Genomic DNA, 136639 nt, shown 5'->3' on the forward strand with positions numbered 1-136639 from the left:
GCATGTGTGTGTCTACACACTTTGTCCTATGTGCATATTTGTAGGGGGATCTTATCACATGTGTCTGCTTGTGTGAATCTGTGACTCTTTCTTGGGACTTTGGTGTTGGAGTGTGTGTGTGTGTGTGTGTGTGTGTATCCGTGTAAATGACTAGGGTGGGCCCCAGGCCCCTGATGGGCTCTCTTGGAGACTCATTCTCTACTAGAGGACCAGAGACCTTAGTTTTCATATGCCTGAGCTGATGGGGATGGGATGTCACTCCTCTGGGACATGGTGGAGGCTGATCACTGATTTCTGATCTTGCTTTCTTGAATCCCTTTCCCTCTCCTCCACCACCCCTCCCTCCCTATCACCCTTTCCCTTTCCACATCACCTCTGTGCTTGGCCCCACCACTCTGCAAGCCCTGATTCTTCCATCCCATGCACATCTTCTCCCTACTCCTTTTCCCTTACCCCCCCCCCCCACACCCCGTCCATGTCTGTTCCCATTCCCTCAGTCCTGGTTGCAGAAGTCATCAAGTTTTACTTCCCCAAGATGGTGGAGATGCACAATTATGTCCCTGCCAGCTCTCTCCAACAGAAGCTCAGCAATTGGGGTCACCTAAACAGGTAGCAGAATGCCTCGTGCACTACCGGAATCTCCATCCCCTACCCCAACCCCGGGATCCCAGGAAGGGCTGCCCCAGCACGCCCCCCCCCCACTTTCTATGGTCTCCAAAGCCCAGCCTGGGATTCCGTTGGTGGCAGGGTAGGGAGGGACAGCGCAGACAGAATCTGGTAACAAGATCAAGGGACTCTTTTATTGGGGAGGAAACAAGGAAACAGGATACCCCAGAATCGGGTTCATTCCCCCAGGGCTGCACCACTTCCTTCTCCTCCACGCCCCTCACTTCATTCCCCCGAGACCCAGTCCGCCATCCCGGTGCCTATCTCCCAGGAAGGTGCTGAACAAACTGAACTTCTCCGTACCGGAGGATGTGATGCGCAAGATCGCGCAATGCGCGCCGGGCGTGGTGGAGTTAGTGCTCATTCCGCTGAGGCAGCGCCTGGAGGAGCGGCAGAGGCTCAGGAAGCAGCGCACCAGCAACTTACAGGTGCCACCCCACTCAAGCTTCTCCCACTGCTTTGCGGGAGCTTCCCAGGCGGCAGGAAGCCCCGCCTTGCCGATAGATGTGGGGGAAGGGTGTCTGGCAAAGGGAGCCTGGCTTTGGGAACCGCGGAAGAGACATGGGGCTCCTTGGGGATGAGAGAGCCTGACCTCACAGTAAACCCCGGGGCTTCTTTCAGGAGCTGGCTCCCCAGGATGGCACTGGCTACATGGATGTGGGTAAAGTGATCTTTACTTGTCTTCCCTCCCAGGAGCAGCTTTCCTTCTGTCCTACCTATGGGGGAGAGGAGGGAGGGAGAAGGCAGGAAAATACGACTCCAGCACGGCCAACTCCTCCACTTGCCTCCTCTCAGGTTTGTTCCAGAAGGCCCGAGGGGAAGGTGCCCCAGACCCCCAGGGAGGGGGGCAGCTCAGGTAAGGAAGCTGGGAGTTCCTATCTCCCCAGGCCTGGTGATTCCCCAATACAGGGCTGGCAGGTAAGGGTGGGGGCAGGCTATTCCTGGGAAGCAGGAACGGGGGTGGGGCGGGGAGGGAAGGCCTGGCCGAGGGGCATTGGAAGGGTGAGCGTGGGGCCCCAGGTCCGGGCCTCCGCTAAGCTGCTTCCCACCCCAGGGGGAGCCGGCCGCCCGCGCCCCGGCCTCCGGGATATAGCCAGGCAGTGCAGGGCGACCCAAGCTTCGTCCTCCAGATCGCTGAAAAAGAGCAGGAGCTGTTGGCCTCGCAGGAGACCGTGCAGGTGAGGGTGACTGGGAACGCGCGGGCGGTGGTGGGGCAGTGCGGGCTTAGGCACAGAAGGCAGCAGGCCGCTGACTTCGCCTCTGTGCCTCATGGCCCAGGTCCTGCAGATGAAGGTGAGGCGCTTGGAGCACTTGCTTCAGCTCAAGAACGTGCGCATCGACGACCTCTCCCGGCGGCTCCAGCAGGCAGAGCGTAAGCAGCGGTGAACGGCGGCCCGGGCCGCGCGGGGACGCCGCAGTACCCGCCAGAGCCCAGACACCGCGACCGACGCACCCACCGACCTACGGACGGACGAATGGGCGGGCGGAGCCAGCAGCTCCAATGAACCTCCTCGGGAGCCAGCGCGCCCCTCCCTTGGGATGAGGGCGAATATGGGGGGGAGGGGCAGTGAGGCAGGCGCCTTCAGAGCGGAGCCGCTGGACTGAGCCACCTCCTTCCACTCCACCCGGGTCAGGAGAATGGACCGCTTTCCAGAACCCTGAAGCCACGTGCAGAGATCTCGCATGCTCCCCAAAGCAATGCCCAACACCAGGGTCTCCGCCTTGGTGCTCCCTGCTCTGGGCCTTGGGGGGCGGTGCCTCGGCTCGGTCCACACCCCTAGAAACAGGTCCCAGCCCAGCTCTGAGGACAACGGCACCTCCAGCCAGGCTAGTTCTCTGTGCTCTGGGCCTTGGGGGAAGCTGCCCCAGGCAGCTGAGGGCGACCCTTGCCTCTCCTGGGAGCTCACCTGGGACCCAACTCGAGGATGGAGAACACAGCAGCTGGAGAAGAAGGGGTGAGGAATGGGTTCAGCCAGGAGTGGGAAAGACATGCGCTGTGTCTGTCCCAATCACCCTCCCCTCCTGTGGGGGGAACTTTGAGAATGCTTGGGAGATATGGGGTCACAGTGCCCCCATTAAAGAAGTTGTGCTATCTTTCCAGCAACTGCCTTCTCTCTCTGTCCAGATTTCTTGCTCCTCTTAATGCTGCACTCCACCACCACCCCCCTTTTGAGTGAAAGAGCCTTGTAGGCCCAGAGTGGGTCTCACCTTGTGGGCACCTGGTCCCTGCGTGGCCACTGCCTGGTAGGTTGATGATATCACAAGGGTCAGATCTTGTGCACTAGAACAGCCTGACTTCTAACTCTGGCCTTAGACTGAGCCCCAAACCCACCCTCACAGAATCTTCCAACACTGTCCAAACCCAACTCCAAACCTAGGCTTCACATTCTCCCCAAGTGTAAACACACCCTCACCCTCACTCTCAACCCTGTCCATGGACTGACCCCCAAATCTGTCCTCTGTATGACTCCCAAGCCCGCTCACAGACTGTTCCCTAATTCTATGGACTGAAGTCAAGCTTGACTCTCAAACCTGACCAAGACACTCTGGCCATGATGTGACCCTGATAATTTACTACTAATAACATTCAGAGACCCCACAATTCTATTCCTACACATATATTTAGCATATACCTTGGGGAAACTTAAGCTCTTGTGTTCTGTATTCTGCCACACCTGTACAAGCAATGTTCATAGTGACATTCTCTGTAATAGAAAATAATTGAAAATAACTTGTATTAGTGTCTATCATGTGTAAGAAATTACCACAAACTTAGTGACTTAAAACAGCACACACTTATTATCTCATATTTTCTGTGGGTCAAGAGTCCAGGCATGGCCGAACTTGGTCCTCTGCTTCAGAGTTTCTCCTAAGGCTGCAATCAAAGTGTTGGCTAGAGCTGTGGTTTCATCTGAAGTCTTGACTGGGGAAGGATTCACTTCCAAGTTCACTTAGTTGTTGACAGAGTTCAGTTCTTTGTAGGCTGTTGGACCGAGGGTTTCATTTTCTTGCTGGTTGTTGGCTGGTGCTGCCCTCCTTTCCTTCCCATGTGGTCACATCCAGTAAGTATGCTAGCTTACTTCACCAAAGTCAGCAAAAGAGAGAGTTAACAGAGTCTGCTAGCAAGGTGGCAGTTGCAATCTTATCTAATGTAATCACAGAAGTGACATCCATCACATTTGTTGTATCCTATTTATTAGAAGTAAGTCATGAGGTCCAGCCCACATTCAAGTGGAGAGGTACATGTGGGTGTGAATACCAGGAGACAGGGATTACTGGGAGCCATTTTTGAAGCTGTCTACCACAGGGAGGAAAAAGCAATAAAAAGATAAAAGCTAGACTAGTGGTTACCTCTGAGAGGAAGCAGAGGGCAGAGATGCAAGAAGCATATGATTTATTTGTAATGTTTTAGTCCTTGGGCAGGTGGTGGGTTTACAGATGTTCCTAATGGGCTGTTTAAGGACAAGCAGGAGAGTGTCATGAACTAAGGAGTATGTGCAGTCCAATTCTGTTCACCTGAGTTCCTCAAATAATAAATAAACATAAAAATTGATGACTACTCCTGACCTTGGTCTGAGCCTCTTCCTTGCACTCAGCCTGGTCTTAGGTTAACACTGGCGTCAGCCTGATCTTCTACCTTCCCCCAATTTTTTTTTAAGATTTTATTTATTTATTTGACAGAGAGAGACACAGCAAGAGAGGGAACACAAGCAGGGGGGGGGTCAGAGAGGGAGAAGCAGGCCCCCCGCCAAGCAGGGAGCCCGACGTGGGGCTCTATCCCAGGACTCTGGGATCATGACCCAAGCCGAAGGCAGACGCCTAACGACTGAGCCACCCAGGCACCCCCCTTCCCCAAATTAACCACCAGCCCTCACACATATTGATCCCAGCTCTAGCACTGTTTTCTTGCTATTGTCTGCATGGAGTCTCCAGAGTTCTGTTCTCTGAATCCCTCGTCATGGACCACACCTGTAGACTCCTGTGTGTGCAGCTGGTAGGAATGGTTTGTAGAGGGGCTTGGGGTCCAGGAGGTGGGGTAGGGCATGATTCTACCTGACAAAAGCACGGTGGGCTCAGAGTACAGGTTTGGTGGCAGAGGTCACCCTCTCAAGGGTCTGCTGGCTCCCTCCATGGCAGAGGCTGGGCCAAGTCCAGAGGTTCCTCTTCCTTGAGTTCCTCCCCTGGCCCCAGCCATTCCTAGTATCCAGATATGCCTGCATCTAAAATCATATTTGACACCCTAAAATTAAATCCCCCAAACAATGGAGAATTTTATTGAATGTTTCTTGGGGATAAATATGAAAGTGGATTACATCACACATTATAATCCTATAACTCTTCTTTTTTTATTTTTTTAAGTATTTTTATTTATTTATTTGACAGAGAGAGACACAGCGAGAGAGGGAACACAAGCAGGGGGAGTGGGAGAGAGAGAGGGAGAAGCAGGCTTCCCGCCGAGCAGGGAGCAGGGAGCAGGGAGCAGGGAGCCCGACGCGGGGCTCGACGCGGGGCTCGACGCGGGGCTCGACGCGGGGCTCGACGCGGGGCTCGACGCGGGGCTCGACGCGGGGCTCGATCCCAGGACCCTGGGATCATGACCTGAGCCGAAGGCAGATGCTTAACGACTGAGCCACCCAGGAGCCCCTCCTATAACTCTTCTTGAAACATCCCTCTTGTTCCCCAAACTTCCCCTCTGACAGCCATTGCCGTATTTCTCCCCCTTTGATCCTCACACTCCTCTCCCTTTTCTGACCCACACTAAATCTTATTTCTTCTGGTTCATTCATTCATTCACTCATTCATTCCTCAAATGTTTATTTAGTGCCTACTATGTACTAAATGCCACACAAGGATGAGTATAAAACATGATTTGTCTCCCCAAGTGTTCACAATCCTAGAAGAGGAGAGGGCATGCAAAGTGGTACTTAAAAATTTTTGTTACTCAATGTTTTAAATAGATAAAACACACATAATTAAAACACATATAAAAAGTAGAATGTCTCCTTGGCGCCCACACAACTCCAGTAGGGTTAACCTTTATCTTTAGTTTTTGTGCATTCTGCCAGAATATCTTTTTGTGAATACAAGCAAATATGCACTTTTATTGTTATTCTGCACCCCCTCTTTTTTCTTTTTTTACCCTAAAGGGGAAGCATACTACCCACTCTGTCCTGTATCTTGATTTCCACTCAATATGATCTCTTATAGATATGTGACGGTCAATGTTATATGCCAGCTTGACTGGGTCACAAGATGCCCAGATATTTAGTCAAACATTCTGTGAAGGTGTTTTCAGATGAGATTAACATTTAAATTTAAAGGTAGACTGAGTAAAGCAGATTGCTCTTCCTAGTATCGGTGGGACTCATTCAATAAGTTGAAGGCCTGAATAGAATAAAAAAGGATATCTCTTCCCTGAGTAAGAGAAAATTTCTTCTTCTTGATGGCCTTTGAACTGGGACATTGGCTTTTTTCCCTGCCTTTAGACTCTAGCTGAAATATCAATTCTCCCTGTGTCTTGAGCCTACCAGCCTTTGGATTTGCCTCTCCTAGGTTCCAACTTGCTGACTCATTCTGTAGATCTTGCAACTTGGCAGTCTCTCTCATCACATGAGCTAATTACTTCTTAAAAATGTCTATCTGTATCACCTGTATCATCTGTCTCTATATCATCTCCTTTTATTTCTCCAGAGAACCTCAACTAATACAAGATTTTTCCATATCAATACATTGAAAACTTCCTGGGTTTTTTTTAAGATTTTATTTGACACAAAGAGAGAGAGACAGTGAGAGAGGGAACACAAGCAGGGGGAGTGGGAGAGGGAGAAGCAGGCTTCCTGCAGAGCAGGGAGCCCGATGCGGAGCTCGATCCCAGGACTCTGGGATCATGACCTGAGCCGAAGGCAGACGCTTAATGAATGAGCCACCCAGACGCCCTGAAAACTTGTTTTTAAAGTCATATAAAATTCTATTGTCTGTACAAAATGTAATTAATCGGTCCTGTGTCTGGGTATTTAAGTTGTTTCTAACTTTCTGTTATTAATAACAATACGGTAACAATGAATAACTTCATACATTTATAGTTAAGTATTCTTTGCAAGTATATCTGCATGACCAATGCCAGAACTGGCTTTGTTAGGACGAAGAATATGTGCATTTCTGATCTTGATTTTGTGAAATTTCCTCCACAAAGGCATGGTTCAGAGCAGAGGCTGAAGACTGGTAGCCTATTGCCCTGCTTTGGTTTGCACAGTGTCATGTTTTTACTAAACTGCTAATTTTTGTATTGATGAGGATGTGAGGCAACTGGAACTCTTGTATTCCGCTGATGGAGTATGAGTACAACCATTTCAGAAAACAGTTTGGCAATTTCATATGAAATTAAACATACCCCTATGCTATTGTATCAGTTAGGGTTTAATTGGAGAAGCGAAAAGGATTTGTTACAGGGATTTGACTTTGGGTAATTGTCAAACAGTCTCTGTAAAACTGTTGTTTTACGTCTGATGCTGGAGCTTAAAGTCCCCAGGTCAGACCATTGGGAAGGAAAGATGGATATAAAGTGGGGGAGAGAAAGGACAAGCTGGAATCCATGAGCATAAAATGGAACTGATGACAAACTGGAACTCGTGTTAGTTCTCACTACCTCCAAACTTGATGATGTGGGTGTCCTGCAGGTGAGGCTGGTGCCCTCTGTTACCTGGCCCAAGAGTCAAAGAAACTGAAGGGGGACCCAGGGAAAAGGGGAGTAGGTGCAGGCCTGACTGTTATCCCAGTTCAATGACATGAGCCAGCAGATCAGCAACAAAGTTTATGGGCTAAACCTCCTGCCTAGATTTTGCAAGTGTACCAATACAGCCACTGCTTTTCTTCCACCCTCCAAATCTCATGCAAAAATGCCTGTTGTGGCCCACCCTAATTGGAAGGGAATTCTGGGAAATGTAGTTCACCATAGCTAAGTTGATACATTATAAAGCTGCAACAGCTATGTTCCAGCAATTTCATTTCTCAATATATGCCAGGAGAAATACATATGTATGCTTACGAAGACAGGTACTAGAATATACAATACAGTACTATTTTTGGGCATGGCTTCTTTTGCTCAATATTGTCTGTGAGAATCATTCATGTTGCTGCATGTATTCAGTAGAAGTTGTTCTTCATCATCATTGCTATATAATAGGCCATTGTATGAATACAGTATGTTTTTTTTTAATTCATTCTATTGTTGATGGACATTTGGGTCATCTTCAGTTTGGGGTTATTACCAATGATGCTATGAATATTTGTATACATGTCTTTTGGTATGTAACCAAACCAGTGGATTGCTGGGTCTAAGCGTTGGCATTTTCAGCTTTATTAGATACTGCCCAGAAGTTTTCCAACAAGATTACAGTTGTTTAATTTTTATTAAAAAGAATAGAGTCCATAATACCACGTGTTTGGAGCTGGAATGGATGTTTTACGGGTGTTCAATCTGTTCTCCCAAACTGGAGTTGTTCTTAATTCGTTCCCATTACAGCCCCAGTCTCCAGGGAGTCTGTGGCTTCCCTCAAAGCTCTGTTAAGGCCCTCTACACAGGAAGTCTCAGGGCCTGGGCATCTGGTGTTTAGCATCTGATGTTTAGCATCTCTTCTTGGTACACAGACCCACTGAACTGCAATGGGGCAGCCATGTACCATCTAATCTAGCTTCCTCCCAGCACAAAGAATCACATTTTCTCCTGGAAGCTTTTCAGAACTATCTGCACTTACTGTGGCCTTGGGGCCTTCCCTGGGAGCCTGTAGTCTCCCCAGGCATGGACAGCTCTGTATTGCAGGTCCTTCCAATTGGCTAGTCAGCGAGACTGCCCAGCTCTTAGAGGAGTGTGAGGAGTGTTTGGCAGGGACAAGAAACCGCAGCTTTTTTTGTGTGCTGTACCTCCCATCCTGAACTGCGAGTACCTGTGACTCCAGAGCCTAGCACAGTAACTTGCTCACCATATACACTTAGTAAATATTTGTTTAAAGGAGTTGACAGTTAGGAAATGGCCCTAGGCAGTGCCCAGTTAGCAGCTAGTCTCTGTGTTTGAAAGAGCCCACACCAGGGAGAGTTTTGAAGAGAGTTGTCTAGAGAGACCTTAAAACTTGGTCTTGAAGGGAGGGTGAGTTTTGCCTATGAGAAGAGAGCGGGAAGGGCATTCTACGTAAAAAGGTAGCATAAGGAGGGTATCAGGAAATCAATGTCTGCAGAGACCCAGAAGGTAAAATCAATGTGAGAAAATAGGGATTGGTGGGGACATCAGTAAGTTGAGGTGCCAGCCTCTGATGCCAGGTTAGAATGTGAGTCCATGTAGTTAGATCTGATATTTCAAAAGGGTAATAAGAAGAGAAAGAGGAGGAAGAGGAAAAAGAGGAAGAGGGAGAGGAGAAAAAGGGAGAGGAGGAAGAAAAAGAGAAGAGGAAGAAGAATTAGAATTTTTAAAAAGCCCTGTGTGGGCTAAACAAAATACATTTGTAGCCTGCTTTGGGCCCACTGTCTGCCAACTTTCGACGTTGAAGAATAGAATAGACATGGGAATGCAATTTTTTTTTTTTTTTGGTTGGGAGAGCATAGTGGGGCACATGGAATGGTGGGGCTGGGTAGTTAGAAAGCACCTGGCAGAAGTGGATGGGCTGGGATCAGAATGTGGAAATCTCCCAATGCCCACGCTGGAGGGCAGTATCTCAAACGCCAGAGCGCGCACGAATTACCCAAAATGCTTCTAAAAAGTTTGTGAAGCTCTGCTGGAGACAGTCCCAGCACACGGAAGTTTTGGAGCAGGGGAAGGTGTAATGGAAACAATAGCTTAGGAAGATTAATTTGCCAACAGTGAGGAGACCAGACACCATGGCATAGGTTAGGGACCACAGGGATCAAGTGGAGGATAGGAGCCTTGGACCGAGGTCCTTCTAAAAGGAAGCCGACCCTAAACCCCGCCATACCATCTCTCCCCTAGTTACATTGATCGGAAGGAGGGAACTTCGTGCAACGGATGGCTCCCCGCAGGCAGTTTAGGGACCCTGACACGGCCTGTGAAACGGGGGAGGGGACTGTTGTTCAAAGGACCGCCAGGCGGCCGGCGACTAGAACTCCTAAAGACCCTAGGGCCACGCCTCTCGCTCCCGGGCTCTGCGCAAGGGCCCACACCCCACCCCGCCACGCTGAGCTAGGCGCCTCCCGCTGCCATGGCGACCGCCTCCATGGAGACCAGGAGCGGAGGCTGCGGTCCCCCGAGGCTCATCCCGCGTGCCTTCTTTGTTCTGATGCTTATTCGGGCCGGCCGGCCTCCCAGGACGCGTTTCGAGTCAGCGCGAGAGCGCTTCCTCCGAGGAGGGGGATGGGTGGAAGGGGAGGAGGCTGAAACCCGGAGGTTACTGCGTGGGAAGGATGGCGGGTTCCTCAGCTCTGGAACAGGACCTAGCGAGGCCCATATCGATTGTCGTTGCGGGCCTGGAAGCCTAGGGAGAAAGGCGATCTTCAGGTGCCCGCCCCACTATCTCTGAGTCCCGCCTTACAGCCGCTCGACAAAACAGAAGCCAGGACAGCCCCCTTCCGAGTTGGGGCCCAGGCGGGAGGTGCAAACTCCACAGCTGAAGTTGGGACGCGGGCGGAGACTATTCTAGACGCTCCTCCTTCCTTCTCCTCTTTCTGGCCCACGCTGGCCCTGGGCCACGCCCGGCGGCCCTGCTGTCTTCATCGCGAGAACTCGCCGGCCCGTGGGTAGGTGTGGGCTAGCCTGGCGCAGCCGCGGGCCCCTTGCACGTGACACAGTGGCGCAACGCCTGTTGGCGGTTCTCTGGCGCCCGCTTATTGGTCGGAAGCGTCCTCGCCCCACCCCCTCAGTCGGCCAATGGGCGGAGGTGGGGGGCGTGCCCGTGAGGCGGGTGGCGGCGGTGGCGGCGTGGGGCTCCCTCCTCGTGCTAGGCGTTGAGCCCCCGCTGCCGCCGCGACCGCCACGGCCGCCGCCGCGGTGGACGCTGCCCGACCGGCCCCGGGTTGCTCCCTGCACGGTGAGACTGCTTCTCCTCCCGACATCTCCCGGTTCCGCTCCGCTCGCCGGCATCCCCTCCCGTCCTCGGCAGTCGGTAACTGGGACCCCACCGAGCTGGGGCGGCGGCTCCGCTGTGGGGCCGCACCTGGGAGTGCTCCCTGGCATCTGAGCTGGGGAAATGTCAGCCCGGAAGCCGTGGGCGACCGTTAGGTGGTGGAGCGGAGATGTTTTCCGCGGCGCGCTGTCGGGGGCACGTGTGACACAGTGAGGGCGGGGGCGTAATGGGGTCAGCACTGTCAGCAGTCCTCCCCCCCCGCCACTATTGTCACCGCCTCGCTGTGTGACCTTGGACAAGTAGCTTCTGAGCCTCTCATGCCTGGACACCTTCAGGGAGGAGGGCGGTGATGTCGGGGAGTGCGGGCTCCTGAGACTCCTGCGTCAGCAGAGGTGAGGGTGGTGAGGGCACAGGATTATCTCTAAGGGACAGAGCTGCTGCCTAGAAGCCGGGGAGGGGTGTGATGGAGGGGGAGCGTCTAGCTGCATCTCTCCCCCTAGAAGAGAAAGGGGCGGTGATGGGGCGCCACACCCACGGGGATGGAGGCAGGAGAGGACAGGGTCCTAAACCCGGGCCCCTGATGCCTTTGGGGACTTGGCCAGCACCTCCCCATCATCGCAGCAAGGAGGGGTTTTATTTAGATTCTGGACCGGGAGCCCTGCTGGACTGAGAAGAGAATCCTTGGATTGCCTTTCCTCTTGAACCTTGACATTGGCAAGTGGGGGTAGGGCATTTCTCTTCCCAGGGAGCTGAAGAAGATCAGGGGCAAGTGCCACCCTGTGGACCTGGCCTGGCCTCTACTTCTTGGGGCCTTCAGGTGACAGGCTCAGGGCAAGACCTGGGTGGGACAGGCAATCTGGAGGCTAGAGGGGTCTAAGAACCCTCAAGCTGGGGGCATGGGGGAATGGGAAGTTTTGAGGGGATGCACTTTTTGGGGAGACACCAGGGTGTGGGATGGTGGGAGTCTCTTCCTCAATTCATCCCTGCTTGTGAGAAAGAGAACACCATACTTATCCTTGCACTTTTGGCCTGGTGGAGGGTGGAGGAAATGGAGTCACATTCAGACAGAGTTGATGTAAAACTGCCACAACCTCACCTGACATCCAGTCTTGCCTTTTCAGACCTTGTTCTAGGTAAGCAGTCCCCACACTATGTGCCCAGACCGATGTCAGGTTCTGGAGTCAGCAGGTCAGTGTGGTCTCAATGGGAACTCTGTTTACAAGCTTGAGCTGTTTTTTTTTTTTTTTTTTTAAAGATTTTATTTATTTTGAGAGAGAGACAAAGAGAGAGGGACAGAGGGAGAGGGAGAAGCAGACTCCCTGCTGAGCAGGGAGCCTGATACGGGGCTCCATCCCAGGACCCTGAGATCATGACCAGAGCTGAACGCTTAACCGACAGAGCCACCCAGGCACCCCTACAGGCTTGAGCTTTAATGAGAGGCTGGACGGTGCTTCTGCTGGACTGGGTGCTTAAGCCAGGATTTAGCCCTGGGCTAGGGTGGGATGGGGGCCACGGAGGCGGGAGGGTGGAAGGTGTTGGAGTTTTGTGGCTCAGAAAGTCCTTGAACAGGTTGGGAATGGAGCTGGAGGAATGAATGATAAATGAGGCCCCAAGAGTTTGGGGCCATGCCCCCAGCCACAAGGCAGAGGACAAGCTGGAGCTGGGCTTGTGGTGCCTGGGATCTGGGGGCTGCTTCCAGGGCAGGGAGGTGATATAGGGGTGCAGCTGTGGGATGGAGGGCCAGGGTGGCATGTTCTGGAGCTCCACTTTGCCACAGACAGACTGTCTCGGCCCTCCTCCAGTCTGGAGCCTTGGGCCCCAGTGTGGGCAGCCTGGAGTAGCAGCTAGACCCTGTGGGGCCAGAGTCTAGGGGGCTGAGAACTCTGGCTTTCTCTGTAACTCCCATTTGTTCATCTGTTTGCTCACTTGCCATATTCCTGGGCCTTCTCATGCCAAGAGGTTCCACGGGACCTGGCTGAGCCCTGCCCTGGATAGGGTAACCTTGAAACAGGCTTTCTCTCTAAAGCTGAGAGGGACCTCAGCTCTCTGTCTCCCAGAGAGAGAAGGTTCCTTCAATTTTCCTGAGAGTAACTGAGAGCCAGAGAAGCTCCCCAAGGCCCTTGTTCCAGCTTTCCAGCCCACCTCATCCTGTGACTCTTCCTGGTACCACGGGTGACCTGTTGACAGCCCAGCTAAGCTGGGGACGGGCGTCCTTTTGTTTTTGTTGTTGGGATGGGGGCATTTCTCACAATATACACTCTCACATCTTCCTCTGGTTGAAGGGGACAGAAGACTCAGCAGTCTGCTCTCTGGCAATCCCTGGGGGACCCGGCTGGCCTGGGAGTGGGGGAGGAGGGAGGCAGGAGAAGGGAAGGGAGAGGGCAGCCCCTCAACCCTTGAGCTGTTTTCTGAGAAGCCTGAAGTCCCTGGGGCCCCCCCCCGAGGGCCATTTGTGACTGTTCCAGGATTAGTCTGAAGAACCTCTTTACTGGTGCTGCCCTGAAATTGCTGTTGCCTCAGAAACCAGGCCTTTGGGGTTTGGTTTTGCAAAGATGAGGGCGGAGTGGGGAGCGGCGTCAGAGCTTCAGGTATCAGCTATCCCAAACCTTCAGAGGAAGAGGTCACTGCTTATTCCTGTGGTACAGATGAGGAAACCGAGGCACACAGACTTGAAGTAACTTCCCATGCTGCCTGAATATGAACCAGGACTGCTGGGCTCTGGAGCCCATGCTCCTGACCATGTCCCTGCTGTGTCTATGGGGCCTCTGCAGCTTGGGCCACATTCAGGACTTGGCTGGCAGGGGAGGAGGCCTGGGGTTGCTAGGGGACCTAGCAGTTCCTGTGGACACAGCTGCAGCAGGGGGAAGTGGATACCCTCTCCTCCTGCCTCTGATGAGGAATTGTGTTTGGATGAGAATCTGGCTCCCAGGGGACAGCTAGTGACAGGGCTCTCTGCTGAGAAAGGAGGCTTGCTTTTTCCAGCCTCCTCTGGGCCCTTTAAGTCACTTGCCTTCCATCTCTGTGTTCTCACTGCCCAAGGGTTACAGGCATGCCTGAATGCCTGCTCTGTACTGAGCTCTGGGCAGTGCATGAGATGCTGGTCTTGCCCTCGGTGGGTTCCATCTCAAGGGGAGTAACTGATTGTGGCAAGGCCAGAATAATGCCCAGTGGGAGGCCACGCTCTAAGAGATGGGGGGAGGGGAGTACCCTCTGGGGCAAGAGTTGGCTAAGAGAGTGGGGTGGGGAGTTCCTCTTTCTGAGAGCTTCCGGTGTAGAGTCACTGGCCTTGACATGTCACATCTGCCTCGAGGGCCCAGCCAAGGCCCATCCTTGGGTTCCCCTTAGTTTGGTCATTCATTCACTGAACAAGTATAAACTGGACACAGCTGCTCCCTGCCAGGTGCCGGGCTGGGTCCTGCGGACACAGGCTTTGGCAAAAACATAGTCACTGCCCTGGTAAGGTGGGGAACATAAAATGATCCCAGAGGTGGCAAAGGGGATCCTTTTAAAGATTTTCAGTCCTATCTTGGAATGAGAGGGGGTGGGGTAGGGTTGTGCTACCCTAAAAAAGTCCTCTGGGACTGAGACTGAGGCTAAGCTGTGGTGTGGGGGACAGGGGATTGTTCCTGGTCAAAGGGAGGGCCTGGACGAGGCAGGCAGGCGATAGGCAGTGGGTTGGTGGGGAAGACAGGGAGGGGGCCCTGCATGTCCTAGGTCAGAATATTTGGGGAAGGAGACCCCAGGAGCCTTTGCTCACCAGCCGCTGGTTAAGAGTTTCACCTGGGCCTCCAGGAAGTGTCTTGGGAATTGAGCGGGGGGCGGGGGGGGACTTTGTGGACATTGGGCTGTCATTCTCGTGTGGCTGGAGCAGCCTTTGCATGAGGTAGGAAGAGGGCCTGGTACCCTTGTGTTTGGCCATTTTTCACATGTTCTGAATCCACTGCTTCAAGGGATGGCTGGAGTGGGTGGGGTGGGCGAGGCTTCCCTTCAAGGGCCAGGCTTTCTGAGGACAGGCTGAGCATTCCAGGGCTAAGGGGCCTGCCTATCTGGGACTGACTCCAGATGGGCCCTGACCAGAGATAAGTCAGGGCATAGTTCCTTTCCCTGTACCCTGGGCCTGGGAGCTAGCTTCCAATGGTGAGGGGGTAGGTGCTGGCCTGGGACCTGAGACCCAAGCCTTGCCTTTCTCTGTACCTCCCTAGGCCTCCTACCTGGGGACTCTTGGTACCTGAGCTGTTTACCCTGCCCATGAGGTGTTCGCGGCTGGGTGGGCTTCTCTCGCACTGGGAGGTGAAAAGGGAGTTGGTACTTTGGTACCAGGGCAGCTTGGTACCTAAGACCTTGAGGTCATGTCCTCTACAGGCCCAGCCCCCAACTGTGAGGCCACCCTGTAGTTTCTCTTCTTTCCTTGGATTAGCCAAGGTCATTCATGGGCGACTCATCTCTAAATACTTCAGTGTGTATCTCTGGAAAATAAGGACATGTGTCTCTGTACAGTACAATTCCATTTCTCACCTAACAAGATCAGCTCTTAGTTCTTAATGTCACCACCTAAGATCCAGTCCCATTCACGTTTCCCAATTATCCCCCCAACGTCCTTTTTTTAAATAGGCAGTTAGAAACCCCCTACCCCATTTATTTTTCTTCTTGTAGCTGATGTGGTGGAAAAAACCAGGTCAGTCGTCCCATCGAGTACCCTGCCTTCTAGGTCTCTTTGTTAATTTAGAGCAGTGGTTGGCAAACTTCTTCTGTAAAGGGCCAGACAGTAAATATTTCAGATTTTGCAGGCCATGTGGTCTCTGTTGCAACTACTCAAAGTAGCTTTGCTTGAGTGCAAAAGCAGTTTTAGACACCACGTAAACAAAGGAGCGCGGTTGTATTCCAATAACCTTATAGAAAACAGGCGGCCGCCTCAGGCTGTAGCTCACCCAGCCTCTCTCTAGATCAACTGCCGCTCCTTTATTTTTCTTGCAGTATGGGGGAAAAACCAAAGTGATGGGTCAGTTGTCTGTAGAACATTCTGCCTTCTGGGTTTGTTTCGTTGCTTCCCCAGGGAGTCATTTCCTGTGTTCCACTCACCTCAGCATTTTCAATCAGCAGGAAGCTGGAGCTAGGGACTTCCTGAGATCCAGGTTAGACATTTCAGGTAGGTCCCCCTCGTCAGTGATCTGTGACTTCATGCTGCCTCACCTCAGGAAGCCTCCATGTCTCAGGCTGTCCCACTGTGAGTGACAGGAGATTGACCAGTGCGTGTGGCTGACACCACATCCCCCTCCCCCCCGTTGCAAACTTGTGTCCGTCCCCTGAAAAACCCCAGGCCAGGTGTCCTACTTCTGTCACCTTTTGCCCTCCTGGTCAATGATCCCCTGCCTCCCTGCCTCCAGCTTTTGTTTCTTGGGCCATCGAAGAATTATTTAGCATTTGGTCATTCCTTTGTTATTGAATAGTGAGAGTTCTCCTGTAAAGAAGAGTTTTCCTTTAATCACCAGGATGACTTGGTAATGTGAAAGGCTAAGGGGCAGGCCAAATTATTTCTCTTTATTGCCAATTTTCTTTTCTTTTCTTTTTTTTTTTTAAGATTTTATGTGGGGCGCCTGGGTGGCGCAGTCATTAGGCGTCTGTCTTCGGCTCCGGTCGGGCTCCCTGCTCCTCGGGGAGCCTGCTTCTCCCTCTCCCACTCACCCTGCTTGTGTTCCCTCTCTCACTGTCTTTCTCTCTGTCAAATAAATAAAATCTTAAAAAAAAAAAAAAAGATTTTATTTGTGTATTTATTTTATTTATTTTAAAGATTTTATTTATTTGACAGCGAGAGACACAGCGAGGGAGGGAACACAAACGGGGAGTGGGAGAGGGAGACCGAGCAGGCAGCCCGATGCGGGGCTCGATCCCAGGACCGACCGCGGGATCATGACCCAAGTCAAAGGCAGACGCTTAACGACTGAGCCACCCAGGTGCCCCATTATTTACATATTTATTTTAGAGAGAGAGAGAGAGCTCCTGTGTGTTGGGGCCGGGGAGGGCAGAGGGGAAGGGGAGGGACAAGCAGACTCTGCGCTGAATGCGAAGTCTGACTCAGGACTCTGTTCTCACGACCCTGGAGCCGACCTGAGCAGTAATCAAGAGTTGGATGCTTAACCGACTGCGCCACCCAGGCACCCATTCTTATTGCCAATTTTCAGAGTAAAGAGTTAGGGCATTGCTACTGTCAGTGGTGACAAATGAGGGTTTGGGTTTGTTTATTTTGCTTTCTCTTTTTGTAATCTCTCTGAATGCTCGAATTTTATGTATTCCATCTGTTTTCATCAGTTGCACTCATTATTCTTCTTGATGCTTAGATGGTCCCAGCGCGGCCCATCAATGGCCAGGCTGCTCACACAGGCTTTCTGGGGGTGCCTCCCGCTGTCCCTGCCCTGTGGCTGCCCTTGGGGAGCTGAGCCAGGAGGCCAGCCCAGAGAATCAGGCCAGAGGCCGAATGGTGGGTTGCCATGGGGCAACCCCTTCACCTGGCATCTGTTCTGTCTATGGCCCTGAGCCATCACTCAGAGGGAGGCTCCAAGGGCCCATCTTATGAGGGCCCCCACTCTCGCTCTCACTCAAGCATACTCTTGACTCAGACCTGGTCCCAGCTGCACTGGGTGTGTAACCTGGACAATGTGGCGTCTCGCTGCAGGAGGGTAGAGCCCTTGGAGTTACCACCATGAGAAGTGGCCTCTGAAAAGTGCCAGTGATGTCCCTTTCCTTTCCGGGCTGTCCTTCCTGCCAGCCTCAGGTGGGTTGGGTACAAGAGTCCCATACCGATGCTTTGGCACCGAGATGCTGCAGCTCAGCACATGCTGGTGAGGCTCTGGGTCAGCAGGGCATCAGGCAGGGGTGAGGGCTCTTGGGGAGTGTGGGGAGTGGGGGGGCAGAAGCCCCCCATGCTAGAGGGTACAGGCATCCCTTGGCTGTTGAGAGCAGCAGAGGGTTGGGTCTTAGTGTCTTCCCTAAAGGGACATCTCTGCTTTCCCCTCGCCACGGGCCCTTGGGTGGCCCTGACCCCTGCCCTCCTGACTCCCCACCCTTCAGGCTCCTGCTGGTGTCCCTGGAGTATGGGAGGCTGCTGGGCTTGAGCGGCGCTGTCTGCCAGGAGCTGCGCGTCTTACCCCGTGGCAGGGAGGGCATCCATGGCTGCAGCCAATAAGGGTGAGTGCCTTCCTGGCCAGGCAGGGTTTGCATAAGTCTTCCAGTGGGCCCTGGCGGGAGGGGTGTTGTTGCATGTGGGGCCTGCATTGGCTGTGTGTGTGTGTGTGTGTGTGTGTGTGTGTGTGTGTGTGTGTGTGTGTGAGTGTGTGTGTGTGAGAGAGAGAGAGAGAGAGAGAGAGAATTATATTGCATCAGTGTAATTATACCAGTGTTTGTGCTGGGTCCTGGCGCTCACCCAAGCCCTAGCAGGGGACCAGAGGACTCCTGCTGGCTCCTCGGTGTGCTGGTTTATGGAGGTGTCTGCCCTCCTGTTCCCATGTTCCAGCCTCTCTATTCCACTGTGGGGCCTGGGGGGCATTAGAGCCTTGGGGTGAGCACTGAGGCTGATGAGGTAGGTAGGGCCACAGAAGGGAATTTGGGTTTCATTCAGGGTTCAGAAAGGCTCATAGAGGGTTTTAGGCAAGAGAGGTCAGGTAAAATTTGAGGGTCAGTTCTAGGGGGCTCAGCAAGGAATGTGGAGTTGTCAGGCTACCCCCTCCTGCCTCCCCCAGCCAGGCCAGGCCTGGCCCAGCTCCTCTCACCAAAACGACTCTGGGCAGAGATCTTGGGATGCCTAAGGGCTGTGGCTATGGCCCAGAGAGGATTGGGGTCCTGCTCATGGCAACATGCGCCTCCCCCAGTCCAGGCCCTCTCCCCAGCTCCAATTGCTCTGCCTATCTCAACTCCCTGCCTCCAGGCCTTGGAGAACCAGACCCAGCTAGGGACAGCTGAGGGCCTGTGTGTGTGTGTGTGTGTGTGTGTGTGTGTGTGTGTGTGTGTGTGTGGTGGGGCAGTGGTCAAGTAGAGGAGGGTAGGGTTCTTTGGGAGGGGTCTGAGAGGCTCCCCTGGGTACCTCCATCTTCCTTGCTGGTGATCAGGGATGAGGTTTAGAGCCTCTTCTAGGTGGGCTTAGTGTGGTTTTTGGCTCCCTTTGTTTCTCCAACCTCCAGGAAGATCCCATAGAGCCTGCTCCAGTCCCTGCCCCCCTCCTCTCTCAGGTTGGGGTCATCAGGAGGGGCAGGCAGGGGCCTTGGCACTGATAGACCTGGAACCCAAGGCCTGGGGCTGGGTCTGCACTATCTGGGGCTTGCTGAGAGTCTGGAGGACTGTTTCTTCTTATCTCTGTCATCTGCCTCATCTCTTCTAAGTAAGGGGTCATATAGCTAATCCCTGACACACCCGTTCTCAGAGTGCTTATATTTTGTGGGAGGACTGGGAAGGTAGGGGGCCTTAAGCCTCATGACCCCTAGTATCCATTAGGATGTGGCCTAGCCCTGAAAGGAGCCCATCCAGTGGGTGTTGAGTGATGGCAAGGGCAGTTATAGGGCGTGGGGGGGACATGGGGTGACATGGGGGGTCATTTCCTGGGGATAGGGGAAACCAGCAGCCCCTGGAGCCCTCTCCTCCTCTCTTCCTAGGCAACAAGCCCAGAGTCCGGAGTATCCGCTTTGCAGCCGGCCATGATGCAGAAGGCTCCCAAAGCCATGTCCACTTTGACGAGAAGCTGCATGACTCTGTGGTCATGGTCACTCAGGAGAGTGACAGCAGCTTTCTGGTCAAGGTACGTGCACCCCCCCCACCCCCCCGTCATCCACCTTTACTCCCTCTGCCCCTGCCTGGCCCTGCCTAGCTTCCTGGGCCTGTCTGTTCCATTTCCTTGAAGCTGGCTTCCTAGGCACATCTCTACCCCGCCCTGGGCCTTGGTTTCCCTGTCTGTAAAGTGGGAGGTGGCGAGACTGCAATGAAATGAGTGCCTTTAGGATGTTACTCAAATAAGTGGAACAGAGCTGTTGTTCTCAGTGTCACCCCAACAACAGCAAAGGAAGGTGCTGTCAAGGCTTGAGGTGCCATAGGCCTGGGTTCAGGTCTGGGCCTGCTAATCTGGCACTGTAACCTTGGGCAGGTTACCTCAGTTTCCCCTTCTCTGAAATGAAGACAGCTCACACCCCATAGAGTTGGTGCAAGAATGAGATGAAAGAATGTATGTGTGTCACGCAGGTGTGAGGCTAATTTTGCTGATAACAAGGTGTGACTTGCATTACCCTTTGCAAACCTCTCGCTGCTTTAGGCTCTCTGCGGTATTAGTGTTTATCACCCCCATGTTTTCTGCTGGGCAGGGCACCCACCTCTGCCAGTGGTCCCGCCTCACACACCCTCCAGCACAGCTTCTCCAAGGCCTGGGGCCCTGGCAGATCCCACATCCACTTGAGAGGGCCAGTAGGAAGTGTCTGGAGGGGACAGACTGGTGGGGAAACAGGGAATGAATCCCTCAGGTTAAACAGTAAGCCAGGGCTCTGGAGTTGAGCAGGAATGCCCCAGCAAGGGGAGGGCATCTGGTCCATCAAGACCACCGAGAGGAGGGGCCCAGATTCATCATTTCTGCTCAATCATAAAATCCTTGCTCTCTTCCTGACAACTTCCTCCAGGGAATTAACAGAATGAACCAAAACTTTAAAGAATAGCTCCCTCTCCCCTTACCTCCCCATTGCAAAATCCATTGACGTCCGCTAGGGAAAATTTGGAAGCTAGAGAAAACTATAAAGAAATTTAAAAGCACACGCAATCATACTATCCGGACACAACCATAGTTAATATTTTGATGTGTGTCATTTCAGCTTTTTCTTTCTGCTTTTTTTTTTTTTTTGCTTCATTTCCAAAAACAAAAAGCTGGGATCACAGCGGACACACTGTTCTTTGCTTGCTTGTGAACCGTCTGCTGTCTTATGTCAGTAAATAATTTTCCACGAGATTTTCTGCCTGATATTCCTTTAAATGTATCATCGATTTATCTGGTTCCCTATTCCTGGTATTATGAATGTTTCTATTTTTTACTGTTATAAATAGGGCAGCGATGAGTGTTTTTTGCACATCTCTGAGATTTCCCCTCAAAAATTCTGCAGCTGGTGCAGCTGGGCCACAGGATCACCATTGGCAGGATAGCCAGAAAGCCCTCTTGAGAAATGTGTCCTCCACCTGCAGAGTGTGGGAGTCCTGTGGACTGACCTTTGTATCATGCAGCGACGTCTGTCTGTCCCATTGAGCTAACTGCTTCATGCAGCCAGCCCTAACAAGCCCCAGGGACAGGACTGTCGGCCCCTGCAGCTGTGAGCACACCAGTGTGCGCGCGCACGAGGTAGAGGGTACAGCCTCCAGGACCACACTCTGGTTATAGCCTGCCCGTTCAGCAGCCACCCCAGCTTACGTCCCTTCACATGGCTGGACTTGTGAAGGTCGGCGTCTGGTTGCCAGTCACTGTGTGTGAACAACAGAAATGGCTTGGGCCAGGAGTTGGGGCTCTGGGCTCACCAAGCCTTTGAGTGGGCAGGCAGGCGTCCACGTTCAAGTGGCGGCAGGGCTCACTGTGGTGCTGCTGGGCCAGCTCGAGACTGACCCAGCTGGTCTTGTGTCTGTTTTTCTGATCTATCTCCTTCATCCCGTGCAATTTGTGTTGCCCATTGTCTCCACATGAGTGACGAGAGGACCAGTGTCCCTGAGCCCAGGCTCTTGGCTCTGGGCAGGTGCTGGTAGGGGTGGGGGGGCAGGTGAGTGGCCTGTCTTGTGGGACTCTGAGCTTCCCCTTGTGGGCCATGGCAGATGCTTGCTCTGTGCCGCATGTGGCAGGAGTGGCCAGGGGGCCTCAGGAGAGCTTTACCCTGGCCACACTGTGTGGTCTCCAGCCAGTCATTGTCTCATCTATAAAGTGGGCCACCATTTGCTGTGGGGCCCAGGAAACAGATCCTGAGTAGCAAGCTGAGGGGACGAGGTCCTCAGGCAAAGGGCCTGGAGCCACTGGGCTTGGGGTGTGGACAAGCTGGAGTGCTGGCGGGAGTTAGACCCCCTCTGGGATCCCTAAAGCAGCAGGTGCAGGGGCCCACAGGACCCTAGGTGGCGGGAGCTGGCTGGCCCCAGGGGAGGCTGAGAGTGAAGGTGCTTCCCTCTCTCCCTCCATCGTCCTGCTACAGGTTGGCTTTCTGAAGATCCTGCACAGGTATGAGATTACCTTCACTCTGCCCCCAGTGCTCAGGCTGAGCAAGGACGTCCGAGAAGCACCAGTCCCCAGCCTACACCTCAAGCTCCTCAGCGTCATGCCCATCCCAGAAGGTGTGTCCCCAGCCCTCCTCCAGCAGGGCCTGGATGTGAGAGGGAGTGAGAGCATGGGCCTCTTCCCCTCCCCCTTCCAGGGTGGATGGGGGGTTGAGCAATTGGGGGACATGAGGCCTCTTTATGGGCTTGCAGTGTGGTATCTTGGCAGGTCCCATACCCCAGGCCTTGCTCCTGGACAGAAGTCCCTGGGCTCACACTCTTGGCCCATGCCTGTGCATCACCTGTGAGGGACTGGCTCTGGGCCTCCAGCCCTCCCTCCTGCCTGCCCTTAAAAAATCTGCCAGAGCCTCAAGAATCCTGGGCAGCTACCTCCTAGCACCCGCCAGTCACAGGCTTTGGACTTGGGGCTGCTTCTCCTTACCCTGCCAGCTTTAGGCCCTCCCCTGCCCCCACCCAGAGGCTAGAGTGTCAGTTTCATAGTAGGCTGACACCCCAGCTTCAGTTTCACGTCCCCCTACTTCCTCTTCATGACCTTGCCCTTAGTGGATTGGGCAAGCTCCCTCATGCCCTTACCTCTTGCCACCTGATCTGCTGAGGGCCTGCCCTGTCCCTCTTTCCCCATCACCCCTTCTCCCTGCCTGCCTTTTTGGGGAATCAATGGGCCCTCCTCCTGGGAACCTGAGTTTGACCCTTGGAGCCCTAAAGGGGTTGTCCACAGTCCGGAAACAGAGCTCAATGAAGAGGGGGAAGTTTCCAAGGCCTGTTTGCCCAGCCCCGGGGGATAGGTCCTGGGCCATCCTTAGTCCTTTGGAGGAGGTGGCCAGTCTTGGTGGCAGGTTGAGGCCAGTGAGTGCTGGGCAGGGGATGGGGGTGGGGAGGGCGGTGGAGACCAAGGAAGTGCTGATGACCTGGGCAGGTTATAGCGTCAAGTGTGAGTACTCGGCACACAAGGAGGGTGTCCTCAAGGAGGAGATGCTGCTAGCCTGTGAAGGTGGCACCGGCACCTGCGTGCGAGTGACAGTGCAGGCACGCGTCATGGGTGAGCTTGCGAGCCTTGGGTCTGGCTAGAGGAGGGAGGTGCCAGCTTGGCTGCAAGGGGTTTCTGCCCTCCCTGTCTGAAAAAGGGGTCCTTACCCTGGCCCGGGGTTCCCAGGTGCCTTTCTCCCCACCCCCCTAGCAGAGCCCAGAGGAAAGGTGGGCCGGTGGGGGGGTGTCTCCTAAGAGTGGGTGGGGCCAGGGGCCAGCCTGGCATCCTCATTTGTCACCTACCTTGCAGACCGACACCACGGCACACCCATGCTGCTTGATGGGGTCAAGTGTGTGGGTGCTGAGCTAGAATATGACTCAGAGCACAGCGACTGGCACGGCTTCGACTGAGGCCTGCGGCCCTGCACGCCTTGGGGCCCCACAGCCTTAAGCCCCACCTCATCTCCCCGAATGCTGTGTGACGGTGTGGCTTCCTCGCCCCTCCCCGGGGTGGGGGGGCGGGGGTGGGGTGTCCAGGGGCCTCTCACCTCTGCCTTCATTGTGCCACCTCCCTGCCTCTCCTGTGTCCTCCTGTCCCACTTCCTCCTCTCCGTGAGCCTCAGTCTCCTGCTGGAAGAAATGGGTTGAGCCCCCAGGGAGGCTATCTGAGGGGTGGGGCTGGGGTGGGTTCTGCCCTCCCCCCACCCCAAGCCATAGGGGCTCTAGCCAGGGCTTGGGAGAGGAGGTAGCTGGCTCCGTGAAGTCGCCATCACTCCCGTTACTGCTGCAGCCGTCTGGCTTTTGCCGTGCCCCCTCCCTCTTTCCTCCTGCTATCCGCGCTCAGTAGGAGGGAGGCACAGCCCCAAGCCCTAACCCCCAGGTCTGTGTTACTTGGTTTTTAAAGGACTGATTGGGATAAAACCCTAAAGAAATAAAGCTTTCCGTGGATACCAGAGGCCAACCAGTGTTTGTTCTCCAGGGCTCTGAGAACACCCAATCCGCCGCAGACGGGCTAAGGAACACTTTTGGCTGTATCATTCTTTTAGGAGGAAGGGGCACTTGATGGCATTCTAGCACCTGACCCCAAAAGAAGTATGCACGCTTGGTATTTTAAGCCTGGGAATAGTTGACTAGAGTTGGGATGGGGAGGGCCTTCTGCCTAGGCCAGATGGGAAGTCTTAGGGAGTGAGGAGGTCTGTTTGGGACGTTTGACAGAGAGCAGCACCCCCTTCTGGTCAGTTCCCGGCTCTGCGCAGAGCTGAAAGCACTCTCCCTTTTTTGAACCCAGCCCCGCCTCCACTACTCTGTTGGGGTCCCCTTTTGTGAGGTGCCAGCAGGCTACACTTTCACCTTAAGCATAAATGCTTTATTGTCACCTTAGGGTTCTCAGGCAGGTGGGGCAGTTGCAGGTCGGGGGGGGGCAGGGAATGTTCCAATGGCATAGTGAGTTGATGGCAGAACCAGGACCAGCCCTTAGTTCTCCTTCTGTCTCTCGACAGCCCCCCCAACCCCCACTGCCCTTCGGTGGCTGGGATAGGATGCATGTGGGTCATTCATGGGCTGCTCTTGGGGCCTTCTCAGATGAATTATCTGTCCTGAAGGAAGGCCCCCCAGCAAGCTCCCCCTACATCCTCTCATAAGTGCCTTCATCCTGCATCCTCCTCTTTAGCCTGTTAATTGAGAAAGTTTAAAAATTAACAGTCATACTTGGGTGGTCAGTACCACACCCGGGAAGGTCCTGTACCCCTGTGCTGCTTGTGCCAGCCTCCAGCCATTTTTCTGCGCCATAGGGCCTCTCTGCCCAGCGCCCTGTGCTGGCTGAGCCTATCAATCCATGCACTGGGCTCTTCAGGCCCAAGCGCTGCACATCCTCCGTCCTCCTGCTGCCCCTCCTGCAGAGGCCCTGCTCTGCCTCTCCCAGCTGCCTCCACTTCCCACCGCCCCACCCCCCCACCCCCCCAGTTCAGGCCAGGGCTTGGTCTTCTGGCGCATTCTGCCTTCGGGGTCACGTGCCCCCTGTGGGCGCACCGTCTTACAAACCTCTTCTGACTCTCTGATCTCAGCCCTTGGCAGGGCTCTTCGGCTTTCCAGTCAGCCGACCCGGGCCCAGTTCCAAAGCGAGAGTTTGTCCCTACCCATCCTGCGACCTCATCTTCCCGGACAGGAGGGCGGGGGAAGAGGCGCTGACTTCAGAACCAGCAGCTGTGTCCACGCGAGCCGGCGCCCCAGACTCCCCCCACTACCCCACCCCCGACCCCAACAGGGCGGGGCCTGGCACGGGGCGGGGATGGGGCTGGCACGGCGCCCGCGCCCTCAGTGGGAAAGAAAGTCAATGGCGGCGCGCACGGAGCGATTGGTGCTGACGTCGACGGCGGTGACCTTGATCTCGGTGTCGCCAAACTGCATGGCGGCACGGATCTCGCGGCGGCCGGGGGACGCGCCGTCGAAGGGCTCCAGCTCGAGGCTGAGCGCGCCGCACTTGCGCACGCCCGGGTCGGTGATGAAGCGCGCGTCCTCGGCGGCGCAGCAGTACAGGTTGATGAGCACGCGCCGCTGGCCCGGCCGCGCCGGGCAGTAGCTGCGCCGCACCTCCTCGCCCAGGGCCACCGACTGCTCGGCGGCCACGAAGCGCTCGAAGACGTCGGTACACCAGCGGCGGCCGTCGCGTACCAGCAGTTTCTCGGGCGGGTGGCGCCCGGCCACGAAGCGGTTGAGCACGCCCACGCCGTAGGTGAGCGGCGAGCGGCGCACGCGCACCACGCCCGGCGCCTGCCCGAACAGCACCGCGCCCTTGAGGATGGTGAGGCCCACGTCGTGCGGGACGACCACGCGCAGGCCGCGGGCGCCCAGCGCCGCCTGCACCGCGTGCTGCAGCACGGCCGACTCCGCAAAGCCGCCCACCAGGAAGAGCAGCTTCACGCCCTGCACCTCGGGCCGCGCCAGAAGCGCCTCTGTGGGAGGGGGCGGGGGGGGGGTGGGAGGAAAGAGGGAACGCGAGGTGAGAGAGCGCACGGGCCGACGCCCTGCGGCCACAGGCACCTCCCCTCCTCCATCCTGTACCCAGCTGGCAACTAGAAACTGGTTCCGTCACCCTAAAACGGTAGCCAGGTTCGGAGGAAGAAAAACACAGAGTTTTCATTGAGTGCTTCGGACAGTCTTCATGGGCTCTGCTTCCCCGGCACTCTACCCCCTTTTCCTCTTCGCACCACGACGTGGAGGGCGAGATAAGGATATGCATTTTCATGTACTAAGTGCCTCCTGCCGACTGTGTGCACATCTCTAGTATTTCAGCTCCCTGGGATGACAGTTTTGGGGACCCAATACTATCACCCCATTTTATAAATAAGGAAACCGAGGCATCAGGGGTTCTTTCACAGTCAGAAGAGAGACCATACACATAATCCCTCCGAGTTCTTAATACCCACGACACTGTGTCCTCCAGGTGTTTCAGGTGATTCTGGGTCTCATTCCAGTGTATGGATGGGTGGAGGCTTCCAGGCACTAATGGGGAGGAATCATTCCTGCATCTGAGTGTGAATGTGGGGGTCAGTGGAGGACTCAAGCTTAGGCACTCACCTATGTGCTGGATGATCCCACTGACCGTGGGCTGAAAGAGCTCGTTCATGGCCTCGCAAGACATCCTGAGCATCCCCTGCGAGGACCACTTCACGAAGTTCACGCTGTTGGTGAAGGGGGCACAGGCTTATCGGTCGGGGTCTGGGGTTCTACCACTGCTCCAGGCCAGTGGGCCTGGGCACTGACTGCATATTGTGTGTTGTCCCAGCCCCACTCCCTCAGGGGCTTTAGGCGCCTGCCTGCTCCAGTTCCAGGCATGAAGCCCCAGGAGAGGAGCCTCCCTTTGTCTCCGGGCAGAAGAACCAAGGCACACTGGCTGGCACGGGGTGTGTTGGGGTGGGGCGCTGCCGCGGTGCGGGGAGGAGAAAGATGTCAACCCTCGCCCCAGTTCCGGCCGCGGATTCTAGCTGGAATGCTCACGCCCCTCTCCTGCTGTGGGCTGGCAAGAAATGTGCACGGGGCAGGTGGGGCAGACTCTGGGGCCCACATCCTCCCTTGCAGGGGCTTTCCCCATCCGCAACCCCTGCTTGAGTCCGTGGTCCCCGGACCCACCTGCTCCGGCGCAGGGCTGTCTCCACGTTGTGGCCTCGCTGTTTACGGTAGAAGTCGATGAAGGAGAAAGGCAGCGAGATGTTGAGCGCCCCTGCGCGGTGCGGGCCCGCCGTGCGTTTGCGGGCCTCGAAGGCGATGGTCAGATCCACCCAGGCTGCCGGCCTTTGCCTTTTGAAGGTGGTGATGAAGTCCTCGCCGAAGATGCGGCCCAGCAGCTGCTCAAAGGCCAGGTCCACGCCCACCGCGCCATAGGGGCCGCCTGGGGTCGGGCAAGGAGTAGAGGGGGAGTCAGTGCAAACTCTGCCGCCAGGGGGCGTCGGCGGGGCCCGGGCGCGCTCGGTACCAAGGGTGCTGCCTGACGGGCTACTCACCAGATGCCTTGTACAGTTCCTTGAGGGTGCCATGTGGCTGCTCCAGCTGGTGCACGGTCAGGTCCACAGTGCCTCCTCCGCAGTCTGCCACCACGTAGCGGTCTCCTGCGGCGGCGAGCGTGAGCACACACTCCTGGCCCGCTTTGCACCCTCAGCTCTGCTTCCCTTCCAGATTCACCCAGCCCCCAGCCCCCAGCCCTGCCCCAGACGCGAGCCTTGCCTGCGGGGAGGATGGGGGTGGGAGTAGCAGTAAGGGGCTTCCAAGTGCTTAAACCTTAGGCTACCGGGTAGGGACGCAAGGTTTTTGGGGAAAGTGTTTCCAGGATTCTGCAACTTCATCCGTGGAGAATCCCCAGGAGAAGTGGGAGTCAGGGGCGCGGCTGAGTGGTGTGGGGGTGCAGGTGACCATGACTGCCAGGTTAGGTGCAGCTGATGGAGGAGTAAGGGCGGGGTTTCTAGGGTCTAGAGCCCACTTAGCGAATGTTTCCTTGCCCCCTATCAGTGTATGTTCCCCGCAGGACCCGAGAAACGCCCCTCCGTCCCTCCTTCCCCACCTGCTTGCATCTCTGCCCACAGCTCTCCGATGCCAGACTCCACCAGGAACGTGCGGCTGTGGCGGGACCGGCGCAGCTGCTCGCGGGCTGGGGGTCGAGGGACAGCAGGACGGTGGGATTAGAAGGAGGTGCCTCAGCTACCACGCTCGACCCCCACCCTCTCACCAGCACCCTCCCTGAGCATCTGGACCAGCCAGTTCTCCTGAAACTCTTGCTCTACTCCTAACTAGGAGAAGGCAGTCTTGAACCTCAAAGGGTCCAGAAAAACCTGATGGGGTACGCTCCGGTGCTGTGACCAATAGCTGAGGGGAAGTATTTCTGGCTGCAGGACATTCCCTTAATGCAGGCCAGCTCACGGCAGGGCAAATTGGGGTTAGGACAGTTTGGAGGACCTGTGTGTGGCCGGGGGAAGAGGTCCTGGGGGATGCAGGGGAGCCCAGGACTTGGGACCTCTTCTAGTCATGGGAGATGGCATCTGGGAGAGTGACTAAGATTGACCACAGCTGTCTCTGCCCAGTCCTGGCACTGGGGCTTGAGCTTGGTAGCGGGAGCTTGGGGCTATTGTGGGAGGAACGGGGATGACAGCTATGTACCAGGATGGGACATGGCTGATTCAGGGGCTGCTGCAGAGAAAACTCTTGAAGACCACCTTGGCTCAGAGTGGGGGCTGACTTCCTCCTTTGTCAGCACCTCCCCTCGGGACAGGTTGTTTCCCCTACCTTCAGATTCAGGACTGGGGCTGAGTCCTGCCCTCCTCAGACAATGATCTCCTAGGGCAAGGTGAGATCTCTGTCCTCAGATTGGGCTGCCCCAGGTCAGGGCTGTGCCTCCTCCCTCAGACTGAAGTCCACCAGAGTTGTTTCTGCCCACTCAGATTGGGCTGGAGTGCGGGAGGGGGTTGTCTCCTCTTCATGTCAGACATGGCCGAGCCTCTGGCCTCAGTGTCCCTCTGACCCTCCCAGGGCAAATGTCATACCATTGGGCAGTGCCCCTCGGGGCAGCTCACCCTGCCGGAAGCTGGAATCGATGGAGCGGCGCTCACCCAGGCGTCCACTGCCTGGAGCCCGGCTGCTTAGGTCGAAGAGCTGGTGTAGACGCAGCTTGCGGCAGTAGACAGAGGCAGCCTCTGGCTCCAGGGCGATGAGGAGTTGCTCTGCATCCTCCCTGGACACCAGGCCAGCCTGGGGATAGGCGGTGGGCAGGGCCAGGGACCTCCATGGGCCAAGTGTCACACCTCAGATGGCACCTCTGGGCAGGCAGCCAGGGCCTGTGGGGCTCCCCACCTCCTCCCCATCACACCCCAGCCATGGTAGGCCTCTCAGCCCCCTCCATGCTGCACAAATTTGGAGCTGCCTCACAGCTACCCTGTGACCAGCCTGGGGAGGGGCACGGCCATGGCCAAGAATACCATGGGGTAGCCCAGCAGGGAGAGACTAGACACTGAAAACCTAGAGCACCTGGGATCTGCCCCTCCAAGCTGCCCAGGGTGGCCCAGGCTCTGGCAAGGTCCCCTTCACAGGTGCAGGGCTGACCAGCTGCGCACGGGCTGAGGGTGTTAGTCCAGACTCTAGCACAGTGTGTATGGGGGTGTAATGGCCAGATCACCAATTAGAGCAGACGGTGTGTGTGTGGGGAGGTCCCCTTTGGCTCACTGAACCCTTTTCCTTCACCAGGCTGGTGTCAGACAGTAGCCACACTCCCCACTCCCAGGAGAACTTTGTTCCCCAAGAATCGGATATAGGCACCAAGAGACAAACAGTGAAATTGCAGACACCAGGACAGGCCAGCTGCGGGGAGAAAAACATCTGGGATCTGTTACTTCCTGTATCAGGACAGGGGATCCCTCTCCCTGTGGGAAGTACTTTATGGTTTTGTGGGATTCCCTGGATTCTGAGCAGGTGGGGGTTGGGGATGGGTGGGTATGGAGACTTCCTGCCCAGGGCCAGCCCTTCCTGAACTGGCAGCCCGGGACCAGTGTGGGAGGAAGCAGGGTGGATAAACCGGCAGGGGGCACTGGGTGGGGTGTTTATTCTGGCTGGGCACAGCCTTGCTTTCATCCTGACCTCTGCAGGGGGGATGCCCACTACCTCAGGGTTAGCTCCTCCCGGTGACAAGTGTAGGCACCCACAGACCTGGCACCTGGGGCATGCCTGGCCCACATGTGTGTGGGGTTGGGGGCTCTGGTATCTTCCAGGGGGTGCACCAGCAGGCCTTTTGGAGGTCCTCGGGTGTCCCCCAAGGTCCCAGGGGGAGGACCAAGCCATGAGTCTTCTCTGGGAGGCTCTGCTCCCCTTCCCCCATCTCACTGGAGGTGGGGGGACTTGAGTTGTGCGCCCCCGCATTCTCCAGGCCTTTGGGCATCTCTTAACGGTAGGAAGCCCAGCAAGCATTGGTCCAAACCACCTCCCTTCATAGTTTCATCGCCCTGTTTCTCCTGCTCAAAGACTGACAGTGGTTGGGGCTCGGTGGTGGTGGAGTCCCCGGAAAATACTGGTGCTGGCTGAAGCGGATGTTCTTGGTGCCCTGCCCAGCTACTGTGTGTTGGCTCCCAGCTGCCCCCTTCTCTGGGGAACTGCCCTCAGCTGAATGGAAACCACCTCACTTGGAGAAGTTTCCCCCACACCCCCGGGAACCAATGACAGGCTGATACGGATACACAAAAAGCCAAACGCCTTGCCTCACTGTGGTCAACTGCTGGGTACAACTCTTCCTCCAGTCCTTCCATGGGATCAGGCTGAGGCTAGACTCTAGCTGAGACCACGTTCCTGCTCAGCGCTTTCTCCTGTCCATTTCCCTCACTCTTTCTCCTGAGAGCCCTTCTTCAATACGCCGCATGCACAAGAGTCCCTATCTTGCGCTCTGCTTCTAGGAAACCTGACTTAAGACACCGGCTAAGCTGGCCTGGGCTGTGCCTCTCATCCCCTCTGCTCTCTGTTCCTGCAGGCTCACACCCTCTCCTGGTGGCAACAATCCTCCAAAATGCCCAGCAGGGGAAGGCCAGAGTTCTTTATGCAATGGCTGGTCCCAAGGGTGGTGAGTAAAGGAGGGTCTTGGGGGCCTCCCTGGAGCCCTCCCGAGTGACGCCCCCTGCTCTGCCTGCCCCTCCTCACCAAGTAGGCAGCCTCACGCATGAACTGCTTGGCAGGCTGTTTCCAGATGGCGGGCACCGTCAACACCCAGCGCACAGTGTCCTTCTCTGGCAGCGATGGGCACTGCTCCCTCAGCTCCTGCAGCAGGAGGGGGCAGCGAGGGGCAGGCTAGCTTGGGTTGGGGGTGGGTATCTTCAGCCTTCTATGTATGGGAGCTGGAGTTGCTAATCAAGCCTCAGGAAGGACTTCCCAGCTGAGTTGGAGGAATTCCTAACGCCGCCCCCCCCCCCCAACACCTGTATGTCCCATGCAGGCTCCATCTGATGGGAAGGCAGGGGCTGGAGATGATGATTTCTGACCCCTCTTGGATAGGCTGAGAGGAGACGATGGCCCTGGGGGTCCCTGCCCCGGTGGGCAGGGATGGGGCCGCAGCGCACCTGAAGGGCATGCTCCTTGAAGAAGCGCAGGGCATGGGCGAACACCTCCAGGGCAGGCATTTTCTTTCCATTTACAGCCTCTAGCTGGGTCTTCAGGGTGAGGTCCTGGCAGGGTTATAGGCAATTCTGCAGAAGGCCATAGCTCTGCCCCAACTTCCTGCGGCTTCCCCTCTGGAGTGTCCTCGCTAATCCCACATGAGTTCTGTCCCCAGCCCTTCTCGTGAGCCCCGCCTCTCCTCTAATCCCGGCCTCACCCCCTAGCGCCGCCCCCTCAGCCTCTCCTCACCTTTTACCTTTGCTCCCCCTGCGTGAGCTCCTCCCTTTCCACTCCTGGCCCCGCCCCCCTGGCTGGAGCGGCCCCGAGCCGGAATGTGCCTTACAGTGGCGCTGTGGATCTTCATCTTGAACTTCTCGAAGTAGAGCCAGTCCCGCGCCTCCTCAGGATCCAGATCGTGGTAGTAATCGCGGGCGGTGTAGCCAAAACTGTGAAAGGCGCCCTCCGGGGTCAAAAGCAGGCAGGTGGGGGTCTTCTGGTGGGCCACTCCTGGGTCCCCGCCCTCCCATTTCCTGTGGAGGCACAGGGCTGTCATTGTGGTCAGCGAAACCCTCCCTTCGTGGGGTTGGGTACCCGGCTCTGGGATCAGCTGTGTGACCTTGGGCAGGCCACCTAGCTTTCCTACATGTAATATGGAAATAATAAGGGTACCTACCTCCTACGGGGTCTTGTGAAGATGGTGCTTGGCATCCCCTTAAATCTCCATAAATGCTGCACATGGGATCCTGCCTATCCATGGGGCCACAGGACCCATAAACATCCTCGGCTCCTGCTTCCTCCCATGAGGTACACCGTTGGACTTCACCTCCCTGTACTCTTAAGCAGCAGCAAGCCATCATCCACCTGCCTGGGTCTGGCCTCCTGATGTACCCCCCCCCCCAGAGGACCCTCACAGAGGCTTTCTCCCAGCCAGACGGTTTGCCCTTCTCTGGGCTACCTTCCACCGCCAAGCTCCTTCAAGGCATCGATCATTCCTATCTGACCCACCTTGGCAGCTACACCCAGTTAACTGCACCTCCGGCAGGACCCCAAAACCTGAACGAGATTCCAAACCTTCCCATCTGCAGGTGCCATCTGGAATTCCACCCAGAACTCCCCGTCTAGTTCATTGGCTTGGCAACTTCTTTCTACCCTTCCTCTGCCTTCTCTGATGCCTTGACCCCTCTAGGCCAAGCTCAACCCTGCAGCCTTTGGGGGAAGGAGCTGGGAATCCAGGCAGAAGGAACAGCATGTGCAAAAGTTTAGAGGTGTGAAAGAGCCGGGAGAACCAGCTATAGGCTGGCTAGGTGTGCAGCCGGAGAAAACGCAGGAATGTTAAAGTCAGCTAAGGAAGAGCATCAAATGCCATATCTGAATTCTGTCTTGATGGGTTTTAAGTAGAAGAATGAGGAATCATGACTACATCTGCCATTAGAAAGGTCACTGGTTGATCTTTGTGGTGGCAGCAGCGGTTACCAGCATTCAGTTGCTGGTACACAGCTTTCTGTTCACGCCGAGGAGCTACACACCCTTGAGGTGACTGGCCAGGGCACGATAGCCCAGATCAAGGCTCACACAGACTTGTTAGAGGGCATTACTCCAAGGAAGTCAAGTCCTGCTCCTGGCAGGCACACCTCTAGACGATGAAGCTACCAGGGCCAGTGTGGGGAAGAGGCTCCGACCACTCTGGAAGTAACCATCCACATGCTTGGAGGTAAAGTCCATGGTTCCCTGGGCCGCGCTGGGAGAGTAAGAGGGCAGACCCAAAGTGGCCAAACAGGAGAAAAAGAAGACAGGCCAGGCCAAGCAGTGGGTGCAGAACCGGTGTTTGTTAATGCTGTGCCCGCCTTTGGCAAGAAGAAGGGCCCCAGTACCAACTCTTAAGTCCTTTGTAATCCTGGCTTTTGCTAATAAAGCCACTTAGCCCAGTCAAAAAAAAAAAAAGAGGAAGAAGAGGAAGGAAGAAAAGAAAGAAATAGAAAGAAAGGTCACTGGTCCCCATGTGGCAACAGCCTGGAGGGGAGGAAAAATGGAGAAGGAAAACCAGAGAGGAGGATATTGCTACCATCCAGGTGAGAGAGGGTGGGGCTGAACTTAGGGGTGGTGGCCATGGAGAGAAGTGACTGGGTGTTCCAGAGATATTAGGGAGATAGAAATGGCAGGTCTTGGTGGCTAGTAGGGGTGGGGAGGGTTTGGGAGGAAGCCAAGATACCCTCCAGTTACTTCCTGTGACTGTCCCCTCCACAAGACAGCGTCCTTTCTTGGTCCTCAGCCCCAGCATAGAGTCCAGCATGGTTTCTGTCATGTGTGCTGATGAGCATGCCAGCTGGGATGCCCTGCAGCTCCTAGAGGGCTGTAAGTGCCTAGAGCCTTTGTGGCCTTATGTGGATGTGGACGGAGCAGGGAAGGGGGAAGGACAGTTCGTGCTTATGCAGCTGAAGTCCCTTGTATCTTTGGGGAAGTGACCCTTACATTTGTCTCTCCATCCACCCTGCCATTTACCCTCCCAGGCCTTGGGAAGCCCCTCGGCTCCCCAATCCCAGTTGGGGTTGGAGCTTTGGGATCTTCTAGAAGGGTCTTCCACCTACTGGCTGCAGCTTCACTAAGAATCCTGATCCTTCAAAGGATCAGGGTCTTGAGGCCTAGAGGGGAGTGTCAAAAAATGTACTGTTCAAATAAAGCTTGACTACATCAGAATGGGTTTTTTGCCCATCTCTTTCCTAACAACTGTGTGACCTGTTAACTCAGCAAACCCTCTGATCTTTCACGTCTTTGTCCTTCACTGAGGTGTTCAGTCTAGGAATGTGCCTGTCCACTGCACACAAATCCCAGCACAAGTTTTCAAGGAAGCTATTCATCGCAGCACTTTTTGTAATAGTGAACAATTAGAGGGGAAGAAACCTCCCAAAACCATCAATAGAAAAATGGACGAATCATGACACATCTGTACGGTGGGACACTACACAACTATTAAAAGAAATTGTGGCTTCAGTAGGAGCTGATAGGAAGAACGGGCCTGTCAACCAAGATGCGTGCCCAGAGCTCAAGGGAGCCGGGCGGCTGCCTTGCTTTTGTTGTTTGCTCGTTTCGTTTATCTTTTTCCTTTTTAAAGGAAAAATAAAGCAGGCGGATTTGACAGAAAAAAGAAAGAAGAGAAATTGTGGCTTTATGTGTTGACACGAAACATCTACAAAATAATGTTGAAAGTTTAAAGTAAGGCAAGTTATAGGATATCCCACTTTTATTTAAAAAACACATATATGTGCATATATGTGTGTGTGCTGGGGCTGGAGGGAGCTCTGGGCAGACTCCATGTGTCCTCAGTGACAGTCCTTCTGAGACCAGGCCCATCCCAGGGAGTGAGGACCCCCGCCCCCATCTCCCAGCCCAGCCACCCTCACCTCATCATGTGGATGGCTTCAGGATCACTGGCAAAGCTGAAGGCATAGCCACTGGAGGTGGTGCCAAAGTCGATGGCCACCACCACGGAGAAGGGAGCATGCTGGGGGGCCCGGGCCTCGGGCTTCTGTGAGGGCGAGACCCAGAGTTAGGCAGCAGCCAAGGGCTGCATGCCTGAGCCCCTCTTCTCCTCTGGCTGTGGTCCAGACTGCCCTGCCCCAGTCACCTGCCCGGGCTCCCCTCCCCTTCCCAGGCTCCAGGCTGAGCTCCAGAGTGGCCAACTGCTCAGAATCCCAAGGCCTCTCAGGTCGCCCTCTGCAGCTTTTGGCTTAAGCTCCTGCTTTCCTCTGTGGGTTCTCTGCCTGCCTTCTGCCTGGCCAGCCTGAGCCCCAACCCCCTCACAGCTCCCCAGGGCAGCTTCAGTAACAAATGGACCTGTGTATATTTGACCCCCCAGATCTTTGTGGCCACAGTGAGACAACCAGACTCCACTGGTTTTATGGCAGAGGAGAAAGGCCTGTGCACAGGCCCACCGTGGTTCCTTCCTTCTCCCAGGCCAGGCCTGGTCTCCCTGAGAACAAGGGGATCCCCAGGCTGGATCATTAGGGTGAGGCCATCATGGGTGGGGTGACCCAGGGAGTTTGAGGGATGTTTATATCCTGGATACTTCAAACTAGTAGTTTCCAAACTAATTTTTAGCAATGTGTCTTGTCTTCCCCAGATAGAACTTGAATTCAGGGAGGGCTGTGGTCGACAGGAGGGGGAGCAGCTCTGGGAGGCCCACTGCTCTGAGGACCTGAAGTAACTACATGCTCAGAAGTCTCCCTGCCCTAGGCAGGCTCTGGTCCATGGATGGCATCCTGGAGCAGGGCTGTTCGCGTGTTAGTTACGTGGGGCTCACCTGAGTAGAACTGTTACCCCGACAGTCCAAGCTCACCTGAGGCTGTCTTCTGGGGAAGACATAACTGGAGTGTGCAGGGGCAAGAGGCATGGCGCCACCCCAGCCCAGCCCGGGCCCTGCCAGGGCTCTGCCAGACACCAGGCTAAGTTCTCTGGAGCACAACCCTTCGCCATAGCACCCAGCCACCCACCACCAGGATCCCTGCTCCCAGGCTTACTGGAGACTGCGAGGGTGTGAGTGGGGCAATGCCACAACTTTCCTGGGTTCTTGGGGAGCCAGGTGGGCTGGGCACAGGGGACCGCTCGGGGCTGGAGCCTGCAAAGAGAGGGCAAGTCACTCCGGTACAATCAGGGCAGGGGCTGGTGGCTGGGCACTGAGAGGTCCTCCATTAGTCCTTGCTGTGCTGAGGTAAGGGGCACCCTGCTGGGGGAGGAAGGACAAGATGGAGGCAGGGGCAGACTGAGGGCCTGTTATCGATTTGAGGTGACCTCCCCCTGAAGGGTGACCCACGCCTCACCTGGTGACTCCTCGTCTCCCCAGCATCCCTCTGACACAGCAGGGGAGGGGAGAGACAGAGAAGCATTATGGGGGATGGGGGAGACTGAGTCCAGAGACAGAAGGGCAGGAGAGATGGGGTGGGTGGGCTCCTGGGGTGGAGGTGAGGGTGGAGGGTAGAGAAACCAGAAAAGGTGGGGAACTGCAGACAGAACTGAGCAGGAGGTAGGGCTGCTCCCCTCCCTGGTAGACTTTGGCCACATGGTTCTAATCAGGACCCAAAGGAGCCACCCTCCCTTCCTCCCTCCCTCCACTAAGGGCCAAGGACAGGCCTAGCTGGTGAGGATCAAGAAGGGGAATAGCACCTCCTCCAGCCCAGCCCTGAGATGGGGGGTGTCCACAACACTAGGAAGTTGGATTCTGAGCCTCCCTTCCCCATGACACACAGAAACCTGGAGCCAGCATTTGGGGGCAGGAGGCCCCACCGAAACCCTCTCACAGACCCAGGACTGAGCTGGACCTTTGCTGGGAGGAAGCACAGCAGCTCCAGAAGGCAGCCCAAAGCCTGGCTTGGAGGATCACACAGCTTAAGGGCCTGCCTGGCTGGTCATCCCTAGGTGTGGGCTGGTGGCTTATCACCACCACACTGGACTCTGCTAAGGTCCCTGTCGGGGATACTGGGGCTGCCCTGAGATTCAGGTGTGGGAACAGGAAGGTGGCCCAGGAGGCTGATGGGGTCTGGTGTGAAGACCTGCGGACACGTCGAACTGGTCTGGCTGGCTTTAGGCTGAGCCAGGGCCCCAGGGCCTGTGTTCCTTCAGCAGCTGTCCTGCCCCGAGCCCTGAGAGGTCCCAGTTTCCCTGGCCTTGGGGTACGTGGGAACATATGTGAGGCATGAGGGGGACTCAAGGAAGTGCCTGGACCGGGCCAGAGTCTGTCTGGAGGTGTTGGAGGGGCAGGGTAGGGGGGTGACTCTCCCAGGGCTCCTTTTTTCTAGGCAGCCGGCACAGGCTTGGGCCCTGCCACCAGCTCCAGCCCAAGGGGCTGAGTTGCTGTGGCTTGAGCCTGGGAAGGGAGGCAGGAAGGAAGGCCCAGCCCACCAGGTCTTTGTTAATGGACTTCCTGAGGAGTGTCCCTCCTGCCTCCTGGCCTGCCACCCCTGCAGAGAACGCAGAGCCTGCTCCCAGACCCGACCACAGGCAGATGCGGGTGTATACATGCAGAATTCTGTGCATGCAGAGCCACCTGCCAATATATACACTCTCACACAAGGCCTTGCACACAGAGACCTGCCCACAGGCAGATACACACACACACACACACACACACACACACACACACACAATCATACCAGGTCCCATGTACACAGACCCTGCTCAAGACATGCACACGCATTCAGTCCTGGGCACACCGACCCACTGTGCACACACACACTCACAGACACACGCTCACATACACAGTCCTGTGTGCACCAACCTCCCCCCCTGCACAGACACACTCGCTCAGCAACCTCTTCTGGGAGAGGCACCCCATGTGCAGACTGGGGGTGGGTCGCGGTGCCAGGGTGAGTAGGGTGGTGGGTCAGGGCCAAGGTTGTGGGGGGGGGCAGGGGAGAGTCTTACCGATGTACAGCCCCTGCAGGCCCATGTCCGGGACAGCCAGCATCTTTGCAGGCCCTGTGACTGTGAGCAGGAACAGACAAACAGAACGGCATTTATTTGTTCCTCTGTTTCCTCTCTGAATGCTTATTTATTTTATTTGTTTACTTTTGGCTGGAGCCCTTTGAAGCGAATCCCAGGCATCATGTTGTTTCACCTATAAATTCTTCAGTACATCCCACTAACAGATAAAGACTTTAAAAACATCGTCACAACAGCAACCTCATGTGTAACAATATTAACAGTAAGTCCTCAGGCTCATCTAACATTCAGCCCCACAGTCCCCGCTTGTCTCAAAAACTTAACAGTGGCTTTGTTGGAACCAGGATACTCCTAAATGTTTTCAAGTGCCCACTCTGTGCCAGGTGCTTGCAGACACCAGCGACCCAGAGAGACACTGTTCCTGCCCTGGAGGCCCACAGCCTGGTGGGGAAACTGATTATAGTCAGATAATCACCCAAGTGAATTTGAGATTACAAACGATGCTGTCAAGGTCACAGCTGGATACAAACCAGGCAGAAAGGCTTGGTATGGCTGGAGAGAGAGGCTGGGCCTGGCTGGGCTGGGCTTATCCTGTAGGCAGGCCCCTAGGGACCCTATTTTATTTATTTATTTATTTTATTTTTGAAGATTTTACTTATTTGAGAGAAAGCGACAGCACGAGCAGCGGGGAGAGGCAGGGGGCAGGGAGAAGCAGACTCCCCTCGCTGAGCAGGGAGCCCGATTTGCTGAGCTCGATCCCAGGACCCTGAGATCATGACCTGAGCCAAAGGCAGACGGCTGAGCCATCCAGGCGCTCCTTGGGGCCCCTATTTCAGATCCAGTTTTATATGAAGGGCAACAGCAGATCTGGAAAGGTCTGAAGTACCAGAGCAGAGGTGGGGGCATGACTAACCCTGCATTTTAAAAAGCACCCCCTGGCTGTATGGAGGGTACAGATTACAACAGGAGGCAGGGAAGCACAAGCCCTATCAGGGCTCCAGGCGACAGAGGATGGTCGTGGCTGTGTGTCTTGAGACAGAAGTGGAGTTCTGAAATTAGAGGTTAAAACCAACAGGGCTGACTTCTGTGGAAGATGGCTGGATTGGATATGGGGGCTTAGGAAGAAGATGTCAAGGGTGACATTGCCCAATTCGAGCTAGGAGGTAGACAGTGAGGTGGACACTGGCAAAGGTGGGGCTGGCAGGGGCAAGGGGCAGAGTTCTGGGTGCAGCTTTGCAACTGCCAAGAGAACAGACCGAGGAGCCAGATGATGTATGATGCAGAGGTCAGAGAGAAAGCGGAGGTGGAGAGGCGCATTTGGGAGTCACGGTCACTGGAGGCCTGGCGGGGAGTCGTGGGGGAAAAGAAGGGAGCACCAGCACAGAAAGCTGGCTGGAGGAAGGCAGGCTGCCCGAGGAGACTGGATGCCTGCTATGGTTCCGGGGACATCTCAGATCTAAGAGATGCGCCTGAAGCTAGATGCCTTTAGAGGTTATTCGATGAGCCTCAAAACACCTGTTTTAATGGCTCAGGGCCAGCATTTCGGCAGAATGATGGAGATGGGGTAGAAGTCAAGGGAGCCCAGGCAAGGAGCGAGCAGAGGGGAGGAGAACGCAATGGGCACTTCCAAGAAGCTTGGCTGACAGCAGGGGCTGGTGTGAAGGTAGTAGCTGGAGGAACAGAAAGCCTGAGGAGGGGAGGATGGGTTTTCATTTTCTTCTCTAAGATGGGAGGAACCTGAGTTTGTGTCTGTGAAGTTCTAGGGGCCAGGCTAGAGGCAGCAGCATTGCAGCCCCTGGGAGCTGTCAGAAATGCAGAACCTCAGGCCCTGCCCAAGAACTACTGAGTCAGTACTTGCATTTTAACAAGATCCTAGGTGGTTCTGGGCACAGTCGAGTTTGAGAGGTGCCACTCGACGTGTCCCAGGGCCAGTCATCACCCATGCTATTGTCCTCAGCTGTGGGCCTGGCAGCCCCCCCAAACAAAGGTGAGGCTGCTCAGAGCCCACTCCCTCTCTGTAGTCAGTGGCCCGATCAGGAGGTTTTGCTAACAGAACACAGGCAGACACAGGTCTGGGCACCATCACATGCAATCACACGCATGCACACACCCTTGCTCACACACAGTTGACACAGCCCAGCCCAGGGAGGACGGACACTCAGACATGTCCAGAATACTCCCCCATGGCCAGCACCATAGAGATTTCCGGACACATGCAATCCTGCTATCAGCAGAGGCACTCTGTTGGATGCCCAGGAATGAGAATCACGGGAAGGTTAGGGGCTGCTTGTGGGCACTCAGAGCAGCAGGGTGGTGCTAAGAAAAGGGAAAGCAAATATCGGGTGTGGGTATGAGCCTTGAGAGCCAGGACAGGGGCTCAGCTCAGGGGGAGGGAGTGGTGTTCGGGAGGTGGTTCTCCCCCTCCCCAAGAGCTGAGTCTGTATCTCTTCCCAACTCTATATTCACTGACAGGACATGGGCAACTTGAAATCAGCCATGATGGAAGCATTCACACCACAGAAATTGGCAAACACTATAAATTGGGGTTTTCTCCCTCTGATAGAGTTGATGGTAAAACATTTACCAGCACACAGCTGCATCAAGTCCACAAGGGAGAAGCTGACAATCCTGTGTGTACATTGTTTCGATTCTTCAGCCAACACTGAGCATTTCTTTGTGGCAGGCTCTGTGCTAAGTGGTTGAATGAATGAATGGATTTTCTGGACCAACGCTATTGTATTTGGAGGAGAATCAATCTAGAACCACCAGGAAAAAAAGACTCCGGAGTCATCACTCTAAGCTGGATTCCATGTCCAAACTGTGTGCCTACAATCCTCCCAGCTCTCTGGAGCTGCTTCAGTTATCTCCCATCTCTGAGTATGTGGGCACAGAGTGCTCCTACTCGGGGGTCTCAGGGCGGGCAAGGGCCTATTATGGCATCTGCCCAGAGTGCATCATGTCACCTCTCTCTGCTTCAGTGTCTCTCCTGTAAAGTGGGTCACACAGGGGGCTTGTTAAGACTGACAAGTTCAGGGGCACCTGGGTGGCTGGGTCGGTTAAGCGTCTGCCTTCGGCTCAGGTCATAATCCCAGGGTCCTGGGACCGAGCCCTGCATTGGGCTCCCTGCTCCGCGGGGAGTCTGCTTCTCTCTCTCCCTCTGCCACTCCCCCTGCTTGTGTGCACGTGCTCTCTTTCTCTCTGTCAAACAAATAAATAAAATCTTAAAAAAAAAAAAAAAAAAGACAAGTCCAGGTAAAGAAGGTGGTTGATAAAGGCAGGACTTGGACAGATGTGAGCAGTTGTTCTTTTCCTTCATGGTGTGGATTCTGAATTTTCTCTTGTTATAAGTTTTTGGTCTTTTTTTTTTAAAGATATTATTTATTTATTTGAGAGCACGAGCGGGGGGGGAGGGGGAGGGGGGCAGGATTAGCAGGCTCTCTCGCCAAGCCAGGAACCCGACACAGGGCTCGATCCCAGGACCCTGAGAATCATGACTCGAGCCGAAGGCAGACACTTAACCAACTGAGCCACCCAGGTGCCCCAGAAGTTTTTGATCTTATTGAAACTTTTATTCTAATCATTCTGAGTTCTTTAGGGAGGGAGGGAGGACTTGAATCAATCTGTGTCAAAGAAGGAGGATCCTGATGATTCCTTGAGAGGTGGAAGTAGAAGGGGGTGGCAGCTTATATGTCTTTGGGACATCCCCCACCCTGCATTCACACCCAGAAACATTTAAGGAGAATGCTAATCATCAGGCTCAGGACAACACTGGTTCCCCAAAGCTATGACTGGGCAGTATCCACAGCTGGAAATTGAGCGAAGTAGACCCCCACCCCAGGGGCTCACTGATTTCAGACTGGTGATGCTTATGGGTTTGAGCATAACTGGGTGGGGCAGTTTGATTTACACAGAAAGTAACTTCATATCCTGGCAACAAGCACAGGCTAAACTCTGGCCCTAGCCTGACCCCTACTCTACTCACAGGCAGACCCTTAACCCTCCCACGGACTGACCTCTAGCCCTTGGCTTCATATTGATCTCCCATCTTCAGCTTCACATTGACCCCTGGCCCTGACCTCTACCCACTAGGTATGACCTATCAGCCACTGGGGGCCAGGACAGGGTGTGGCTGAGTCCAAGGACTCCAAACCGGAGACTCCCATTCCAGAGTGCTTCCCAGATTCACAAAAGCCGAGGACTTCTGGCCTGATGGAGAACATTTTCCAAGAATCTCTTCCTGGGGAGGGGACGTGAAGGCTGGGTACTTGAGCACCGAGGTAACATGGTGTTGCTGGCTTTCAGGGCTCCACACATACCTGTCCTCTGCCCATGAGGACAAAGAGCCCACCCAGATCTTTACAGTACCCCTCCCTCCCTTGCACGCTTCCTCTCACTGGACCCTGCCTCTCCTATCCACTGTTCTCTGCTCAATATCCTGCCGGCTTGTTAACGGAATAGGACCTGTCAGCAGTCTGAGAGGCCACAGGCATTTCTCCCAAGCCACAGATTGGACCAACCAGGGCCAAGGACAGACAAGAAGTGGCACCCAAAGGGCTGCCCCAGTCTGTCTCTGGAGAGGAATCCTCAAGGAGAGGGACCAGGAGGCGGCTGTGGGGTGGGGGTGGGGGGGCGGCCTCCTCCTGCGCTGGGGCAGGGGGAGGCATAAATGGCCTCCCATGGCCCCTCCCTGTCCTCAACTTTTCTTTCCATACATCCTGCCCCACCCCCGTTGGGTCCTCATCATTGCAGCAAAGCCAGTTCACAAACAACCTCTGTCCCACTGAGCCCAGGGCCTGAGGCCCCTTCCATCCTCTGCCCCATCACCTCCCTCACCTTCTGGGACGCTTGCTCTCACAGGGAAGCCATATTTTAGAGCTCCCTCCCTCCCAGTCTCTCTGCCCCACACGAGCTGGCTCCACGGCCCTAGCAGGGAGCCCAGACCCCACACCACCTGGGCCGCTGGACCGGCCTCACAGAAAGACACCAGAGGTCCCTGTCAGGAGGCCTGCCCACAGTCAGGCACTGTAGCATCCTGGCCACTCTGCCATTCTGTAGCTTCCCAGACCGCAGGCCCTAGGAACCCCCTCCCCCCAGCAGGTGACCCCCCCCCCCCACACACACACACTCAACCTCCAGGTCTCCACGTCTAGCGTAGGTATTGTGTCCTCCACAAACTGGCTTAGTGGAGCAGACCCCCGCCCCACTCCAGCCCCCGAGCCCCACCCCTACCGCGGCACAGGGCTCTCCTCAGCGCCCCCACTCTCCGCAGAGCCGGTGTGGGGTCCCGAAGTCCGGAGGAGAACCCACGGTCGCCGCTCCAACTGCTTTTCTGAACCCGCAGCCCCACTGGAGAGAACAGCTTGCAGGACCGGTCCCCAGCCCGGCCGCCCAGGGTTAGGAAGTCTTTCGGGCGGGCGGGGGTGGGGGGGAACTGTCGGCCGACAGCCCGGGACCGGCAGGACGGCACACCTCCCCGCCTTTCTCTTCTTTGGGACACCCCCCCACCCCCCCGCCTCCCAGAACTCACCTCCGCCCTCCCGACAGCTCGACCTCGGTCCAGCCGCCTCGATCCCGGGCCCGCAGCCAGTGGTCGTGCCCCGCCACGGCGGCCGCAGCCCTCGACGTGCGCCCAGCCCGCGCCTCCGGCTCGCCCCGCGCCGCCCACCCCGCCCGCCGCCCCCTCCCCCTCCCCCTCCCCCTCCCCCAGGCCGGATGGCCGCGCGCTCCCGGCCCAGATGTGCGAGGCCGGGGCGGGGCCTGCCTGCGCGGGCCTCTCCGAGGGGCCCACCGCGGCCCCGCCGCCCGGCCCCTCCCTGCGCCCCTCCAGCGCCCCTCCAGCGCCCCTCCAGCACCCCGCGCTGCGCCTCCCCCACCTCCGCCCCGCCCGCAGCCCCGGGGGTGGGAGGGAAGGGTGAGGAGGAGAGGTGGAGGGAGGGAAGGGTGAGGAGGGGCGGTGGAGGGAGGGAAGTGGAATTCCAGACCCCTCGTCTGCCTCCTGCGGCCAGTGGCGGAGGGGCTCTCCCTCCCCGCCCCAAAGGGCCCACCTGGGGCTCAGCTCAGGTCAGCCCAACTCCAGAGCCTAGCCGCTGGCGAGGGAGGGCCCTGGCCCGGACCCCTCCTGTCCCCGGACCCCTCCTGTCCCTGGGCCCAGACTCCTTACAGTCCCCAGTCCGTCCCACTCTCCACCCCCATCCAGCCCTAGCCAGGTCTCCAAGTGTCACACAGAAAGGGCCTAATTGAAGGTGAGGTCAGCCCCTTGGGCCCCAGGCTGGGGCCTAGCTCTGTCCTTGATGAAGCTTGGGGCATTGAGGAAGGGTTCTCGCAGGCTGGGGCCCCATTCCTGGCAGGGGGCTCACTGGGAACTTACCCAGCCTCCTCAAAGAGCACCCAGCCCCTTTCCTGGGAGAGCTCGCAGCCTTCCTATCCTAACCAGGTGCTCTGGGGCATGCTAGGACGTGGCTCTAAACAGGGGTTTGCCAGATGGAGACCCCTTTCTGCTAGGCCCCTCTAAGGCAGCTAACTTACCTTGCCCTGCACCACCTACCTGGTTCTGGAGGGCCTGGGCCAGCCCCCTTTGCCTCTGCCCGGTGTGCCCCCGAGGGGACTCAGCCTGGGCACAGGTGGGAGGGGGCCAAGGGCTGCTTCTCAGCCATGTCTCTCTGCAGTAGGGAGGCTGGCCTCCGGTCTGGTCTGTCACCCCCTCCCAGACAAGGGCCCACAGTTCTTTGGGCATCACAATTGTCCCGCTACCCCCAAACCTTTGCTGGGGCCTTTTTTCCCTCCCTAGAAGCTGTACCTCCTCCCCACTGCCCATCTAACAGCTCATCAGCTAAAGTGTCACCTCTGCTAGGCTTGTTATCCGGGTGACTGCCCTGGAGCGCCCCTGCAGCAAGGCCGGGGGGTGGAGGGTGCTGCACCAGACAGTGTGTGATGTCTGTGGCTAGCCAGTAAGCCAGCAAGGTATCCAATCGGCAGCCTCCACCAGCTGCTCCTGCAAGTGTGTCTCCTGGGACTCTGTTCATGTGTTAGTGTGTCTCCCGGGACGTCTCTTGGTGTCTTTGTGTCTGTGTACATTATATATGTGTGTCTTCGTGCGTGTGTTTGCATGTGTCTGGGTGTGTGACAGGTGTGTGATGGGGGCTGTCAGCCTCTCCTGTCATGCCAGAGGCTGAGCAAAGGCGGGGAGGGCGGAAGTGGCCGCAGGGGAGTGTATGGAGACCGGGCAAAGGGTCTGGCCCCTCCAACGCAGTCTGTCTCTTGTTTTCTTCTGCCCTTTCTTCCATCCCCACCCTGAGCTCTACCTTTTGGCTCATCTCTGAAGGCCATGGCAGCAGGCTCTGAGCAGGAGTGAAGAAGACTCATGGTAAGGGGTCCCCAGCCCTCAGCATCCTCCCACTTGGCAGGCTTCCCCCTCCGCCCCCCCATTTCAGGCCCTCTCAGTCTGACTTGGGAGTTACAGGCCCCACCCTTGGGCAGCTTCCAGTCTAACAGAAGGGAAGGACAGCAAATAATCCCAGTGAATCCTCAAAGTCAAGAATGTTCGATTCAGTTGCCAGCAGGTTGGGGCCCAGGAGGTCATGCACAAGGATCCCCGCCTTTACCATCCTCTCTCTCTGTGCCCTTGCGACACCCTCCTCTCCCCTCCCAGTGCCATTGTGGGCCCGCCCACTGACCTCACCGGCTTTCTGCTTCTCCCAGGGTGGGGAAGCTGGAGGAAGAATCAGCCTCTGAGAGTATCCTCCCAGGAGCAGCCTCTCTCCAGGCCAGGCTTCCCCAGTCTGGCCTGGCTCCTCCATTCTCTCAAGGACGCCCTGCCCTTCCAGCCCATTTCTGTTGTGCAAGTGAAGGTGACTTTCCAAAGCGCAAGTCTGGCCCCATCCCTTCACCACTTATATTCTCCGTGGCTCCCCACTACCTGTAGGAGAAGATCCAAGTGATCCAAGGTGTGGACTGCCCTTGGTTGACCTCTCAAGCTCCCCTTCCCAGACCTAACCTCCAGCCTCATCTCCAGCCCTTTGAACACAAGCTCCAGAGCTTTGTTCCCCCTGGGCCAGGCCCCCAGCCCTGACCTGCTCAGCAATATTCTTCTTTCCCTTGAGCGCTTGGGGGAAAAACTGGCCCCTTGGACCCTGTTGTGGGTGCTGTGTCAGTTCAGAGAGCCCCCGGCCTCGGTGATCACTAAGGGTCTCTCAGGAAAACGCAGGGTTGGGAAGGCAGAAACAGGGCTCTCCTTTTCCAGTGCCCACCGCCTGGCCTGACACGGCAGACCAGCAGGCAGTTTTAGGAGAGGGTGTCTCAGTCTGCGCCCCCTCCTGCCCCCACGCACAAATATACACCAACAGGGAGGGCAGGTGCCAGTAGACTTATTCACCAGTAGACTTTGTTGACTGAACCCCACAGTGTGCTGGTGCCTACCTGGGTAGTTTACCCTGCCACCAAACCCTTGGGGGGAAGGGCCCTCCATCCTCATTTGTACAAAAGAGAAAGCTGAGATTTTGGGAGAATTGGGCACTGCCCCATTCGGACCCAGCAGTGGCCTCAGGGCCTATGCCTTTGACCCTATGTTGCAGGAGGCTGGCAGGGGAGAGTGGTACCTAGGCACCCAGAGGAGGCTCCCCAATGGTTGTCCAGCCCTGCCTGACCCTTCATGGGGACAGGAGGTGGAGGGCTCCTGGGACAGAGGCCTCTAGAGTGTTCCTCTACCAGATTCCTGAGGTGCGAGAGCTTCCTTCCAGGAATTACTCCGCCTGCCCCCACCCAGCTGGACTTCCTGTCTGTGGCCCACAGCCACATCGTTTTCCTCATCAGAGATGGGAGTGTGGGAGGCCCGGCCCGTGGACAGCCTAGGTAGTGCCCCGCCTCCCCTCTCGTATGGGCAGCTGGAGCCTCTTTTTTCATAAAAAGAAGGCCCCGGGGTCGCACCTTCCTGCCGAGCCTCTCCAGCACCTTGCCCCCAAATGACACCCAAAGGATCATAATCGGCCCCTTTCCCAGAACTCTGCACCAACACTGTCCCACTTGCATCCCCTTCTCCAGTGTGATGTTATTAGGGTTCCCAGCAGGAACATCGGGAAGACTTCTTGGAGGAGGTGACCCCTGATCTGAGCCCTGAAGGACTGCTGAGTTATCCTTGTGGAGGAGTGGGAAGGACATTCCAGGAGGAGGAAACAGTGCAGATAAAGGCAAGGAGGGCAGGGTTCTGTGAGGGTACACAAAAGGACCAAGACTCTAAGGGAACAGGACGTGCTGGGGGGAGATAATACCATGTCAGCCATCTTAAGTTGGAGGAGACTGGAGCTGCCCCCTCCCCTGATATCTATTTTCTTGTTCTTAACAATACAATCTTCTCTTTTTAGCCATGCACGTGGTCACCCAGCGTAGAGAAGAGATTTCCCAGCTTTCCTTGCTGCTGGGTGTAGCCACATGACTAAGTTCTGGCTCATGAGACAGAAGCAGAAGTGCTATATGGTGTCTTCCAGGCTTTAAATGCTGGTGGGTACCGGTTGTTCCTTGTTCCTCATTCTGCTTTTCTCCATCCCACTGTCTGGAATGTTGATGGGATGACTGGAGTGCAAACCACCATTTCGGAACATAAGGTTGAGGAACACGCCCCAGGGGTAGCAGAATAGTGACCTTCAGAGAGATGGGCACTTGAGCAGTATTCCCATGCCAGCCTCGGGCTGTGTACATCCAGACGTTTAATGCAGAAGAAAGAAACCCTTTTGTGGAGGACACTGTATTTTCAGGCTCTGTTACTCATAGCAGGATGTAATCCCATCTGATTCGCCCCCAAAGAGAAATGTTGACTAGGCAGTTGGTATATGGATCTGGAGCTCAGAGCAGAGTTCTGGGTTGCGGGTAGAAATTTGGCAGTCACCCTCATGCAGATGGTAATTGAAGCCACAAGAGTGGATGAGATCACCCAGGCAGGGTGTGCAATGTAAAAGAGAAGGGTAGAGGGTTTCCCAGAAGGCGGCCCACCCCACCCTTTTGCCCACAAAAGATGATTCTGGCTTTGCCACTCAGTTCACCCCCCGCCCCCGCAACATCATATGAGGAAGGTTCTGCCTCCCTGCAACGCTTTTTGGTTTTTATGATGCAGAATCAGGATGGAGGGAGGCTAGAGGAAAGACAAGAAGTGTATGGATGGTGGGCGTGATTGTCTTGAGTTTTTCAAGGTTTTGCCAGTGTGTGGCAAAGTGTGTGGAAGACGAAAGGAAGGGGTTTTATAATGTGTTGCTATCAGCTAAGTATCCCTTTCATGGTATTCAAGAAAACACACACAGTTTGAAATTTGTTGAAATGACTTTTTGGTTGTGAAACTGGACCTCTTCTGTCATAACATCACCCAGAGATTGGCCCATTTGGATAATGCCTTTAGAAGGGTTACACGAGTATCAAAACCCACTAGAGGGCGCCTGGGTGGCTCAGATGGTTAAGCGTCTGTCTTCGGCTCAGGTCATGCCTGGGATCGAGTCCCGCATCGGGCTCCCTGCTCCTTGGGAGCCTGCTTCTCCCTCTGCTTCTCTCTCTCTCTCTCTCTCTACCCCCCCTCTCTCCTCCTCTCTCATGAATAAATAAATAAAATCTTTAAAAAAAAAAACCCACTAGAGCAGTGTAGGTAAAGGAGAAGCTTGTGCCAAGGACACAGGGTTTGTATGTTATAGAATCCAGGAGCAGAAAAGGGTGCATCTGGGCCTCATGTGGGCCTGGAACAAGGAACTGGAAATATGTCAGTAGCCAGGGAGCTGTCACTGTCCACGTTCCTCCCTCTGTTGCTACAAGGACTCCCCTCTCTGCTGCCCTCTGCATATCTGCTAGATTCTTCTCTTGTTGCAGATTGTTTTTTAAAAAATAATTAATAGATTTTAGTTACTTTTTTATTTATTTTTATTTATTTTTTATTTTTTTAAAGATTTTATTTATTTATTCATGAGAGACAGAGGGAGGGACAGAGAGAGAGAGAAGCAGAGGGAGAAGCAGGCTCCCAAGGAGCAGGGAGCCCAATGCGGGACTCGACTCCAGGACCCTGGGATCATGACCTGAGCCGAAGGCAAACGCTTAACCATCTGAGCCACCCAGGTGCCCAGATTTTAGTTGCTTTTTAAAAAAAGATTTTATTTATTTATTTGATAGAGACACAGCAAAAGAGGGAACACAAGCAGGGGGAGTGGGAGAGGGAGAAGCAGGCTCCCCGCTGAGCAGGAAGCCCAATGCGGGGCTAGATCCCAGGACCCTGGGATCATGACCTGAGCCGAAGGCAGACGCTCAACTGACTGAGCCACCCAGGCACCCTTGACTGTTTCTTAATAACAACATTTTCTTGCTTCATATCTTCTACTAATTTTTTTATCATATGCCAGACATTTTGTTATTAAAGTTTTTACTGAAAAACTGAAGTACGTAATATTTACCTCTAGAAAAGTGTACCCTTTCTTTTATCAGGCCATTAAAGTAGGGATCTAAGTAATTCTTTTTTTTTTTTAAAGATTTTATTTATCTATTTGACAGAGAGAGACACAGCGAGAGAGGGAACACAAGCAGGGGGAGTGGGAGAGGGAGAAGCAGGCTTCCCGCTGAGCGGGGAGCCCGATGCGGGGCTTGATCTCAGGACCTGGAGATCATAACCTGAGCAAGAGGAGGACGGTTAACTGTCTGAACCACCCAGGTGCCCGATTTTAGTTATGTTTTCATTGAAGTATGTTGACACACAGTGTTACATGAGTTTCAGGCATACAACATAGTGATTTGACAAGTCTATACATGATGCTATGGTCGCCACACAAGGCTATTACCATACCCCTGACCATATTCCCTATGCCGTAGCCTTCATCCCTGTGACTTATCCATTCCATAACTGGAAGCCTGGACCTCCTACTCCCCCTTACTCCTTTTTGCCTATCCCCCACCCAGTAGATTTTATTTATTTATTTTGGGGGGGGGCAGAGGGAGACTGAGAAAGAACCTTAAGTAGGCTCTATGCCCAGCCCAGAACCTGATGCGGAGCTCGATCTCACGACCCTGAGGTCACAACCTGAGCCAAAATCAAGAGTCGAATGCTTAACCACTGAGCCACTCAGACGCCCCCCAATAGATTTTGTTTTTAAAAATAGTTTTAGGGGCGCCTGGGTGGCTCAGTCGTTAAGCGTCTGCCTTCGGCTCAGGTCATGATCCCAGGGTCCTAGGATCGAGCCCCGCATCGGGCTCCCTGCTCAGTGGGGAGCCTGCTTCTCCCTCTCCCATTCCCCGTGCTTGTGTTCCTGCTCTCGCTATGTCTGTCTCTGTCAAATAAATAAATAAAATATTAAAAAAATAGTTTTAAATCTACAAAAATATTGAGCAGATAGTACAGAGTTCCCATGTATCCTTTCCTTGCACAGTTTCCCCTGTATTAACATCTTGGTTCAGTATTGTGTATTTGTTACAATTACTGAACCAACATTGATACTTTATTAACTAAAGTCCACAGTTAATATTAAGGCTCACTGTTTGTGTTGTACATATATAGGTTTTGAAAAATACATAATATCATGTACTCATCATTACAGTATCATACAGAAGAGTCTCTCTGCAGCAAAAGTCCCCTGTCTTCCACTTATTTATCTGTTGAGTGCCTGGCAACCACAGGCAAAAAAATTTTGCCTTTTCCAGAATGTCAAATAGTTGGAATCATACAGAAGGTAGTCTTTTTTTTTTTTCCAAAGATTTTATTTATTCATTTGAGAGAGAGAGAGAGAGAGGAGGGGCAGGGGGAGAGGTAGAGAAAGGATCTGAAGCAGACTCCGCACTGAGTGTGGAGCCGGCGTTGGGCTCGATCCCACAACTGTGAGATCATGACCTGAGCCAAAACTGAGAGTCAGACACTCAGCTAACTGAGCCACCCAGGCATCCTCAGAAGATAGTCTTTTCAGACTGACTTCTTTCACTTGGTCATATGCGTTTAAGTTTCCTCCGTGTCTTTTCATGGTTTGAAAGCTCATTTCTTTTTGTCACTAAATAATATTCTCTTGTATGCATGTAACAGTTTATTTATCCATTTACTCATTGAAGGACATCTTGGTTGCTTCCAGTTTTTGGTGATTATAATTTAAGCTGCTATAAACATTTGTAGACAGAGTTTTGTGTAGACATGTTTTCAACACAATTGGGTAAATATCTTGGAGTGTGACTGCTGGATCATATGGTAAGATTATGTTTAACTTTGTAGGAAACCCACCAAACTGTCTTCCAAAGTAGCTGTACCACTTTGCATTCCCACCAGCAAAGAATGGAAGTTCCTATTGCTCTACATCCTCGCCAGCATTTGATGTTGTCAGTGTTCTGGATTTTGGCCATTCTGATAGGCATGTAGTGATATCTCATTGTTGTTTTAATTTGCAATTTCCCCATGACATATGATGTTGAGCATCTTTTCACATGGTTACTTGCTGGCTGTGTATCTTTGGTGACATATTTGTTCAGATCCTTTGTGCATTTTTAAAAGACTTTTTAAATTTTAAGTAATCTCTGCACCCAACGTGAGGCTCAAACTCACAACCCTGAGATCAAGAGTTGCGTGCTCCACTGACAGCCAACTAGACACCCCTCTTTGTGCATTTTTTACTGGGGTTGTTTGATTTCTTATTGTTGAGTTGTAAGATTTCTTTGTATATTTTGGATATAAGTCCTTTATCAGCTACATGTTTTGCAAATATTTTCTCCCAGTCTGTGGCTTGTCTTTTCATTCTCTTAACAGATTGCCTGTTATTTTTCTTCTCCATGCATGTGAGCATTCCTGGATGTATCTGCCCTTCATTTCAGCTAGAAGCAGAAGCCTAATGGTGTCGCTTAGTCCCAGTTCCAGGGTTTTGAGAGACACTATTATTTGACAGTCTGGTAAAATGGGAAATTAATTTTGGCTGAATGGTCATGTGGTTGAATTATGGAAGCTGGAAAGGAGTCTGGGAAATGCAAATGTGGTTTTCCACTCCCTTCAGTACAGGCAGACAAATTAGGAGGAGGTGGGAAATGTGCTGAGTGCCGACCCTCCATAGAAACATAGGAGGTAGAGTGAGATGGGTGGTGGGGGTCTGATATGGTGTAGTCTGTGTAGGTAAAGAAATTCAACCAGTACAGGATGGGACAAAATGGAAAGCAAAATTTCCTACACACAATCCACTCCTCAGAATTTTTCTATTTTTAGATATTTCAGAGTTTTAACACTGTAGTTCTAAAGAATACGCTTTACCTCTGTTTCTCGGGGCAACTGGGTGGCTCAGTTGGTTAAGCATAGGACTCTTGATTTCAGCTCAGGTCATGCTCTCTGGGACCTGGGTTCGAGGCCCGTCTCAGGCTCCACACTCAGCGGGAAGTCTGCTTGGGATTCTCTCTCTTCATCTGCCCCTCCCCCGCTGCACACATGTGCTTTCTCTCTCTCAAAAAAAAAAAAAAAACACCTACCTCTGTTTCTCAATTTAGTAACTCAAGAGCATCCAATGATACCTCATTGCTAAAGCAAGAATTTTAATCACACCATCTCCAATCTCCCCCCTCCGCTCCCACTTTTTCAGTTTTGTTGGCTATATTATTATCACAGTCTCATGTCGCTGTTATTTATAGTTCTGATCAATCTGTATTTAAGATTTATTTATTTATTTGAGAGAGAGAGTGTGTGTGCGCACATGAGAAGGGGGAGGGGCAGAGGGAGAGGGAGAGAAATCTTCAAGCAGACTCCCTGCTGAGTGGGGAGCTTGCCAGTGGGGCTCAATCCCGGGACTCTGAGATTGTGACCTGAGCCGAGATCAAGAGTTGGCAGCTTAACCCATGACTACGCCACCCAGGTGCCCCTGCACAATCTATATTTAAAATATAGGCAACTTCTTGAGCCCCATCACTATGTAAAGATAAATTAACCTCTCTAGTCCACCTGCCTTCTTCCTTCCATACCCCTTCTAATTTCTGTTGGTTTTACCTTCACATTTCCATGGTCAAAGTTTATAACGTTTACATTCTGTTTTGTAATTATAGCCACATCTTCCATTCTTTTTTTTAATTTATTTTTTTAAAGATTTTTATTTATTTATTTTGAGAGAGAGAGAGAGAATGAGAGAGAGCACATGAGAGGGGGGAGGGTCCGAGGGAGAAGCAGACTCCCCGCCGAGCAGGGAGCCCGACACGGGACTGATCCCGGGACTCCAGGATCATGACCCGAGCCAAAGGCAGCCGCCCAACCAACTGAGCCACCCAGGCGCCCCAAATCTTCCGTTCTTTATCTTCAGGTTGATTCTGCAAACTGAAAATCAACCGATTTTATGATTATATAAACATTACCTACTGCAGAGCCAAGTGATGAGCTAGCTCCATTGAGAAGGAAACAAAGCCATTCCCTCCACCTTCTGCTGCTTGAAGCATATTTGCCATCTCCAACATCAAGGTCAAGCAGATTCTCTTTTCTTATACTCCACTGATTGCTCAAAATCATGTCTCACATGTGTTTGCTTTATATTCAGTCCCTGGAATAGATTTTGTTGTTTCTGGTTTTCTAATTGCCTTTCTTTTTTCTTCCTGGGAGAAGAAACAGATGTCATTTCCATTATGTTACCACAAAATCTTCTTGCCATGCACACTTTCCCATGCCTGGGCCCTTTGTGTGTGTAGTGAGATGTGGCAGCTGCTGTTGTGTTTATTCAGCCCTCCTTTCCCCTCCCCTTTCTTTTGGTGAACTGCTGCTTCCCCAATCCAGTTGTGTGATTTGGTTTGTTTTTGGTTTTGTTTCCAATTGCTGTGCCTTCACGGGTGGGCTTGCACACAAGGCCTGGTAGTTTACCTAGACGGTGACTCATCTGAGGGCTGGAAACACAACTGAGGCAAGGATAATTGGAGTCTTTCTATAGGATTGGATAAGTGGATATCGGGAAAGGGAAGCACTCACTCCTTTAGCTTCAGGTAAGACTTGATCCAGGGACTGTAATGTCATCAAGGACCCAGGGTCACTATATATTTTTCCTCTGCCCTCAGTGTTGTCTCCATCCCCTGGCTCCTCAAAGTGGACTGTCAGCAGCAACATGTTCCTTTTGTGTATAAAATAGGGAGGGGGCGCCTGGGTGGTTCAGTCATTAAGCAGCTGCCTTCCGCTGAAGTCATGATCCCAGAGTCCTGGGATCAAGTCCCACATCAGGCTCCCTGCTCAGCGGGAAGCCTGCTTCTCCCTCTCCCACTCCCCCTGCTTGTGTTCCTGCTCTTGCTGTCTCTGTCTCTATCAAATAAATAAATAAAATCTTTAAAAAAAATGGGGAGGGGGTGGTCAATTCCATCCAATCCACAGGCTTCAGAATACAGGAGGGAAATCAGAGCTTTTTTTTTTACTAAATGAATTTATTTTGGACACCCAAACCACAGATGCTCACACTTCTTTCTATTGAATTGTTCTTTCCTCAGTGATTCTATTTTAAATTTCCAAGAATTACTTTTTGTTTTTTTTCATAACTTCCTTCATTTGTTTTATGAGTATAATAGAATTAGACTCTTTTTATAAGTTCTCTTCTGTTCTTTGAATTACCTGTTTCCTCTGGATCAGTTCACTTTTTTTTTTTTTAGTTTATTAAAGAGGTAGTATTGGAAGCAACCCAAGTGTCATCAAAAAATGAGTGGATAAATAAAATGTAGTATATGTACGTGATGGAATATTATTCAGTCATAAAAATGAATGAAATCTTGCCATTTGCAGCAACTTGGATGGAGTCAGAGGGTATAATGCTAAGTGAAATGAGTCAGCCAAAGACAAATACCATGTGATTTCACTCATATGTGGAATTGAAGAAACAAAGCAACAAACAAACAAACAAGCAAACAAAAAAAGAGAGAGAGAGAGAGAGAGAGACAAACCAGGAATCAGACTCCTAGTATAGAGAACAAACTGATGGTTACCAGCGGGGAGGTGGGAGGGGGGATGGGGGATGGGGGAAACGGGTGAAGGGGATGAAGAGCACACTTACCATGATGAGCACTGAAGAATGTATAGAATTGTTGAATCACTATATTGTACACCTGAAACTAATATAACACTGTTCACTACACTGGAATTAAAATAAAAAGCTTAATAGTAAGAAGAAAGAGGCATAGAGTTGAGTAATTCAGAGTTTAGTGCAGGAAACAGGCTGCCTGGGTTCAGATTCCATGTCTCTGCCCCTCAGGAGCTGTTTAAATCTCAGCCATGCTAATGTACTGTTCTGTGACTCAGTTTCCTTCAAAGTGGAGGTAACAAGAGCACCTGGCTCAGGGGGTCATTACATGGTTACTGAATGTCAATACTTAGGCCACTGCATGTCCATGCTTAGGTGCATGGTCAGCACTGAATTGTGGTTTGCTATGCTTTTCTTAATCCTGCTTTTGTTGGGTTTTCTCAACTGGCTGTTAACACCTGGTGGCCAATTCATCTTTAGGGAGGGAGGGCAGGGGTGCCTGGGTGGCTCAGTCATTAAGCGTCTGCCTTCAGCTCAGGTCATGATCCCAGGGTCCTGGGATCAAGCCCCGTGTTGGGCTCCCTGCTCAGCGGGGAGTCTGCTTCTCCTTCTCCCTCTACCACTCCCCCTGCTTGTGTTCCCTCTCTCGCTGTGTCTCTCTCTGTCAAATAAATAAATAAAATATTAAAAAAAAAAGGAAGGGAGGGTAGGGCTGATTGGTATTGGCATTGATGGAAGGGATTTTCTCTGCCCTGGAGCGTTAGTGGGGGTGGGGTTAGGGGTGGAGAAGTCCATATGCCCTCAAACTCTCCAGGAGCAGAAATGGGTACATGAGCAGGGGAGGAGAGCCAGAGCAACAGACCACAGGCTCTGGGGTGACTGAATGAGTGACAATCCAGAGTGTGACTATGGGAGTGGTCACCTTTGGTGGGGCAGGCTCTTCACACTAAGCTGTTCCCAAGGCTCCAGGTTCAGAGTGGTTGAGTGACTTCCCCCGATCACACAGCTGCTGAATGATATGTCTGGATTTGAACTCAGCTCTATGCAAGGCCCATGCTCTTAACCACTGACTATGTGACTCGCACATGTCCCCACGCTGACCACAGCAAGCCCTGAAGATCTTCTTTGGGCCACTGTGGGCTGAGCCGGCCATACCTTCCATGTTGCAATTGGAGCTGAAGGGACAAAGGCAAGGAAGCAGAGGGCTCTGGCGCCTTCTATGGGAGATAGGAGGCTCTACAGAGATGCTGTCAGGGTTGAGTGGTGGGGGCGGGGGGGGGCCGGGGGGGGCGGGCGGTGGGGGCTGGGGCTGGGATCCCAACAGTTCCAAGGAATGAGTGATTTAATTAGGATCCTGGTTGCTCCATAAAAAGGCAGGGCTTCATCTCCCCCGACTCCTTAGTAATGAACCCCTAGGATTTACCTGGGCAATCATCTATTGGAATAAAGACATAAAGCTAGGTGACTAACTTCTGGCTAGTGTGATATAAGCAGAAATGAAATATGCAATTTAAGGAATTATCCTTAAAAGATGGGGCATGACCTGCTTTGTTCCTTCCTCCATCTTGCTTTCTGGAACGCAGATATAATGGCTGGCATTCCAGCAGCCGTCTTAGACCATGAGTGGAAGCAGTGCATTGAAGATGGCAGAACACAAAAAATTAAAAGTGTTCTAGTTCCGTGATGATCGTGCAGTTGCCACATCAGCCTTGGATGCCAACACTTACTTGAGGGAGAGGGAAATACACTTCTATTTTATTTAAATCCCTATTAATTCTAATTTTCTGCATTTTAGCCTAACATTTTCTTCATTAAAAAAAAAAATTATGCTTGGGGCGCCTAGGTGGCTCAGTCAGTTAAGCGTCTGCCTTCTGCTCAGGTAATGATCCCAGGGTCTCGGGATTGAGCCCCGCATCGGGCTCCCTGCTGGGTGGCGGGGAGCCTGCTTCTCCCTCTGCCTCTGCCTCTCCCTCTGCCTACCCCAGCTTGTGCGCTCTCTCTCTGACAAATTAATTAATTAATAAAATCTTTTTAAAAATTATGCTTATTTATTCCAGAACAAAAGTAAAACACTTTTTACTAAGAGTAACGCCATTAAGTCATGAAATAAATTCATTTTTTAGCCGGATTTAATTTCATATTCAAGATTTCCCGTTTCAAGCATTGCCACTAAAAACATTGTGTGGCATCTCTGCTCATGCTCTTTCCTAATCCTGAAAGGTTCTATTATTTTAGGATCTGTTATTCTCAGGACAGATTTTTTTTATATAAAGATTTTATTCATTTATTTGACAGAGAGAGACACAACGAGAGAGGGAACACAAGCAGGGGGAGTGGGAGAGGGAGAGGGAGAAGCAGGCTTCCCACTGAGCAGGGAGCCTGACGCGGGGCTCGATCCCAGGATCCTGGGACCATGACCTGAGCCGAAGGCAGACGCTTAACGACTGAGCCACCCAGGTGGCCCTTAGGACAGATTTTGATCTGATATTTTTAATTGCAAAGAAATGGAATTTCAGGATACAAAAGCCTGAGAATTGCTAAAAGAATTTCTCTGCACCGACCTTTATTCCTTCTATTTTACAACCGACAAACAATACGGACATGAAAGTAGTTAAGCACACCACCTTCAGCCACCTGCCTGGAGGCTGAAACGTCAGTTGCCCAGATCAAGGGCGTGAGCCGGCATTGGTTTCAGGTGATGGAAAGTGGATGCTGAAGTTGCATGCCTACCAGTTATGGCCCAAATTCTTGAGAGAATTTCTGAGCTCTCTCTCGCTCCAGCGGCTGGAGCTAATGGAATGAGCTTTGTCCTTTCTATTATTTTCTTTTTCTTTTCTTTTTTTTTAAGAACAGTTTTAGGTTCGCATCACAATGTGGGGAAGATACACAGATTTCCCATATGCCCTCTATGCCCGCCCCCCCAACATGCATAGCTTCCCCCGGTTATCAACATCCCCCGCCAATTTATTGTAACTGATGAACCTACACGGACACATTATACTCACCTGAAGTCCACAGTTGATGTTGGAGTTCACTCAGTTTTGTACATTCTGTGGATTTGGGCAGGTGTATAATGACATGCATGCGTCATTATGGTACCATACAGAACAGTTTCACTGCCCTAAAAAATCCTCTGTGCTCCACCTATTCATACTTTCTTCCCCACTAACCTCTGGTAACAGTGACCTTTTTACTGTCTTCCTAGTTTGGTCTTGTCCAGAATGTCATACAGTTGGAATCAGCTGCATAGACCTAGAGCTAAATCAACCTCATGTTGGGGTTGGAGGAAGAAGCAATGGATGAACCCACTGTGTTTTGGTCAAAAGAGGAAATGACCCAAGTTTAGGAGAGATACAGGGGCTGCAAAGAAACCAGAGTGAGTGACAGAGCCCTAAGTTCTCTGGGGCTTGAGGATTTCAGGGCGGAATGCCAGGAGACAGTTGCTTTGGGCCACTGTGGCCTGGGGTCCTGGTTCATGTTCATCCTGATTCAGGGTTTCATGTCCTTGTTGATCTGTACATGCGGGTTTGCCGACAGGGTACAGGGGGCCTGCCACAGATAGGTAGGGGCTGAGTGGAGTCAAGTTTGAGTTGTGAGATGAGAAATGTGTTGTCACTTGTATCCGGCATTGCTTGGAACAGTTAACACTCTGCTCCATATTGCGAGTGACTGGCACATAGTAGGCCATCAATAAAATGGGCACCAATAAAAAAATAGTAACTAGCCGTGGTGGGGGTTTTCTTTTTCTGCCTCAGTGGGGGTTGGGGGATGCTGAAATCACATGGAGGGGTAGTGGGGGTGTAGGACAGACAGTGAGGAAGGGAGAGGGAACCAGGGATGCTGTTCCAGCCTGAGGAGTATCCTGGAGGTTGGGGGCCCTGTGTCCCCCACGACTAGGGCCTGCTTCTTAGGGGGTTCTTCTCAGAGAATCCTGCTAGCAGGGGGATACTGAGAGGCTCCCACAGGGCTTGGAGAATCAATACTTGCATCTGGGTGCCCTGTAATGCTCCCTCACCCCAGGCTGGGCTTGTCTCCTTCCCTGTTGTCAGGAGGACCATGGGTAGAAAGTTCCCTTCCTCCTCTCTCGGACTCCCTAAAAAGGCCAGTGGCCACAAAGAAGAGGAGAATGGACATGGCTTGTAAGCAGGACCCCCCCCCATTTCACTGTGCCTGAGAGGACACTCCAGTGTGGCCCCAGATCCCACTTCTGCTTGCTCGAGTCCTGAAGGGCCTTCCTGGGGGCCCTGCCCCTGCCTAGGAAGCCTTTCCTGTCTTGGTATTATGCAAGGCCTGCAGCTGCCTCCCTGACCAGCCTCCAGGCTGAGGCTTTGGGAAAAGAGGAAGCAGCCTCTGAGGCTGGACCTTCTCTCTTGGGGTGGCAGAACCCTGGGAAGCCACCAGCACCACCAGCAGCACGAGCACCTGGCCCTCCTTCCTGTTCTTCCTGCGGTTCACCAGCCCTGCAGCCCCTCCCCCTGCGGAGCAGGTACTCCCATTTCCAGAGCGTGAGAGGGGGGCTGGGAGAGGGGCTGGCTGAGATTTGCTGGGGGGCGTTGGGGGTGGGTGCTGGACCCCAGACCAACCCAAGCCCTAGGCACTAATCAAAGCTGCAGTCATTACCAGAACTCTTCCACACCCCCAAATCTTCCCCAACCCACATCCCCATCCCAGTCCTCACACCTTCCAGCCCTCCCTACTCTCAGTGACACCCCAAACATTTCTGTCATCTTCATGCAGCCTCAACCCCGACCTTCATCCTCTCCCAACCCATCACTCTCCCCTCCGCATCCACCCAATTCCATCCCACATTGCGTTGAGATTCACCTTCACGCTCACCCAGCTGCCGCCTACCCCTCAACCCGACCTCGCAGGAGCCCAGTCCCGCTCACTCCCTTCATCACCACTTCCTCTTCCCAGCAGGATCCCCAGCACCGCCTAGCACAACCTGGGGAGCAGGGCGCTTGGGCTCTACCCCATTACAGCCATTAGAGCCCACAATGGGCTCTACCCATTTTACACCTGAAAAAACGAGGTGTGAAATCTCTACTGCCCATTTCAAAGCTAGTCGACTTCATTTATGGGCTGTATGGCTTTTCAGGTGAAACATTTGGCTTCTGTTTGGGGTTTTCCACTATTATGAAGATGATACACTCTGGACTTGCCTGCCTGTACCCTGATTTTCTATCTGTGGGGCAGAGCACTCCAGATGGCTGGGTCCCCTGATTTCCCTCCTTCTGCTGCTGGATAGGGAAGTTGGGGGGGAAGCCCTGGTACTAGGAAACAGAAACTGAACCCTGCATAGCTGTCTATAGTGAAACTACCTCGGTCCTTCCTTCCCCAGGCCAGACTGGTCTCTGGGATCAGAGGTCAGGTTTCAGCAAGCCCTCCCCAGTTATCATGGGACACTTGGTCTCACATAGACTTTACCCGCCCACTTATTCTCCACAGGCAGCAGACACAGGCATCCACTGCGTGCCAGGCCACCCCAGCCCCACCCTGAAGCAACATATACCAATTCTGGGAGTGGGGGATTTAAACCCTAACTTCAGGGCACCCAAGACTTGGAGATACAGAGATGAGCCTCAGGAACTTTCTGAGGTCTGGGGAGCAATCCTCTCCCAGAAGGTCATTGCCTAAGGAAGGGGTTATTTCCAGGATTTGGGGCTCCGGTCCCCCAGGACACCCACCCTCTTTCCCAGGACTGGGAAATCACCCTTTTACCACCAGGGGGCGCAGGGCGCACACCAGTACACCAAGCTCAATCCACGCCCTAGGATCACCTACCCCGTAGCCCTGAGGTTTTTAAATAGGGACAAGTGTCTTCCTTTCTGGGGTCTGTCTTGCCCCTTCTTTTTTCCAGGAAAGTTCTCTAGGATGAGGGTGGTCTTTGGGGTGGAACAGGTTGAGTCAATGAGATGGACGCTGGTGGAACTGACCTCTTGGGTCAGTGTAAGTGACCTCTTGGGTTAAGTGTAAGTGACATCTACATGACGTGATTTGGGATGGTTCTAGAAAGGGTCCTCTCGCATGTTTCAATAATCTTTGCTCCATTCTGGGGTCAGTAGGTCTAAAATCCCACCATTCCTTCTGTGGTTTCAGCATTGTCCTTTTCATGGCCCCAAATGGGTACAGCAGGGGCACTGGGGCCGACATGCCACTATCTTCCTGATGTCCCTGCTATAGCAGAGCTGACCTTGTTACCCACCTGCCCCAAACATGCCCAGGGCTGCCTTTCAGCCCAACATCCGGGCCATAGCTCCAGCCTGGGCCAGCATGAGCCTCTCCTGTGGCCAAGGACCAGGCATAGAGGCTGTGGGTCCACCCTCCCGGGAGAGGAGCAGGCCTAGAGCCACTCAAAGAACTGGGGATGAGCCACTGGGCCTCAGCAAATGACCAGAGCTGTCTGCTGGGTCCCCTGAGAAACAGTGCTCTTCCTGGCCTTTCCCCGCCTTTGCCTTTGCCCCGTTCCCTGCAAGGACGTTCCTTCTCCCTTCACACTTGGCGAAGTACTGTCATCCTAACGGACCATTCAGATCCCATGCAGGCCCTGGGTGCCTGCTCAGCCCCTCCCCAGGTGTGCCCCCTGGTAGCCCCCAGAATCAGTTGGGCCCCATTCCCGTGGCTGGTGGGCTGTGGGCTGGGAGATGTCATGAGTTTCCTGTCCTCACTCCCAGCCTCCTCGTGCCTGCCCCTTCACTCTGCCAAGTCAGCGTTTAGGACAAGGGAGAATTGAAAAGTTGGCAACATGGGTGTTTGTTTGTTTGTTGTTTTTTCAAATATATGTATTTTTTTTATTTGAGAGAGAGAAAGAAAGCGCACATGAGTGGTGGGGAGGGGCAGAGGGAGAGGGAGAAGCAGACTCCCTGCTGAGCAGGGAGCCCAAGGAGGGGCTCGATCCCAGGACCCTGGGATCATGACCTGAGCCAAAGGCAGACACGTCACCGACTCTGCCACCCAGGTGTCCCTATGTCTGACTTTTGAGGAACCCCCAAGCTATTTTCCACAGGGGCTGTGCCATTTTACATTCCCACCAGCGGTGCACGGGGCTTCCCATTTCTCCACGTCCTCATCAACATTTATTATTTTCTGGGTTTTTTTTTTTGTTAATAGTCATTCTGATGGGTATGAAGTGGTAGCTGATTGTGGTTTTAATTTGCATTTCCCTAATAATTCATGATGTTGAGCATCTTTTTATGGGCTTATTGGCCACTTGTATACCATCTTCGGAGAAGTGTGTATTGAAGTGCTTACCCCACTTTCTGAATTTGGGTTGTTTGGGGTTTTTTGTTCATGTTCTTGTTGGGTTGTAGGAGTTCTTTATATATTCTAGATATCAATCCCTTATCAGATAGATGATTTTCAAATATTTTCTCCCATTCTATGGGTTGTCTTTTCACTCTCTTGATAGTGTCCTTCGATGTGTACCAAAGCTTAAAATTTTGATCAAGTCCAATTTATCTATTTTTTTTCCTTTTGTTGCTGTGCTTTTGGTGTCATACTTGAGAAGTCATTGCCTGATCCTAGGTCATGGAGATTTTCACCCATGTTTTCTTCTAACAGTTTTATAATTTTAGTTATATGTGTTTCTGGCATTTCTCCCCCTCGGATTCATATCTGTGGCACTCCTTAGAGCCTCATCTCCAGCAGGGCCCCTCAATGGCAGAGAGCCCACCTTCTTGTACATGGTATACAGTAGGCATTTAACTCATGTTTGTGGGATATGTGTTGTGCAGGGCTTGTGTCCCCTGCCCAGACTTGCCTTGCCACCAACTCCAGACCCCCAAGGACCACACCTCTCTCTTGCTCACTACTGCAAGGCCTGGGGGGCTCTGTATTGCTTCAGGGCACATGTCCTCAGTCCCAGCTCCTGAGAAACGGGGGTCACAAGCTGCCAAGGACAAGGCAAGCACAGAGATGGCTGTGGAGTGGCTCCAGGGACGCCACAGGGGAAGTTTCAGCTAGAAACCACCTTCAAGCTGCACCTTGAAGACTGAATAAGGTTTCAGCAGGCAAAGATCATTTGTGGTGGGGGCAGAGCTGGTCAACTGGAGAGCCCATGGGTAGATGGGACTGGCCACAGGCTGTGTGTGTGGGGAGCAGGGAATGGGGGCAGAACTGGGAGTAGGAATTAGGACCTTTCAAGGGTGTAAGTAGCTCTTAAAGGCAGCACTTTGGTCAGGGTTCAGTCAAGCCCCACTATGGCCTACCGCTGGTAAGGCTGGTGGTGAGGAGACAAGTTTTAAGTTATTATCCTTTCTGGGTGTCTTGGAGTGAGTCGCTGGGCCTCTCTGGGCTCTAGTTCTTGTTGGGTTGGGTGGTGGGGAAGAGGTGGGGAAGTGGGAGGAAAGGGAGAAACAGATGTTCATCTGCTCTCAAGGAGTGTCCTTGAGGGGCTGGGAAAGCAGAACTTGGGGTGGGGCTGAGAGACACACAGAGGGCTTTCTGGGGCATGACACCATGGGAAGGTATTGCTGGGTGCAGTCCCTGCTGGGAACGTGGGCTCCCGTCTCCCTGCTGCTGGCTGCACTAGGAGTCCTTGGGTGGGCCAGCAGAGCATGTGGGGACCCAGGGCTGGACTCTCAGCAGACTCTGAGACTGAGGTACCCTGAGGTGCCCTGGGAGGCCCTTCTTTACCCAACCAGCGCACAAGGTGTACATCACCTTCTTAGGCACCAGAACCAGCATAAAGCCTGCTATGGATTTCCTGTTCTGGCTTCTCCAGCTGGTCCTAGCCATCTCAACAGGTAAGCTACGCCGGCCTCACCCATCTCGCAGGGCCTGGCCTCGGGGAGTCCAGCCCTCCATTGGCCCCAGGCAGACTGGACTTGGCCTGGTCACAGGTTTGTCCCCTGAGGTCAAAGGAGGGCTCAGGGAGGCAGTGGCTGGGAGGGGCCCCCCAAGGGGCTGCTCCAGGGGTGCCTTGCTGGGGGCAGTGCAGGGCTTGGGGGGCTCATCTGGAGGCAGATCCGAGGGCTCTGCCGTGATACCAGGTCTTCATCACTCTCCTCTCTGTCTCGCCTCACCCTTAGGCCTGTCCTCATGGAGTGTCTCCAGTCCCCAGGATGTGAAGGGCGTGAAGGGGTCCTGCCTCATCATCCCCTGTGTCTTCAGCTTCCCAGCTGACGTGGAAGTGACCCATGGCATCACAGCCATCTGGTACTATGACTACTCAGGCAAGCGGCAGGTGGTAAGCCACTCGGGAAACCCAGAGCTGGTGGAGACACACTTTCGTGGCCGTGCCCAGTTCTTGGGGCGCACAGAGCACAAGATGTGCAGCCTGCTGCTGAAGGAACTGCAGCCTGAGGATTCGGGGTCCTACAACTTCCGTTTTGAGATTAACGAAGGCAACCGCTGGTCAGATGTCAAAGGCACTCTGGTCACAGTGACAGGTGAGGGGCAGGGTGAGCTGGCTACTGCCTGGAAGGGTCTCCCAAGCTGCTCCTGGCCCCACTGGCTCACAGCCCCAGTCCTCAGCCCAACCCCTGTCCCGGCCGAGCCTCAGCCCTGCATCTCCTTTGCATTCACCCTAAGTGGGGCTGGGGGTAGAAAGCAGTCTCTCCTTCCTCTTGAAGGACCCTGCCCAGGTCTCACCCCTCAGCTGGGCTCTCTAGGGCAGGAGGCCTCATGTGTGGTGAAGGGGAGTCCTGAGCCTCTGGTCTTTGTCTTCAGAGATGCCTGAGACTCCCACCATTGACTCGCTGGCGGACCTTCACGAGGGCATGGAGGCCTCCTTCAACTGCTCCACTCCCTATGCGTGCCCAGAAGAGCACGTTAGCCTGCAGTGGCAAGGCCAAGACCCAAAGCGCTCAGTCACCTCCAGCTTCCAGAATCTCAGGCCCACAGGCATCAGCCACCTGGGGACCCTCCACATGGCCCTGTCCTGGCAGGACCACGGCCGGACCCTGCACTGCGAACTCTCAGTGGCCAAGCAAAAGACTCAGGGCGAGATTCGCCTCCAAGTTCAGTGTGAGTGTGCTGGGGGCCTCACCCTTGGGACTGAGCACACATCCGTGGCTCCCCAGCGGAGAGCAGTCTCTTCTGCAGCCTGTAGAAACAGAGCCCTCGCCCCTGAGGCAGAGCCAGGCACACTTGGACCTCCAGGGTCAGGCCGGGGAGCGACACTGCAAAGCCCTAAAAGCCACATTTAATGGCTCACTTCTACCTCTCGTCCCTGAGGCCAGGTTGGGCAGAGAAGGGGAGACACAAAGAGCCAGAGACCTGGGGGCCAGGGAGTGAGGCCCCTGGGACTTAGCCCAGCTCTGGAGCCTGCTGTGTGTGGGAGGAGGAGGGTTCACCCCTTTCCCGCTTAAGGCTACTCATGGTGATCATGACAAAGAGGAGGTGGAAGGAAGCCTGAGTTTCTACTTGATTATGCAACTTCACATCACAGTAAAACATGGCAGCCTGTTCTAGAGCAACTGTTGTTCACAGGCATCAGGCTGCCTGGATCTACCACTTGCTTGTTGGGCAAGTTACTTGCCCATCATGTCTTCCTCTGCTAAGGAGACTCGTAGGTCTTGAGGAACTATTATGGAAATTGAAGGAGTGCTTGGCACATACTGAGCACTCTAAAATAGTATCTTCTCTTATTTTCATATTTACCTAGATGAAGCACTTGAAAATATTAGCTTTTATGAGCCTATTTACATAGCCAGAGTCTTTGGAACAAGATTTCTAGAAATGCAGGTGTTCTGTATGCACCTTCCTCACAAATGGGCTAACCATTCTCAGAGCTCATTTGACTCTGCCTTTGGCCCCCTCCATGAAGTGTTTGGTTCCTTGCCAACAACTACCACAAGCCACCTAAGCAGGCAGGATGGTGCTCATGATTCCCAAATAGAGCAGAGGGCGATGGCCGGTGTCACGAGGCAGAAAGCCATAGAAGGCGGCATTAGGCTGGATGCTAGGCCAAGCACTGCATTATCAGGCCCTCAGTGGAGAAGGAAGGAACCAGGACCTCCTCGAGAGGTGGGGGGTAGTGCCTGTCCTGACCGGGGAAGTGACGGGCCTGATGATTACCTGGGTGGACTTCCTTAGGGCAGAGTGTTGAAAGAGGAGAGATGTGTACCACTGCCCTCCCTGGGCCCCTCCCCTGATGTCCCCCATCATGCCTTGCAGATGCCCCCAGGGGAGTGGAGATCCTTTTTAGCCCCTCAGGGCGGAACATCCTTCCAGGTGATCTGGTCGTACTCACCTGCCAGGTGAACAGCAGCTACCCTGAGGTCAATTCTGTGTACTGGGTCAAGGACGGGACACAGCTCCAAGTCCAGGGTCGTATGCTGAGGTTGGCCCAGGCAACCTGGGGCGATGCTGGTGTCTACACCTGCCAGGCTGGGAATGGCGTGGGCTCTTCGGTCTCGCCCCCCATCAGCCTCCACATCTTCAGTGAGTCCTCGGGGAGCCTGGGTCTTGACCAGAGGGTGGGGAGGGGTCCAGGCCACTGTTGCTGAAGGGAGCCAGGCCAAGGTGCCTTCTGGGACGTGGGTGTGGAGTCCTAGCCCTGCCTCAAATAGAAGACAAACCTCCCCGGCAGGGTGGGCTGTCATAAGAAGCCCAGTAAACAGGACAAAGAGATGCGGCGCCCGTCCGGAAGGGGCCTGATACAGAGCATGCAGGGATTTAGGCTGATTGGCTATAACCCCAGTGCACTGGAAGTCGGCTAGGTATGCCCCAGTGGCCCTCTGCTGCCCCCACAGTGGCTGAGGTCCAGGTGAGCCCAGCAGGCCGCATCCTGGAGAACCAGACGGTGACACTGACCTGCAACACGCCCAAAGAAGCGCCCAGTGAGCTGCACTACCACTGGTACAAGAACCACGTCTTGCTGGAGGATGCCCACAGTCACACCCTACAGCTGCCCTCGGCCACCAGGGCCGATACCGGCTTCTACGTCTGCGAGGTGCAGAACGCCTACGGCAGAGAGCGCTCCGGCCCCGTCAGCGTGGTGGTCAGCCGTAAGTGGCCAGGGCAGGGGGCGCTGGATGCTGCCGGAGCCTGGTCAGAGGGTGGGGCCCCCACAGGAGGGTTAGCAGCCTGGGCCTGATGGGCTCTGAGCTCACATCCCAGCTCTGCAACTCCGGGCAAGCTTTGACCTCCCTGGGCCTCAATTTCCTCCTATTTTAAGATTTTTTTTTAAGATTTTATTTATTTGACAGAGAGATAGAGAGCACAAGTAGGCAGAGAGGCAAGCAGAGGGAGAGGGAGAAGCAGGCTCCTTGCCGAGCAGGGAGCCCGATGCGGAACTCGATCCCAGGACCCTGGGATCATGACCTGAGCCGAAGGCAGCTGCTTAAGCGACTCAGCCACCCAGGCACCCCTCAATTTCCTCCTATTTTAGACTACTTTTCATTTTGAACAAGTTAAACTTACAAAAAGTTGCAAGAAGAATACAAAGAATTACCATATACCTTTAACCTAGATTCTTCACTTGTTAACAGTTTGATATATTTGCTCTCTGTCTTTATTTATTATTATTTTTTAGAGACAGAAAGAGAGAGCATGTGTGCATGGGGGCGGGGCAGAAGGAGACAGGGAGAGAGAAAATCTTAAGTAGGCCCAGCATGTGAACCTGACGAGGGGCTTGGTTTCACCACCCTGAGATCATGACTTGAGCTGAAATCAAGAGTTGGATGCTTAACCAACTGAGCCACCCAATAGATTTCATTTTTTAAAAATAGTTTTAAATTTATAAAAATATTGAGCAGATAGTATAGAGTTCCCATGCATGCTTTCCTTGCACAGTTTCCCCTGTATTAACATCTTGGATTAGTGTTGTGTATTTGTTACAATTACTGAACCAACATTGATACATTAACTAAAGGCCCTAGTTTAAGGTTCACTCCTTGTGTTGTATATCTATAGGTTTTGAAAACTACATAATATCATGTATTCATCATTACAGTATCATACAGAAGAGTCTCACTGCCCCCCAAATCCCCTGTCCTACACTTACTTATCTGTTGAGTGTCTGGCAACGACGGGCAAAAATACTTTGCCCTTTCCAGAATGTCAAATAGTTGGAATCATACAGAAGTTAGTCTCTCTCTCTCTCTCTTTAAGATTTTATTTATTCATTTGATTGAGAGAGAGAGCAGGTAGGGGCAGAGGGAGAGGGAGAGAGAGAGAATCTGAAGCAGACTCCCCACTGAGCACGGAGCGGACGCCGGGCTCAGTCCCACAACTGTGAGATCATGACCTGAACCAAAACCAGGATCCAAGCCACGATCCTGCATTGCATTCATTTGTCACTTCTTTTTATTCTCCTTTAATCTGAGACAGTTCCTCAGTCTTTCCTTGTGGTTTTTTTTTTTTTTATTTTATTTATTCATTTGAGAGGGAGAGAGAGCACAAGCAGGGGAAGTGGCAGAGGGAGAGGGAGAAGCAGGCTCCCCGCTGAGCAGGGAGCCCAACACGGGGCTCGATCCCAGGACCCTGGGATCATGACCTGAGCCGAAGGCAGATGCTTAACCGACTGAACCACCGAGGCACCCCTTTCCTTGTCTTTTTTGACATTGAAACGTGAAGAGTACAGGCCAGTTGTGCGGGTGTCCCTCCGTTTGCGTTTGTCTGATTTGCGTAGACTGAGCCTGCACACTTGGACAGCAGCCGCGTGGGTGTGAGGCTGTGTCCATCTTGCCACGTCCCAGCAGGAGGCACATGATGTCAGTCTGTCCCATCGCTGGTAGTTTTTCACCCTGATCCCTTGGATGAGGTGCTGTCCACTGCCAGGTGTCTCACCAGTTTTCCCATCTTCAAAGTGGGGCCCCTGACCCCCACTCACAGGGTTGCCACAGCTATTGACTGAGAAGACAAAGTGATTTGCCCCACTCAGGGATAAGGGTATTCAACCAGCCCTCAGGAGCTCTGGGCTTGCTCCCTTCACGGGCGGGGCATTGTGGAACAAAGGAGGTGCAAGGTCATAGCCTATAAAGGGGGATCCGGGACTGCCCCTGTCTGAGGGTGACCGGCACCTCCTCATCTCCATACAGACCCGCCCCTTGTCCCGGACCTAACTGCCTTCCTGGAGACACAGGAGGGGCTGGTGGGCATCCTCCACTGCTCGGTGATCAGCGAGCCTCTGGCCACCCTGGTGCTGTCACACAATGGTCTCATCCTGGCCTCCACCCCCGGGGAGGGTGACCACAGCTCACGCTTCAGTGTCTTCTCCACCCCCAACTCCCTGAACCTGGAGATCCGAGACCTGGGGCCGGCTGACAGTGGGGAATACACATGTTCAGCCACCAACACCCTTGGGAATTCATCATCTACCTTGGACTTCCATGCCAAAGGTGAGACTGGCACAAGGGGCCGGTGAAGGGACCCTGAGAAGGACGCTTGCTCTGGCCTTCCTCCCAGGAGTCCGGAGGACTTGGCTGAGGGGATGAACAAGCCGGTTGGTAAAAAAAAAAAAAAAAAAAAAAAAAAAAAAATCACATCAAAGATCTGGGCTATACAGTCAGCCTGACCTGGGAGATTCCTGAAGTCAAGGCAAAAGGGAAACATGGCAGGTTGCATTATTCCTTTCGTACACATTCTGACTCTGAACTTGAAGGGTCCTTCATATCCATTTGTTTTTTATTTACCAAACGTTTGGGGCAGGCTGTGCGCTAGGATTCAGATGCAGGAGGAAGAATAGAAAAGCACCATCATCCATACCTCGGTGCACGTGCTGCCATTTCCTCCTTCTGAGGCCGTGGCTGACAGAGCTAATCAATCGAGCCAGGTTTTCGATGGAAGCCTGAGCTCTGGCTCACAATCCTTCTCCGCCATGCTGCAGCCAGCTACTACCAATAGATCAGAACTGGCATTCAAGGACAAATCCTCCTGATTATCAAGGGGTTCATGGAGATGATGCCATGGAGTCTAGACCTACCTACAGTCATGTGGGGAGAGGAGAACCCTGGAGGTCTTCCTGCAGCTGGTGGCACGGCACTGCCAGTGTGCAAGGGACCTGAGCCTCCCCTACTCCTTCTTCTGCCAGTGGCCCACCTCCTCATCAGCCCCGCAGCAGAGGTGGTAGAAGGGCAAGGGGTAACACTGAGCTGCAGGAGCGGTCTGAGCCCGTCGCCCGACATCCGCTTCTCCTGGTACCAGAACGGAGCCCTGCTTCTCGAGGGTTCCAGCAGCAGCCTTCAGCTCTCGGCGGCCTCCAGCACTGATGCTGGCTCTTACTACTGTCAGGCCAAGGATGGCCACAGTGCCAGTGGCCCCTCCTCACCTGCCATCCTCACTGTGCTCTGTGAGTAGTCATCCCACCAGGCCCTGCCCGCCGTGGGGAGGGTCAGTCCACTGGAGCCCACCAGCCGCCTCCACCTCCCTCGGGCCCTCCTACCACTGCCCTGCCCCGGGGTCTAGGTCAGGAAGGCACCAGAGAGCTGTCGGCCCAGGGCTGAAATGTGGGGAACAAGCCGGGGACTTTCTCTGCCTCCCCACATCCCATCCCCCAACCCCAGCCCGTTTAGGGCCCTCTGCTTCTAGCGTCAAATGCACCACGGGCGCCATGTCCAAGCTCTGTCCTGAGCAGGGCCCTAGGACACCATACTCCCATATATGGGTACACGCCCGTCGGCTGTGCCCTCACAGGCTCCCACAGCCACGAAGGCAGAGCCTCTCAGCACAGGGACTGTGTCCTGTCAAGGGTGGATGCTCCATATCAGCCTGAGGGGCTAACCCTCAGTGTGTCAGAAGCACGCGATGTTACACTAGCCCATCCGATGCCCTTGTGCAAGCTAGAAAATGGCATTCCTTCCTCTGGGAGGACTCAGTATAGCACTAGAGCACAGTTGAGCACAGGGGCACGGGCTGAATTCCTCCTACCTTGGTTTGGTTGTCCTTGTGCGGTGCACAACCTACACAGCTGTTTAGGGCAATTCTGAGCACATGCCTTTGTTTGGTGTGTTGTGGGAACCTAGCCAGCTTTGAGTGGACCGGAAGAAACCTGGTGGAGGCCACGGGATGAACGCCGATGCTCTTCCTCCCTACAGATGCCCCACGCCTGCCCAGGTTCACTGCCCAGCTGGAGCCCGATGCTGTCGGAGATGGGGTTAGACGTCAAGGGCTCCTCTTGTGCCGCGTGGACAGCAACCCCCCAGCCCAGCTGCGGCTGCTCCACGGGGACCATGTTGTGGCCTCTTCCCTGCCATTGGGCTGTGGGGGCTGCTCCCAGCGCCTAAAGGTCACCAGAGCCCCCAACCTGCTGCGTGTGGAAATTGGTGACCCGGTGCTGGAGGATGAGGGTGTGTATCTGTGTGAGGCCAGCAATGCCCTGGGCAACGCCTCCGCCTCTGCAACCTTCGATGCCCAGGGTGAGTCAGCGTGGGGAATGGGCGGCTCAGGGTCAGGGGCTAGTACGCGGGACCCCGCAACCCCCCCACCCCCCCGCTCCAAGGCGGGTCTATCGGGTGAAACCACCTCCACTGGGCAGTGGGAGTTTGCTTTTCTCCCCTGCCCCATGAGCACCCCGGGGCATCGCCTTCCTGCCTGCTCCAGGCTGGGAGGCTGGGCCCCCACCCCAGGGGGGGAGGCGGTCAAGGTGAGGCCTGTCTCAGGTGGCCTGTGCTGTCTGCTCTCCAGCCACCGTCCTGGTCATTACCCCGTCGCACACGCTGCTGGAGGGCACCGGGGCCAACCTGACTTGCAGTGTGAGCCGGGGAGCCGGCGGCCCTGCCAACTTCTCCTGGTTCCGGAATGGGGCGCTGTGGGCCCAGGGCCCCCTGGAGACCGTGACGCTGCTGCCCGTGGCGAGAACGGATGCTGCCCTCTATGCCTGCCGCATCCTCGTCGAGGCCGGGGCCCAGCCCTCCGCCCCGGTGGTCCTGAGTGTGCTCTGTGGGTGATGGGCCAGGGCAGGGTTGGGTACTCGGAGGCTGAGGGGGGTGCTCAGTGTCGGGGGGAGGGCCGTGGGGGCAGAGCATGGCTTGGGCATGGGCAAGGGCAGGCCTGGGCTGTGTGTGTGGAGGGGGAGGGGCGAATAGTGCGGCTGTAGCACTGTGGTGAGCCAGACTGGGGACGGGGCGGGGGAGGGGGCAGGTGGCCTGAGCTCCATCCTGTCTGCAGATCCCCCAGACCCTCCAAAGCTGTCAGCCCTCCTGGACGTGGGCCAGGGCCATGTGGCTGTGTTCATCTGCACTGTGGACAGTCGGCCCGTGGCCCGGCTGGCCCTGTTCCATGGCGAGCGCCTCCTGGCCACCAGCCTGGGGCCCCTGCTCCCAGTCCATGGCCGCCTCCAGGTCAAAGCCACAGTCAACTCCCTGCAGCTAGAGGTCCGAGACTTGAGCCTTGGGGACTCTGGAAGCTACCGCTGCGAGGCCACCAATGTTCTCGGATCCACCAATACCTCCCTCTTCTTTCAGGTCCGAGGTGAGTGTCAGTTCTCTATGTGGGTAGGCCCACATGCCCTGGGGGCTGCTCTAGCCAGGCTTTGGGCTGGGTCATGTGGATTTTGGGTAAAAATGTGAGTCTTTTTCAGCTGTGGTTAGGGGAGTTTCTAGCCAGCCAGCAGTCCTCCCTTGGTCTCCAGCTAGATATTTTCCCCTGTAATCACTGTGGCAACCACTAAAGGCAGTGGCTATAGCCCGGTGTGGCTGGCTTGCTTGGAGCACTTGCAGAAACTTCTTTTATAGTAATACAATTTTGTTAAATAACAAGAATTTTTTTTTAAAGATTTTATTTATTTATTTGACAGACAGACACAGCGAGAGAGGGAACACAAGCAGAGGGAGTGGGAGAGGGAGAAGCAGGCTCCCTGCTGAGCAGGGAGCCCGATGATACTGGGCTCGATCCCAGGACCCTGGGATCCTGACCTGAGCCGAAGGCAGACGCTTAACAGCTGAGCCACCCAGGTGCACACAGGCCCAGTTCTTGGGCTCTCATGACTCAGAGACTGGGTGTGGAGCTGAGCTGGAGAGGACTCAAGACCACAGAGTGGCTAGCTTCCAAGCCTTGGGTCATCCATGCTGGGTCCAGCTCACTATCGGGACAATGGTCCTTAGCATGACCTAAACCCTTCCCATTTCAGTGCTTTATGGGGTCAAACCAGCATCTGTCAGGAGCTGACTTGTGCAGGCGCTGTGCCTGACACGGGGTTAGAGGTCACATAAGCTGGGCCTTCTGGTGGGTGAGATAGGACTGACAGAGCGAAACTGTAGCTCAAGTTGGTGGGTGGTAGAGAGGCCAGGACAGACCCAGAGCAGGGGAGTTGGGAGCGGGATAGGAAGAGGCATGGAGCTGAAATGGGGCCCTTGCTGGTGGTCTGGTAGGGGGGCTGTGGCTCCAGGACATAGGATTGGGGTCCTGGTGTGGACACACACACAGCCCTAGGCTGGGGGAGGGGTGGGGGAGGGCCCTCACCTGCTCTCGGTTTCTCCTCGCAGGAGCCTGGGTCCAGGTGTCACCATCACCTGAGGTCCAGGAGGGCCAGGCCGTGGTCTTGAGGTGCCAGGTACACACAGGGGTCCTGGAGGGGACCTCATACCTCTGGTATCAGGATGGCCAGCCCCTCCCGGAGTCAAACTCGGCCACGCTCCGCTTCGCAGCCATTACTCTGAGCCAAGCTGGGGCCTACCATTGCCAGGCCCAGGCTCCAGGCTCAGCCACCATGAGCCTGGCCGCCCCTGTCAGCCTCCATGTGTCCTGTAAGTTTTCATCCTGTCCATGTTTCTTGGGGGGTGAAGGAAACAGGGCACAGTGGGAGGAGGGGCTGGGGGAGCCCTGGCCCTGGGCACTGCCTCCATGAGAGAGCACTAGATGAGGGACCAGGGGCCCTGACCACTCCCCACTCCTGTAGATGCCCCTCGCCAGGCCACGCTCACCACCCTGATGGACACAGGCCCTGGGCGACTGGGCCTCCTCCTGTGCCATGTGAACAGTGACCCTCCAGCCCACCTACGACTGCTCCACGGGGACCACCTCGTGGCCTCCACCCTACAAGGTGCAGGGGAGCTGGCAAGCAGCTCTCCCCGGCTGCAGGTGGCTGTGGCCCCCAGCAGGCTGCGCCTGGAGATCCACGGTGCAGTGCTGGAGGATGAGGGCATCTACACCTGCCAGGCCAACAGCACCTTGGGCCAGGCCTCAGCCTCTGCCATCTTCGATGCTCAGGGTCAGTGTGAGGGTGTGAGTGTGTGCATGGGTGGCTCCTTTAAGAGAAGAGAGGAGGCTGGAGAGGGTTCTGGAAACCTGAGGCACAGGAAGGCAGGCTGAACATAAGGACAGTCTCTGTCCCCAGCCTCCTTTAGGGCAATCGACTCCAGACTTGGCTTTTTTGGAAGAGCCTTTTTTAGAAACAGATGTTTGCCTGGACGTCCAGTGGATAAAGCTAATCAGAAAGGGAGGGGGGCGTTCAAGGAGAAAGCACCACAGGGCAGGGAGGCTTGCATTCTCCCATGTGCCCCCTAGGGTCAGGGAGGGCTCAGGGCACCCAGGGGCCATGCAGAACTCTGCTTGGGACCACCTAAGAGATGGTGAGCTATTTCCCAAGCTTGACCTCGAGCCCCCTGGAGGGGTGGGCCACCTGTGCCTCCCAGAGGCTGAGGGGCTTCCCTCCCTCATGGAGACAAGTGGCTTACTTTACACAGCTTCACAGTCTCACTGGTGTCCCCATGCCCGCCTCCCTCCCCAGCTGTGAGCGTGCAGGTGTGGCCCAGGGCCGTCGTGCAGGAGGGGCAGCTGGTGAACTTGACCTGCCTCGTGTGGACTGCCAACCTGACCCAGCTCACCTACACGTGGTACCGGGATGGGCAGCAACGCCCAGGTGCCCACTCCATCCTTCTGCCCAACGTCACAGTCATGGATGCTGCCTCCTACCGCTGTGGGGTGGTGACTCCGGGCCAGGCACCCCACCTCTCCAGACCTGTCACTCTGGATGTCCTCTGTGAGTTTGGTTGGATGCAGGGTGGGGTGAAAAGGAATGACTGCAGCCCACAGGGATCAAGGGCATGGCCAGAGCCCCAGAGATGTCCAACCCAGGAACTCAGTCCCCATCCATCAGATGAAGCCCGGGACAAGGAGCGCTGAGTCAGGGGTCAGAGGGGATAGGTTCTTCCTGGGCAGAGGAGCATGGCCCCAGATTGGACAATGGGGGGGCCCTTGGGATGGGGAGCCAGGGCCCTCCTGGTTTGAATGCCACCTGCCAACTGGCCTCCTGGATGCGGTCTCTGAACCGTTTCCTTTGGTGTCCCTGTAGACGCACCCCGCAGCCTGCGCCTGACCTACCTCCTAGAGAGCCGCGGTGGACGGTTGGCCCAGGTACTGTGCACCGTGGACAGCCGCCCACCCGCCCAGCTGGCCCTCAGCCGCGCTGGCCGCCTCCTGGCCTCCTCGACCACAGCCTCTGTCCCCAACGCTCTGCGCCTGGAGTTGTGGGAGCCCGGGCCCAGGGACGAGGGTCTCTACAGCTGCTCTGCCCACAGTCCTCTGGGCCAGGCCAATGCCTCCGTGGAGCTGCGGCTAGAGGGTGAGGCCGGGCCCGGGGCCAAGCCCAGCAGGGGAGGAGGGAGCGGCTGTGGTATCTGGCTGGGCCTCGCTGACCCTGGTCTCCCTGGGACAGGTGTGCAGGTGACCCTGGCTCCGTCCACCGCTGTGCCCGAGGGGACCCCCGTCACAGTGACCTGTGAAGACCCTGCTGCCCGCCCACCCGCGCTCTATGCCTGGTACCACAATGGCCGTTGGCTGCAAGAGGGGCCAGCCGCCGCCCTCTCGTTCCCAGTGGCCACACGGGCTCACGCGGGTGCCTACTCCTGCCAGGTCCAGGATGCCCAGGGCACCCGCAGCTCCCGGCCCACCGCCCTGCAAGTCCACTGTGAGCCGGGGTCCTTGGCTGGGGGTGCCGAGGCTGAGAGCAGGCGGAGGGCACTTCTGGGCCTTCGTGGGGGTGGACGCAGGACTGTAGCGGACCTCAGAATGGGCAGTTGGGAAAAGAAGGACATAGGTGATGAGAAAAGAGACCCTAGAGTCCTGTGAACCCTGCCTGGGGGAATCTGCCCACGAGGTGTCACTTCAAGGAAGTGACCTTTTGTCCAGAGGCTTCAGCCTCCCCAGTGCCAGGCAGGTAGGCCGTGGATGGTCCAGGGGTTCCCAACAAGGCCTCCAACTATGTGCTGTCATGCCCCCAGATGCCCCCCGGGATGTTGTCCTGTCATCGTTTCGGGACTCCAGAGTCAGCTCCGTGGCCGTGGTGCAGTGTACTGTGGACAGCGAGCCACCCGCTGAGCTGGCCCTGTCCCGCGATGGCAAGGTGCTGGCCACCAGCCCTGGGGTCCACGGCCTGGCATCCGGGACAGGCCACGTCCAGGTGGCCCGCAATGCCCTGCGGCTGCAGGTGCAAGACGTACCCTCAGGTGACAAGGACACCTATGTGTGCACGGCCCACAACTTCCTGGGCTCAGTCAGCACCACAGGGCAGCTGCAGGGAGAAGGTGAGTGGGCGAAGGGGGCAGAGAGGAGGCTCGGGCATGGCGGGGCCGTGTTTATATGAGGCGTGGCGCTCCCCCAACAGGGCCTGGCTGACCAGAATGGCTAGCTAGAGCCCTGCCCCATCTCACGGCAGAGGAATAGCTCTCCCTGGAGGCAGGTGCCCAGTCTGAGGAGAAGAAACGGCCTCACCCTTGGAGAAGTCCCTGCAAGGGTGGAGCTGTAGCAGGGTGCCTTGGATGCAGGGGACACAGTACCCCATCCTCACAGAACCCAGTCTGGAGAGGAGGCACAGACCTGCCCTGGGGAAGCCTGGGGTGGGAAGAGAGACACAACCCTACCTTTAGGGGGCTCAGTGTGAGGGATGAGGTGGAGCCCCACCTTTGGGGGGCCCTTTGAGAGCAAGACACAGCCCCATCCATCAGAAAGCCTGGTTTGTTAAGAGAGACAAACAGCCCTGTCCCGGAGGTCCTCAGTGCAAGAGATCTCAGTCTTATGGGAGAGACACAATCTCACCTTTGGGTGGCCCAAATCAGAACAGGCCTTCCTGTAATGCACCGAGGCCTCTCAGATGCCCAGATGCCACCCAGAGGCTCCCTGACTGCCTCCTGGTCCTCGGCCTGCAGGTGTGCGTGTGGTGGCCGAGCCGGGGCTGGACGTGGCTGAGGGCGCACCGCTGAACCTGAGCTGTCACCTCGCTGGTGGTCCCGGGCCCATGGGCAACTCCACCTTTGCTTGGTTCTGGAATGGCCAGCGACTGCACGTGGAGCCTGGGCCCACCCTTGTCTTTGCCCATGTGACCCGCGCCCAAGCCGGAGCGTACCACTGCCAGGCTGAGCTCCCCAGTGGGGCCACAACTTCTGCTCCAGTCATGCTCCGTGTGCTGTGTGAGTAGGACCCCACCACCCCGCCCCGCCTCAGTCTGCCCGCATCTCCCCTGCCCACCTCAGGTCCTCCTCTTCTGTCTGCAAAGAGCAAAGACTTCGCAGGGGTGGAGACCTGGGTTGGAGAACTCCCGCTGACTGCTTGTGTGACCTTGTATATCCCTGCCTGGCTTTCCTCATGTGTAAAATATCAGCCCCCTTGCCCTGTGAGGAGTATGGAGAGAGAGTGCACCCAGAGTGCCTGGGTCCCTGCTCCATCCCTGCGCAGTATCAGCCAGCCGTGGCTGCAATAACAAGCCACTCCAAAATATGGAGCTTCAAGCAACAGCCGTTGTATTGCTCACAATTCTGGGGGTCAGCAACTCGGGCTGAGCGGAGCTGGGCAGGTCTTCGGTGGTCTCGCCGCGTGTGGCTGCCGTGGTCCAGTTGCTGAGCTGAAGCTAGATGGCGGAGGGTGGTGGCTGCATCCTCGTGGCTGGCAGCTGGGGCTGGCCTGGGCTTCCCACATGGCTGTGTTTGTAGGAGGGCAGAAGCAGTGAGGCCCCTTGAGGGGGGGCCTCACATAATGTCACTTCTGCTTTCCAGTGGTCAGAGCAAGTCACAGATCAAGGAGTGGAGGGATAGGCTCTATCCCTTAGTGTGGCAGAGTCATCTTGCATGGGCCCGGGAGGGGAGGAATTGGCGCTGGTTTTCTGCAATCATCATGCCCCTCTATGTTCCCACAGACCCTCCCAAGATGCCCACCATGACGGTCTTCGTGGAGCCTGAGGGTGGCATCCAGGGCATCCTGGACTGCCGAGTGGACAGCGAGCCGCTAGCCAGTCTGAGCCTCCACCTCGGCAGTAGGCTGGTGGCCTCTAGCCAGCCCCGCAGGGCTCCTGTAGAGCCACACATCCGTGTCACGGCCACAGCCAATGCCCTGAGGGTGGACATGGAAGAGCTGAGGCCCAGTGACCAGGGCGAATACGTGTGCTTTGCCTCCAATGCCCTGGGCTCTGCGTCTGCTTCTACCTACTTTGGAACCAGAGGTGTGTGTGTGTGTGGTGGGGTCCATCTCCCAGGACCCTCTGTAGAGAGGCCTAGCTCTCCCGTCCAAAGGCTTCCTTCTGAGGTCTTCCCTGAATCCTTTCTGCTGCAGTCAGTTTATCTGACTAGTCTAGACTGGTTGCTTGAAGCGCCGTTGCATGGGAAAGCTTCTGAGATAAAGTGAGGGCCAGAATAGTTTTCACCTTCTGGGGGAGCATCGGAGGCCTGGATCCATAGCTGCCCCCTGAGACTCACCCTTGTATTCCAGCCTTGCACCGCCTGAGTCTGTTCCAGAAGCTACTCTGGGTCCTGGGGCTGCTGATGGGCCTCCTCTTCCTGTTGTTGGGCCTGGGGGCCTGGTTTACCTGGAGGTGGGTTCAGAGCTGGGGGGGTGGATGGGGTTACCTTGCCCTCCCCCCTTCCCCTCAACATTCCTTCATGTCTCTCTTACCAGATGTATAGGCTCCATACTTGCTAGCCTGACCCTCTTCCTCCCACTGCTCCAAATTTGGGAATTGCTTCTAGAATCACCTTTAAATCCATCTTGCTGTAGTTTTCTTTCTTTATCTGGACCCCATCTGTGTAAAGAGAGGGCTGGGAGGGAAGGAAGACAGATAAGGTCCCCCACTCCCCACAAGGCTCCCACCGCTCTGTTCAGTGAGCAGTCTGGGGCTAAGCACTTGGGGTTGGAGGAGGGAATGGGGGTAGGCAGGGGGAGGAGAGAGACCCTCTGAGTCCACTCTTGTTGTTGCAGGAGGCATTTTTATAAGCTGCGCATGGGTGAGAATTTGGTGGAGATGACTTCTCAGAAGGAGACCATGCAGGTATCCATCTGCCATGTGGGCCCAGGCAGACAGGATGCCCGGCTAACCCACCGTGCGGGGCTGGCGCCTAGAGACCGCTCTCATATATAGGATGGCCCCTGGGACTAGGGGGAGACTGGGGAGAGAATACAGAGAACCAGGGACCCCTGGAAAGACAGGGAAGCCACATTCTAAATGGAGCACCCAACAGTCACGTGTTTGCTTGCCGGGCACTTCGGGCATACCGTAGGCCAGCATGACTGCTGGCTTCTCTGTGGGAGCTGCTGGTGGGGAGACTGGGGCAGACGTTCTGAACGTAGCAGTTTCACCTCAACTTCCAAGACACATCTTGGAACACAGAACCCCACCTGTGTTTTGGGTTCTCTCTTCCCCACTCCAGAGTCTGCCCATCATCTGGGCAGGGGTGAAAGTCTGTTTTCCCTTCCCTGTGATGTGTCCCCTTCTGCAGATCCTCCAGTGTGTGGGTCAGGGCTCACAGCCTCATTGCCAGCCAGGTACAGGCTCACCAGTCTCCTTGGGACCCCCACCCAAGGCTTGGGGTCTGGGGGACTGCCCTCCAGAGTTTGAGGTCAGGGAATGACAGCTCCCAGAGTCCTCCTTGTAACCAGAATTTTCTCTGCAGGAAGCTCATTGACCCTGATGCAGCCACAGGTGGGACCTCGTCCCATGCTCTGCCCCTGGGCTGACCTGTGACACTGTCTACCCTCAGGAGGAGAAGGTCACCAGAAACTGTGATGACTTGGGCCTCGTGAACAAGGCAGCATTGAATCCCGACCACCTCTGTGGAAACAACTCTACAACATCTGATTTTCTATGACCTGGTTCCAAACCTCTTGCCAAGTGGAGGTGAACCCTAATTTACCCAGGAGGGTGATGACCCTGGGGCACTCTGAGGAGAAACGAGTCATGGTCATGTTGTCTACTTGTCTTTTCCTTTTCTCCGGATCTGATCTCCCCCTTTATCTTCCAATGGACTGTCCCTCACATCTTTTTCCTCCAAGCCCACCCTGGACTTTTTGGATGGATTAGAAAAGAAGAGGAGCTTCCTATATCCTCACAGGCTGGCAAAAGCACTCTGTAGTAACTGGAATAGAAGTTAGGCTGCTCTAACAAGAGACCAAATACAGTAACTTCAACATGAGGTAATTTTATTTTTCTCTCCCATACTAATCTGGGTATGCTATGGTATATTGGATCCTTCTATCTTATTTTTCTCCAACCCTGAACTGTTACCTTTTGATTGTGAGGTTCATGGTGGCCCCACTGTGTTCACATTCCCTCCAGCAATAAGAGGAAGTTGAAGGCACACCCATTCCCATTGTGGACACAACCCAGAAGTTGCAGGTCATTTCCACTCACTCCCCATTGGCTAGAGTTGAGTCACATGGCCACCTCAAGCTGCAAGGGGTTCTGGGAAATAGAGTTTTTATTCTATTTCCAGGGAATTCCCAACCATGGACTCATCCCTGAGACTTCTGACATTGGTGAGAATGCTGCCAGCCAGCCACATTTTTAGTGCCCATCTCCTGAAGGCCAGGATGTGTCCCTGGTCATTCTGTTCCTGGGCTTCCCAGAGGAGGGAGTCCCTCTCACACATTAAGACCGAGGAAATCAAGATGTTCTGGTGTTCCCTAGGGAGAGGGCATGCCAGGCAATGGGGTTGCCTGAACAGGCATTTTATCAGGCCCCTGGGAGAAGAGGGGCCCCCCCATTCCTGTCCCCAGGAAGCATGGAGAGCATCCTTATTTCTGCTCTAGGTACAGCCCTCTCCGTGTTCAAGTGGGCTCACTCGGTCTTGTGTGCCAGGGGCTGTTAAGCGGAATGAGGCTCACAAAGAAGGAATGACTTGCTCCCATGATGTCAGTGCCTGAGAGGAGGCAGTTCTTTGGCGGGCTAGTGCCTCCCCTCACAGCCTGGTGGCAGATGGTAGGAGGTGCAAAGAGCCCGCATGGAATTTGGGTTGAGAAACCTGGGAGGTAGTGGGGAATTGTTATAGGGGCTAACAGCTTGGGAAGAAATTGGAGGCCGAGTAAGCTCCATGTAACCGCAGCCGGGGGCTTCCTGGCCCCAGGTCCCATTCCTCGTAGTGCCTGATTGCCAGACTCTTCCTGGGAGCCTGTCTGGCATGTCTGCCCAATAAACATCCACCCTCTGACGTAACTGGAATGAGTCTCTTTCTTGCAACCCAAATGGCTGCACTGGAACACAGAAGATCTAACTGTGAATGCAGCTCATTCTGGGAGACTGCCTGCTGGAGGTGGTCAGCAAGTGCAAATTACATGACATTTGCCACAAACTACCTATGCTCAGGAGATGTGTGTTCTTTCCTGCATGGCTGGACTGGACCGGCCAAGGAACCTCCAGGAATGCAACCCCACTAGCTTACAAGTAGTTAATCAGCACTACCCTAAGGATATTATTACCGGATGTACCTAATGAAACCTCTACCATAAAGAACAAATATACTTTTCAGATTCCAAGTCTCTTGAGATGAAAAAGACCTCCCAGGGGACCAGACAAAATGGCACCAGGGCGCCTGCTAACACGACCTCCTGGGCCTCCAGTCAATGACACCCACCTTCTCAGGACAGCCCTGCCCCAAATTTTGCCCTTAGAAACCTTCACTTGCAAGCCATTGGGGAGTTTGGGACTTTGGAGCCTTAGTTTCCCATTCTCCTGGGTGGTGCCATACCAGTAAATAGCTTATCTTTCTTCACTGCAAAAGCTCAGTGTCAGTTTTATTGGCCTGCTACCCATAGGGTGGACAAACTCTCCTACCTGGTTTGGCTACAGAATGTTGTATCTGGATTATGGTGGTGATTACAAAGGCGTATGAATTTATCAAATTCATCTAAGTGGATACTTAGAACAGGTACCCTTTATTTTTTTAAAGGATCTTATTTATCTATTTATTTATTTATTTACTTATTTTTAAGATTTTATTTATTTATTTGACAGAGAGAGACACAGCGAGAGAGGGAACACAAGCAGGGGGAGTGGGAGAGGGAGAAGCAGGCTCCCCGTGGAGCAGGGAGCCCGATGTGGGGCTCGATCCCAGGACCCTGGGATCATGACCTGAGCCGAAAGCAGCCGCTTTAACGACTGAGCCACCCAGGCAGCCCCTAAAGGATCTTATTTATTTATTTGAGATAGAGCAAGAGAGATAGTACGAGCAGGGAGGAGAGGCAGAGGGAGAGGGAGAAGCAGGCTCTCCATTGAGGAAGCCCCACCCAGGGCTGGATCCCAGGAACCCCCGAGTAGCCACCCAAGCGCCCCCAGGTGCACTTTATTGTATGTAAATTTATATCTTAATAAAGTTAACTTAAAAACCTGAAGTAATAATAATAGGATAATAGTAATAACCATAAGACCACTCAATGCACTGATATGAAGGATCTCCAAAGTGTAGTAAGTGGGGGAAAAAAGTGCAGAGAAATGTTAATCAGAGGAAAAAATAGGTCTGTATTGTCTTGGGTGTGCATAAAATAATCGAAAACCTACACAAGAAGCTAAGGATGGTGGTTTGGAGTTGGTTGGGGAATGTGGGTTGAGAGGAGGGACAGAAAAGGGAGGGATGATCCCTTAACATCTTAAACTTTTGATGTTTGAATCAGACCAACATAGATTTCTCTCGCTGCTGGAACTCTTCCTAAGGGAACCTTCGCATTTGTTCTCAAAAACAAATAGATTTGCTTAAAAGCTAACATCCCTTGTGGGGCATCTGGGTGGCTCAGTCCGTTGAGCGACTGACTCTTGGTTTCAAGTCAGGTCATGATGTCTGGTAGTGAGACTGAGCCCAGGCTCCCCGCTCAGCCGGGAGTCCGCTTGAGATTCGCTCTCCCTCCTCTTCTGAATCCCCTCCCCAAACAAACAAACAAACAAACAAACAAATAAAATCTTTAAAAAAAAGTTAACATCTCTCACTATCAGAATACGGAGTACTCGCTCTCCGAATTTACTCAGTACACAAACCTTTAAAAAAAGAAACAGATGTTGCCAAAGCACAAAGCAGAAAGAATCCCCCACGTCTGGAGTCTGTGGCTTTGTGCAATTGTTCCCTCTGGCCACCACCAGGGACAGGGCTGCCCCCGCCCCCACCCGGGCGCCCGCGCGGCCGCCACACGGGCTGGCGGCCACCGCGCGGCGGCCCTGGCGAGCTCCGGGCCGCACCTGCTCCTCGCGGGCGCCCGCTTCCCTCCTCCTAAGCCCACTTCCGCCGGGTTCGGGCCAGGGCCCCCCTCTGGGCAGGCTTGGGGAGCAGGCGGGGACAGAGGTCCGCCCAGGGGACGGAGGCAGCGGCGGGGGGCGCTCCCTGCGCAGATCCGAGCCGCAGCAGGCGGCCCCCAGCCCTGGCCTCTCCCCCACGCACCCCCAGTGGCCCTCACAAGCCCTTCCGAGGGGCCCCGCCCCATCCCCTCTCCACCCCCGCTCCGCCCCTGCGGGGAGAGGGCGCGGGGACCTACCCGGCGGCTGGGCGCTGGCGGAGCCCCGAGGGGCCGCACGGATTCCGCCGGCCCTGCTCCTGCGCTTAGACGGCCGCTCCGGCTCCCCCTCCCCGAGGGCGCGCGGGGTCGGGCAGAAGGGCCGTGGGGGCCCCGTGCGGGGTGGCGCGGGAGGGTCGGGAGGCTGCGGGCTGGCTGCTCTGGGCGTGCGTCGGCGCGGATCCAGCCGGGGCGGAGCCGGGGCCCGGCCGCCCGCAGCCACCGCGTGGAGGCCAGGACGCTCCCAGCGATGGGCCGGGGGGTTCCGAGAGCTCGAGGGTCGCGGGCGTGCCTGCTGCTGCTGCTCCTGCGGCTGCCTTGGCCGATGTGGGGGGCCGAGGCGTTTCAAGGTGAGTGGGCCGTGCCCCGCGGCGCAGGGGAGGTCGCTGTCCGCCACCGCGGTGGCTGGGAGGGCAGGGAGGGTCTCCGCAGGACCTGCGCAGGGACTCTCAGCTGTACTGGGGCTGGCCTTGGGGCCCAGACTGACACACTCTGCGCAGCTGCCACAGTGGCAATGGCAAAGCGGGGTGGGGGGGGTCCCCTCTGAGCAGCCGCCCGAGTTCCCAAAACCCTCTGACGGGACTCTGCCTTGACCACCCCCAGACCCCATGCACCGGTGTGGACGTCCCTGCACCTCCATCCCTGAGGCCCAGCGCACGGGGTCCCAGGAGTCTCTGCTGTGCCCTCACCCTCCTGCAGCCTCCATGCTCATCCCCAGTGTGGCAGGGCCTTGGGGCCGTGTGTGTGTGTGTGTGTGTGTGTGTGTGTGTGTGTGTGTGTGTGTGTGTGTGTGTGTTGTTGATATTGTTGCCTTGTTTGGTGAGATAGAGAAGGGTGCTTCAGACAGAAGGGACCCTGGGAGTTAACCTCCACACCCCCAGTGCGTAGGACTGGCCAGTCCTGTACCCTGTATGGGAAGTGCCCTGTGGAGGGACTGGGAGGACACCGGACACTGGGGAAGAGGCAGGAATGGCCAGGCTGGGCTGGGCAGCCTGGGGGCACTGGGTTCCAGAGCACTGTCCGGGAGTACCCAATAGGAATAGGGTCCTGTTCTGTTCTGGGGCCCCGAGGGGGTGGGATGAAAGCCCTCATGCCTTTGGGATGGCTGCTTCCTCCTCCTCAGCCTGGGGTCAGGAGAGGGTGAGATGACCCCTGGGAGGAGTGGAGAGGGGCTTTGTGCTCCCCAACACTGCATTGGCTCCCTGATCCTCATCATCACAGCTCCATCTCTGCCCCCCTCTCCCTCCTCAGGGGGGATGCCATGAAGAGAACCCCCAACCCACACGCACACCTGCGCACAGGCCCACCCTCCCCTCTCTACCTGGGAGGCCTAGGGCCAGCAAGAGGTAGTTCTCCACACCCAGTTAAGTCCTCTCTCGGCTGGTTGCCCCCCACTCCTCCCAGATTCACTCAGATCCCTCTCCTACTGTAGCAGCTGGCTCATCCAAGCAGGGAGGGCTTCCTGGGGGAAGGGGACTCCTAAAGCGGCTGCTATTCTGGGTCTTTGATGACGGGGTCTGGGGGAGAGGATGGAGGAAGAGAAAGGAGTTGGGTGGACTGGCCGGAGCTGGAACACTTCTGCTGGAACACAGTCAGCCATCTCAGAGGGTCAGGGCTGGCTGGGTGCTGGGTGGCTGTCGGTTCTGGGAGCTGGGCTCGCTTCCCCAGGGATTGTGTCAGAGGACAGGGAGGGCTGCCTACAGGCTCTGGGCTGCCTGGGGCCTGGCTCCTGCAGGGCGGGTGTGGCAAGAGCCTCTGGGACCCACTGTGGGGTGGGGGGCTGGGAGCATTCCAGAGCCTTCTGAGTAATGCTTGGCTCTGGTATTCCTCCAGAGCCCCCTTAAGCACGCCAGGCCTGGGAGCACTCAGGCTCTGTCCCCCAGGGCTCCCCACCTTGAAGATCCCGGGAGGGGGCTTCTGAGCTAGAGTCCCCGGAAGTCCCGCTTCCAGCATGAAGCCCCCAAGGGGAGCTCTGGGCAAGGTGGGCCTCCCCAGACATCTGGCTGTTGTTTTTCTCAGATGGCAGAGACACAGGCATCCTCTCTTCACAGATCTCTCACCCCAAAGGCATCTGCTGCCCAGTCTAAAAATACCCAAGGCTGCGTCCCCTTTCCTTTCCCTTCTGCACTGGGGGCCTTGGTCTCTTCCTTGTGACCTCTGACCCCCAAGCCTCCCCCAGGTCAGTGGGGCTCCCACTTCCCCGGCTGAGCTCCTCTGTCTCTCTTCTGCCACCTCCCTGGTTCCAAGGATGCCCCAGGGGTGACCACCCTTCTCCAGGCTACCTTTGAATGTTGAAGATGGAGTCTCCTATTCCACCCGGCTGATGTCCTGTAACCTCCTCCCTTGGTCGTCCCCGCCCCCCTGTTTCCCCCTCATCTTTTACTCTGTCCTCCCCCCAGGAAACAACCCCGGAGAGCCAGTCACCCTGCGCTGGGTCCCGGATGCACGAGCCCGACGCACGGTCGCCCCAGAGGAGCCGGTCAGTGCCAGGTCATCCTTCCCGCCTCAGGAGCCCAGGGTCTCCCAGCCCCTTGGCCCTTCCTCATTCAGCGTGGCAGTTTGGCTGGGGACCTTTTGGCCCCTTCCAGGAGGGTTGGCAGGTGGGGGTGGGGAGATAGCTGGCTCACATGAGCCTTCACACATGGAAGTCATTTTCAGGCTTCCTCCCCCACCTCCCCCTGCTCCCTCCCTCCCAGAATTATTCAGGCCACCCCCACCCCACCAGGCAGAGGTAGGGCCAGAATTTGTGGGGCCTGAAACTTTTCAGGGACCTCTTTAATAAAACCCCCAAATATCTTCCTTTTGCCCAGTTTACTAGAACATGTTACCCTGTGGATACATTGCTGTTCCCGCCAGGAAAATTTCAGCCTCCCTGTCTCATGCAGAATCCACTTCTGGCCAGGGGGCACTGGTCACTCTCCTAGTGCCCCCCAAATGCACCTGATTTTGCTTCTCCAGGATGCTCTGCCCCAGCTTCCTGCCAACACCCACCCGTCACACACTTCCAGAATAACTGTGTCCCCATCTATATGTGTATGTGTCACACAGCTGTGCTGCAAACCAGGAGACCAGTGCCCTTGGTATCCCCATTTCACAGAGGGGCAGACTGAAGCCCAGAGAGGTTGGAGAAAGTGCCCAAGGTCACATAGCCTGAGACCAGAAGCCCAGAAGCCTGAGGCCCACTAAGGTCTGAAAGACTTGTAACCATTGACCAGTGTCCCCCCAGGTCTAGAGAGCTCATCCTGAATTTTCAGGCAAGAGAGGACAACCCACTCTCTAAGCCAGCAAAGAGGAACGCAGGATGACGGTGTAATGAAGTCTAGGAGGGCCCCATAGGCCCAGCAGGCTTTAACCTAGGACCTTCACTGGGTCCCCCAGACCCTCAGGGGCCCCCATTCAAGTGGGCCCAAGCTTTGAGTTGGTTGTCCTAGACATCAGTGGCAGAGGGGAAGGCTAGGCACATGTTGGAGTCACACTGACTGTGGTCCTCCCTCCCGGTCCAGCCTGGGCTGTGACGAAGAAGGGCATCCCAAAGGGCATTGCTTTCCCCTGCCTCCGGGAAGCCTGCCAAGATGAGGACAGCAGAGTTGAAGCAGGGAGTCGTGTCCAAGTGGCAGGAAATACCCACATTTCAGGTTAGGGATGGGGTGCTAGGTGAATAGCCGGGTCACCAAGAGGGCAGGAAGCAAGGACAGGAGGGGCTGCAGAAGGACTGAGAGAGGGGAGCCTGGGCTGGGGTTGAGGTAGGAGGAGGCTTTCCATCTGGGGCTGCTGTCTGTGCTTGGTGCAAACCTTTCTCCAGTAAAGTAAGTGGCATTCCGGCCATGTGAGCTCATGCCTGGGGCCTTGGGGAGGTCTCTTGGCTGGGGTGGGGGAGTTGTCTGCTCCCACCTGCAGTGAAAAGGCCCCCAAAAGAATCTGAGCCCCTTGGCCTGGGGCCCAGCCCAGTGCATGTTGGGATAAAAGGGCAGGGCTAGCAAGGGTGGGGGCCAGCATTCCGAAGACACAGCAGCTCTCCATGAGGCTCGAGGCTCCAGGGCCGGCTCCAACTCTGGGCCCTCAGCCAGGCAGAGTGGACAAGGAGGGGCAGATGGGGTAATCCCACAGGGTGGGAGAGGCAAAGAAGTTATGGGGAAGGAGAGGCTGGCCCAGGATGTTTTCTTCTTGGCCTGGAATGGGGGGGTTAATGTTTACTTCATGGGCTCAGTGAAGCAGGTGTGGGGCAGGCCTTCAGGAGGCCAGGGCAATTTTCGGTTTGTCGGAATTGGAGGAGGAGGGAGCAAAGTCTGAATTCTACGGGGAGTGGGGAGCAGCAAGATACAGAAACAAGAGGTTGTAAGGACGCCTGAGCTCGCCTACCCGACGCTCCTCCACCCAATGTCTTCAGGACCCCACTGTCCTCCCCACTTAGAGGAAGGCTTCTGGCCGTGAAACCGGAGGGAGGGCCAGAGGAAGGGCCCAGTCACCTTGTGTAAGGCAGGATACCTTTCTGGGACCCCTTGTCTCATCTCTCCGGAGGATGTGGTGTTCACCTAGCAGACTGTGTCAAATGCCTGTTGTCAGAGCCAAAAGCATCCCGAGTTGGGGAACACATACGCCTGCATGTTCTCACCCCCACCCCCACCCACACCTACCATGGCAAGTGGGGAGCCTACTGCCCCCTGCCTCCTGCGCTCTCCCTCACCAGCCAGCTCCCCAGCCCACCTGCTCCCTCAGCCCTGTTCTCCTTCTTGCCCAGGTCTCGAAGCTAGACACAGGGCTGGTGGCCTTGAAGGCTGAAGGGCAGGAGCTCCTGCTGGAGCTGGAGAAGAACCAGTGAGTACCAGGCTGGGGAGGAGGCTAGCAGCCAAGAACAGCCCCCCTCTCCGGGGGCGGGGGGAAATCAGTGTGGGGGGCACTGAGGGGAACACATGAGAGAGGCTGGATGGGGCGAGGGCCCCAGAAGCAGAGGCACAGGTGACAAGAAGAGTCATGCCAGCGCATGACCGGCTCCCTCAAGGCTGAAGTAGGCTGCTGAGGCTGGGTCAGCCCTGCTGTGGGGCACACCCCTCGTTCCAGCCCCAGGAGCACCTTGTTAGCTTCCTGCCAGAAATGAGTGAGCATCACCCTGTGGGTGCTCAGAGGGTGTGCTTAGTCAAAAGAGAATCCAAGATGGATTCCAAGGATGGGCAGGTGCTCTGGGCTGAGGGATAGATAGCAGGGAAAAAGGTGCCGTGGCTACCAAGTCCAGACACATTCAGGGGGAGGCAATCTGTCTGGCTTGCCTGGAGAGTCTCCATCGGCAGGGAAGGGAGCAGCGAAATGGGGAGTCCCAGGAGGACCAAATCACAGAGGCCATTTTAAGGCTGAGTGTCCAGGATGGGGCAAAGCCAAAGACTCTGAGCTGGTGAATGAGCAGGCAGAGCTGGGCTGGGTGGGGTGGGTGTCCAAGATGGAGTGTGGGGTCTGGAAACCATCCGGATGGAATTACCAATCGCTATCATTCACTGAGCGCTTGCTTCATCAGAGGCATTGTTCCAAGCACTGTACACATGTTGACTTCTCCCCCATGGAGCCAGATGGACCAGGAACACATTCTAGTTCCACCACATTTAACCACAGTTCCTCTGGGGCTCAACGTCCCCACACATGAGAGGGGTGACCACATCGCCTACTCTTCGGGTTGAGTGTGTTGTGTGTATTGGGGGAGCCAAGCTAGAGAAGGTGGAGGAAAGACTAGGAGGTGGAGCAGCAGGGATCACAGGTCTTTGGGTTGGTCTGGCAGTAAAGAGGTCAAGGCGAGATGGGGGTTGAGGATTTTCCTTACAGAAGAGAAATTGACTCATGATTGATTCACCTTGGTGGGAAGGGCCCTGGAGAGATGGAGAAAGAAGGTGGAATCGTTACTGGAGTGGGGTCTGAAGAAGGTGGGGATGGGGATTCCTGCTCAGGTGGGTAGGCAGGAGCAGCTGTGAGCAGGTGGAGATTCTCTTTTCTCTGGAAGCATGGGGTGAACATCACTGAAGGACGGGTGGGGACATATGTGGGGTCTAGGGGCCAGAGAAGGTCTGAAGGATCTTGGGGGCAGGAAAGAGATGAGAGAAGGCTGACCAGATGCCCAGCAAGGCTGAGCGGCAGGTAGGGCCCCCTAATGAGGTTGCTGCGCTTCCTTGGCTCCAGGTCCCACCTCCTCATCAGTGTCTCCTTAATCCTCCCTCCTGCCCCTCCCCAGACCTGTGGACCCAGCTGCCTGCCACAGGTCCCACAGGAACCACAGACTCTTTCCCTATTGCTGCTCCTCCCTGGTGCTTCCCACACTCCCACTTCCCACACCTCAGCCATCACCAAGGCTCCTTCCTGCCCTCCACCTTTCTGCCTCTAGCCCAGGGTTTTCTGACCTGAGCAACACATGGTGGCTCCTGTCCCTTCCCTAAGACACATGTGGGTGCTTCCTCAGTGCTAGCCCTGTGCCTTGTTTCACGGAGCTGCTCAATTAGCATTGGGGGGGGGGAGCCTGGAGGGCATCCTGGAAGAGGCCAGGCTGAATTAGGTGACTCCTACAACACCCCCTCCCAGCAGGCTGTTGGCCCCAGGATACACAGAAACCCACCATAGCCCAGATGGGCAGCCAGTGGTGCTGGTTCCCAACCACACGGTGAGATACTCTCGTGGGCTCTGAGGACAGGGTAAGGGGTACTGGGGGGTGCACTCCCTGAGGACCTCTCCACCATTCCTTCCCCATTCTCCTCCTGTTCTTAAGGAGAGGCTGGAGCCAGCCCCCCACCATGCCCTCTCTCTCTTGCCCCTCCCAGTTCAGCCCTGGCTGAGCTTTGGGGCTGGGTCTCTTGCTCTCCAGGACCACTGCCACTACCATGGGCGCGTGAGGGGCTTCCCTGACTCCTGGGTAGTCTTCAGCACCTGCTCTGGGATGAGGTGAGGAGTTCCGTGGGAGGGAGGGCCTGGGGCTGGGGCAAGACTCCCCTCACACCCTCCTCTGCACTCCTCCGCGCCCTAGGGGCCTGATCACACTGGACAGGAATGCCAGTTATTATGTGCATCCTCGACGAGCTGGAGACTCTGAGGACTTCATCACTCACAAGATGTTCCGAATTGGGCAGCTGCTCGGCTGGAAAGGGGCCTGCGGCCACAGGGATGCCAAGAACAAAGGGGACATGGCCAACCTTTCTCGTGCCACTCAGATCAAGGTCAGGGGCACAGATAGGAGGGGGAATGGGAATGCATTATCCATAGTCCTCCGAATCACAAGAGATAGGAATACACAGCCCCAGTTCAGGGCCTCCGATCCTGATATTTTTATTTGGAGGCTGAAGAAACAAGTTCTAGCAATTTTTAAAGTTAACTTTGTGCTTCCTGGGAATTGGGGCTAGTGGTCAGGACTCAAGCCCAGCAGCCTGCGGCTGAGGGTCACCATTGCCTCTCCCCAGAAGAGGAGGGAGCTCCGCACGAGCCCGAAGTTCCTGGAGTTGTACATGGTGGCTGACCACACGCTGGTGAGCCAGAGGCCCCAGGGGCTGGCGGGGTGGGATGGGGCCAGTTCAGCCTGCCACACCCTCTTATGTCTGCCTTTCCAGTTCTTGACCCAGCACCGGAACTTGAACCACACCAAACAGCGTCTCCTGGAGGTGGCCAACTATGTGGACCAGGTTGGGGTTGGTGGAAAGAGAGCCCTAAAGGGGGTGATTGCCATACGGGCTGGCAAGTCCTAGGGGAGGTGTGGCAGGCTTGGAGATGAGGCCCTGGACCCGGGCAGAGAAGAGAGGGCGCCCCCACGGAGGAGCACGGGCACCGTGGCACGTCCTGTCCTCACCCCCGTCCCGTCCGCAGATTCTCAGGACTCTGGACATTCAGGTGGCCCTGACCGGCCTGGAAGTGTGGACGGAGCAGGACCAGAGCCGCATCACGCCGGACGCAAATGCCACGCTCTGGGCCTTCCTGCACTGGCGCCAGGGGCTGTGGGCACGGCGGCCGCACGACTCCGCGCAGCTGCTCACGTGGGTGCCTCTGATGCCCACGCGGGGTCCCGGCCCGACCGCCCAGAATCCTGGTCCCGCCGGGTCACGCTGCGTTCCGCCTTCAGGGGCCGCGCCTTCCAGGGCGCCACCGTGGGCTTGGCGCCCATCGAGGGCATGTGTCGCGCCGAGAGCTCAGGAGGCGTGAGCACCGTGAGCTCCATCCCCGGGATAGGAAGGGAGGGGCAGAAGAAGGGGAGGGTGGGGGGGAGGAGGCGGCCCCGCAGCCCGCCCTGACCGTCTCCGCTCCCTCTCAGGACCACTCAGAGCTCCCCATTGGCGCAGCAGCCACTATGGCCCACGAGATAGGTCACAGCCTTGGCCTCAGCCACGACCCCGACGGCTGCTGCGTGGAGGCGGCGGCCGAGCAAGGCGGCTGCGTCATGGCCGCAGCCACGGGGTACGAACGCCGCGGTCGGTAGGGGCTGCGGGGGAAGGCTCCGCTGGACCAGGGGGCCTTCCGCAGCTGCCTTTCTTGGGGAGACATGGTTATCCCTCGATTTCCTCTCCAGTAAAATGGGGATATGAGCATAGCACCTCCCCGAGAGTTCTTTATGACGCTTAAAAGGAGGAAACGCAGAAAAAGCGGATTCTCAAAAGTATGAAGATTATTTTCAGAACATTCTAGCGAGGATTCTCTAACCCCGGGAGGAACAGCGCTAGGTCGCGATTCGACCTCGAGTCCTGGGCTGCCTGGTCCTGGCGTGACGCCTTCCCGCCTCGGGCTCGCAGTGTGACTTTGTGCAGGTTACTTGCCCCCTTCGGGGCAAGCCTCTGGAGGATCCGGGCCGCCGGTGGCTGAGGCGCTTGTGCGCGCAGCCAGGGGCTGTGTGGCCAAGTACAGCTGGTAGTGGTGGGAGGGGATCCGAGACGAGCTGGGGGCTGAGGGTGGCGGTGCCCGCACGCCCGACGCCCTCCCCTGCCCGTAGGCGCCCGTTCCCGCGCGTATTCAGCGCCTGCAGCCGGCGCCAGCTGCGCGCCTTCTTCCGCAAGGGGGGCGGTGCGTGCCTTTCCAACGCGCCCGACCCCAGGCTCCTGGTGCCCCGCGCGCGCTGCGGGAACGGCCTCGTGGAGGACGGCGAGGAGTGTGACTGCGGCGCCAGCCAGGTCAGGTCCGCGCTCCCGGCCCCCCGGGGTGGGGGTGGGGGCCCGAGGCTGGCGCCCCGCCCGCCCCCCTCCCTCGAGGTCTGGGGCGCGGCGTGCTCACTTGGCCCCACATCCCCTTTTCGGCTCCAGGAGTGCCCGGACACCTGCTGCCTTGCCCACAACTGCTCGCTGCGCGCGGGGGCCCAGTGCACCCACGGCGACTGCTGCGCGCACTGCCTGGTGAGGGCGTGGGAGGCTCGGGGTGAGGGTTAGGGGCGCTTGCGAGCCGGCCTGTTGGTCTTGGCTGATTGGCACGCTCGGGTCCCCCTGTGGGTGCGGGCTCTGCTCTGCTCTCCAGCCTCTGAGCCGCGCTTACGGGGTGGACCTCTCCCTGTCTATTGTCCCTCTGTGCCTCGGCCACCCTCCCTCCACCTGGTCGCCTGCGTAGCTGAAGCCGGCTGGCGTGCCGTGCCGCCAAGCTGTGGGAGACTGTGACCTCCCAGAGTTCTGCACGGGCTCCTCCCCTTACTGTCCCCCGGACCTTTACCTACTGGACGGCTCGCCCTGCGCCAGCGGCCGGGGCTACTGCTGGGATGGCGCGTGTCCTACACTCGAGCAGCAGTGCCAACAGCTCTGGGGGCCTGGTGAGACTACCCGAGCACCCCGGCCCATCCTCGGGCCTGCGCTCTTTTCTACTCCAGGGAAGACGGGAGGGGGCGGGGGGCCTGAAGCCATTGTGGTCTCGCTCATGCGTCCTCAGGCTCCAGCCCAGCCCCAGACGCCTGTTTCCAGACCGTGAACTCCGCGGGAGACGCCCACGGGAACTGCGGCAAGGACGGCAAGGGTGGCTTCGTGGCTTGTGCGCAGAGGTGGGGATCGGAGGGCGGGGCGAGGAAGCTGGGTAGTGCGTTGGGGCAAGGACACATCTCGCTGTTTGATCACCCTGCACTTTCCTCCCCAGGGATGCGCAGTGCGGGAAGCTGCAGTGCCTGGGCGGGGAGCAGAGCCCACGCGCAGCGCACACGGTGCCCGTGGACTCCACCGTTGGACTAGGCAGCCATGAGGTGACCTGCAGGGGAGTCTTCGTGCTGCCCGGTGTCCAGCTGGACGTGCTCGACTTGGGCCTGGTAGAGCCAGGTACCCAGTGTGGACCTAGCATGGTGAGCCCTGCACCCCCGGCCCCTGCCTAATGCTTGAGTCCTGCGTGGGGAGCATCACTCCCCCTCACTGCCCGGTGCGCACACTGCCCATAGGTGTGCCAGGACAGGCGCTGCCGAAACACCACCTTCTGGGAGCTGGAGCAATGCCTGGCAGCCTGCCATGGCCATGGGGTGAGTCTCAGAAAGTCGACGGGGGCAGGTGGCTTGGGGTTCCTGATCTCATGGGATCCTCCTTCTTTCTTCTCCTTTGTAGGTTTGCAACAGTAACCAAAACTGCCACTGCGCTCCGGGCTGGGCTCCGCCCTCCTGCGACAAGCCAGGGTTTGGTGGCAGTGTGGACAGTGGCCCTGTGCAACCTGAAAGTGTGTCCATGGGGGACAAGTGGGGAAGGCTGAGGTGGTGCACCTGCTAAGGACTCAGCCTTACCCTGTTGTCCCCAGACCACAAGGCCTTCCTGCTGGCACTGATCCTTAGCTTTCTGCTGCCTCTGCTCCCGGGGGCTGGCCTGGCCTGGTGCTGCTGCAGGCAGCCGGGGTCCCGTCTCCAGCAATGCCTCTGGGGCTCGAGGAGGGATGCCGCATGCCGTGGGTAGGCTCTGAGCCCACTCCCGTGGTTCCTGCCTGGGGGAGCTGGGGTGGGGTCCTCAGACCTTGTCCCCGGCTGCACAGAGGTGGCCAGAGGCGGTGGAAAGGAGCCCTGAGCAGGAGGCCACAATGGGTGTGTGTGGATCCCCGGGGGCCCTCAACCCCTCCCAGTTTACTGAGGTTCAGACCCCCTTGACCCCCTCTTCTGTCTCTCCCACCAGGGGGCTGCCTCACCCTAGACTGCCTTTGTTCTACCAACTCATCCTTCGGTTCTTGCTCCACTGTGCCCTTCAAGATTTTTCTAGCCTCACATGCCTTTTCCCACTTCCTCTGCCTAAATCTCTCCTGTACACCTTCCAAGTCTGCAGATGCTGGGCCCAGCACACCATTTCACTCCATACTGCTGCTTAGCTATAGGGCTGGCTGCCCTTGTACCAAGGGCCTGCCCTTCACCCAGTTCTCCGTGACCTGGGAGGAGGTCACATAGTACCTGAGCATGGTTGATCACCCGGTGCTGGTCAAGGGAGGCCCCCTGGGGCGCCTGGGTGGCTCAGTCAGTTGGGCGGCTGCCTTCCGCTCAGGTCATGATCCCGGCGTCCTGGAATCGAGCCCTGCATCGGGCTCCCGCTCAGCGGAGAGCCTGCTTCTCCTCCCTCTCCCTGCAGCTCTGCCTACCTGTGTTCTCTCTCTATCTCTCTGTCAAATAAATAAACAAAATCTTTAAAAAAAAAAAAAGGTCCCCTATGGCACATCTGACACAGCCTGGCCTTGGGAGTGCTCCGGCAAGCTGCAGAAAAGGGCAGGGTTTGGGTTAGAGATTGGGGCAGAGGGCAGCCCAGACAGGGGCAGGGCACCAGCCAGGTCCCAGGTTCTGAGAGAGGTTTGACACAATGAGCAGTGATTGCAGGTCTATGGGGGAGGAGCAAGGTGCTCAAAGTTTGGTGTGTCAGCATCCGGGGTCCTGGAGGCCAGGCGGGGTGGGGGACAACCTGAGTGATGCCAATATCTGGAGGGATGCTGGGGTGATGGCAGAGCTTGAGAGAAATGTCAGGGCTAGAGAGAAGTGCCCGTGGCCCTGGGAGGGCAGGAGTCAGACCTGGAGCCTGGAACCCAGGGGCCTCTCCGAGGAGGGAGCAGGAAGGGAACTGGAGGCAGGGATGTGGACCGGAAGGGTAGAGACTCATTCAAGGCAGAATTCAGGTCGGGCATGCCTGCTCAGGACCACTGTGCCAACCTCCTGCCGTCTTATTGCACTGCTCAGGCCCAAAGATGCCCCAAACAGGGACTGCCCCCCCAGCAGTGTTCACCCCATGGAGTTGGGCCCAGCAGCCATTGGAGAGCCCCGGTCCCTGGGTGAGTGAGGCACAGGAGGAGATGGGGAGGGAAGTGAAGGATGGGCTCTTGCCTTCTACCTCCTTCCAGATGGGCTCCCCTCCTTTCCACGTAACACCCAGTCACCTTGAGGCCCCTGACCCCACCTTGGTCACAATATGTGTCCTCCACCCATTGCTGCAGACCTTGAGAACTCTGCCAGAGCCCAGGAACCACCTTGAGAAGCCTCTGCCCTGTTGTGCTGCCTGCAACCCCAAGGTAGGTGGGGCCCCCCACCTCATCCACCCACCTCTGTTGCCCCTCATCTGCTGGCCCCTACTCGGAGGTTTCAGAGCTTGGGTTATTATGCAAATGAGACTTGATCTTGTGGAAAAGCTGTTGTCACGGAGACCAGATGCTGGAAGCCCCCAGGGTGGAAGAGAGAGAAGTTGTATCTCTTCCTGGGTCACTGGTCCTCACCGAGGGAGGAAAGGGGGTCCTGGCCTGCAGGGGTGACCCTTCCTCTTCATTTTCAGCAGATCAAGCCCAGAAGCCAAGATCCTGTCTGTGGTGAGAGGGAGCTCCCAAGATGAGGGTACTTACAGACGGTGGACCTCTGACAGCCCCTCTGGGGACTTGGTCTCCCAGGGTAGAGCCAGAGAGTCAGACCTCCTGCACTTTGGCAGCCTGCAAGTTTCTTCCCTGAGTTGAGCTTGCCCCACCCACTCCAGGACCCCAGAGCCTTATCAGAAAGTGCCCAGTACCGTCCCCATTCCTTAGGACTAGGGAATCCTGGTAGGGTACATACTCCAGCCCAAGAATCTATCGGTCCAAGGAGCAAAGTTCACGTAGTCACTGACCTCTTGTCACCAGGGGAGGCTGGGTCATGATGGGCATTAGGAGAGGCCTCTGTCCAGGGATCCTGGGTGTCTCTGTTCCATGTATTTTACCCAGACCCAGCTCCGTAGAGGCCAGTGACTGCCGGGCCAGAAGCCAGCGCTGGGGGCCCTACATTTCAGACAGAGTCCACTTCCCTGGAGCCTGGCCCCAGCAAAAACAAAAAACAAAAAACAAAAAAAACCACCCAAACAAAATCCTTGGGACCCTCCTCCCTCCGTTTTCCTGCCTTATCTTGTCCCTCAGACCCTTCCTCAGCCCCAGTTCTTGGTCCTCCACTTGAGGTTTTGGAGGAGTGTGGGGACTGTTGTAGCTTCCCCCCCCCCACTTTGGACACTCCTCAGCCTCTCTTCCATTCCATGGGAGGGGACAGTGGGAGCTGTTTTAAAAAGGACACCAAAGTAGAAGTCAGAAGAAAGACATGCTGCCTTTGAGCCTCTGTGAGTCTTTTCTGTATATAGATCCAACCCCATGGGGCTCCCTGAGGGTCCCAAAGGGTGGTAGCTGGTAGGTGGAGCCTCAGATGGCAGCCAGGGCCCCAGATGTATCTGGGATGGTGTTACCTAGCTGGAATGACCCCTTTGCCCCACCTCTTTTGCCTCCCTTGGAGATTCTGAGAAGCCACTTATTCTCTCCCCATGCTTCATGAAAGAATTGTTGGGTGACCTTCTGTATCAGTCAGCTGTTGCTGTATAACAAAACCACCTCCAAAACATAGTGGCCTAAAACAACTAATTCTGTGAATTGGCAAATTAGGTTTAACTCAGTGGGTGGTTCAGTTGGGCTCTTATGTTTGCAATCAGCTGCTGGTCAGTTGGGCAGTTCTGCTTCTGGGGTTGGCTGGCTGTTGGCTGGAGTGATGTAGACAAATGGGCTACGCACCCATTTTCCAACAGACTAGCTCAGGCTTGCTCACATGACAGCTGGGGAGGGCTCGAGAGAGCAGAGCAGGATTAGGGTAAGGCAGTGATGCACTTACCTTGAGCACAAAAGAAAGGCAATCAAAATAAGTAATATTTTAATGCAATATTTTAACAGATCAAGATCAGTGCCAAAAAAATCAATTACGAACAAAATATCAGAATTTTAACTGAAGACCAGATCAGTGACAGTGTGATGCCAAGTCACATTGGAACCTGAGGCAGAAGGAAATATTTGTAATAGTGATCCTGTCTCACCCCAGTCCCAACCCTGCCAGAAAGTAAGTGGAAGCTTGCAAGGCCTCTAGAAGATTCTACGACTGGCATATTTTACTTCCATAACGCTCTATTGGCACAAGCAAGTCACAGGGCCAGCCCAAATTCCAGGGATTGGGAGAGAAACTCTACCTCCTGATGCGAAGAGCAACAGAATCATGTTTCAGAGGGCATGAAGACTTGGGGGAATTTTTACAACCAACCATTCCTGCCATAGGCAGCAGAGAAGAGGCAGCCCCGGGCTCGGACTGGCCCCTATTCCATCAGCCCCGGAGGTTGAATGAGACAGTTTTCTGAAGCTGCCTTGTCTTTTTTTTTTAAGATTTATTTGTTTGAGAGAGCAAGTGAGCAGGGGGATGGGCAGCGGGAGAGGGAGAGAGGATCTCAAGCAGACTCCCCGCTGAGCTTAGAGCCAGATGCAGGGCTCTATCTCAGGACCCTGAGAAAATGACCTGAGCTGAAACCAAGAGTCCGGACATTCAACCAACTGCACCACCCCGGGGCCCCAGGCTGCCTTGTGTCTTAATTGTACCTGTGAGATTTTGATTTATAACGAATACCTGAGTACTGACATGGAGAAGTTAATGCCACTGAAAGGAGTTACTATTACTTACAATTCCCAAGAAAAGGGGTCATGTCAGGACATGCAGGGCCACATGGGGAAGCACGAGGTTCAGAGGGGAGGCAGAAGCAGGAGTGAGGGGAGAGCCTATACTAAGGTTTCTGCAGGAAAGGCAAGGAAGGGCAAGATAAACCCCTCAGGACTGGCCAGCTGTGTGGTATAGGGGTGGCCTCTAATGGTCTGGTACTGGCCCTGTGATGATTTAGGGCAGGGCAAACATAGGCTTGGTAAGGGTTAGGAAAAAGGAGGTGGTTAGGGGTATGGACTCTGGATTGATTGGTCTGCATGTGAAAGACTTATTCATAGGCAAATTTTCATGAACTCTAGGAATTAGGGTTAGAGGCAGTCTCTCCCCTAGTCAGCAAGCTGCCTCCCCTCCCACCCCCACCAAACCAAGATGTCAAACCATCATAAAATACAGAAAATAAAGAACATGATTGATACAGCTCCCCACACTCTCACACTTGGGGGGGTGTCTGGATCCTATGGGGCTCCCACTTATATTACATGTCTTTAATACTTAAAATTGTATGATAAAGAGAAAAAATTGCATGATAAAAATCGAATGATCAAAAATTGGGTATGCCATGAGCCATGAAAGCAGTACTTTGAGGAAAATTTATGACCATGGTATTTTTTTTTTTCAAAGAGAGCTGAAAGTCAGTGGGATAAATGTCCACGTTAAGAAGTTAGAAGCCCAGGACCAGATGATTTCACTAATGAATTCTACCAAACATTTAAAGAAGAATTAACGCCAGTCCTTTTCAAACTCTTCCAAAAAATTCAAAGAGGAGGGAACACTCCCAAACTCACTTTAGGAAACCAGCATTGCCCTGATACCAAAACCAGATAAGGAAATAAAAAGAAATACAATACAAGGAAACTACAAACCAGTATCCCTGATGAGTACAGATGCAAAAATTCTCAACCAAATATTAGCAAAGTGAATTCAATAGCACATTAAAAGGATCAAGTGGGATTTACCCGAGATACGAGGGTGGTTTGACATATGCAAATCAATAAATGTGATACACCACATTAATAGATGAAAATCATATGATCATCTTAATAGATGTAGGACAAGCGTTTGACAAAATACCACATCCTTTCATGATAAAAACTCCAAAACACTGGCTATAGGAGGAATATACCTCAACATAACAAACGCCAGATAATTAACAAACCCACAGCTGACATCATACTCACTGGTGAAAAGTTGAAAGCTTTCCCTTTAAGATCGGGAACAAGATAAGGATGCTCACTCTAGCCACTCCCATAAAGCACAGTGCTGGAAGTGTGAGTCAGAGCACTTAGGAAAAAAGGAATAAAGGACCTTCAAATCAGACAGGGGAAGTAAATTTATCTTTGTTTGCAGATGACATGATTTTATTTTTTATTTTATTTTTTAAAAGATTTTATTTTTAAGCAATCTCTACACCCAATGTGGGGCTCGAACTTACAACTGCGAGATCAAGAGTCACATGCTCCAAATGAGCCAGCCAGGCGCTCAAATGACATGATTTTATATATAGAAAACCCTAAAAACTCCACCAAAAAAATTAGAACTAATTCCCAAATTTGGTAGTTACAGTATACAAAATCAACATACAGAAACCAGGTGTGCTTCTATTTACTGACAAATTATCTTTAAGAGAAATAAAACAATCCTATTTGCAATAGCATAAAAAATACTAAGGAATAAATTTAACCAAGGAGGTGAGAGACCTGTGCACTGAAAACTCAAGACTCTGATGACAGAAATTGAAGACGACACAAATAAATGGCAAGATATTCCGTGCTCATGAACGGGAAGAATTAACATTGTTAAAGCATCCATCCTGCCCAAAGCCATCTATGGGTCCAGTGCAATCCCTATCAAAATTCCAATGGTATTTTTCACAGAAATAGAAAAGATCATCCTAAAATTTGTATGGAACCACAAAAGATCCCGAATAGCCAAAGCCATCCTGAGAAGGATATATATAAGGGGAACACTAACATTTTTGTTAGCAACTTTTCTTCAAGTCTAAGGTTAGTTAATAATAAAAAGTTAGAATTATAAAAGAAGGGAAAGAACAATGATGTTTCATAAAGGTAACAGTCTGGCATGGGAGACAAGGTCTCCTTAGGTTGGTGTGTGTGTGTGTGTGTGTGTGTGTGTGTGTGTGTGTTTTCCACCTAGGCACTTGCAGGTGCCGGATGTGCGTGTGTGTGCGTGTGTGTGTGTTTTCCACCTAGGCACTTGCAGGTGCCGGATGTGTGTGTGTGTGCGTGTGTGTGTGTGTTTTCCACCTAGGCACTTGCAGGTGCCGGATTCCGTGGCTCCAGACCTACCTGAAGGCAGAGCCTGGGGTGGGGACTCAGCGGGGTGGGGCGTCATTCCCGCTACAAGGGCTCCTCCCCATGGGAGTGTTCGTGTTGGCACCAACACTCGGGTTCCCCCCCATCGGCTCAGGCGCTGCTGGGAAGGGGACCCTTGTCCCGCTGGGATTCTGCTTTCACTAGTCCTCCTTTGTTTGCTGCCTGGCATGGGCCTCTGCTTGGCGCCGGCAATGCTGCTGCTGTTGCTGGGTGAGTGGCCACCTCCTCCCCGAGACCCCTCAATGCTGGCATCTCTGTCCAATCTTCAGGGACAGAGCGAGGGGGAAAGAGGATGATCTGGAAAAAACCAGAACCACAATAAGGGGCACCGGCACGAGACCGGTGTGTATACGGGGTGTGCCGGCACCCTGCAGCCCTGCAGCGTGCTGTGCAGCCTGCCACTCCCCACCCAGAAGTCCCGTCTTTGTACCCCAGTCCCAGAAACTGTTTCCTATTGGGTCCCCTCTCCCACCTCTCTTACCCTTCCCTCAGCCCCTACTCTCCATCTTCAGTCTTGGAGCTTCACACTCATTCCCTGGTGCCTCGCATCTGCTGTTCCAACTGCTTGGCTTGCCCTTCCCCAGCTGGGGCATCGTGGGGGGAGGGGATCACTTTACCGGGTGGAGCGGGGTGGGGAAAATGGAATCTGACAAAGGTGTAAGGCAGATGAGATACTGGAGCTGAGACGCGCTGTTTGGAGGGTAAAGATGAGGCGAGGTTACTCCTGGCAGAGGGAAACCCATAAGCAAAGGAGCAGAAGTGGGACCAAGACCTCAGGTGACACTACGTGCTACTGCTGTGTGGCTGAAGCCTGGGCACTTGAGGGGCTTGGCTGCGACAGAAGGGCAGAGTTAGCTGCTCCTGGGGTCCTGGAGGGGAGGGGAGGGGAGGAGACAGGAAGGGAGGGCTCCCCCCTCTCCTGTCTACCCTCCCCACATACTTACTCATCCTAAGCCCTTGGTATCTATTCATCCTGCCTGCACCCAGAGAGAGAGAATCACCGTGGCTCCCGCCATCCTATCTGTGGATCCTGAAAGAGGGGGCCAGGGCCAGATGGGGACCCTGTTCCCAGACCTGAGGCAGGAGCCGCCTCCTTCCACACACCCAGTGAGAAGGATGTGGGGTTAGGCTGGAAAACTTCCCCAAGACTGTGGTGCTCCCAGGGGCTGAGAGCGCCGAGAGGGGCGGGGGTAGCCTGGTTTTGGTGACCTAGGTCCTAGGAAGGGGCTGCCAAATCCCAGCAGAGTGCCGCCTATCATGGACTCTTGGGCCTTGTGGCTCAGGACAGAGCCCTGTGGCCTGACCTCTGGAGTCCACACCCTGGCAGCCAGGTCTAAATGGGCCCTCTAGTGCCCAGAGCTCCTTCGGGGAATCCCTCTTCTGCCTGGCTGATGGAGAGTGGAGGGGCCAGGGGAAGCCAGACTCCAGATGGGGCAACACGGGAGATGCACGAGAACGGAGCATCAGAAGGGAGTGGAAGGGCGAGACGCCCGCGGTAAGGGGCAGAAGGAGGCGCACGAGAAGGTCTAGAAGGAGGGAGACCCAGAAACCACTAGATTCACTCAAAGGGTGTCTTTGGGGAAGGGAGGAGAGGAAAGGAAGAAAGCTCAGGTGTCCCAGCGTGTCCTCAACGCCATTTCTGATACACGTCCATTAGCCTAGTCCCCAGAAGCCTTGCTCTGTTTCCCGCGTCAGGTGGGGCCCTTTAGAGTGGCAGGAGCCTCGCGGACCCCCTCTTTGAATGGGTGTGGCTTTTCTGCGGAAGGAGTGGTGCCTGGGGAGGATGGGCTTCAGCGTCTGGGGGAGCCGGGCCGAGTCTTGATGCGCCCCCTCCACCCGTGACGCGTAGCAGGACTCCCCAGAGCCGGCGGCCGCCCATCGGCGCGACAGAGGGCCTGTCAGTGCCAGTCAGTCACGCCTTCGAGCCACACTCTGCGCTCCGCGGGCTCCGCGCGCGCCGCATCTTCGGAGGGCGAAGCGCGCTGGAAGGGCTCGCGGAGAACTGCAGCTGCCCGCCCCTCCACCAGGGTCACCCAGCTCGGCCGCACGGAACCGATGCTTGGACGCGGCCGAGGCGTGCACGGCGGACGCGCGGTGCCAGCGGCTGCGCACCGAATACGTGGCTCAGTGCCTGGGTCGGGCCGCGTCCGGGGGCTGCCCCCGCGCCCGCTGCCGCCGCGCCCTGCGCCGCTTCTTCGCCCGCGGGCCGCCTGCGCTCACCCACGCGCTGCTCTTCTGCCCGTGCGTCAACGCCGCGTGCGCCGAGCGCCGGCGCCAGACCTTCGTGCCCGCCTGCGCCTTCGCGGGGCCCGGCCCGGCACCGCCCTCCTGCCTCGCACCCTTAGACGCCTGCGAGCACAGCCGGATCTGCCGGTGCGGGGGGTGGGAGGGCGGGGGGGGCTACGTGAGATGGGGCGGAGGCGGGGCGGGGCTGGGTCTCAGGTGCGAAACCGCTGTGGGAGCAGGCGGGGCGGGGACTGGGCGGGGATGGGCGGGGCCTCCCGCTCACCGCCCTCCGGTCGCGCCGCGCAGGCCCCGCCTCCTGGCCTTCCAGGCCTCCTGCGCGCCCGCCCCCAGCGCCCCCGACGGCTGCCTGCAGGATCAGGCCCCCGGCTGCCTGCGCGCCTACGCGGGCCTCGTGGGTACGCACTGCTGGGATTCGGGCGCGGGCTGGGGCTCTCCCGGGGATGCCTCCGCCTGGGTGGGCCGATTACCGAGCCCTCGGGGCCCCCGCAGGCACCGCGGTCACTCCCAACTATGTGGACAACGCGAGCGCGCGCGTGGCGCCCTGGTGCGATTGCGGAGCCAGCGGAAACCGGCGTGAGGAGTGCGAAGCCTTCCGGGGGCTCTTCACCAGGAACCGCTGCTTGGGTGAGGGGCCCGGGCGGGGCGGCGCTGACCGCCCCTTCCCAAGTTCAGGCTGGCGGCACCTTATTTTAGAGGTGAAGAATCAGGTTGTTTGCGGCAGCCACGCGGGTGCACAGCCCCTCTGCTGTCGACCTGCCTCTCGAGACATCCGCGCCCAGTTCTCTCCGGAGACCAGGTCACAGATCAAAGTAGGATCTTAGCGATGTCTAGGCTGGTGACCCTGCGGGCGGGAGGGTGGGGGGCAGTCAACACAAGTTTCCGAGTTCCTGGAATGCAACTAGGCAAAATTCTAGATCGCCATTTCTGAGGCGGTCCCACACGCAGGGCACTCCCAACGCCCCCATTGATGATCTTGCCTTTTGGGTCTGAATAAACTGGGTGGCCTGTGAAGTCCATTCTGCCACTTACCAGCCCAGAGTTAGTCAATCCTTGAAGATTTTTTTGTGCCCATCTGTAATATGGGGGTGCTAATCGTCACCCTTCCTGTGAGGATGAGTTTGTAAGGTACTAGTAGCACAGGTGTTCCTATTTTGTTATTCCTTGTCATGCACCTTCTATTCCAGAAGCCAGTCCTTGCAGATGTTCTACCCTCCCACCCTGCCACAGGATGCCAGAGGTCTCTGTCCCTGAGGAGCTGGGCCTTGTGCTGGGGTTTCCCAGCGTAGCCCACCCTGGACCCCTTCCTCCTTAGATGGTGCCATACAGGCCTTTGATGCTGGGTGGCCTCCAATCCTGCAGGACCAGCCAGATGTCCACCAGGACCCTGAGCACAGCCTCCTGCAAGTAGGTGTAGGGAGGGGATGGTGAGCTGGCAGCCCCTGCACCGGCTCCTTCCACACACTTCCATTCCAGGTGGGCCTAGATGAAGGCATGAGTGGCCTGGGATGGAGGTGGTGGAGGCAGAGAGCAGAATCCAGCTTCTGCCTCAAGTCCACATTCTGCTCCCACCCCCAAGGTGTCCTCCGCAGATGGGCTCCTGGTTGGAAGCTCCCTGCTCTCCATGCTCCCTGTCCTGGCTCTGCAGCCCCTGCTCTGACTAGGACAGCTGACCTTGGACAACATCACTGTCCCATCCTGCCTGGGGTACAGGGCCCCATCTGCACCCTAGGGCCCCACTGAAAGTGGACTGGCTTGCCTCCCAAGCTGGTCCCAGTGCTCTTGCCCTGCTGCCCTTTTTAGGTCTGGACACCCTGTGTGCCTGTCCCCTAGAGTGAGGGATGTGGGCTGAGGGCCTGATGCAAAGCCCATAGTTTCCCTTTCAGTGGGTTTCTTGGTTGTAGGTCCCTCTCTCCCCTGACCTTGGAACAGTTGGGTTCTCCCACAGGGTAGGGATGGGAGGGGGTCACCTGCGTAGCTGAGGCCTCACTGGGGCCCCAGATCTAGAAGTCAGAAACCATCCAAATTCCCAGAATTTTAAGAGCTTTTACCAGCTTCTCCAAACAGAACATGCCCTAAGGAGTACATCTGAATAGACTTCAGGCAAAATGCTTTTGAACGCTGCAGGCTTTCATCTAGGCCCCACTGACTAATGTTGGTAAGGTTCTTCCCAACCATGATATACTGCTTGGTGGGCACCACCTGGAGTGAGGATCCAGTCCCCTGCGTTGCACTGGTCACATGACCATCTTTCCTATGGTTTAACCTAGCACTACGAATGGCTCTTTTTATAGCTCAATAAACCCACATGCACTGAGACTGGCCTTGCTTTCATGTGATCTGTCCTGGGAGCCTGGAGACCAGGTCAGCCACAGGGGGGTATGCCTCTGCTGGCCTGTGTGACCTCAGATGGTCTCAGAACCAACCTGGGCTACATCTGCGCACCTACGAGCCCAAACTGAATCAACTATTAGATCCTGGTGGCAGAGATTTCTGCGGTTTGTCTTCTTTGCTAGTACTCAGATTCAAAAACTATGCTTCCCAGCCTCCGTTGCAGCCAGGAGGTGGTTATGGGACACAGTCCTGGTCATAAGTGGAAGTCACAGATGAGGCTTCCAGGAGAGTTCCTGAAACAGGAGAAGACTTGTTGACTGAACCCTTCAGCCTTTAGCCTCCTCGCCCTTCTTCTTGCCCAGAACTTGATGGCCATGTTTGGGGACATGGGTGCCATTTTGAAAATGGAGCCACATGACATTGTGGAGCCACTGTCCCAGCCTCCATCTGCCTCCCTCTAGACTCTTCATTATATGAGAAAAATAATACCTTTAGTTTGTTTAAGCCAGTTTCTCCACAGACATCTGCCATTTGCAGCCAAACATAGTCTCTGATTGTCTCACTACCACTTCTGGGGTGCCAGGGGGCCCCGGGATCACTTAGGAGAGCCCCTCCTCAGTGTGCACAAAGCCCAGCCCTGACACACACTTTAGAGTGGTGGTCATTTTGTTGTTGTTGTTGTATTTCCACATATTCTGCCTGCTTCTGTCCATGTGGAGAGTCGAATTCTTTCCTGGAGTCTAGGGAAATGTGTCCTGTTTTCACAAGCACTTGTGTGTGGCCGGTGTGGACCCGCACGTGCCCGGGGCATTGTGTTGATGTGCAGTTCTGTGAAGGTGTTCGGGAGGAGAAGGCAGAACAGTGGCGGCTGAGTACGAAGTCTTCTGCCTGCTTCCTTCGTTCTCAAGAGCTTGGAGATGCTGATGAGTGAAGGGTTACAGAGTCTCGGGGCCACTGCTTCTCAAAGCTGGTTGAGGCTTTTCAGGGGCCACGAAACCGATGGAAGGGCATGTTGTTGGCACCTTGCTCAGAGACTTCTCTGGGCCAAGCTGCTGGGGAGGTTGGGTGCTAACACCGCTCCCAGCTGCCCCCCTCTGTAGAAGAAATGCCTGTAAAGTTACCCTCTGCTCCCTGAGGTAGCCTGCAGCCATGGGGCGGAGCGGCGGTTCTGTGCACCATTCATGCTCCAGAGCTCCCTATGGGATGGAGCTGAAGCTAGATCCCGGCTGAGACCACAGCCTAGCACCTTCCCCTGCCGGCTCCTGCCTCCCTCACTCAGAGGTTCCCCTGAGGGCACTCCCTCTCATAAAGCATCCTGAGAATCTCTGTCTTGGGCTCAGTTTCTGGAGAACCTGACCTTAGACACAAGGGTTCAGTGCAGATCCCACCAAAGCCCAGGCCTGGGGCTGTCCTGCCCAGAAAAAGAGCCACTGGCTCTGAGACTCTGATTTCAGCACTCAGAACAAACCCACAGACACCACGTGCAGCAACTATCAACCAGCCTAGCTGCGCCAGCCAGTAATCTTATCGGAGCCAAACACAGACCAGACGTGCTGGGGTAGGCAACTGAGCATTTGGCTTCTGGCACAGCTGCGTCTGGGGGTTTGAGTGCTGGTGGCCCCGTTGGTCTACACATGGCTTCCTCCGTGGCCAGGCAGGCTCTTTCACTGAAGGGTGGGCAAGAGCTGTCCACAGCTGCACAGCTGCGGTCTCTCCTTTTAGGAACCTCAGCAGAGAAAGGCACCTCTCTTTCCCATCATCCATGGACTTAGTCAGGCAGGACCCCAGTAGGCCCAGCGTGGGTCATAAGCCTCTTTCAGTCGGCCCACAAAGATCACATGGAATGGGAAGGACAGTTCTCCAGAGGAAGAGAAGGGGCGCTGCTGGGCAGAGGGAAGCTCTGAGGCCAGCCTCTTCTCACTTCACAAAGAAGGAATGTTGGCGACTCTCTTCACCTGCATGGGAACGAGCACCTGTTTGTGGGCAGGGGAGAGGCTGTTTATGTGGGCTGGGAGCTGCGGCGGCGGGGTGAAAGCTGTTCACCGTGATGGCTCGGTGGCCCAGATGAAGGATTAGGGGTCTTCTGCATGATGGGCCGCAGCTGCCGGTGTGTTAAACTCTAGCACTTCATTTTTTAAGTTATTTATTTATCTGTTTATTTATTTGTTTATTTATTTATTATTTAATCTCTACACCCCACGTGGGGCTCGAACTCACAACCCCAAGATCAAGAGTCGCGCGCTCTACCAACTGAGCCAGCCAGGCGCCCCCATCACTTCATTTTTTTTTTTTTTTACTCCGGTAATTAGAGTAAAATATAGGCATATACCTTTCAAAAGATTGCAAAGATGAAAAAAAGAGCAGCACCTAGTTGAAAACAGTGGCCCTGTGGCTGTGTCCCCTCCGTACTTCTCTCCAACTCAGGCGCGGGCTTGAACCAAATAGAGCCGCTTTAACGTCAGACAGCGTGCCGCGGAAAGGAGGGTTCTTTTTTTTTTTTTTAAAAGATTTTATTTATTTATTTGACAGAGAGAGAGACACGGTGAGAGAGGGAACACAAGCAGGGGGAGTGGGAGAGGGAGAAGCGGGCTTCCCACTGAGCAGGGAGCCCGATGTGGGGCTCAATCCCAGGACCCTGGGACCATGACCTGAGCCGAAGGCAGACGCTTAACGACTGAACCACCCAGGTGCCCCTTATTGGGAGCAGCGGGAAAATGACAGGTCTCAGGGCTCCTGCTTTCTGGTTCTCTGTTCTTCCCCCAGAGGGAAGGGAACGTTCCCTTGCGGGAGGCTTGGGACCATTTGGGGCGTGGCCCCGGGCAGCTCTGAAGACAGAAGCCAAGAGGAGGGGACCGGGCACCGTGGCTTACAGAGGCCACCCTCTGGCCACCCCCGGGCCCGCTGACTTTCTGAGGGTTTTGTTTCTGGAATGGGATGAATGGCAGCCCCAAAGCTATGTCCACATCCTAAGCCCTGGAACCTGTGATTGTTACCTTAGATACCGGCAGAAGAGTGAGCGTTACCTAATGTAGCAAAAGATGTGATTAAGAATCTGGGCAGGAGGAGCTTATCTTGGATTATCCGAGTGGGGCCCTGAATGCAGTCCCGTGCATCCTTAGAGGCAGGGGGAGATCGGAGAGGTGATGTGAGGACAGAGCAGAGATAGGAGCCGGCGGCCACCAGAAGCTAGAAGAGGCTGGGAACGGGTTCTCCCCAGAGCTTCTGGAAGGGGCGCAGGCCCCTCAACACTGAGATTCCGGACTTTTGGCCTCCAGAACTGTGAGAATGAATTTGTTTCAATACGCTAAGGTTGGGGAATTTGTCACAGCAGCCCCAGGAAGCCAAGAGTTGTCGGGAGTTCAGTTTCTGTCACTTCTACCTGAAAAGGTCTGCCTCATACACGGTGTTAAGTCTGGCCAGACACCTCAAGGCTGAGTCCCGCCGCGGCCCCCGTGACCAGGAACGGGTCCCGCCCTGTTCGTCCACGTCTGCATGTCGGCCTCCGTGTCCTTCCAGGTAGTCCTGGCCCTGGCCTCATCCCCGTGACTGGGCCTCTGCTGGCTGCTGTCAGCACTGAGCCTCTAGCCGGCAGGTGGCTGCGGGCGGGGGAGGGGGTCAGGCAGAAAGGCAGGTGCTAGAAGCATCCACGGATTTATAGGTGGAAACTTCATGGCTCATGAATGTCCACTCTGGCTTGGGGCCTGTTGTCTAGGTGCAGGGTTGATATGGAATCTGCCTGTTGCCCCCTCCTGCCCTCTCCGCCCCATAGCTGAGTCAGGCAGGGCCAAACTCCCAGCAGCAGCTCATTTTTAGAGGAAGTGTGGCTGTCGTTCGGTTAGATGTCCAGAGTAGCAGGAGGACAGGGGCCATGTGGGGCTTCAGGAGACATCCCCCAACTGGACAGCAACTTGCCGGCGAGCTCAGCATGCGTGTGACAGGAGACAGAGCTGTGGCCCTGTCTTGCTGGCCTTCAGGCCCTGGAAGGCGTGAGTTGAAGGATGTCTTGGGAAGCTGTTCTGCCAAGAATATGTCACCCCACACTCAAAGGGGCCTCCAGTCCAAGGCAGAAGATACAGAGAGAATAATTAAGCTGAGTACACACCAGAACAAAATACACAACCTCAGAAGCTGAGCCCTCAAGGGATCAGGATTAAGCAAATGAGGAAGGGGCTACTGGGTGTGCAAATGGGCCCCGAGCCAGGCTGTCCCTGGCTCCCCGTGCAGGACGTCAGGATGTTGCATATGGTCAGCAGGTCTTCCGGTCTGTCCCCTTCTTGTGTTGGCGACACAGGACAGAAGGGAATTCTTGTCAGGCATGTTAGCCGGCTAGCAACATGAGGCTGCAGGGTGTGTCCACACCCCACACGTGTGTGTGGGTGGGGTTGGGGGCTCAGACACCAGGAAGGACAGTGACATTGGTGACAGCATTTTCCAAAATGATGACCAGCTCTGGGTAAAGTTTTGAGGGAAACAAAATGTGGTCTTCCCTTGATTAACACCACAGTTGCATTTCTGGGAAATTGGCTGTATCAAACCAGCTCTCAGATCCTTGCGTTTGTAACCGGGTTGGGTTCCGCACTTAGATGATTAGAAACAGGTTTTCTCATCTACACAAATACCCAGCAAGACGTTTCAAAATTGAGGGGGAGGTGGGTCAGTTCTTGGGTGGGTGGGACAATCCCATGTGTCACAGGATGACCACCTTCAGGCTCACCCGCTAAATCAGCAGCACCTCCCCGGGAAATGCAATAACCAGAAGGGCCCCTACCTAGTCCCCAAATGTCCCCCAGGGGATGGTCCTGTGCCAGTTGAGAACTATGCCCCGCAGGCCCTGGCCAGGCCCAACTCCCAGGACTGCTAGGTAGCCCACTTTGTTTTAGCCCCTCTGGCCACTTTGGACCGGCTCAGACCCCCCAGGCCTGCCCTACCTCTAGGCCTCTGCACCTGCTGCTCCCTCCATCTGATTGTTCTTGTACCGAACACCCATGTGCCGGCTCCCACCTTCATTCAGCTCTCTGCTCAGCTGTCACCTGTCAGAACGGCCTCCCCTGCCCCACTAAAGAGCAATCCCTCCCCCTCCGCCCCCACCCCGCACTTTCTGCCCCCTACTGCCTCTGTTCTTTCACAGAACCTACCATCTGACGTTGTATCCATTACCTGTCTCCCCAGCTGCCTACGTACGCTCCACGAGGACAGGGATTTTTGTCTGTTTCGTTCCCTGAAATCCCTGGTCCTTACACAATGTCTGGCCAGCAGACAGTGGCCAGACGGGGAAGGACACCCTCACGCAGGAAGGAGGATGGCAGACATGCGGTGGTTCTGAAATCCTCCGGGGCCCCGCGGTGTGTGCCCTCAGACATAGTTTGCACAACCATCTCCTGCCTGCGCGTGGTTCTAATGAATCACAGCGTTGGCTGGCTGTTTACATTTTTTAAAGGTCAGACTAATGGTTTCTTTGGCAACGTCGTTCCCTCAAAAACCTACACTTTTTTTTTAAAGATTTATTTATTTTAGAGAGAGCGAGTGGGGGGGGAAGGGCAGAAGGGAGAGAGAGAAACAGACTCCCGGCTGAGCACGGAGCCTGACTCGGGGCTCGATCTCACCACCCTGAGATCATGACCTGAGCCGAAATCAAGAGTCGGACACTTAACCGACTGTGCCACCCAGGAGCCCCCCAAAACCTGCATTTTTATTTATTTCCCAGGCAGATCCAGCGTCAGCAATGACATTCCTGGTTCTTTCCTGGAGCAGTTTTCAAGTTGGCTTTCTATCTTTGCTTCCTTGTTGCCTCTCCCTCAAGATGCTGGCCTTGAGGTTCTGAGGCCCAGGCGGGAAGACCACACCCTCCTCCTGCTTCTCACCTGGGGAGGCCGAGAATTACTGGGTCTCTGTGGATCGTGAGCGCCTCTTAGTGTTTGGAGGCCAGAAGCAAGAGGAGTTGGCTTTTCCAGCACTGCAAGACCCTGGATTTCAGGATCCTCCTTTCCCTTCCGCTTGTAAACTGGCTAATTCTTTCTGGAAGTCAACTCCTCCTTGTGGTGCCTCGCCAAAAGCAGCCAATAATAACACATGCCACGTTCTGGGTTTTCTTTCTTTCTTTTTTGACCTTCTTCCCTCTGAGCTAAAAACTCAGCAGACACGTAGACGGTTGAACTTGAACTGCCTCAACAGATGTTTTGCGGCTGCCTGGCGGGGACCCCAGCTGTTCTGCTGCCGCCATGTTTGCTCCCTGCCTGCCAACTGGCCACGACCTAAGCCAAAGCCCTGCATTTTAGGTTTTGGTGATGGTTGCCCCGAACTTCAGGGTACCAATCTATCAGTGAGAGTAAGAAAAGCCACTTGTGGTAATAAACCCCCAATCTCAGTGGATCAGTTAGAGTAGAAGTTTCCTTTCAGTGATGCAAAGACCAGCATACAGCTCTTGCTGAGCAGGTGACTTGCCTCTAATTGGTGACTCGGTGACCCACGTGCCTTCCAACCTCTTTGGCACCTGACCTCCAGGGAGTCCAATGCGGGAGCACCGTATGGGCCTAGTTTGGAACTTGTGTCCATCACTTCTTCGGCCACAGCTCAGTTTATGCACCTACCCCGGGGGGGGGGGGGGGCGTCCAATGGCAAAATCTAACGGGTTTGGTGAGCACACGGTGTTGTTTCTGCCACAAACCACGCACTCCCAGGTTTTCATCCTGTCTTAAGCAGTTGGTGGCTCCCACAGCCCTACCCCCTGAACAGTTTTGTGGTCTTCTCCACCCTGACAGTGGCCACCAGGCAACCATTTACCTCCCCAGCCCAGTCCCAAGCGCTGGTGGGCCGGCAGGACCTGGTGCCCCGGCCTCCCTCCCCTCCAGCATCCACGGCATTTCCTTGTGTTTCCTCTTCAGTTCTCAACCCCCCTTACACTGACCTTCCTGCTGGGGCTCCTGCACTCCACACCAGGGTGCCGAAGTGCACCGTTCTGACCCTGCTCCACGCACAGGTGCCGCACCCACAGACACAGCTTTCTGGGTGGGAAAAAGATCAAAACCTCCGAACCAAGGACAATGCTGTGGCCGTGGAGTACTCAACCTGTCAGCACACCCGAGACTGAGCAGTCTGGAAAACCTAAACATTCAGGAACCCATGAGAGAACAAGAAGGTGAAAGACCAAGGGCAGCTGGGGTGCCTGGGCTGTGCCCAGCCCCTGCCCGCCCCTACCCTGGGGAACCTCCCATGCCAGGGCAGAGCTGCCCTGCACACCGATCTCCTCCCCACCCCCACCCCCAGCACGGTCGTTTCAAAGGCAACACCAGCTACAGTGGGGACGCTAGGAGTCTGCTAACAAGCTGCGCAGGGCTCTCTGTACCCCATCACCCCAAGAGGTAGCCGAGGTGCCCACCCTGCTGGTTTTATACCTTGACCTTCACTCAATGCCAAGTGCTTCCTCTTAGTCTGAAAACTGGTAACCATTTTAAGCATTCCCCCCCCCCCCCTTTTCGTAAGGTTCTAATGACCAAACAACACAAAATCAAAATTCAACACTCGGAGCAAAAACCACATTTTTACCAGATCTACTTTTATTTCAGAAGGAAGTTTGTATTATAGTATTTACTTTTGTTTATATACAAGTTCTTCACATTTGTGTTTAAAATGCACAGACCTCCCTTAATTCTCTTGTTCCTGCTTAAATTAGCTGTTATTTTACAATACAAAAAATACCAAAAAATTGCAGTCCTAAATGTATGTATAACACCCACAGTCCCCAGCAATGAAATAGTTTACAATACTTACTCCATATTTACATGAGTGCAAGAGATGCTAAATTATACATATTAACAAACTAAGCTTGAATCCAAACCAAAAATAAAACAAAAACAAAAACCGTAAATACCTATAAAACAAAAACATTTCCAGAGCCAGAATTAGTTCAACGAAACAGGCTTCACTAGTGTTTAGAATGTTTTGTGCACAAATTTCAGTTACTGAAAGTCAATTCCATTATTGCCTTTGAAAGAGAAGGCATCAGTTCCCCTCTCCACTCCAGATCATCTCCCTGCAGGTAAGGGTGTTCAGGAGTTGGAACGATTCCGGGCAAACGTTTCTTGGCGGGCCTGCCATCACGGTGATTTTTATGGTTGGAGCCGAGCTTGGTAAACTGGGCACACGTTTCAGACTGAGAACTGGTGCTCGGCCCCAGGACAGACCCTCTGCCTTCCTGGGTCTGTCGTCAGGGCAGCCAATTCTCACAGAAACTGCCATGAGGAAAGGTCTCCTGGGATGAGGGGCGCGAGCTGGGCTTTGCTGTAATTCCAAAGAGCTTCTTTCCGTCTTGGTCACTGCCCTAGCATTAGCTCAGGTTGTTAGTAAGTGCTAGGGAGTATTCACTGAGGGTGTGGATGGATGAAAGAGACTGAAGGATCAAAGGTGTTCTCAAAAATGACACCAGCACCGGAGGAAGTGAGTCCCCACCCCCTCCCCCAGATACACTCCGTTGAACTGACGGAGTGAGTTGCACTGAAAAGGTCCCACGTCTTCTTTCTACCGAGAGGGCTCTGGTCTTCTCACGCGTCCACGTCCGCCCCAGGCTTCCCGGTTGGTGCGTCTCCCATCGGGTGCTTCAGGCCTCACCCACAGATGTTCTGCTGTTTTCCTGCCCAGGGCAGCTCGGGGGCTGCGGGGGGACTGTGGCTTGCCTTCTCTCCACACCTCCTCCCATCTCTTCGAGCTGATCTCACAGGGAGCGCCGTAAGACGAGGAGTGGGGCATGGACAGGAGGCCAGGCTGTGCGCGGATCCGCAGGAGGGAACGGGAGCTATCTGTCAGTGAACTGGCCACCCTACTCCCACCCCCGGTTTTCAGTACAGGAAACTACAGTCCCGGGAAATGGTCATTAAAATTGTAGACCAAATGGAACAAAAGGCAGCCTGGAAAACCCCTTTCTGGAAAATCTCATAGAGTCTTTGAACTGAGAGACTAAGAGAAACGCTTCTCAGGACAAGACTGGTCATCCGTGGCCAGGCACAGTAGCAAGAGGCTAACAGCAAGATTCATGACCCCCTTGCAGAGCCGGCAAGTGACAGCGACATGCCCACTGCCTTCGAGGCTCCTCACACAATGCTGTTTAAATGGGCTCAATGCCTGAGTTCTCCTCTGTGTCCCGGCAGACGATTTCTGTTTTAGAATCAACCAATTTGGACCAGATGCATCTGGACACATTGGCATGATGGGGATGCCCCCCCCCCTTTTTTGGTTTTGTTATCAATGTATCAGGGCCCAATGAGAGGACTTCTTCAGACTTGGATATCCGGTATGTGGCACAAAAACATATTAGGTAAAACTCAGACACCGTGACATTTAAGAAAAATACATCAACATAGTTTTGTTTTATGTACACTCTGAATGTCTGAACATTCTGGACACTACTGTATAATTATATACAAGTGCAACATCAATGTTTTCATGACTAGTTTAACTTATATACAGGCTCTCCTGTGACACGCAGGCATTTCTCCGAAGTTCCAGATGATTCCCTCTTGGTAACTGGCTGCTAAGCTGAGTGCCTTTTTCTCTTGCCCCTCCCTTCCTCTGGCCTGGGCCCCGAGGAAGCTGTTTGCTATGGGCTGTAAAGGAGAAGCAGGTGGAGTCAGCTGTTTCTCCACTGTTGGAGCAGAAGTAAACATCACTTGCTCCTTTTCCCTTCCTTTTTAAAAATAAACTATCTTTTAGAAAACCAAAACACCAAACCAGGTGGCTATGGGACACGGTGCATGTTATTTCAAGGCCTGGGAAGCCATGGGGAAGAGACTTCTTTGGCCAAAGAAACACTGGTCCTTTGAACAAACAAGGATTTTCCTTGTGGGGGGTCCTTCTCCAGCGGCCTCCCTCTCTCTGCCAAGAGGCCTCATGGCAATATAGGGGGAAAGCGCCAGTCTGAGGCAGGCTCTCTGTGGGTGCCGTGATGTGGAGCAGGGATGTGGGAAGCTTGAGAGAGAAGGGGGTCTTTTCTAGAATTGTCTGCTCTTTGCCAATGATGTGAAAAAGCAGCTTTTTGAGAGGCGAGTCTCAAAGTAGAGGTGTTTTGTGCATCAGACAGTGTTTTAGGGTTCAACTTCCATGAAAACATCTTTCCAGGCAACTCTTCATGGGTGAGGGCTGGGAAAGAGACAGCGCTCCTACTCTAGGCACTGCATGTAAAGGTGAAAAGCTGCAGTCTTTGCTCTTTCGAGTATTAATTTCTCCAAATTCACGAACGAGTGTGGTTGTCTAGAGGGCCATCCCTACGGGGTAATGCTAGAGAACCCCAAGTTTTGAAGCAGAAGAAAGACCTGGGGAGGCTGCCGCATAATGCCGGAATACAGAGCACCATACACAGGGACACCATGACCCCCAGGCAGCAGCCTGCGAAGAAGAACAGGACTGCCCCGCCCCACTTCAACTTGGTCACTTTCCACTCGGCATGGTTATTCCTCCTTATGTGCTCCATGTGCTTTTCATCCTTCTCAGTGGTCACTGCCCTGCCCACAGCTACAACCTGGGGCTGAGAAGGAGGATGGGAGGGCCGAGCTGAGCCTCTCCTGGAGGAGAGCAGGCAAACAGTTCTAGGTCCTTCTCCAGGCTTTGGGCGTGCAATTCCACCTGCAGCCTGAGGATGACCCACCAGCTCAAGGCAGGCTGTAGGGCACACTGTTGCTCTTTGATGCAGGGATCCTAAGGGCTGGCATGCTCTTTTCTGCCCAAGGGAGACATGTAACATGGACGAGTCCCTGCCTCTGTGGTGTCCTGGCAGGAGTGGCCAGAAGGGCTGGAGCCAATGTCAGGCCTAGAGTGGGGGGCGGTGGGCAGGGGGCACACAAGAACCACACCTTATTTAGTGCTCCTGTCTTTTGACAACAACATAAACAGGAGCTTTCACAGTTTGGTCATTTCTGCTTTCCTCTCAGTCCCTGATGCTAGGTTAAACGTTCCCTGGGGTGAGAAAATTCTTTCCTGGCTGCAAATTAGATTTTAGAAAAAGAGCAGATTGCCAAAGGTAGCTATTTAAATTTTATAAGAATGTAGGAATGCAATTATGGAAAAACTTAGGCTTACTAACTTTCCAATTGCTAGATCTATTTCAAGTCTAGGCACTTAGTGTGTGTGTATGTGTGTGAGAGAGAGAGACAGAGAGACATGAGAGGGGGGAGAGACAGAGAGAGGGAGAGGATTTCAAATAGATTAAGAATAAATTAAGCTGCTATAGAAAACTACCTATTACATCAGTTTACATTCTAAGTAACACTGCTGACCTTGACATTTAAAATAGCCCCCTTCTACCTTAGTTTGATATGATTCAAAAGAGATGGACCATTGTTTATTCTCAACTAGAAAAAAGCTACTCCCTGCAAGAGAGAGGTTTGCCTACATCATGCAAGAATAAGTAGCACATCTTTTAAAAAAGATAGCAGGCTTCAGATGAGAACAAATTCATTCATCTGACTAGTTTTTAAAAGACCATGTTCAAGAACGACTGGTGGTGGATGTCTACTTGTAAACACTACATCTTCTTTTTTTTGCAAGTTGAGACAGCCCCAAGAACAGTTTTCCACAAGTGAACCTGAGTGTTGCTCCCAGCTCTCTCACTGGCTCTGCCCCGGCCTCCTCCAGCAACAACTGGGTCACCCCTGGATCTGCCATTAAATCAATTATTTCCTATGCAAAAGTAAAAGGTTAGATGCTGGAGCACACATGGGAGAAACCGGCAAAGAAAGCTCGTGAACATGCAGAGGAGTCGGATGTTTCGAGGGTTTCCAGTCTTCAGCCCGCTCCACACAGCATCTCCCCGCCTGCCCCCTCCCTGCAGCGGGCGTCCGCGCGCCGGCCACCCCCCAACCCACCCCCCCACCCCCGGCTCGCTCACGGAGAGTCCCCGGCCTGGCCTCAGATGCAGGTCCCAGGCTGCGCGGGGGGCTGCTGCTTCCGGTTTCTCACGGCTCCTGACTTCTCTTTGTACACTATTGGCATCTGCTGAGAAATGTCCACCAGGGCGCTGGCCACCGCGAGACCTGGGGAGAGCCCACGGGGAACACGTGGTCAGGGGCAGCTTGCTTTGTCTTTAAACATAATTTCAGAAAACTTTTTTTTTTTCCTTTAACATTCCCGGGGTGCAATGAGCAAATAAATAAGTGAAGTATAGAGGGGTAAAGCCTTCCTTCTGCATTGTGCCTCCCTCCACCCGAGCACTGCTTTCAGTAATCTGTATATATCCTTTCAGGGTTCACTGAGGCAAATGCACATACATATTCTTCTCCCCTCCCCACTTTTCACACAACAGATGTAGCTTTTGCTGTTCAGCAGATCAGCGAAGCAAAGAGCTCGGCCTGGCAGTTGGAGCATTTAAGAAAGATTGCAGTCATGCTCTAAGTGCTACATCTTTCTGCGGGCCTCCAGAAGGGTGCCAAGAAAAAGCAGCGCTCTTGATCAATAAATTCAGGTTCATTCCACATCACTCAGCCAGCACTGGTTATTTTCATATCTATCCTAATAGGTTAGGACAGACTCTGGGGCCAGGCTTTGGAATACATAAGGATCTAAACCGCCCCATGCCTCTGTTTCTTCATTTGTAAAATGGGGACGATAACAGGACAGGGCATGTGTGAGGAGTCACTGAGTGAACCCACGTGAACATCTTAGAATGGTACCTGGCTCGTCACCCCACCACCCCCACCACCCTTGCTTTAGGGACTAGTGGGTTCTATTCTCCTTTTTGTACTAGGAACTGATTAACCTGATGTTCAGTGGGGAAGGCACAGTTCTGAGGGAGCTGGATTCTCAACGCGTGTGATTGAGCCTGTGGAGGCTCAGCGCCCAGCTGAGGTTCTCAGGAGCCATGTTAGTGCCACCTGTTACTCCACTGAGCCTATAAAAATGGAGGAATGGGGGGGTGGTGGAGGGGAGCTTTTATGTGCCTGGCGTGCAGTGGGGAATCCACACCAGTGACACTGTTTAGCAAAGGCAGAGTCCTGAGGAAGGACCATCTAAAATGGGGGGGTAGAGAAGAGACCATCTAAAATGGGGGAATGGTCTCACTTGGGGTGGGTCTCAAGCAGGGAGCCAGCCTTCATCAGGAACTGAAGGGGATGGGGCCTATCAGGGAAAGGACAGGGCAGGAAAGGACACAGTACTGCAAGCCTGTCACTTCCCTACTCTAGCCAGGGTCTTGCTCTCAGAGAGCACAGGCCAAGTTCACTGAGGAAGTAACAGGAGACAATGCTCCAGAGTTCAGGTCAATGGGTCATTCTGTCCTTGACATGGATAAGGCTGAGTTAGGAGGTGAACTCACATCCCTAGGTCAGAGCAAGTCAAGCTGTTCCCCTATGAAATGAAGACAATAAAGGCTGGTCTGGCCAAGCCTAAAGGCCTCCCTCGTGAGGACCCAGAAACTTTCGAGAGCTCAGCTGGAGACGGCTCTGGATCTGAGGGCTGCACTCAGGAGGCTTTGGAGCTCTGGGGCTGGGCAAGAATTCTGAGACATACTTTATCACAGACACAAGGCTTTCTTTGGCTAAGGCAACCCTGACCCCCAGAATCACTTCAACTGAAAGCTGTCTAAAATATATTGTGCGGGGCGCCTGGGTGGCTCAGTTGTTAAGCGTCTGCCTTCGGCTCAGGTCATGATCCCAGGGTCCTGGGATCGAGACCCGCATCGGGCTCCCTGCTTCTCAGGAAGCCTGCTTCTCCCTCTCCCCCTCCCCCCCCCCTTGCTTGTGTTCCTGTTCTCGCTATCTCTCTGTCAAATAAATAAATAAAATCTTAAAAAAACAAACAAAACCCATATTGTGCATCTTGTCTGAGGCATCCCTCCAAAGTACTCCACGATTAATCAGGATATTTCCAAAACTGTATCCCGTTATCGCCTTAGTGTTTAATAAGAGGATGTTTATCGAAGTTGATCTGGGTACTTGATGGAATTGCATAAAAGAAACTGGTAAAATGTTATGTAGCAAAGTGTCAAAATGTTTATGATAGTTATATGAAAAAAGAAGAATAAAAATTAGATCTATACTACAATCATTTCAACAAAGCTGCTGGCCAGGGCTGGAAAAGACATGTTATGAACACTGGTGGGTGCTGGATGGTAGGGTTGTGAGTACCCTTCCAAGACTTCCTTTAAGCTGTTATAATTGCTGTTTGTGCCTTATATTTAACAGAGTAAAAAAGCAAAAGACATGCAGTAGTGCTAGAAATACCAGTCTGAGAGCGGCCAGCTTGGAGGAGCTAGCTGGGGGCCATGAGAGTAGGTGAGATGACCACGGAAGAGCATAGGGAAGGGAAGGTGTGGCCGGACGGGTCCATAACTCCGGGAGGCCGAGGGAGAGGGGCAATCCCAGCTCGTCCCTGTGAAGGAACCACGACCTCTGGACAGTTTAGGGAACACCAGGGACAATGCGATCATCTCCCTGAATCCTTACAATGACACGAGGTAGGCACGTGCCTCCTGTTCACTATCGCTTCTTTACCCAAGTTCCCGTCTGGTTTGTCACTGGCCCTCATCCACTCACCTGACTGCCCAGGAGGAGGGATTCCACCGAGCCCTCGAGGGAGCCTCACAAACACAGAGAGGACAGCAGCTCTGTTGCCAAAACACGGCTCCAGGGCAATGGGTTTGGGAACAGTCTGGTGGGAGATAACAAAGCATTACCTAAACCAGTGTTTCTCAACTGTTAATGATGCAGCCTTCACACGTGGTATTTTTTCATTTGTTTAAAATTTAAATTCAATTAATTAACACATAATGTATTATTGGTTTCCGGGGTAGAGGTCAGTGATTCATCAGTCTTATAAAACACCCAGTGCTCATTACATCAAGTGCCCTCCTTAATGTCCATCACCCAGTTACCCCATCCCCCTAGTAATTTTTAAAGATGCCCTCTATTAGTTTCTATTGCTCTGTAAACTTAGTTGCCTACAACAGCACCTATTTATTATCTATCTCAGTTAGGCAGGTTGGAAGTCCAGGAGAGCTCTGTAGGGTTCCTGCTTACCCATACAGGTCTGCTCATCTCTTCCATCAGTTCTGGAAAATTCCCAGCTCTTATCTCTCAAAGGTCTCCATGATCTCAGCTCTTATCTTCACAGGTGGAAGTCAAGTTAGCATCTGGGCCGGCTCTTTTGTACAGGCTCTAGGGAAGAATCTGTTCAAAACTCATTCAGGCGACCTCACATGGCCAGCAGAATCCAGTTCCTTGCAACTGTAGGTCTGAGGTCCCCACTTCCTTGCTGCAGGGGGGCTATCCTCCAGCTTCAAATCAGTGGTGGTGTGCCAAGTCCTTTGCATGTTTCCTCTTCTGCCACCAGCCAGAGAAAAGTACCAGTGTCTTAAGGTCTCAGCTGCCTTGGGATTTGTATGACTTCTGCCCAATCCCTTCAGAGTAGCACCTAGAGTAGTGTTTGACTGAAAAACCATGAGCTGGGAATCTTGGCGGCCATCTTTAGAATTCTGCCTGCCATACCCCCAAATATGTCATTCATTTCTTCAATTTGGTTGAAGAAATTGACTTCTGGAACCACTGTGGCTGCAGCACAGGGAAGGACGGGGTGGGTGAGACGACAATGTGGTGATAAGGGGTGTAGGTGTGTGTGGTGATGGAAGACAGAACCAAAGACATGTGCTGATGGGACTGGCTGTCCAATGAGAATGAGAGCTAGGATGATGTACTGAGTTGGGGGCGATATGCCAAGAAGAGGTATGGGGGATAATATCCAGAGCTCAGCTTTGGCTATGTTAACTCTGACATGGCTACTAAGACATCCAACTGGGGATACAGAGTAAGCAAGCAATTGGATATAGGAGTCGGAGGCTCATGGGAGAGGTCCGAGCAGAGAGATGGTGTTAAAATAAACCCACAATGGAAAAGATCACTTCTGTCGTCTGAATGTTTGTGTCCTTCTAAAATCCGTAATGTTAAATCTTAATGCCTAATATGATATTTGGAGGTAGGACCTTTGAGAGATGATTAGTGCCCTCATAAAAGAGACCCCCGAGAGCTCCCTAGCCCCTTCCACCATGTAAGGTCAGAGTGAGAAGGCACCATCTACGAACCAGGAAGGGTGCTTTCACCAGACACTGAATCTGCCAGCACCTCGATCTTGGACTTCCTAGCCTCGAGAATTTGTAAGAAATTTCTGTTGTTTCTAGGACACGCAGTCTCCGGTGCTTTGTTATAGCAGCTCGAACAGACTAAGTCACCGAAGGACTGGGTGCAAAAAGGCGTGAGAGGAGGCCCAAAGACTGAGGTGGCCCTGCACCGTTAGTGGTGTGGGGCCATGGAGAGGGCTGAACAGAGAACACTGAGCAAGAGCCCCCAGAAGGTGAGAGGGTGTGTGTCCTGGAAAGAGCATCAATAAAGCATTCGACGGAGTAACCACCTGGGTCATATGCCATTGATATATGACATATAGTGCTGCTGGCTTAGTACTTTAGATTTGTCTGTTTTGTTAATCCCACAAATTGTTATTTTATCATGTTCGCTTAGATTTATGTACATGCTTACCATTTCACTTTCTCACTATTCCTTCTCATTCCTCAGTCCTGGGTAGTAAGGCCTTTCTCCGAGCACATCCGGTAGACATTTCTTTTGTACAGGTCTGCGGTGGCCAACTCAGCTTTCCTTCTCATCGGAAGCAATCATGCTTCTGTCCTTGTTCTCGGAAGGCAGTTACTGGGCATGCTATTCTAGGTTGGCAGTTCTCCTCCTGACGTCATTTAGAGACATTCTTCCACGCTCTTTTGGCTTTTGATGTTACTAATGAGAAGTCAGTTGTTGCTCTGTCATATCCTTTAGGTGACCTTTTCTTTTTTTCCCCCCAGTTATTTTTTTAATGTAGTAAATAGACATGACATTTACCATCCTAACCCCCCTTTTTTTTAAGACTTCATTTATTTGAGAGAGGGAGAGACAGAGATAGCGAGAGAGCACAAGTGGGGAGTGGGAGAGGGAGAAGCAGGATCTCCGCTGAGCAGGGAGCCCGATGTGGGGCTGGATCCCAGGACCCCGGGATCATGACCTGAGCCAAAGGCAGACGCTTAACCCAACTGAGCCCCCCCAGGAGCCCCCCTTCCTAACTCTTTTTCAGTGTACACTTCAGAGGTATTAAGTAGATTCATATTGTTATGCAACCATCATCACCATCCATCTCCAGAACTCTTTTCATCTTGCAGAACTGAAACCCTACACCCATAGTGACTCCCTATTCCCCTCTCTCCCAACCCCTAACAACCACAATTATACTTTGTCGCTGTGGACTTGAGTATTCTAGATAACTCAGAAAAGTGGGATCTCACAGTATTTGTTTTTTTGTGACTGGCTTATTTCACTTAGTATAATGTCCTCAAGGTTCACCCATGTTGTAGCAGGTGTCAGAATTTCCTTCCTTTTTAAGACTGAATAATATTCCTTTGTAAGTATAGACCACATTTTGCATACCCATTCATCTACTGACAGACATTAGGGTGCTCCCATCTTTTAGCCACTGTGAATAATGCTGCTATGAACATGGGTTACAAATATATCTTTGAGACCTTCCATTCTTGCAGGTATATATCCAGAAAAGGAACTGATAGATTACATGGCAATTCTATTTTTATTTTTTTTGAGGGAGACCAGTACTGTTTTCCACAGCAGCTACATCATTTCACATTCCCACTAACAGTGCTCAAGGGTTCTAATTTCTTCACACTGTGGCAATCCTATAGTATAGATATAAAATACACGTTAGGTCTTCTCACTGTATCCTCCATATTCTTATTATTTGTCATAGTTTCCATTTTCTTGTCTCTCTGTTCTGCATTCTGTGCAATTTCTTCAGATTCATCTTCCAGTTCAAAAGTTCTGTCTTTACTTGTATCTGATGTGCTGTATAAAATGTACACTGAGTTATTTAAAAAACTTCAACCCCTATATGTTCCATTTATTTTTTTTAGGTTTATTTATTTATTTAAGTAATCTTTATATCCCACATGGGGCTGGAACCCGAGATCAAGAGTCACGTGCTCTACCAACTGAGCCAGCCAGCTGCCCCTGTATGTTCCATTTCTAACAGTTCCATTTGATTCTTTTTTAGATCTGGTCATTCTTTTTTTTTTTTTTTAATATTTTTTAAAGATTTATTTATTTTGAGAGAGTGAGAATGACAGAGAGAGTACATGAGAGGGGGGAGGGTTAGAGGGAGAAGCAGACTCCTTGCTGAGTCAGGAGCCCGATGCGGGACTTGATCCCGGGACTCCAGGATCATGACCTGAGCCGAAGGCAGTCGCTTAACCGACTGAGCCACCCAGGCGCCCCAGATCTGGTCATTCTTGATTCATGGTGTTCTCATCTTTAGGGTTCCATCTTCCACGTCTTTAAACATTTCATACAGAGCTATATTATACGCTTTAGATGCTGCCCTAACGTGTGAAGGCCTGTCTAAACCACCGTCCACAGTGTCTGCTAACTCCTATTCCTAGTGGCTTGTCTCTATTGTCCTTGGTGATCTCTGATTGCTTGATCTTGATCTCTGGGGATCCTACATGGCTGAAATGGGGATGCTTTCCCACAGAGAGGCTCTGCACCTACGTCGGCTGGGAGTCATGGCGTGTTACCAATCTGGAACCACTTCAGACCACACATCGTTCTGGTTTTGGTTCACGATTTGTTCTTTTTTGGGGGAGGGATAGGAGAATATTCCCTGGGAATTTCACCTACTTCCTATGAGCTCAGTAATTCTTTAATAAGTATTTTAAAATTCAGGTTCTATAACTGTTTCCCCAGAGCATCTGAAATAGTTCTTCATTTTGCCAAAAGAGAAACTTTTCTTTCTTCATCATTTTTTTGGGAGGAGTCAGAAATATTGACATTCCATGGAATACATAGTGAATTATAATTTTTGCCCCTTTAAGAAAATTCCCTAAACTACTTATAAAAAGCAGTGTTTCCATTTAGCTCTTTTCTAATATAAATTTTTAAAGTATTACGCCACAGAATACAGAAATTGAGACAAACCATTCATATTTTTAAGTTCCTTGAACACGAGAATGCTTAACAACATGAAAGACTGAAAAATGAAAGCAAAAGAATATCTGATAACATCAGCATGTTGCCTTATTGTTAAAAAGAGAGAGAGAGAGAGGAACACATAATTACGAGGCAACAGAATAAGGCTCTTGTTCTCTGTGGTCTCCCCAGACTTAGAAGCCTGAGTTCTGACAAGTTTTCGGGACTTTTGAATCACATTCTCACCTTTATACTTCCCCCAATAAGATCAGGAGGCTCTTCATCTGTTTCCAAGGCAACGTTTACGGAGGCAAAGGGACGACTGGCCATCTGCTGCATCTCTCGAAGAAGTTGCTATGGAGTAATATTGTGGCAAGCGTTAGTGCACCAAGTGCTGAGGGGATTTTATTAGGGAACATGACATATTAAAAAGTATCTCATCCTGCCCGCTTCAAACAAATCAAGTCCCAAACGATATTTTTGAGACAGCTGGAGAAAAGTGGACACAGACCAGGTACCATCAGGACTTACTAAATTTTGTTGGCTGTGATAACAGCACTATCATCATATTAAAGAAAAAGTCTTTGCCTGTTACAGATACATGCTAAAGTACTGATGGACAGAATGCTATGCTGCCTGTTTGTTAAGTACATAAAATAAATGATGTAGCCCTGTCTCCTCATATTTTTGTCACTAAAGCCAGGCTTTCTTCTTTCCTACTGAAACTTGAACCAAGTATTGAGACCACAGATAGGAATGGAAAGAGCTCTTTGTTCACAGGGGTGGTATAAGCTGAAAACAAACAAATGTGAAGTGTGATAAAGTCAGAGGGACAGGCAGGGGCTCTGGACTTAGGGAGGCTTGGGTGTGAATCTTTGATCCAATGCTTTCCAGCTGTATCACCTTAAAAAAGGTGTTTAAACTGTCTGGGTTTCAGTTCCCTCTTCTCTGAAATGGGTTTTTAGTCCTAAGAGTGTTAGCAGGTTCAAAGGAGACACTGAAACCAGCTCAGCGCCTAGCACATGGTGGATCAGTATCTATCAATCATATATCATTAAGGATATTGGAGACCTGGGCATGTCACTGAAGTCTGGAGGTCATGCCATGGAAGACAACAAAGCCTGACTTCAAACCACCCCCTTGGAACTATGGTAGGAGACACACTCTTAGTCTGGATAGATCAGGGCTCAGTTTTAGAAGGATATTTTTATGTTAAACATTTTCTTAAAATACTAACATTCTACATCTTGTCAAGCTGTTGGTCCGCTTACTCAACAAATATATGCAACAACCCTACTCTGGGTTCTGTGCTATTCCAGAGCTGGAGTCACAGTAGAACAGGGTACCTATGCTCCCCCAATTCAGAAGTTCCTTTATGAAGAGTGCAGGAGATAATGTGTGTAAAAACAAGTAAGACGGGGCCTGGCATCTAGCAAGCACTTAAGTTGAGTCAGCTGCTATTATTTGTGTTGTTATAAATCCCATTAAGTCATTTCTTCCACAATTCTGAGAGGGATAAGACATGACTGAAATTGTAGAGATGCCAAAATATATTTTGAACAGTCAGGTTCACAGTTACAGAGAAATTTTAAATCACAAGGGTAAAAGCTTAATTTGTTGATAACAACTGTGTCATAAGCATACTTTTTTAGGCATGGGGGAATTCTTAAAGAAGTTTAATCTGGGATTTTTAAAGAAGTTTAAATGACTTAAAAAATAATATGCTGAAGAAACTGTTATTCTTACTGAACCTAAATAAAGCCTATCCTAACCCTGTGAGGTAGGAATCTTCTAATTCTTCCCTCCTCTTTGATAAAGCACGCTCCCCGGTGTGGCAAAAGAAAGAAAACCTTTTCTCCATCAGAGAGTCACCATTCCTAGAGAATGAAGAAATATCTTTCAAAAATTTTATTGAGATTCATAAGCATACTTTTTAAAAACCTTTTTTTCTACAAGGTGTTCATCCTCTACGTATTTTCTTTCAAGTATGTTTTCTAGTTGGCTGTTTGCCTTCACTGATGTATTTTTGATATACTTAAGTATTACTTTTTAGGCAGGCAAATCGCTACTATACAGTGCGTCCATCGTCTTGTCTGAAAAATCGTAATTTTGTCCCCTTTCCAATAGTAATAAAACTTCTTATTTCTCTTTCTCTGAGTGCACAGCCTAGAATATCCAGAACAGAATTAAGTGACGATGAGGACTACAAGGCTAGGCACGTGGCCTGTGAAGACGGAAGTCCCAAGTTGAAAGCCCAGTTTGGCCTCTTAGCAACTGTGCAATGGTCAATTATTCCGCCTCCCTGAGCTTCAGGTTCCTCATCTGTGAAACAGGGTCAGTAACTATTTCATGGGCTTGTTATGAAGGGTAAATTAGTTAATCTATATAAAACCTCTTAGAACAGTGCCTAGAATTTAGAATTGCTCAAATGTCAGCTCATTATGACAAACTTGTCTAGATTTTGTTGGTACAACTTCTAGTATTTTTATATCATGAGTGATGTTGGTAATCTGGATATTCTTTATAGTGTTAAAAGGAGGTATTATTTTTGAGTTTACTAAGAGTTTTGTTTTTAAACCAGGAACCAGCGTTGAATTTCAAAAAATGGCTAAGTGATTACTTGGCCACTACTAAAAATTTAGGTTCTATTTTTACCCACTGAAAGAACCTATTCTGATAGGTTTTCTGGTAGGAAATGATCCTGTTATTACACTGGTAAATTAGACTGCTCCACATACACTTGCTGTGTGACTAGCCTTTGTTTTGGTTTCAAAGTTTCTATGCATATAATGAATTAGGACTCTTTAAGTTTTCCATCTTCTCCCTTACTCTGGGACAGTTTATATATTTTGGAAATAATTAATTCTCCTAAGCACTCAAGGAGAAATAGACTATTATTATTTCCATAAGTTCATCTCAAATGGAAACCCCCCGGGGTAATGCCCTTCGTGGAGAGAGTAGTATTTTGACAAGTTTTCAATTCCTTCCCTGGTTACTGGTTTATTGAGGCTTCCCACTTCTTCCTTACTCTATTTGGATAACTTGTATTTTTTTTTTTTTACAACGCTGTACAATTCATTGGGATTTTAAAATGTCTTAATAATGGAGCTATTAAAAAATCCCTCTGAATATGTTACCCACTGAATTTTAGGAAGGATAATAAAAAGGACGCAACATTACCTCTACGCTAACATCACCTTTACATGGGTCAGAAAAGGGGTCATGGCCCCCAGGAGGAAGCTCTCATTATAGACATTAATGTTCAGGGAACAATGCTGCGTGCTTTTGAGTTTTGATTTGGGATATTTCCGTTCTCTTCTAAATCTTGTCTACAGATCAATCTTTTTAAAAAGATTTTATTTATTTATTTGACAGAGAGAGAGAGAGACAGCGAGAGAGGGAACACAACACTTCCCTGGGAGAAGGAGAAGCAGGCCTCCCTCCAAGCAGGGAGCCTGATGCGGGGCTGGATGCCAGGACCCTGGGATCATGACCTGACCCGAAGGCAGACGCTTAACGACTGAGCCACTCAGGCGCCCCCTATAGATCAATTATTATATAGAAAAGGGCATGAATAGATACACAAGACCGAGGAGCGAACGTCAGCCTAGACCTCAGTGCCCTTCCATTATCAACAATGCAACAATAGATGGGGCTACTAGAAGGCAGAGTAATAGCACCGGTGCAAGTTGCGATAAAAATTTTATGTTGTCACTTTTAACCAAGTTTATTTATCTGACTTGTCAACCGTAAATATTTGCTTGACTTACTTTTTTTTTTTAAATTAACATATAATGTATTATTTGTTTCAGGGGTACAGGTCTGTGATTCATCAGTCTTACACAATTCACAGTGCTCACCACAACACATACCCTCCCCAATGTCCATCACCCAGCCACCCCATCACCCCATCCCTCCCACCACCCTCCACTCCAACAACCCTCAGTTTGTTTCCTGAGATTAAGAGTCTCTTATGCTTTGTCTTCCTCTCTGGTTTCATCTTGTTTCATTTTGATATGACTTTTGGAATGGAGCTCTGGAAATAAGTCAAGACTCATTAAAAAGTAAAACTCAAGCAAAAACTTAACTAGACACTGATTTATCTTTCTTTGAGTGATGAGACATTTCTGAGATGCTTAGCTGGTTGATTTTACTCTCGTTCTCATGAAAAGCTCTGCTACTGAGCCCTCAGATCTCCCGCCTGAGTTAAGGACAGAGTGCTGGGAGAATGAGTAGAATGGGCAGCTATGGGTCAATGCTAAAGATTCCTTTTAGAAAGTTACAAGCATGTGGTGCAGAACTCATTATACTTTATATAGACTAATCAAAATCTACTGACCATATTCTGCAGAACGGGCAGCATTAGTACCCCCTGTGGTATGTCTATCAATGATCGCTAAGTAGCTAAAACTGACCTGCTTTGAGAAATAAAAAGGAAGAAGCTCTTCCAGGCATTCAGGAACCTTTATCCACTGAGGCTTACCTCTCTACGTCTGGAGGCCCAACAACTTTGTTTGATCTTCCAAACCACAGCAGCCACCAGGAGCAAAGAGAGGAAACAACTGTGAGAAAGGAAAGTACTGAGTTATTATCCCAGCCCCCAGAATCAGCACTGTCACCCACGCCCCAGGCCAAGCACCTTTCTCATGACTCATCGCAACCATATCCCGGTTCACAGGAAGGGAGCGTGAGAAGACTCTGATAAGCTGAGCTTCCTGACTGTACTGTCCCCAAAGGCACTGGGAGACAGCTCCGACCTGCCATCGGGCCGTTCATCGGAATGGCCCCTCGTGGCTTATCCCAAAGAAAAATAAATCTAGGATAATAATAACGAATGACAAGCATGCTATTTAATTGACTTAGCAAACTTTTACTGATAAAGTCTAAAAAAAATGAGAAAAGTTAGTTATTAAAGTAACAACCAGCTTTTCATACGGAAGAGGTAGACCCGAGAGGAAATAAACGTATATATGATAATATATATTCCATTATATATATATGTATACATATATATATATATTAAAGACTTTATTTATTTACTTGACAGAGAGAGACAGTGAGAGAGGGAACACAAGCAAGGGGAGTTGGAGAGGGAGAATTAGGTTTCCCATGAGCAGGGAGCCTGATGCGGGGTTCGATCCCAGGACCCTGGGATCATGACCTGAGCCGAAGGCAGACAGTTAACGACGGAGCCACCCAGGCACCCCTATATTCAATTATATTTTTATAAAATAAATTCATATAATTTTTATAAAATCAAATGATCAACCTCAAACCAAACAACTTTCTTAAAAGTATTAGCAGAGAATAACTCCCACTGGTCTTGTAACTGCAAATGCTTTCAACGTTCTCTCATCTGTAAACCAGGTGTGAATGGTTGGAAAAGCTACCCTGACAGCAGAGAGAATGACTGACGTCTGTTGCCTGCAGACACAGGGCATTTGCAGCGCCCGTCGGCTTCCAGAAAGGCAGCCCAAGTGCACCGAAGTGCTGGCGGGAGGCAGGCCCTCAGGCTGGCTGGAGAGGGCACTCTGAGGTGTGCGGATGACTGAACTTCCGCCCTCTCAAGGCTCCCACAGCCCACCGCTGCCCCGACATGAACGGGGGAAAGACATCTCCACTGAATTCCCTGACTAAAGAGAAAGGGCTTGCCAGGGTCATCACTCAGGGGAGAGCCTTCAGTTCCTGTCTTGTTGGGCCTCTCAGCTGTCCTGACTCTCCTGTGTCCTTCTGCCTCCCTGACGGCCTCCATTTTCCTTTTAATCAATACTTTGAGACAGGTCCTGTTCTAGGCCCATAAAATACACTGAGGAACTGGACAAAAGACCACTGTTTTCATGGAGCTGACATTCCATCAGGTGGAGATAAAAAGTAAACAAAATAAACAAGCAAATTACAGAGCAAGTTAGAAGGTAGTAAATGCTACAGAAATAAAAAGATGGTAAGGAAAAGGGGGTTCAGGAGTGCCACTAGAACTCTAAAGCAGAATGGTCAGAGTGGGTGAGCATTACTTCCGGAGAAGGTGACATCTGAGCAAGGCTTGGAGGAGGCGTGGGAGATGGTTCGGCGATGTCTACAGAAACACGCCCGGGGAATGGGCTCAGCTGGGCACAGCCAGAGGCAAGGAGGGACCTCAGGAGGCCAGCATGGCTGGAGTGGGGGGAGTGGGGTCACAGGAAAAGGCAGAGAGGTAAGCAGCAGACCATGGAAGGCCTGCAGGTACGATAAGGGTATTGGATTTTACTGAAAGAGATGAGGAGCTAACTTAGGTATTTGAGCAGAGAAGTATCATGATTTCACTTATGCTGAGGAGACCTTTTAGGGTAGCAATGGCAGGAACAGGAGGACCACTAGTCTAGGAGAGATGATGTGGTTCAAGTCAGGGTGGTGGTAGCAGGGGTGTGAAAAGCACTTTGGAATCTGGACATAATTTTAAGGTTGAGACCACAGAATTTCCTGATGTGCTGGAGGTAGGGTATGGAACAGAGAAGTCAGGGATTTTTGCCCTGAGGAACTTGCCATCAATCTTGAGAGGGAAAGCTCTGGATGGAGTGGGTACAAGACAGCACACAGTATGAGACACGCTGAATTCTGAGCTATCTACCTAACCACCAAAGGGAGACGTCGTAGGCAGATATATGAGCCTGGAGGCCGGGTGCCAGGTCTGGCTTGGAGGTGGCATTTGGGAGTCATACGTATTCACAGTTAACTCTTGAACAATGTGAGGGTTAGGGGTGCTGACCCTCCGCACAGTCGAAAATCCACGTATAACTTTTGACTCCCCCAGAACTTACCTACTAATAGTCTACTGTTGACAGGAAACCTTACTGATAATATAAACAGTTGATTAACTCATATTTTGTATGTTATATGTATTATATGCTATATTCTCACAATAAAGTAAGGTAGAGAAAAGAAAATGTTATTAAGAAAATTATAAAGTGGTGCCTGGGTGGCACAATCAGTTAAGTGTCTGACTCTTGGTTTCAGCGCAGGTCGTGATCTCAGGGTGGTGAGATCGAGCCCCGAGTCAGGCTCTGAGCGCAGCACTAAGTCTGCTTGAGATTCTCTCTCTCTGCCCCTCCTGCTTGTGCTCTCTCTCAGATAAATAAATAAATCTTAAAAAAACAAAAGGGAAAATCATAAGGAAAAGAAATTACATTTATGGTACTGTATTTATTGAAAAAAATCCACGTAGAAGTGGACCTGCCAAAAAACCTATGTTGTTAAGGGTCAACAGTGTCTTGTATTTGAAGTAATAAATCTGGGTGAGGTCACCCAGAGAGTGAATACAAATATAGAAGAATGTCCTGGGGGGCACACCCCACCACTGAGAAGTTGGGGAGAACAGGAAGAAGCAGTAAAGGAGTCTGAGAAGAGTAATCTGTCTTCCTTGGTTTCCACTCATAATCTTGCTTTTTGTTATTTTTATTCTAATAGACACACAAGAAGGCAGCAAATCCACATGGAAGGGCAAGGAGGGAATGAGAACAGCTTCTAAGTCGGTCAAGATGCTACTGATGCAGTTGAGTTACAGGGCTGTCCTCAGAGGCGAGCACCTTGGTGCCACTCAGAGTCCTCTCCTGGGACTACCCTCAATCCAGAGGTATAAAACAGTGCAGCTCAGAAGGTCTGTGTCCCCTCCCTCGGCCTACGTGGGGCTTCCATCTTCAATGCAGACTTCTTAAAAACACCAACAACCTAGTTCCTTTCACAGGTTCCAGCTTTTCTAAGAAGTGACATAAACATATACTAACACATAGTGATTGTCCCTCAAAGCTGATTATGTGTACGATTTTTCCTAGGCTAATACAACAACAAAGAACATTCAAGTTATTTCAAAAAAGGTGGCACTCACTGATTTACCTCCCTTTTCTTCCTACCACTAACTTGGGTACAGGTAGTGCTGCAACTCAGTGTTCACCCTACTGCAGTCCCTCTTGTCAACTGTTTTCTAGATTTTTCTATGTAAATGTAATTTAAAGAAACATTAAATCATGAAAATTTTCAAACATACACACAAGTAGAGGGAATGATCTACTGAATTCCTATGTCCATTACTTAGCCTTGACAATTATTAACATTTTGCCACTGTCATTCAAAGATCAAGAAGTGTATTCCTCTCTTTCAAAACTAAGACACTAGCTCCAGGCTAAGGGTCTCTCACTTCCTGTCAGCTCTGTACCCGAAGAGAAAACAAGAATCCTTTCACCTTTTGGTTCTAAACCTGTTCCTCCTTTCAAAGGCTTGTACTTTCCTGAGACTACTCTCAAAAAATCCATGCCTTGATTCTAAGTTTTTCTTTCTACCTTTTGTCTATGTCTTTTTTTTTTTTAAGATTTTATTTATTTATTTGACAGGGAGAGAGACAGCGAGAGAGGGAACACAAGCAGGGGGAGTGGGAGAGGGAGAAGCAGGCTTCCCGCGGAGCAGAGAGCCCGGCCCAGGACCCTGGGATCATGACCTGAGCCGAAGGCAGTCGCTTAACCGACTGAGCCACCCAGGCGCCCCTTGTCTATGTCTTTTGAAAACTCACAATTTGTGTGAGAGCTCAATGTATGGGACATCTGTTTCTCACCAGCTTAACTGTAATTGTGCAGTTAGAATGGTATTTTTGAGAGTGTCCTGAACTTCCCCTCCAGAGGGCAAGAAGATTAATTAATGGTTACCGTTTCCTGCTCTCACAAATCTGGCTTTTCTAAAACTATGTTTATGTATTTTCTTGGCCTGGCCTTGAACACAGAGATACCACTACCTCTTCCCAAGTTGCTGTGATTTGCACTTCACCATTCTGGTCAGAATTAGATCCAGAGTGGCAGGAACCCATAATCACGTCTATCTTCTGGAATATGAAATGGACTTGTCAAAATGTCTGCTGTCGGTGTGGCAAGGGTCTAGCAGAAGTTCAAGTAATTAATTTTTAAAAGAACATTATATCTCGCCTATAACAGAAATTCCCATTACATGCCCTCCTTTTGGCCAGGTGGCGTGATATCACCTATTTCTCCTTTTTATTCTCACTCAGACATTGCCCTCCAAGGCATCTGTGATCTCAGCCACAAAGACGTCCACAGAGTGTTAGTCCCTCTCACTACTACCAGTTGTCCTAACCACTCTAGCACATCACTCCCAGATACAAAGCCCTTTCACATACATGACCTCATCTGATTCTCACAGCAAGCAAGCGAGTGGGTCTTATTTCCCTCTTTGTGCACAAGGCTCCTACTGGAGTCTAGAGTAGCATCTCGTTAAGACACAAAGAGGCCTTAATGGATTTGTCAGAGTCTAGAGTTTACTTCACTATGCCTGAGTCTGGAAGTTCTCTTTCTAACTCACCTCACACTGATTTTCTCACTTGAAACACTGAGTGCCCTGCCCCCTACCACCCCACTCTAATTCTCTTTTCTGTGTTATCTGAGCTATTCTTCAGAGTGCTGCTTAGCATTGTCTGGATACCTTTCTTCTCCCCTTAGTTTTACTTAGATCCTTTGGGACCTGGTTAACTTGCTTGGGGAAAATATTTTGTTCCTCATGCTCATAAAAAGGACTCTTTTCTCAGTGAAAAGATCATCATCATTCTTAGTTCCTAAACAAAATTCGGGGCGGGGGCGGGGGGGAAGCTCTGGATTCTTTTCCAAAGGTTCCACCTTCAAAAGGAAGAAGTGACAAAAACACCAGTTGTCCTTGTTTACTACACAAGATTCCATGCTCCCAGTCAATTCTGATGGTGCCATTGAGTCTTCCACCAGTCAGCAGGGGCATCTCATTCTGTATGCATGTTCCAAGAATATACAGAACACCTGCTAATTGGAGCTACCAAATTAGCATGCACCCTCTACATCCCCGTGAAAGTGTGCCATCAACTAGCACCACTAACTCTTCCCACAGAGGCTGGTGCCTCCTGTTCCTCAAGACTCAGCCCTTCTCCTGAAGGTCTAGTTTACTTTCCACATATATATGCACATGACTGTGTGCTAGGTGCTGTAGGTCTGTGTGTGTGTCTATAGGGATGCCCCAAAGGGACTGTACTGAAAGTTCTGTACTCTAAGCTTCAAGAGAGCAGGCTCTCTTGAAGCTTAGAGTCTAACTGCGGGCACAGATAGGAACCAAGGAAAAAACTGTGAGAAGCACCATGATGAAAACTAATATGGTTCTCTGGGAGAGAACAAGGGAAAACCAGTTAGTTTGGGGGTTCTGGGATGAAATCTTGGAGGAAGTGACACTGGGCCAAGGATGAAGGATGAGTGTGGTATAATTAAAAAAAAAAAAGTTTGGTCTTTGTCCCGAGTTCCTGGTACAGAGCTCCTAAAATTCTTAAAATTTCATGAGTGATAGGAGAGTCCCCCTCCCCACTTTTTTACACAAATGTTCACAACAGCTTTATTTATAATAGCCAAAACTGGAAACAGCCCAAATGTCCATCTCCATCAAGAAGTGAAGAAATAAATTGTGGTTGATCTTTACATAGAATATCACTCAGTATTAAAAAGGAATGAGTGATTAAAAAATTTATATCTTTAATAGTTTTTTGTACAAAGTAATTTTATATAAAATTTATATTAAAATTTATATAATTTAAAAAATGACAGGGTCTCTGAGTCTGAATGAGCCTTTTTTTTTTTAATAACAGATTTATTGAGATGCAATTCAGGAGTGTCCTTTGTGTGCTAATGGATGACTCATGGGAGGGAGGGACCTAAATAGCTTCAGGAAGGAGGCTGGTCACCAGAAAAACCAATCACATGATTAGAGAGTTAGAATGTTCAGAACCCTGCCCCATCCCCCAACCTGAGGGGAGGGGAGAGGGCTGGAGATTGAGTACATTAGTCACGCCTATGTAATGAAACCTTGAAAGAAACAAGGAACCGAGAGGTTTGAGGGAGCATCTGGGTTGAACACATCCATGTGCTGGGAGGGTGGTACACCTGGAGAGTGTCGAAGCTCTGTGCTCTCTACCTACACCCACACCCTGCCTTATGCACCTGTTCCATTTGGCTGTTCCTGAGTTATATATATATTTTTTTTAATTGAAGATTTTATTTATTTATTTGACAGAGAGAGACACAGCAAGAGAGGGAACACAAGCAGGGGGAGAGGGAGAAGCAGGCTTCCTCCCAAGCAGGGAGCCCGATGCGGGGCTCAATCCCAGGACCCTGGGATCATGACCTGAGCCGAAGGCAGCCACTTAATGACTGAGCTACCCAGGCGCCCCTGAGTTATAGTCTTTATAATAAAACTGTAATTTTAAGTATTGTGCTTTTCTGAGTTCTGTGAGTCATTCTGGCAAACTCTCAAAGCTGAGGAGGGTCACAGGAACCCTCTAATTTGTAGCTGGCCAGGCGGAAGTGTGGGTAGCCTGGGGACCTGCTCGTGGTTGACATCTGAAGTGGGGGCAGCCACATCAGGCGGAGCCCTTAACCTGTGGGGTCTGTGCCAACTCCAGGTAGCATCAGAACTAAACTGAACTGGAAGACAACCAGTTGGTGTCAGAGAATTGGATGTTGTTTGGAAAAAACAATCAATGAGTAGAAGTATACAGATGAAGGGTAAGGAAAAGAAAGAAGGAAAGCATTTTCCAGAAAAACCGATAAGCGTGTGTAAATGGGAAAGAGCCTGGTGCTTTTGAGAAGATAGGTCATGCGGTGGAAATGCAGAGGAGTAGCATAAGATGAATATGGAGGAGTGAGCAAAGGTCAGTTCACCTTGGTTTTCATTTTAGAGACAATGAAAAGCCACTGAGTATGAGATAAGGGAACAGATGCAGATGAATTCATTTTCAAGGTCTCTTCTGGACTTTATGTGAATCATAGAGGGGCTCTGACTGCTGGGGTGAGGTGGGGGGGTGCCTGCTGTGCGGGAGAGAAGTGGCAGGGTGACGCTGCAGTCAGTGATGTGGGGAAACCTGGTGAGGAAGGACTGAAGAAGAGTTCGCTTCTGCGCGTATTGTGCTGCAAATGTGATGGCAGAGTTCAACCAGGAATACAGAATGAGAAGATGACCAGGGTCGAGCTCTGGAAGAACATCAACAGCGAGAGACTGACCAGAAAAGTTCAACAGAAGAGTGGCCTCAGGGCAGTCTGGAGTCAGAGAAGGCCAGAAGAGGGTCAGTGATGGGTGGTCAGTTGCTTGATACTGCTGAGAATCCAAAAAATGAGAACTGAAAAAGTATCTGTTGGATTTGGCAATAGAGATGTTCTTGCTGCCCGCCACACACAAAACAATTCAGGTGGGGTGTGGGGGATGGAAGTCAGATTTGAGAGGGCTGAAAGGCAAAAAGGTC

The 136639-nt window shown here is 53.4% G+C and overlaps 7 protein-coding genes and 1 pseudogene across 20 annotated transcripts in view; 6 read left to right on the forward strand and 2 right to left on the reverse strand.

Annotated features, from left to right (window-relative positions):
* The window catches only part of SPEF1 (sperm flagellar and cilia associated 1), a 2871-nt gene extending 819 nt beyond the window's left edge, over nucleotides 1-2052 (forward strand). The window contains exons 2-7 of the mRNA XM_088026252.1: nucleotides 498-609; nucleotides 938-1094; nucleotides 1288-1327; nucleotides 1462-1522; nucleotides 1721-1844; nucleotides 1945-2052. Coding sequence (XP_087882378.1) covers nucleotides 498-609; nucleotides 938-1094; nucleotides 1288-1327; nucleotides 1462-1522; nucleotides 1721-1844; nucleotides 1945-2052 — 602 coding nt within the window. The remainder of the gene's footprint in view (nucleotides 1-497; nucleotides 610-937; nucleotides 1095-1287; nucleotides 1328-1461; nucleotides 1523-1720; nucleotides 1845-1944) is intronic.
* An 8509-nt stretch (nucleotides 2053-10561) lies between these two features.
* On the forward strand, nucleotides 10562-23919 carry ADISSP (adipose secreted signaling protein). Of its 5 annotated transcripts, none has more exons than XM_088026717.1 (7): nucleotides 10562-10697; nucleotides 11855-11921; nucleotides 17799-17915; nucleotides 19373-19515; nucleotides 21917-22055; nucleotides 22915-23037; nucleotides 23275-23919. In XM_088026717.1, the coding sequence occupies exons 3-7, from the start codon at nucleotides 17897-17899 to the stop codon at nucleotides 23373-23375; spliced, it is 525 nt and encodes a 174-aa protein (XP_087882843.1). In that variant the 5' UTR covers nucleotides 10562-10697; nucleotides 11855-11921; nucleotides 17799-17896; the 3' UTR covers nucleotides 23376-23919. The 5 variants fall into 5 exon arrangements, with proteins under 5 accessions (XP_087882843.1, XP_027974522.1, XP_087882844.1 ...); XM_088026718.1 differs by lacking the exon at nucleotides 10562-10697 and adding an exon at nucleotides 11283-11447; XM_028118721.2 differs by lacking the exon at nucleotides 11855-11921.
* Nucleotides 23920-24931: 1012 nt separating this feature from the next.
* On the reverse strand, nucleotides 24932-38037 carry HSPA12B (heat shock protein family A (Hsp70) member 12B). 3 transcript variants are annotated; one of them, XM_088026719.1, is made up of 13 exons: nucleotides 37995-38037; nucleotides 36089-36192; nucleotides 35878-35922; nucleotides 34979-35103; nucleotides 31924-32110; nucleotides 31544-31648; nucleotides 31128-31244; nucleotides 29024-29198; nucleotides 28018-28104; nucleotides 27464-27568; nucleotides 27093-27351; nucleotides 26541-26644; nucleotides 24932-25915 (listed from the first exon to the last, which is right to left on the reverse strand). In XM_088026719.1, exons 1-13 carry the CDS (start codon nucleotides 38035-38037, stop codon nucleotides 25278-25280), a joined length of 2094 nt encoding a protein of 697 aa, XP_087882845.1. In that variant the 3' UTR covers nucleotides 24932-25277. The 3 variants fall into 3 exon arrangements, with proteins under 3 accessions (XP_087882845.1, XP_027974298.1, XP_027974297.1); XM_028118497.2 differs by lacking the exon at nucleotides 35878-35922 and having other exon boundaries at nucleotides 31128-31241; nucleotides 36095-36192; XM_028118496.1 differs by lacking the exon at nucleotides 35878-35922 and having other exon boundaries at nucleotides 36095-36192.
* Nucleotides 33006-34274, forward strand: LOC114220585 (ubiquitin-like FUBI-ribosomal protein eS30 fusion protein pseudogene; annotated as a pseudogene).
* Nucleotides 38038-59355: 21318 nt separating the features above from the next.
* Nucleotides 59356-81248, forward strand: SIGLEC1 (sialic acid binding Ig like lectin 1). 4 transcript variants are annotated; one of them, XR_015768987.1, is made up of 23 exons: nucleotides 59356-59438; nucleotides 63622-63696; nucleotides 63982-64341; nucleotides 64622-64918; nucleotides 66071-66337; nucleotides 66649-66903; nucleotides 68938-69237; nucleotides 69930-70187; nucleotides 70933-71253; nucleotides 71522-71776; nucleotides 72005-72307; nucleotides 73321-73581; nucleotides 73734-74045; nucleotides 74565-74816; nucleotides 75129-75398; nucleotides 75492-75743; nucleotides 76057-76359; nucleotides 76981-77241; nucleotides 77964-78266; nucleotides 78533-78635; nucleotides 79019-79088; nucleotides 79798-80230; nucleotides 80530-81248. XR_015768987.1 is itself a non-coding variant. In XM_028118675.2 (22 exons), exons 2-22 carry the CDS (start codon nucleotides 63648-63650, stop codon nucleotides 79903-79905), a joined length of 5160 nt encoding a protein of 1719 aa, XP_027974476.1. In that variant the 5' UTR covers nucleotides 59356-59438; nucleotides 63622-63647; the 3' UTR covers nucleotides 79906-81248. The 4 variants fall into 4 exon arrangements, 3 of the variants coding, with proteins under 3 accessions (XP_027974476.1, XP_027974475.1, XP_087882846.1); XM_028118675.2 differs by having other exon boundaries at nucleotides 79798-81248; XM_028118674.2 differs by lacking the exon at nucleotides 80530-81248 and having other exon boundaries at nucleotides 79711-79888.
* A 2490-nt stretch (nucleotides 81249-83738) lies between these two features.
* ADAM33 (ADAM metallopeptidase domain 33) lies at nucleotides 83739-97288 on the forward strand. 3 transcript variants are annotated; one of them, XM_028118677.1, is made up of 22 exons: nucleotides 83739-83919; nucleotides 85969-86048; nucleotides 88308-88384; nucleotides 90125-90203; nucleotides 90405-90481; nucleotides 90564-90753; nucleotides 90994-91059; nucleotides 91141-91212; nucleotides 91394-91560; nucleotides 91647-91731; nucleotides 91836-91978; nucleotides 92508-92685; nucleotides 92815-92904; nucleotides 93113-93308; nucleotides 93425-93533; nucleotides 93626-93824; nucleotides 93918-93995; nucleotides 94078-94186; nucleotides 94265-94412; nucleotides 95670-95761; nucleotides 95924-95998; nucleotides 96256-97288. In XM_028118677.1, exons 1-21 carry the CDS (start codon nucleotides 83820-83822, stop codon nucleotides 95959-95961), a joined length of 2373 nt encoding a protein of 790 aa, XP_027974478.1. In that variant the 5' UTR covers nucleotides 83739-83819; the 3' UTR covers nucleotides 95962-95998; nucleotides 96256-97288. The 3 variants fall into 3 exon arrangements, with proteins under 3 accessions (XP_027974478.1, XP_027974477.1, XP_087882847.1); XM_028118676.2 differs by lacking the exons at nucleotides 95670-95761; nucleotides 95924-95998; nucleotides 96256-97288 and adding an exon at nucleotides 94630-95103; XM_088026721.1 differs by lacking the exons at nucleotides 83739-83919; nucleotides 85969-86048; nucleotides 88308-88384; ... (3 more) ...; nucleotides 95924-95998; nucleotides 96256-97288 and adding an exon at nucleotides 94630-95103 and having other exon boundaries at nucleotides 90485-90753; nucleotides 90937-91059.
* Nucleotides 97289-100962: 3674 nt separating this feature from the next.
* On the forward strand, nucleotides 100963-104699 carry GFRA4 (GDNF family receptor alpha 4). The gene is made up of 6 exons (XM_028118565.1): nucleotides 100963-101005; nucleotides 102823-103168; nucleotides 103328-103437; nucleotides 103532-103666; nucleotides 104355-104446; nucleotides 104619-104699. The coding sequence occupies exons 1-6, from the start codon at nucleotides 100963-100965 to the stop codon at nucleotides 104697-104699; spliced, it is 807 nt and encodes a 268-aa protein (XP_027974366.1).
* A 10184-nt stretch (nucleotides 104700-114883) lies between these two features.
* Nucleotides 114884-136639, reverse strand: part of ATRN (attractin) — a 154650-nt gene continuing 132894 nt past the window's right edge. For 2 of the 3 annotated variants that reach the window (XM_028118593.2, XM_028118597.2), the window contains 5 exons: nucleotides 128843-128921; nucleotides 124606-124713; nucleotides 119887-120001; nucleotides 117246-117390; nucleotides 114884-114969 (listed from right to left, as the gene is read on the reverse strand). In XM_028118593.2, the coding sequence (XP_027974394.2) occupies nucleotides 117266-117390; nucleotides 119887-120001; nucleotides 124606-124713; nucleotides 128843-128921 (427 nt within the window). In that variant the 3' untranslated portion in view covers nucleotides 114884-114969; nucleotides 117246-117265. Of the gene's footprint in view, nucleotides 114970-117245; nucleotides 117391-119886; nucleotides 120002-123087; nucleotides 123241-124605; nucleotides 124714-128842; nucleotides 128922-136639 lie in introns of those variants that run through there. The other variant, XM_028118594.2, reaches the window with a different exon arrangement.

This window comes from Eumetopias jubatus, unplaced genomic scaffold (assembly GCF_037043125.1).
Source record: "Eumetopias jubatus isolate StellerSeaLion01/CBP00866 unplaced genomic scaffold, mEumJub1_p1.0 scaffold_9, whole genome shotgun sequence".
Taxonomy (NCBI): Eukaryota; Metazoa; Chordata; class Mammalia; order Carnivora; family Otariidae; genus Eumetopias; species Eumetopias jubatus.

What these genes read in the sequence shown, in the direction of transcription:
- ADISSP (XM_088026717.1), top strand. An exon ending in ACAGCAGCTTTCTGGTCAAG is followed by an intron (nt 19,516 to 21,916) that starts GTACGTGCACCC and finishes GTCCTGCTACAG; the next exon opens with GTTGGCTTTCTGAAGATCCT. An exon ending in AGTGCAGGCACGCGTCATGG is followed by an intron (nt 23,038 to 23,274) that starts GTGAGCTTGCGA and finishes CCTACCTTGCAG; the next exon opens with ACCGACACCACGGCACACCC.
- HSPA12B (XM_088026719.1), bottom strand. Translation starts at nt 38,037, where the DNA reads ATGCTGGCTGTCCCGGACATGGGCCTGCAGGGGCTGTACATCG. An exon ending in TGCGTGAGGCTGCCTACTTG is followed by an intron (nt 29,199 to 31,127) that starts GTGAGGAGGGGC and finishes GCCTATCCCCAG; the next exon opens with GCTGGCCTGGTGTCCAGGGA. An exon ending in CGATTCCAGCTTCCGGCAGG is followed by an intron (nt 28,105 to 29,023) that starts GTGAGCTGCCCC and finishes CTCGACCCCCAG; the next exon opens with CCCGCGAGCAGCTGCGCCGG.
- SIGLEC1 (XM_028118675.2), top strand. Translation starts at nt 63,648, where the DNA reads ATGGATTTCCTGTTCTGGCTTCTCCAGCTGGTCCTAGCCATCTCAACA. An exon ending in GGTGGTCCTGAGTGTGCTCT is followed by an intron (nt 71,777 to 72,004) that starts GTGGGTGATGGG and finishes TCCTGTCTGCAG; the next exon opens with ATCCCCCAGACCCTCCAAAG. An exon ending in CACCGCCCTGCAAGTCCACT is followed by an intron (nt 75,744 to 76,056) that starts GTGAGCCGGGGT and finishes TCATGCCCCCAG; the next exon opens with ATGCCCCCCGGGATGTTGTC.
- ADAM33 (XM_028118676.2), top strand. Translation starts at nt 83,820, where the DNA reads ATGGGCCGGGGGGTTCCGAGAGCTCGAGGGTCGCGGGCGTGCCTGCTG. An exon ending in CGGTCGCCCCAGAGGAGCCG is followed by an intron (nt 86,049 to 88,307) that starts GTCAGTGCCAGG and finishes CTTCTTGCCCAG; the next exon opens with GTCTCGAAGCTAGACACAGG. An exon ending in CCAACAGCTCTGGGGGCCTG is followed by an intron (nt 93,309 to 93,424) that starts GTGAGACTACCC and finishes ATGCGTCCTCAG; the next exon opens with GCTCCAGCCCAGCCCCAGAC.
- GFRA4 (XM_028118565.1), top strand. Translation starts at nt 100,963, where the DNA reads ATGGGCCTCTGCTTGGCGCCGGCAATGCTGCTGCTGTTGCTGG. An exon ending in GAGCACAGCCGGATCTGCCG is followed by an intron (nt 103,169 to 103,327) that starts GTGCGGGGGGTG and finishes CGCGCCGCGCAG; the next exon opens with GCCCCGCCTCCTGGCCTTCC. An exon ending in CACCAGGAACCGCTGCTTGG is followed by an intron (nt 103,667 to 104,354) that starts GTGAGGGGCCCG and finishes CTTCCTCCTTAG; the next exon opens with ATGGTGCCATACAGGCCTTT.